Source organism: Neolamprologus brichardi, chromosome 9 (genome assembly GCF_056152115.1).
Source record: "Neolamprologus brichardi isolate AB-2024 chromosome 9, ASM5615211v1, whole genome shotgun sequence".
NCBI lineage: Eukaryota > Metazoa > Chordata > Actinopteri > Cichliformes > Cichlidae > Neolamprologus > Neolamprologus brichardi.
In genome coordinates, this window is record NC_142112.1 from 29,638,559 (window position 1) to 29,756,595 (window position 118,037).

Here is a 118,037-nt window from a genome sequence, read left to right on the forward strand (position 1 = left end):
CCCATCTAAAAAAATCCCAAAGATAACGCAGTTTGACAGGCATAAGTAGAATTTTTGAACCAAAAACCCGAAAACTCAGCACAGTGTGCAGTGCATCCTTAAAAAATGAGGAAACTGGACAAGTGGAGGACAAAAAAGAAGTGCTAGGCATAAAAAACGATCAACAGCAGATAAACAGTGTCTGGAAGTTTTGTTCTTAAAAAAAAAGAAAGAAGATAAAACCCCGAAAGAGACTGGACTCATCAAAAAGACATTCAAAAGAAGACAATCAAGCGTATTATAATTGTACAAACTGGTTCTGCCTTTCATGCTATATTTCCATGTATGTTTGTTCATGTTTCAATAACATGTTTGACATTTTCCAGGAAAAATATCTAGAAATGAAGGCTGGGTCAAAATTTTGCTTAGTACTGTCACAACAATGAATTTAAAATGTCTAAAAATGTTCTATTAATTTTTAAAATGTAGCATTTTCTCTGTTGTTATAAAAATGTTGCCATTTAGAATATTGTAGAATATACTGCAATAAGATAACGTTTTATTCTGCACCATTTCCTTCAAAAAATAAAATAGTAACTCACCTAAAATTACTTTCTTTATTCCAAAATTTTTGGAATTAATTAATTTTTTTTCCACAAATGTTTTCCTAATATATAATATCTCAAATACTCTCAAATACACTTGTTTCTCCTGTTCCTTGTGCTGAATTAAAATGAAATAAAATCGAGAGTAAAATGTTCGTACACAATATTGCGGATGTAGTGATCCTCCTCATTAATACACACGATCTTCGCTTTGACGTTACGCCAAAGCGAGGGCAGGCAGGAATCCCACAATAGCAGGCAAAGGAGTTTTTTTTTTTTTTTTTTTTTTGAGGCAGAGCTGGGCTGGTGGCTGTTTCAATCAAAGGAAAGGCAGAGAGGGAAGGGAGGCTCTGCGGAGAGATGTTAAGATGGCAGAGCTACAAATGTTGTTAGAGGAAGAGATTCCGGCCGGTAAAAGAGCGCTCGTGGAGAGTTACCAAAACCTGACGAGAGTAGCAGACTACTGCGAGAACAATTATGTCCAGGTAAGTGAGTGAGCCACAGGGTTGTTGTATCTGTGGTCCGCCTTTTGTCGCGGAAAGCTCCGGACTGAATGGTTGTTGGGACAGGAAACGTGGATAAAGAAGTGGACTGGCTCGTCAAATGATCCCTAAAAGCTCGGAGCGGTGATAACACTTTACCCACGGGGCTTTTACGGCCGTGGGACGTTTTAAAGAGCCCCCGCCTGCCCCGCACCATTGATCACATTCATTCCGTTTACACAGAGGGTGTGTCTACTTTTTCTTTTTTAACAAAAAAATTAGTAGTACACTGGCTCGCTTCTAAACTGCCTCCACTGTCACTGCTGATAAGGAAGGCCCGTGTGTGTTTTTTAAGGCAGGCCATTGATTATGTTACACCCTATCCTAAAAATAGTTTTATTTCGAGGACAAAGTTACACCAGTTTCGTCGCTTTAATAGTGAGTTGGGTTTACGTGCGTTAACGTGAAAGCCACAGTATAACTACAAGTCCACATGAACGTAGCAGCCCTTTACATTCCTTAAGGTCAATAAACTCACCATTTAATACCACAAAAACAGTTTAAGCCCCCCACTGGGATACTTCAGGGACGTTAAAGTGATGCTATACTGTCTACATTATGGACTTGCGAGCACTTAGTGCAAATGCTCTGATGTTTATTGTTGCTGCATTACTTCTAAACTGTTAAATGTACTGTAAAAATCATAGAATGTGCAGAAAGCAGCTTGTTCAGGATAATATAGCTGGCTTGAATCACTTGGCTGTGAAGCAGACAGGACTATAAAGTCCTTGTTAGTTGGTCAATAAAGGTTGGCAGTATTGATTTTTTTTGAAACCCCTCATTCAGATTATTCATGCTTTAATTTCTGCTAGGTTTCTTTTTCATAACAAGGTAGCTAATTTACTGTAACCTAATACAGGGAGTCTGCCTGCTGTTTTTCTAGAATAAATGTGGGCCAGGATGTGATGTGACGTGATTACCATGCTGCAACTTCATTACAAAGTCTAATAACCACCAATGGCTTTGCTTTTTTTTTAGGGCACTAACAAATGTGGTAAGCCGCTGCTAAAAAAGACAGAGCAACAATGTGACAGGCAAACATTTGCAGTGAAAAGAGAGCCCACATTTTTTTTTCTCTCAGCAGGAAGACAACCCACCCATATCAGCTAAAGAGGGTGTGTCCTCTCCAGCTGTACTCCCCAAGGACTCCCTGTAATTTTGTTTTCTTCCTTGTCCTCGCAAGATTAGGCAACTTTGCCCTGCGGCAGGGTGCCTGCGCAAATGCTGCAGGGCAAAGCTTTGACCACTTTGTCTCATTTTTGCCGCTGTCAAGCAGCTTTTTTTGCCATAAAGTTGAGAGTTTTCGTTTTCTTTCTGTTGCCTGTGAAAAGCAGTGCTGTGGAACTAAACGTGGGAATTTCCTTGTTATGGGATTTTCTGTGCCACAGCCAGTTGTAGAACGAGAGGTCTCAATGTGATTTCCCACAGTGAAGCAATACTGACAAACTTTAAAATTAAAATAGTCATTTAAATCATAGTTTGTCTGCTGTGAGTTCATTTTTATCAGCGTGCCTCGTTTTAAACGCTCGCACTCAGATCTTGTGGTCGAGATGGGTTTGCTTTTTTGTGTTGAGCTCTGAAGTTATTTAAGATGGTGCGACACAGATAAATTTATATCTGCATGTAGAAAAAGAAACTCGACGATCAGCTGATTCTCATATAAGCAAGCGTTTGGCAACTGTGGGAAGGAAGAACTCCCTTTTAACAGGAAGCCTCAGGCTCATGAAGACAGCACAACTGGTAGAGGAGTTAGGAGAAACTATTTAACTATTTAAACTATTTAAAACGTTTTAATCGTAACAATATTGATTACTAATTTCCCGTTTTTGCCCCTTCCTTCCTTTATTTATTCTTTTCTGTCATTTTTGCTGCCTTAAATAAATTGCTCAGTTTGTTTGTGCTTTGTCCAAAGTGACTTGCAGTTAGTGCATTTCAGACTAGAACCAGGCAGATTTCATTAGATTTCATCACATTAAAACTAGTAAAATAGGCTTTTCTTCTTCTACTTTCTCAAAAATTACTTGTAGATTGAGCTTGATAACGCATGCTTTTTTTTTTTTGCCGTGTAGATCTTTAGAAGATGCTCCCGAAATGGTGTCATAGGACTCAAACCCCTCCAAACTAATGAGCTGAAAACTTACAAGAACATCTCAGCTGCTGCCTTCTGATGTCTTTATGTGTGCGTGGCTGTACATAAAAGGTGCAGCAGGAGTGGATGATGCTGACGAGCCTCAGCTCAGTATTTGATGTAAATTTAGTTCAGACTTGAACTAAACTGTACAAAAAGTTCTGCGGCGTGCGTCTGATCCTGCCTCTGTATTTTAGTCGAGCACCTTGTTTGAAGCGCTGACGTCAAAAAAAAAAAAGAGGGATTTTTAAGCTTTTCAGCACACGTCGCCAGCTCTCTGTGAAGTGAGTGCACTTTTCATAAGCCCTTTCTGTCTGCTGCAGACACTCTCTCCTGCTCTCTGTGTCTGATAGAAACGCACACACTCGAAAACACGCACATATCAACATGCCTCAGCTTGAATCGGCCCGTCCTTTCTGCACTCCTCCTTCACATTTCCATCCCTGCTTCTTTCTCTCTGTGCTTGTGTCATCGGGACTTTGGGGTTATGCGGACTATAGTGCAGCTCAGCGGGCTGAAGCAGATGGCGAGAGCTCTGTTTAACCAAGGACAGATCTCTGCCCCACTTTTCCAACTTGATAGTGACTTTTGTTGGTCTGAGAGTGCGTTTCGAGCTGTGCGTGCGTGGCATATGACACACTGACGGGTCAGAGTTATGCTTCCTGTTTGCCCTGCTGACTCTGAAGACCGACTCCCTGGAAATGCCTTTTCTGTGTGTCAGGAAGTGCCTCTGAAAACAAGACAAGATTCACATTAACATACCTCGGTTCAGTTTATTCTGATTGATCTTTTGATTAGAAAGATTGGAATATTTAGCTGTTTTCAAAACCCCTTTTTCATTCATGCAAATCAGAGCCATGTTTGTGTAACCTCTGCGACAAGGACGCGTCTACCGTATGCAAAGTGGGCCACCTGGCCATGTTGGCTAGAGGACGCACTGAGAGGGTTGTCAGCACAGTAATGACACAATTCAGGCTTTAATAGTCATGCTTAGGCTTTGTTTGTTATGTATAGAGCTCAGGAAACAACATCATAAAAATGAATTGGTCAGCTGAGTTATATTTCAAGCAGAAAAAGCCAAACATGCTCTGATTTAATCTTTTCAGATAAATGTATTTAGGAAGCTAAGATTCCTCTACAGCATGAGGAGATATATTTGTATTGTAATGTCTATTTTCCACTGACAAACACCACCCACATCATGGTGATTTAAAACACCCGAAACCAACCAAAACTAAACGGAGATGACCAAAACCCACTTTGGAAACGAATCAAATGGAAACTAAACTGAAATTAGAGCTAATAATTATAATTGATCGGTTTCTTATGTATATATCATGGTTAAAAGGATCTTGGGGAGCACTACTGCATATACATTTAATGCTATTTGTGGCCCTAAAGGCAGCTGCCTACTGTCTGGATAATTCTGCTGAAAGCTAAAAATGTAAAACTAAAGCTTATCTAAACTTAATAAATATTTAATCTTTAAACTAATAGTGACAAAGTGGTTAAAACCAATAAAGGTTTTCAAGCAAACACGAGTACTGTGGTAAAAACGTTAACAGCAGCTTATCCTTGTTCCTTTTTTCTTGGTCTTTGGGCAGGTATCCATCAAATGTCTTAAGAGTTCGTCCAACTCCAGAGTTCAGTTTTTTGTTGTTGTTTTTTCAGCATAAAAAATTGTGCCCGTCAGTTTTTTTTACTTAAGGATAAAATCCACTTTTGTTTGTCAAATGTTCAAAAACTGCAGTAAAACCGACAGATTTCTGTTAAGTAAGGTAACACAGACTCCGTGTTAACTGTATGTGAACAAGTCATGCTTATGTGCATAGTCACTGTTTAAAGGCCTTCTTTAAGCCAGATCTCAGCTGTCATAGGGCAAAAGGAGTGGTACACCAGGACAGATAGTCAGTCCTGCCGATCATATTTAACTCTCTCATCATTTAATCTCTACATTTATAGTCAATAAATCGTTAAAGTTTTCAGCGGTCATTGTCCACTCATTTCTAAACAAGGAAAGGCGTTTGTGGCACTTAATGTATTTTGAATGGATGCTTTTCGGACACTCCTAAAGCCACCATACAGGGCCATTGTGTATTGTATGTATGGTCGGCAAGGTCAGTCTCTCAATTGCCCCTCGGGGATAAATAAAGTCTTCTGAATCTGAATGTTTCCACTATCTGAATACCAGCAATGCACACGCCTTTACTACATTGATAATTGGGAATTCCTTAGAAAGGTCTTGCCTGCAAGTTGGTCCAAATTCCTGATGAAATCACAGCGATGTGTGGCAGCGCTGTATAGTGAGATGTTTACAACGGGGAAAAAAGGGGAAATGGAAGTGTTATGTAGAAAACCAGGAGGTCATAAGTCAGAGTAAATTCTGTCTTGCAAGCAAGTGTTTTTTTTGTTTGTGCTGAGGCAGCACGATGCCCACTTTTTCTTTAAAAAAGGAAAAAAAGAAGTGCGGGCTGCTCCTGAATGAGTTGTTTTAAAATGTGAGCTTGTAATCGATGCAGGCAGCATCACATGTAAGAGGCGAGGCCTGGCCATCGATCAGTAGTTTGACAATCCCGGTCATATAACCTTGGTGTACCTGTCCTGTGCTGCTTTTCCCAGGAGAATTCGTGAAAGTTTTTCTCTTGGAAGAAGGCCAGTCTTGCCTAAAGGTGATAAATATAGGTTTGTGTTTTTTTTTAACATAGCTTTGCCTCTCTGGGTTACTTTGAGTCCTCATTTCCTGTCCTTTCTCTCTGCCTCTCCCTCTCTCCTGCTCTCTGTGGAGTGGCCTGGTTTTTCTTGCAGCACGGAGAGGCCTAGCGGCTCTGAGCCTACCAGCCAGACCCATTCATCCTTTTGACCACCTGTCACTCCTCCCCCTCAGCTGACCGGGGTTGGTTTGATCCAGACTGTTGAACCGATCTGTTACAGTGTGGGAGTTTTGGACAGTCGGATTCATTCTGGTGGTACTGTTTAGGCTTACAGTTGGATTCATAAGGAGTAAAGCCTTTCCCAACTTTTGGTGTTTTTTTGCTTGTTTATCAGTTAAGCACTTTGTGCTTTCTGCCAGATGAAGCAATTACCAAGTCTCTCAATAAAGGTTAATGAGTTTCCTTCATGTGCAAACTTCCCTTTTGTGTCTCTTCCCTGACACACTGAAGGAATTTCTAATAGCGTGCTGGCAGATTTTCAAGGTCAGGTAGACCTTATGGCCTTTCAGTCAGCCTCCATCTGCCCCTTTGAGGGAGGAGAAGGAATTATGAATTCACTTATCGTGCTGCAGTGTTATTTTATTTTATTTTTTTAAATTTTTAATTTTAGAGAGCTGAGACCTTGTAAAAGGAGGGACTCAAGTTGTTTCATGTGCAGGTTTTCTTTATTCCTCACACGTTCCAGAGTCACTTTCACCATCCTGTCTCGGCAGGTAGGTCGTTCTTAGTTTAATCATCTCAAGGAGTGGATATAATAATGTATACTGAAAATTGTTAATTCAACACTTAGCACCTTCTAAAACATTTAGGCTTTATAAAACAAAGTAAAGCTTCAACAGTTCTGTGATAAACTGACTTATTAATTGGCACAGATTTAACCAGAGAGCATTTAGAAAACAGATGTTTTCCCATAAACATGTTTTTATATGAGTATGGAGAATCTGTAGGCAAGGGACAAGATTTGTGGTTCTGGTATTTTTCTGGTTTCTGTTTGTAGTCCGTTTGTAGTTCTGTTGACCGATTGTGTTTGGTTGCATACAGGTGTACAGTCATTTTATCAATTTATCTTTTTATTATCTCTTTAAAAAAATGTCTTCATTTGTAAACCAGTGGGAATAACAGATGGAACAGGACATCTTGCCTTGGGCAACTTTTGAAAACCCCAAGAAATTAGCTGTTCCTCTGAGAGGCTAAAATAGGAGATCAGTTGATGGGCTCTGAGACTGATACTTGATCATTTCTGAAGTCAATTTTTAAAGGACAAATACCCCAAAGTTAGTGGTAGCAGCCTCTCCAAAATAAATATCTGATGGGTTTTCTTAGAGGTGTATGGTAGCAAATTGAACGCCCTATGAAGTTTGGATTTTCTCATTCGTGACAGGTGTGTGGAGATATATTGATTAACTGTTAGCGGTGTCCACACAGAAAGCAATTTGCAGCAATGTGGCAACCAGATACCATCGAAGATTTTTAACCAAGCAACTGAAGCAACTACCAACCACAGGGAAGAATACTGTCGATTGACATATGAGGGGGTGGTAAATACATTGGCAGTAACCAGCACCCAGAGCAGTAAATGTCAACTAGGGAACAAAGTGACCAGCAAATTGTTTCCAATGTAACCTTAGAACAAGGAAGTCTAACAGAAAACTTAGTCAGTTCAAGAAAATCTCACATTTGTCAGCCGGGGTTTTAGTTCCGAGTGAAGTCCTTTCATGGTTGTGTCAGATACCTGCTGCACCGAAAGTAGCTTTATTTCCATCAAACGTTAAGCAACGACTGTAATTGCCTTGAAATGCACGTTACTAGACTGGTAAGAAGCAGAAAGCAAGGTATTGTCTTAAGCTGGCCGCAAAGTAAAGCTCAACCACAGTTCAGCCATATCAGCTGATCTACTTAGCAAATATGATGGAAGCGTGGGGAAGTCCCAGTACAGACTGACACCACCAAAGATAAATCACAGCAGCAGCAAACTGGAAACGACAGTCTTCCTTTAACTTTAGTGGTACTGACATAGTTACATTCGGTCTCAGATTGCTATCACAGTTTTGCCTTGCGTTTGAGCTGTAATATATCACTGCACGATGGCAGAGGGAACTAATTGATCAGGTAATAGCTTTGGTAACACGTGGTCAGATCTTAAACGTGTCTCTCGTTCATGGGCTCCACCTTTCGCACATCAATACAGCGGCTCACTAGCTCTAGGCTGCCTCACTTATCTTGCCCCGTCCAGTCTGCAGTAATCAGCGGTCGATACATCACTGGGCAGCAAAGTGCCATGTGAGCTCTACAACCTTCCAGCTGGATTTAGGCTTATTCTTTCAGTTCAGCACAGAACTGCTTTGGGAAGAGGATTGATCCCTGCTAAGGTTTTCTTCCTTTAGACAAAGTTGCAGGAGTTGTCAGGCCTAATATCTAGGATTAGTTTTTCCTCATGTTCAGTCTGAAGATTGTACTTCTGTCCCATTGTGTTTGTTTTTGGCTTCTGTGAGCTCATCCCCCACACTTGTGGTTCATGGTGAAACCCCTCAGCAGCTCTTGAGGATGTATGACATGTTGCGGAATTCCAAACATTCCTAAAAGTGTGTGGGATTTATTTTTGTGTGTGTGTGTGTGTGTGCTGAGCACACTTGTGAACAAGTGAGTGCACATTAACCCAGATGGGTTTGTCAGCTGTGTAAATCAAAAGAAGCAGAAATGTTTATGCAAGTTCTAGCATTTGCTGCAACACCAACAAATGTATCCCACACTGAACCCTTTGTTTTTTTTGTCATGTTCCTAATTTCTGGATGATTCAGTGAAACAGACATTTGGTCTCAGTTCCTTGAGTCCTCTTTTGGTCGTGTCGGATCATCAGGAGGAATACTCATTTTGTCCATTTCCTACTTCTGCTACTGCTTTTGGGCGGAAGGGAAGCAGGAACCCGTCTGACCCCGAGGAGTTTTTCCTTTTTACGGCACTTAATGCAGCCAGCAGAGCCTGACATGGAGGCGTCTTGTTTAAGAAAAAAAAACAGAAACTCAATTGCGCTTCAGCGGCCGTTATCTTGCCAGACTGGATGGGTGAGATGAAGAGTGTCTAACCTTCCAAGAGTTTCAAAAAACCCTGCAGAAAACAGGAAAGCCTTTCTTGTGACTGCCACTCCTTTATCTTTTCGTGAGTTTTTTCAGCTTGCATACGTGCAGCATGGAAAACAGTTCAATTATTTTGGGTTTTTGAAGAATTGTCACTCTGATTGTGTGTTTGTGTTTTATGCTGTCAAGGTGGTGGTTGATTATCTCGCTTGCCCCTGCTCCCAGCTACATATTTATTGTGCGTAGTCAGCCCGTGCATTCCTCTCTACTCCCCTTATAAACCCAGCTCAGGTGCTGACAGCCTGTCTGCTGCTGCCTGGATATTCCATAGTCTCTTTCACTCAGTCATTACTCAGCTCAGAAATATGAGATAAAGTGCCCCAGGAGCGCTAAAGCTCTCTCAGAGCCCACCTCATTCTCTGCATCTCCCTGCCGTGGAAGAGTGTACTCAGCTTGCCGGTGCTGTTGTTTTGAGCTGATTGTGCACACCGTTTGTTGCTTGTCTGCTAAAGCACTGTTTGTTCTCATTTTTTAGGATCTACTACATCTCTCCCATTGTCTTTTTTTTTTTTTTTTTTTTTTTTTTTTTTTTGAAGAAATGTGCAGATTGCTGGGTAATTGGACAACAAATCTGGTTGTTCTTGAGGATTTGATGCGTGAACCAGCAAAGGGACTAGGGATGCCAGGGATGTAACTAGAGCAGGAGGATCTAAGATTGCCGCCAGTGGCGATGCAATCAAGTGTTGCATCTGTCCTCCCGGCTCCCACCGCTGACCTCATATCACGGCTCTGGCAGCTAATGCAGAGTGAATCATTCTGTTCAGAAAAGGAAGAATAGAGGGCAAAGAGGGATCTGTTATTTAACTATTTGGGAAATATATAGTGAAATGGCTGAAAAGCGGGCTGTGCAGCTCACTGAGAGTGTCAGTGCAGGTAAAACATTTACCTTCGTGTAAACCAGGAAAGATCAGCCTGGCCTTTTTGCTTCGTCACGTCAGCTTTCTTGACGGACGAGTCGTTGTAGCGGCTGCGTCTCAAAGGAGAGGAAACGGCAGCGAAGGGCAGCCTGTGGTGCACTAATTTTAAGTCCTGGCCTTGCACCTTCAATTTCAAAGTGATACACATTGGTTAATTTGTGCTGTCATCAGCTTACATGTTCTGTACTTAACACCGCGGGAAACTTTGAGTCAGCAGGACGGGCGATCGTGCATGTTTTGGAGCGTTTTGCACTGCAGCCGTTCGAGAACGCAGCCCAAACAGCATCACGTTGTTTTCTTTTCTTTGGATTTAAGCTTTGGCAACCTTGAATGAATTTGTATGTCTGACAGAAATGGAGACAGTAGAGTTTACACATCACACTTGAGCTGTTTGTGATCCGAAACATCAATGGGCCTGTTTGTCTGTGCTGTTCACAGCTGCAGTGCATTAACAAAAACAACATAATCATGCAGTTTTTTTTTTTTGTTATAACAGTATTGCAAACAACATATTTGCATTTGCAGTCTTTGTATCTATAATGAATGGATCTTGCACAACGTCTCTTCGGGGCCGTGTTTATTCATTTTAAACTAACTTGTGGCGTGATATGTAGGCCAGCAGTTCTGCACAGCTAAGCACGAGCTGTTCACTAATCTGTTTATACAGCAAAAATCTGCATCCTCTTGCAATTTGGAAATTGCTATCATGGATGTAAAGGCTGGTTTATTTGTTTGTTTGTTTTGTTTGTTTGCGGTTGTTGTTTCATCTGTTTCCCTCCAGCTGTTAATCCACGCACCACATTGCATATTGCGGCGTCAGTGGTAGGTGTCTGCGTGCACGCATGAACGAGTGTGTGATTTCAACAGATGGCCTTTTGCACTGAACCCTCTGGAGGAATCTTTCCTGCTTCCTGAGGCTGTTATCACCCAACACATCTGCCGCTTTGATTCCCGCTAAAAGAAACACCGGCCGTGGAAAAGCCGGCGCTGCAGCTCTCCTGGTCAGGAGCTTTTAGCCAGCCATATGGACAGTTTGTGTATTAGTTGCGTCGATTGTTTTCTTTTGCACTGTCACCTCTCTTGTCTTCATATGGTCAAATATTTTCTTTCTTATTTCTTTTTTTCCCCTCTGTTTTGCCCCCTTAATGCTACCATTAGCTATCATCACCTCACCCACTGCTGCCACCACCTGTCTTCTATTACAGCACCCTGTTATCAAAGCCCAGTGTTTACCCTCCAGGCAGTGCTCTTTGGACTTGGTGACTGAGAGCAGTGTAGGGAAGAGCCCACAGAGATCAAACACAACAGCTCATCAGCCTGGAGCTATGCCCGTCTGAAGGGAGGTGGCTGAACAACATGTCGTTAAATTGTTACTGAATACATTGCTGCATACATGTAAATGTTTAGCTTCATATACGTCGAGTGGGCCTGTTATAGGCCACGCAGACATGCTTGATTATACCAAAAATATGATACTAGGTGTTTTTTGACATGATGATATATAAAAATGTACTTTAATTGTGTAGCGCCTTTTCAAAAAAGTGATTGGATAGATAAAAAGAAGAGTATTCATGTTGTAAATTCACATGGAGAGCCAAACAGAATAATTGGAAAGCTTTTTAAAAGGGTGCAAACAAAAAAATATAAAAAGGAAAAACTAGATTAATAGAAACAAGAGGATAGAAATAAAAAACAAAGAAGACAGAAGAAAAGGGGACAATAAATCTGCACGTAACGTTGCAAAGTTTCCTACTTAAACTAGATGTGAAATAGCAGAGGTGTGGCTGTTATCTGATCTTGAATTACAAGTGAACTGTTGCTATCAGCGCTGTGCTTTATTATTGATAATACGAATGAATTGTTGTGTTGAATCTGTCAGGTTCAGTTCTGTGAAGCAGTCTCTGAGTTTAGAAAAGCGGATATTTTGCTCTTGAATGGTGCCTTCAGGATCCGTTACATGGTGGTATCTCAGAACTGAGAGTTGGGGAGGAAATGGTCTTTGCAGTGTTTTTGGCCTGAAGCCAGCACAAAGCTGACTTGTAGATGGGGTTAAAAGGTGGATGTTATGTAAATTTTAATAGTAACTGACATTTTTATTTCTGTGCACAGGCCCAGGACAAGAGGAAAGCTCTGGAGGAAACCAAAGCCTACACCACCCAGTCCCTGGCTAGCGTGGCCTACCAGATTAATGCCTTAGCCAACAATGTGCTGCAGCTGCTGGACATCCAGGCCTCACAGCTGCGGCGCATGGAGTCCTCCATCAACCACATCTCTCAGGTCAGAAATACACACAGAAACTCCTGGCCACAGACCAAGCAGCTGTGAAGATCGCTGCCCCACGCTTTCCACTTCTCCTCTCACTTTCACACAGACTCGGTTATTTTAAGTCACAGCATGACACACTAGCATCTATGGTTCCCTTTATTGGTTTATCAGTCTTACTCAAGTCCTGACTGGTGGTCTGTTTGTTTTTATTTTATGTCAGCGTGGTTGAGAAGCATAAAAATGATGAAACAGTTCCCCCCAACAGCCATCGACATCCTCAAAACACAGGGTTAGATTTGTCATAGCTGGTTGTAATCCATTCATCCACAGCATATTACTTTTGTTTTTTAAATAAATAAGCTAAAATAACAGCATTTGAAAGCTTTATTCTGTCGCCTATTTAAAGAAAAACTTAGAAATAATAGATTTGACATTTTTTGTCAGTCACAAACTGTCAGAAGTCTGTTTAATGCTGTTTACTTTATTTGTTTTTTAGATTTTAGCTTATGTAGAAACAGGCATGTTGCAAGAAACAAAGCCACACATCACGCTGTTTATTGCCCAAGCAAAATTAATCCTGTCCTAGATGTGCTTTTTAAAGTACGCAAAACTTTGCATCAAATACTTTACAGCTGAAATATAAAAGTTTGAAAACAAATGTTCTCCGTTCTCTTCGGTTTCTTTACTACTTAGCAAGTCGTTTGCAAGTGTTTGCAGACAAGCCGGTGTCTTCCACACAAAGAGCCGGTGACTGCACTTTACTCGCCAAAGAAATGCCAGCAACGTACCCACAACCACTCGCCAACATGTTGAGCAATACATGTTTTACCCTAGTGGTTACCAGTGGGTCATTGGCAGATCTGTAGGTCAGAGCAAGTTTGGCTTGAACAAGCAATTTCACAGCAACTGCCAGCAACCGACAACTGTTGGCAAATACTCAGTTTTAGCAACCGGTGGTTGCCAGGCGATTGCAGCCTCTAGGCCTGTGCGACCGGAGCCTTCGATACGAAGCCCCTGGTCACTTTTGTTCAGTGCCAGTTCCAATAAAGCTTTTGCAAACACGAGGTTTGTATCCTCAGGACTGACATGAGGGGAAAAAAGAGATGATGGAACGTTTTCTCTGGGAAAATTTCAACCTGAAATTGCATTATGTAGTTCATTATGAATGTGGTTCAATTGAGCAGAGACTTTTAAAATTATATTGAGAGTAAATAGCTCACTCTTTTACTTATTGACAGTGTTCAGTATTTTAGCAGCCCAACTGTTAAACGCTTTTGTTAAATGACTTTAACCACATTGCTAACACATACAGTAGCTCACTCCTGTAGCCGTTCCTCTCTGCAGGGTGAGGGTTTTGCCATGTGCAGGTAAATCCAGCCGCTCATCCAATGAAGGCATTAAGAGCTCAGACAAATCAAACAAAGAACTCCAGCCATGTGGCATCTCATAGATTAGAACTGGGAGAAATTCACCACACCCTGAGCACGCCAAAATTTGTGTTAAAATGACTATACATGGAGTGGTTGGATGAGGACTGGAGGCTCTAGTTCCTTTGATTTAGTTTTCCTTGCTTTTTCTTGATAACAAGACGTACTGAAGGTCACATTTTTAGTCTGGTGGTGGAAAAGATCATTTGCGACGCCGGAGGGTTTGTGAGGGAAAGGAACAGACGATGACTGATGATGAGCAAAGAAAGCGGAGAGAGACTCCCAAAAAGACAAATTTACTTTAAGTTTTGAGTCAGTATCCTGACAAACAGCCTTCAGCTGATACCAAGGTCACTGTGACACCACTGCCTGCCTCAGTCTCCATGACAACCCCCTGAGCTACATCTAAAAAGTATTTGAAAGACAGCTAGACACGTTGTTTCAGATCAGCAAAGAAGGCCGTGCACTAAACTCCGCTTAGTTTACACTATTCGACTTTGTTTCCATGGTCTCGTATCTTGTCGTGGGAAATTCCAGACTTCCTTTGCTATATTTAAACTCAATGTTGTGCACAGTGTGTAGCCATGGAGAAGCCTCTAAGATGACTAAATAGTGTCACTTTAGGTCAGCTGACAACCAGGTTTCCCCTCATTATGCCCTTCTCATTTATTAAAAAAAAATTATAATAATAAAGCAAGAGCACTAAAAGAGCATCGATGCACCACTTTCCTGATTCTGATTTTGCTTTCTAACAAATATAAATTTGCATTGTTTATAAAAAAATTGAACAATAAAAATATTTTCCACAGCTACACCTGATTATACTTTTTTTCATTTAATCACACACTTGGATAGATCTTGGAATAAAGTGCTCCATGTTACTGGGCAGAATTGACATTGTAAATGTGACTTACCCAACATGTTGTACCTTCTTGTAAAGCTTCCAATTTTAAAGGAACTTATCTCCTAATCACTTGAATTTGAGAATAAATGTCAGACTAACGCTTACATCCAGTGTTGAAGAAAATGGCCAACTCTGACCACAGTGGTAGAAAGAAAGAAAGGTGTGTACTCAAAAGCACTGTAAAACCATTTAATATCACATTGTTATGTAAATGAAATTGATTTTAAATGGCAGATAGATGCATTGCACTTATTCCAAAAGCTAAATTAATTTGATGAGTGTGGCTTATGTTAGCCAGTTGGCATGTTTTTACAGTACTCTGGTCAGGTGGTTATGCTTGTTTCTGCAGCCTTCATGGAGCCACCTATTTTTGGTAGTGCTAGTAGTGCTACTGGTAGTGCTATTTTTGCTATTTTTGTCAAACTCTTGAACGACACACTGCACATCATACCAAGATTTATGTTTTAGCTAATAGCTCTTTGAGAATCTCCCTGTTGAAAAACCTTAAGAAAGCCCGGGGATCTGTTGCTCAAGATCATTGAGCAATAAAGTTTCACAAAAGTGTGACTCTTTGGAAGCAAAATAAAAGATGATCAGCAGGCCAACGTTTACTCTATTATTATGATAGGAAGGTCAAAGCTAATTAGCTGAAAAGCCAGTGACCAGGTGATGCATATCTACTTCAAACTACTATTTTCCCCAGCTGACAGCCTTTGTAGCTACAGGAATAACACTCTGCTGCCTCTTTTTTTTTTATATATATAATTGGTCTCTGGAAATGTAAAGGATTTAGCAGCTTTGTCTGTTGCCAAACATACGCCACAGTGCCTAATATCCTTTTCATTCATTACGCCTTCTTCTCTGCCTGGTTGCTTTTATGAATAAGTGAGAGCAGAGGTCTTAACGAGTTAGGCATTATGAAGCATATCTCTGTTTTTAATAACAAAAAGGGAGGGCTGTGTGAGCTCTGCAGGCTGTGGGTTTGTTATAGGTCTCTGCTGTCGTGTTCAGAGGTGGATCATTATCGTGTTGCCCTCACAGCTCATGGATATGAGATTAGCGGAAGCCCTAAAGGCCACTGTTGCATTCTGCTGAATGGTTAATGGAGAGGAAAGCCTGTAACTTGCGGGTGAAATTTCCTTATTTGCCTCTGAAATATGATGAACACGCTGTTGCGTGCGCTGGATGAGTCCTATAATTTTCCCTATAATCAATTTTTTCAGTATCATAAGCCTGTACCAGTTCCTGCTCAAAGCTAGAGATGCCTCATAGTACAGTCAGTGCCTGTGGTGAGACGTGTGCTGGCGTCATGGCAGCTTTCTTTGGTTTGCCCACAGTTAGGAGGGATTCACTCTGGTCAGGGTGTGTCTGCTTTGTGATGGCATCTCTCCGTCTGGAATATAGCACATTCATGTTGTTTACCTTTGTGCTGGGGTGCATACGAGTGACTAATGGGTTCTGTTTTGCCAAATTAGAAAACTGTAGGGTGCTCCGTATGGCACATGAAAGTTATTTTATTTGTTGTAAAAATTTCCACCATGTGTTTGTGATGTCGTACAAAGAAATCAGGCAATCCCTGATTCATTTTTCCCGTTTCTTTCTTTTTCTAAACTCGAGACAGCTGTCTTTGCTCTTATCTGTTGGCCTTCTTGTTTCCAGTACTTGGTCCCTTCTTCATCATGAGTCTTGAGAAATGCCAAGCTATGACTGGCCAGCGACCAACTTGTAGTTTGTGCTGTCTCTGCCAAGGCACAGCAAGAAATTATGACTTGTTTTTGACTCAATTGACAGTGTGACCATCTTGTCAGACAAAATATTGAGCTGTCTCCAGGCTCGATATGAAGCAGATGGACACAGAAGATGAAGCTCGGCTCATTTGTAGCAGATCAGAAAACATAAATGTGATGTCTTTATATTTACAGCATTTTGTAATAATTTAGTCTCTGCTACATTTGATCGTACCCAAATTACTTGTTGTTATTCAGTGGATATCAGTGTCCTGCTGCAGTACAACTTACATAAATGTTTCAATGTGTTCCTCTGGGTGTTTGTTGGCGTGTCACCTTCCCTGCTGTCATTGCCATTTACAATCTCTTTGCAGTATTCAGGCGGAAGGTCTAAAGGGAGAATAGAGTAGCTAGCGGGGCTTCCACCTTGTGCTGCGTGTGAAGTGGCTGCTAAGAGGCTGTGAACAGGGAGTGCTTTGTTTGTCCGGCGGAAGAAAGCGGTGCCTCGCATTGAGAACCTCTCTGTGATACCCCGAATAGAGAGGGAGGACGGGAAGAAAGGGTGTATGTGTTTTTGGATGCGTTCTCCTTAAATTCAGTCTCCATTGCATAATTTGATTTCACGCAATTCACCCAGAGGCACTGAAAATACAGCAAGAGAGAGTAAAGCCTCTCTCATTTACCTGCGATAGATGTCTGATTCAATCATAGTTACATCAAGTTTTTCATGAGTAAGTGTTGGATATGGAAAGATGGGACATGATGGAAAAACAAAGTAATTTATCAAGAAAGACACCTGAAGAAACTCAAAGATGGCTCTTGGCTACCAGTTTGGTCAACACTTTCTATTAGAGGTGATGACGTACCTCTCCTCTGCTTGCATGGTGAAACAGAGAGAAGAGGAGAGAAACTTGACCAAATAAAGATATTAACTATTAAGCATTTATAGTTAATATCAATTTCATTTAAAGGCAAAATTGATGAGCCATAGATAGGGCTGCCACGATTAGTCGACTAGTCACGATTACGTCGACTATCAAAATCGTCGACGACTGATTTAATAGTCGACACGTCATTTGAAGCTTTGTAAGATCACAATAGACGCAGGAATAAGTAGTAGGATTTAAGAGTGTAATAACGGACTGAAACAGAAGATGGCAGCACTGCATGTACAAGGATGCCAGCTGCCGTTAAACGCAGAAGAAGAAGAAGCTGTGTCCCAGAATTCATAGCGCGGCCCAGCTCAGTTTCCAACAATGGCGGCAGCTAGTTAGTTTTAATATTACTGTTATTATTCTTTCTGGGTCACAAAATAAACGTTTAGCATATTTTCAGGCGAGAATGTAACTGTGTAAACCTCAAATCTGCTCAGTTTATCAAGACACCACATATTTTCAAAAGCGCTCCAACGTTTTCGGAGACGTCTGTTACCCACTAGCTCGATAGCTAGCCGGGGGCAAGGCTAACTAGAGCCCGTGAGAACACCGGACTCCCGGCAAATCGTTTTCAAACCCACCGCCATCTTTCACTACTCAGGTTAAACATATATAAGTCACTTAAAAATGTTATTGTTTGGGTTTTTTTTAGTATTTTATTTGTTCCTGAGTAAATCGGTTTGGCTGAGATTAAAGTTATAGTTTTTACACAGCTGTATGAACGTCAAGCAGACAACTGATTATCAGAAGTGTGAGATGCTGGAGAATATACTCTGGTGTCCCGTTATATTTTAAATAGCAAGGAGTTTATTAAACTTCACCAAAACAATCTGCAAATTTCATTAAAATTTAATAAACTATCATCTTGTCTTTATTTTTAGTTAGCACATACCTTACACACTTAAAGCTGTAAGCTAATGATAGTTATATAAGAGCAGATGCTGCTGGTGCAATAAGCTGTACGTTTTACGTCCAATGGATCCATGATCTGATGAGTTGACTAATCGCAAAAATAATTGGTGACTAGTTGACTATCAAAATAATCGTTTGTGGCAGCCCTAGCCATAGAATTACTGGAAGAGTTACAGGCCAGAGAAAGGGGAGAAACAACCTAGTGAATATAATAATGTATCTTAAAGCTTCCAGGGTAAATAGGTGTTACATAAACACTTTTATGCCAATACTTTTGGGTGGTGGTGAGTCTGCAGTGTTGTTATCAACTCAGTGACATGACTTCCTGTTCTTTGCTGCTCTGCTCACAGTGAAACAAAGAGCAGAGGAGAGAAACCAGCGCAAATAATCAGCACATGATGCAGCAGAGACAAACTGAGCTTAAATGAAAGAAAATATATTGGATTATTACAATGAATATGTGATTTTTGTGATTCTTTATTTTTGTTTCAGCTCTGCTCTCATTATTTTCACAATGGTGGATTTTTTTTGTTTGTTTGAACAAAACTACACAGTATTCACATTTTCTTTAATGGGAGTGAATTAACCCAACATTTATAGCTGTTCTTATTGGCTACATTTTGGTGAAAAAGACTATTAAATAACAAAAGACATTTGTTAACAGATGTACAACATAAGGAGTTAAAGATTTTGAACGTCTGCAGTATGAGCAAAATTTTGACGGTAATCTTCTTATCTTTTTAAATAAAATGACTCAATTTTTTGTAATGCTTACATTTGCTAATCGAAGACGAGAACGAAGCAAAGGTAATGTCGGTAAATTGAGCATGAAAATATGCCACACTAAAAAAGAGGGTCACATACTTAAACTCACATTCTGACCTATAAATAAAGACCCGGTGATTTGTGTATATATGTGGTTATGACCATTTTTAGTGGCACAGTCTTAAGTTCTCTTGACTCTTGACTGATCGCATCGGGGAAGAAACTCAATCTTAGGCCACGAATGGAGGAAACTGTGATCGTTAAGACCTTTTAAGACGGTGCGAATTCAGCATCAATACAGCACAACAGAGTAAAATGATATCAAAATAAAAGGAAAAGTGCAAGTAATTAAACCCTGTAAAATATTTAGATGAATTGATTTAACTTTCTAGCATTTATCCTGTGAAACTGTAGATTGCACTTGCATTATAGCACAAATCGATTTATCAGTGTTGACTAATCTAATGAAAATGATCCTTTGACAGTGTTGTAATAAAACAAGTGACGCATTATTGAAAATACTTGACTGTTTGTTTTGCCAGCTCATATTTATTTGTAGCGATTTCAACCGCTCTCTCTTACATTTGGACCTGGCTTGTGTGCAGACTGAACTCAGTGAACGCAGTGAATGCAGAAAGCAGCTGATACGCACACACACACACGCACAATGAAAACTCAGTTTGTTCCCACAGCTGTGAGGTTCACTCAGATGGCGTTTCTACAGTTACACAATATTCTTATCTGATCACATGTTTGTGTTCAGAGTCGGATTCGGTTTGTGTTTATGAGGCCAGGTTGGCACACTTACTGTTTCAGTTATTTGTCATTTCAATCGTCATTCCTCGGATGAGCAGTTGCATGCCTTTACAGTCCACTGCTTGTGTGTGTGTAAAAGGCTGTGATAAGAGAGCATGCATGCTAGGAATTAAGGTTGTGTCTGTGCTGCAGTGCTGACTTGCTGACCTCCTGTTGAGGAAGAAATGGCATCGCTCCAAACAGGAACTGGAACCACCTTGTTCTGTCTGCGTTTCTGTGTGCTTCTTGTGTTTCCTGCTGATCCCTCTGCTCGCTCTCTCTTTTCTCTCGCCTGGTGGTCTGCTTTCCACTCTTAGATATTTACACGTTTTTCTACATGACTGTTCAGTGGATTATAGTGATGTGGCAGGATCGGCGGTCAGATCCTTGTGTGGTCTCTTGCCTCTTAACAGCAGTTATTTAAAATATGGGGTTTGTATTGGAAGGTTTGGATTCACAAAAAAAAAAATGGGGGGTTAGAAAATTATTCTGTGGAAAGAAATTCACAAATCTGTGACGTATAAATGAAGTTAGACCTTTTTTTGTAATTCTATTTATTAAATCACATTGACATCTTTTATATGTCTCTACAGATTTACAAGCATATCTGAGTATAACCAGTAATTGAGTGTCTTTGTCCAGTAATTCAGCAATATTTCTGAAGCCTTTGTTACTCATTATGTTTAGCAAAATGCAATGTGATTGCAGTGGAGATTTCAATGTGTCTTTGATAGATTTATTGACTGTACATGCTCACTTTTAAGGATCTCTGAGTTGACTTTGGAAACTATTGTGCTATTTTTCTTGGTATTCCTTCACACTGCAGTTTGTGGGATGTTTTTTGATGGCTGAATAAGTTAATTGTGTAGCTTTGTGACACAGACGCAACTCCACATCACTTGCACTAAAGTTTCCAAACAGTGGATAATGACGATCAGCTTGTAGGAATCACCTTCTGTTTTGCCAGACATTTGGTTTGTGCTTCTCTAACCTTTTATCTGTTGTGTATATATTCGTCTTTTGACTTGAATACATCCTGTATATGTAAAGCTGCACGGTGCAGGGAACGGCTGTAACTGCCACTCACAGGCATGACATCCAGCAGTGATTTAGGGAGCGCTTAATTTGCTCATGCTTGTGTGTCATTGGCAGAGCTTTTTAAATATCGATCAGTCGTGTTCATTTAATTCTGGTTGGACAAAACTAATTATGCTATTAATTATGATTCTTACAACCCAGTTGGAATCTTCTCACATTCTCATGGATCATATCTTGAATTAATGTGATTTGACTCATAAAAATAACATTTGTAAAAACGTATAAACATTTCTAAAGTCTGACCTGAAAACAGACTTTTACTTTTGGTTATGTAACAGCAAGCATTAAAAAGAAAAAAAAAATGGATGATCTACAAAAGATTTTGTAAAACACAAAATGTAGCAAACTTTAAAATAAATTTTGTTGATCAGCTCATCAAACCTGTAAGAAAGGAGACCAACAGATCCTGTTTTTTGTTTTGCTTTAAAAGAAATCTAACTGCCTCTTTGGGAATTGATTGATTGATTGATTGAATCTTTATTTTGAACATGTTAAAAAAGTACAACAACATAGAATTAAAAGAGACAAATAAACAAAGCAAAACAAAAAGAAAACGAGCAACCACAAATATAATAAATATAAATAAAGTGAAACTTTTCATTCTGTTTGGCAGTTATTAAATTTTCCCCTTTTTAATTGAAACATGTTTGTTCTATAAAATATTTAAAAACAAATCTTTACATTTGAGAACCTCAAGAAATAATTGTTTGTCATTCTCGCTAAATAAATAATTTCAGCGTTTAATGATTTTTCTCCTCCTTGTTGCATTTGTAGCTTGAATGCGACGTGTGACTCCGTCCTGCATGGATGGATGTTAAAGGGTGGATGTGTGATGATGTGAAATAACTGGTGACTGAGGTTGTTTAGTGAATCATCAGCTCCTCTGCTCTGTGGTTACTCCTCCTTCCCGACTAGCAGAGTGCCTTCTCATTATTACCAGTGCATTCTTTCGCAGCCAACAACTCTCCAGTTGCATCTAATCATTGCACCTTTGTTCTGCACCACAAGAGCAGTGTGGGGAATTGTTTGACACCTTTGCATCAATACGGCCGATTGGGAAATGCTTTTCCTTCACTTCTCCTTTCATTTTTGCAGCTGAGTCTCAGTTTTAGGTGTTTGTTCTTCTCAATGTTGTCTACTTCTTAGTCTGGGAATGGTAAATGCTTGCTCTCAGCTTTCAGTTTGTATGTAAACTTCAGCTCTCAGTCAGAATGCTGCCTTGGCTGCCGCCCAAGTGAGACTGCAAAGGCCAGCTGAGGTGTTTCCATATGTGCTGTGTTAGCAAACACCGCGTTGACCTTGGCATGCTTTCCCGGCTCATTTTAATAGTGTTTTTCTCTCTCTCTGTGTCTCTGAGAGCCTTTCTTCGAGGTTTAACACTTGTCCAATCCTGGCTCCATCGTGTCACACGTGGGTTGTTAGATTTACCAGAGGGATCGGATTTTTGAGGCATGTTTAACTGAAGCTGCCAAACAGAGAACTCCCCACAGTGCAGTTGACCTCCCATTTTGGCTCAGAGTGCACATGGAAGCTCTAACATGCTGTGTCGCTTTAACCGCTCAGAGAAGCGGCCTCGCTGCAGGGCCGTTTTGGACAAATGTTAGACTCTACAGATGACGGGATTCAGATGTGCTGGCTGTAATCACGCTGAGAAACGCATTGGACAAAGAGGCATTTGCTCTTGTTCAGCAGCCGTTTTGCCTCACTGTGGATTTGGGAGTGTTGGATGGAGCTTCTCTTACAGATGAGGCTGGACACAGTTAGTGGGAAGCTACAGCTACAACGCACAAACAGAGTTAAGAGGTTCAAATCTAGGGCAAAGTCCTCAGGGCCACTGGTTTGCGATACTGATAACAAAGCAGAAAAATATAATACATATTTCTCAAGGAAATCAGAATATTTCCTCTGTTTTCCCCCCAGTGTTTGCTTTATCTTGTGAAATGCTGACAACTTTTACATTTTCAAGCTCCTACGCTCTATTAAAATGCAAACTTTATTAACAAATAAAGCTGTTTCTGCACCAAAACAGCACTTTCTTTAACATCCTACTTTGAGGAAAGCGAATGCCCGTACAAACCATTTGTACTATGTCGCAAAAGATAAAAAACCCAAACAAACAAACTTGTCTTACATTTAAAGGAAAAGTTTGCATTATGGGACATTTATTTGTTTAGTTTCACAGGGGTTTTATATGACTGTAATGTGGCCTAAATTAACCCATATATGCATGAAGGTAGCCTGCACTCATCTGATTCCAAATTAGACAGAATTAGGATTTAGATTAGGAACTTTTTAGACAGTTAATAAGTGTAATGATCATGAATCTGACAAACTTTTGTCATTATTTCACAAAACTAACTGCTGCACAAAATGCCGGACCTTATTAAAGCCACCAATGATGTTCATTTTGAACTACAATGTTAAAACAATCAAAATAATCCCTATTTGTGTTGTACAGTTGCATGGCACTGCAGGAAACAAGCCCTTTAAACTTCTCTGCCTTTAAGGACACTGTATTCTGATTGGCTCCCTTGTAAACATCTGCTCTCATTGACATCATAGGGAGCCAAAAGTAGAAAAAACTGTCTGAAACCTGAGTGTTTGGCCCACGGGCATTGCTTGCACGTACACTGACCTTGTTATTTGAAGGCTTGGCCATGTTTAGTATGGGCATCCAGCCCTGAAACAGTTTGCATATGTGACAGAAAACAAGGAAAAGCATAACAGTTCCACTTGAATGTGAAGCAGTGTTTTGTACACTCAATTTTTAAGCTTTTAAGAGATCCCTCACTTAACACCGACACTTTGTTTTGCTTTCATTTGTTCCATCTTTATGTAAATGTCTCATAGTGTCACTGGCAACAGGTTAGACTGACTCGGGTAGAATTACACATCGCACAATTGAAAACCCAAGCCCAAGGTTTTTTGTTTGTTTTTTGTTTCTTTCAGCTTTACGTGCCAGTGTTGTGAGATTGATGAAATAATCCTTTTAAATGATGTATCAAGTTTTTTCATTGGCTTGCATCCTGCTACTTCTCATATGCACGACTGCAGAGGTCGCTGATGAAACGCATTGCGTTATGCAATAAATATGGACTCCTGGCAGGCAGTTTTATATTGATCAATAGGAATGAATATATTCATATTCACAGTCATTTTCTCAAATATAAATCATGTCAAACCAGTTTCTGCATTTCATTACTTGTGGATCATTCACTTGTGTAGCAAAGTCAAACTTTAATGCCAGGCCTGCGTCATTAAAGAAGGAAAGGATTATGCAAAGATGAGAAAACACATCGACTTATACATGAGTAAATAACAGTTCTTCATCTGACACGATGGCTTCTCTTTTTAAAGCCACGCCTTATGCCTGATGCTGAAGTACACAGAATGGTTTATGGTTATCCATCTGGTGGCATCTGTAAGAAGTTATAGTTGATCACAGAAAAAGCTTGTAGAGCCTCCTCTGTTAGAACCACACTACAAACTAAAAGCAGTCATTTGCCTTGAGATTAACAAGTAATGCTGCCTTATATGGATTCTTTGGGAGTTGTTTTGTTCTTATTTTAGGACACCGAGGGTTGGATTTTTAAGAGATCCTTGTGGTTTTGTGTCTTTTAATAAAAAAAAAAAAGTTGTTTTTATTTATTTTTTCTTCCATTGAACAGTCACAGTCTCTCCAGCCAAGATGAGCCTAATTATATAATTGCGAAACACAACCACAAGATGTCTTAATAGTACGTCTGAACTCTAGCTCCTTTGTGAGCTAGTGTTTCCACGTTTCACAATAGCAACATTTTCAGGACTCTTCTGTCATGAAGTTATTTTGGGAAGTGTAGGAAATGGTCTAGGTCTGCTTCCACAGACCTAGAAGCAGGAAAGGACTTCATCATGAGATAGCTGCTTGAACACACCGAGCATTGCAAATTGTTCAAATCTGCTCTTTGTGGGCCGGGAAAAGTGCTTTGCTGAGAGAGTGTATTTGCACAAGGACAAGATTTACTGGAGATGTAAGGCTGAAAAGAAGAGATGGCCTCATTGGGCTGTCTTCACCTCACTCCATAATCTGCAGCAAGGCTGAAATTGAGGTTCGGATGTTTGAGTGAACGGCGTAATCGCACAGTACAACAAGGACCTCCAATGTCTGGACATCATCATGTAGTCCTGATTTATGGTGGTAAAAATAGCTCTCATGGACTTAAGAACATAGATATTCTCTTCTCTCGTCAGTTTGCTGAACCATTTTATTCAGATCTTATAATTATCTGTAGCTGAAGTCTGTTATTAACTATTGACACATTTGTCTGGTCTGGCAAGCCACACACAGAAACATCGGTATGTAGGGTGTGTTTGTCTAGTTGTAGGTTTTTCCCCATGCTGAGTGTAAGTGCCCAGCTCATCCTTACTATGCCTACAGTACATGCTGGGAAGCTTTTTGTTTGTCCGTGCGTTTGTGCATAGTTGGCGTTTTACCGAGGATATCATCCTGCGGCCAGTCTGCCAAAGTGCTGAAAAGGCTGTTTTCTTCTCTTTCCAGTACGTGTCGAAGGGAAAGCAACTGTCTCAATTCCAGATAAAGTGTTCACGTTTATAGTTCTTTTACGTTGCTGCTCAACTCGCTCGCCAAAACGCTGTGTGCTTGTCTGGTGGGAAGTTGTCAAGTTACGTTTGTTCAAGATTTTGAAATTCCAACCCTAGACCTCTGCTTGGCCGTTCCCATTTCACTCAGAGATTTATGCCCCTTCTGCTGATCTCGTGTGGATACATTCTGTCAATGTATGACCTCCTTTCCCAAGTAGTCCAGCCTTCCCCCTTATCTGAGCAGTGGGCTGCACTGGCCTGACAGAGGCAATAAGAATTCATTGAAAGCAGGGGTCGACTTAGATTTGAAGACCAGAAAGCGATGTGTTCTCAAAGTTGGGTATTGTTGTTAAATTAGAGGAGGAGTCCTATGGTGGGTGTTTAAATTATGGGGCCTCGGGTTTTATTAGTAGACTTATAATTTTTGTGTCAGTTGTTGACCAGTTGCTAAGTGAAATTGGACATAAAGATTGTACTACATCAAAAACCTCTGTGCAATTGCTTTGGTTAGTAGCAGATTGCCATGGGCGTCCATAGTTTGCATGGAAGGACTGACTTGTCTGCAAACACTTACCAACTGCTCACCAAACGGTCATGAAGCTGTAAATGTGCGATGTAAACTGGAAATGGAAACCCTTGGCCTTTCTAAGTAAAAATTGTGCCTTAACACTGCAATCGATACATCTCAAAGGTCACAGCTATCCATATACCTCTTTGCGACCAATTTCACCTATCAACTGGCATCAATCACTGGTGAGCAGGCTGGGAGGGACATTGATCCAAAGCGATCTGTTGTGATTGGGTGGGCTACACTGACAGTTACAATAAGTTGTTTGCAAAGTTTTTTTGGCTTTCGTTGACGTTGTGTTGTGTGGTTTGTGTTTTTTTGTTGTTTTTTTTTTTTTTTGTTTGGTTTGGTTTGGTTTTTTTTGGATGCAACCTACAGTGAAAGTTGAGTACACTGCATAATGCGAACATTAGCAAAGTAATGTTGACGAACCCAAATATTTTCCTTTGATGAAGCACTTGGCAACATTATGTCCATATTTCTGTATAACATATTGCAAATCAATTTCCCATTAGGGACAATAAAGTTACCATTGACCATTGACCAACAGTGGGGATGCTGCTTAGCAATGAAAACCTGGCACAGCCTCTACCAAAACGGTAACAATCTGGCTTCAAAATAAATAAATCCTAAATATTTAGCCACTGGTTGCTACTAACAACACAACAAGAATTTCTCATTGTGGCAAACACTGCACTGACTCCCTCATATTCCAAAATGGGGAAAAAGTCTCCAAGTCTAAAGCATTCTTGACTGAATGTGAATGACGCTGATGATGTTGGCAGTAGCTCCAATTTATGACCTAAATCCCTGCACTAGTCATAAATGGGTGACTCCTCTTGGTGTGGGAAGAACTACAGGGTTAAAAAAGAGAGGGGGGGAAAAATAAAAGGATGCTGAAAAAAGAGGACTTCAAGGTGACAAATGAAAAGAGCAGTTCAATAAAAGCAGACAACGAAGTGGGGGGCACTTTAAAGTCCTAAAAGCCCTTAGATGATGGATAAGCCAAACACCAGAGCCAGAACTGCTCAGTGTTTTGGGAAAACAGCCATAGGCCTGAGACATATGGGTGGCAGTGGTTGAGAGCACATGTGAATCATGCACCTTTCAGTTTGGCAAGACGTTTTCCACCCAGCAGATGGACCATTGGGATCGAGTAAACACCTTTTTAGTGCCAGTTGAAAAGTCAGGAAAAGCGTTTCCCCGCTCAGTCGAGGGAAGAGATGGGCTGTTAAGTCGCAGTTGCTCAGATTTGGGTTCCCTGCTGGGTGAGTCCAATGGGGTAAAGCCAGAATGCACTGTCATACTTAGACCTTTTTGTCAGATCCATTTAATGTTCTTTGGACAGTGGATTAGCAATGCGATATCCACAGGGTGCTGCTGCTTGCTGTGTGGAAGTTTGCTAAACAAGTTGGTTTCAGATTTACCTTCTGTCAACACTTGTGTAACATCAGGGCTCTGCACTGCTGCAGCAGGGCTTGTACAGGATGGAGATGAACTCGCTACACTGCTTCCTGTCCCTGCCAGCTGCGATGACGTTTGTCCGAACGCTGTTCTCTGATACGGGGAGTATGTACAGCCAAGAACAGATGCTTTCCCAGTTTAGCTGCTGCATTTCAACAACTGTTCTCTTTCCAGTTTCAAGTGAACTTTTCATGTTTTGTCTACTTCCTCATAGAATCTTATGAGAGCGTGCAACGGCTAGGACTTCAGTTTTCTTTAGAATCCGTGGTGAAATGTGAGCAAAGCTTTGTTTTCGAAGTAAAACCAGGTCTAGATTGACTGAGCCCATCCCCTCGTCCTCCTTTTTCCCCTCTTTCTGCCTTGTTCCATCTCAGCCGATCACTGAGCTCCATCACATCCCCTGCAAATGGAAGCCAAATGGGCTGATTTGATTTTGGCCCAGTTGCTTTCAGATGATCATGATATATGACAATTTGGGAGTTATCTCTGAGCTGCATGTGGAGTCAAAGCTATTGGCTCAAATCCCATCATAATGGGGCTCTTATCCACTAAATTGTGCATTGGTTTGTTCGCAGCACAGGGAAGATATTGTCACTACAGTTCGTTTTATGTCAAGAGCCTCTTGTATCCTGGCAGCTTGTCTCAGGTTAAAAAAGATGACTGTAATCAGCACTCTGTCATATCTCTTAATTCAAATATACCCTACAGGGCACTGGAACAGAACGGACGCTCCTTCTTTGCATGGAAAGTCTCTTAGGGAGCAATTATGCAAGAATATCTTTGGCTCTTATAAAATATTGATTGCTCTTTTTTTTTTTCTGCAATTGTGAACAATCCGCTTTTTTAATACCCCCGCATGTCCTGCAGGAACCTGCTATGCGTCAGTCTTAATAGATATTAGAGTTTGTTGCCAGTTCTCAGGCGAATATCTCATTAGTGTCATAGTTTAAAATTAGATTTGATGTTACCCAGAGAGAGGGAAAAAGAGAGATGTTGTTGGCGTGATTGTGCTGTGCTGGGCTACATATAAGCCATCCTGAGTGTTACTAATTCCCTCAACTCTGGGATGAATGATACTTGAGGGCTAAGTCTGTACATACAGTGGAGCAGTGCAGAATAAAGAGACAAAGCTCAGTCCAGCCTCAGATCACTGTGGCATGAAAGGAATCCTCTGTTGGCGCTGGTTTCTGACTCCTTCCCCTCCACGAGAGACCACCGTTTTCCTGGTCTGGCCTCTGCAGACATTGCGGCCTTTCATCTCCCATTGCAACAGCAGCAGCTGCTCCTGGGCTCCTTTTGGCTTGATGGGAGGCGTTCCCTGTTTGGTTGTGTAGTGAGTACTTGTGAGGTTATAGCCGTGTAGATAAACATTAAAGGCCACAAAGCAAACACCAAAAAATACACAAATGTGTCATAGACAAGCACAGATTATATTAAGGTTTGTGAAGCCCTGTTTGAAGCACCATTGTTAGACACAGCTACCTTCTACATAGTGCTAAGTAACAATCAAGTGAAATACTAGAACTGGACTCGCAAAAACTGGAACAAATGCTTTTATGGATGAGCTGTTAGGCAAACCTTGTTATTTGTTAGATCACTGCATTATCAGTGATCACAAACACAGTAAAAGGCGACTTACCCCTGTTTCAGCCTCTAATTTTAAACCTAAATAAAGTTCTGAGTGTCTGAGGAATAATAAAATGAATAAAGCGCTGGTGTATAGCTATAATGATGTGGTCTCATCTTTCCAAGCTGTTGCATCATCTCCCTCTGTATAATCTGTGAATCTGCACTGATACATCATCAGTACAGAAACTCAGTCTTCAACAAATCTGCATAAATCTTGGGTTCGTTGGCATCTAATATATCCTTGATATACCTTATTTATGATGCTTGGAAAGGATAGAATATGACCAGAAATAAGTGAGCGGGCCCATAAACTCATTAAGAAAGTGTTTACAAAGGTCATCACTCAGGGCTGTTTTCCAGTAGACGTCTAAAGCAGCGGTCCCCAACCCCCGGGCCTCGGACCGGTACCAGTCCGTGAGTCGTTTGGTACCGGGCCGCGAGAGTTGAGGCTCAGGTCTGAAATGTATGTTTTTCAGGGTTTTTATCAGTTTTCAGCGTTATTTTGTTATTGTTTTTATCGTTTTTATCGTTAACTCAGTTTTCCTTGGTCTTTTCACGTGTGTTATGAATAAATCTTTTTTTCGGTACCAGTACTAGTTTTATTTTGTTGTATTTATCCGCGACACCTTAAAGGCCGGTCCGAGAAAATATTGTCGGGCATAAACCGGTCCGTGGCGCAAAAAAGGTTGGAGACCGCTGGTGTAAAGGACCAGAAGCCTTTTTTTGCAACCACAGGTGCCACCCACCAGCTGCTACTGGCACCTCCGTGTTGTTGTCATTTTCCATAGAAGAGAGAAAAGGCAGATCTGAACTCCTGACAATGTCATTTCTGACTCTCTGAAAGTCTAGTTCTGAAAGTCTCTGGAAGTTGGTGCTTGCCTCGTGTGCACAAGCGATAGTCCTCTGCCCAAATTTAGTAATACATGATCAAGTGTATTAAGAAATCCAAATTTGTCATGTCATTTGGAAACAGCTGTATAGGAGTGTTACCGATAAATGAAACAATGAGTCAGTTTCAGGAGAAAAGCAGCCACCAGAGGCATAAATGAAGCATTTGACCCTTGCAAAGCATATTGGAAGGACACGCTTCTCTGAAAAAGTCAAAATTGTGAAAACAGGATTTAAATATATAGTAAATTTCAGTTCATTCTTCTTGTGAGAGATTTGTGCGATCGCTCCAACAGCTCTTGCAACAGTAAGTCATCTTTGCTTAGTGTCTGTGTGCTTTTACCTCACTAATATGCTGAATTGCCATGTTAGATTTAGATTAAGGCCCCACTGATGAAAAGCACAGCCTCATGATTTAATTAAACCTTGTTGAGTTTTTTGTGTGACACACAACTTCACTTCTCTCATTTACAGACGGTGGACATCCATAAAGAGAAGGTGGCCAGGCGAGAGATCGGGATCCTGACCACTAACAAGAACACAGCAAGGACTCATAAGATCATAGCGCCGGCCAATATGGAGCGGCCAGTCAGGTACATCAGGAAGCCAATTGACTACACTCTACTGGATGATGTCGGCCACGGCGTTAAGGTGAGCAGATTTTTCTTGTTTTGTGTGTATGTGGCACTAATTTTCTGCTCGCATATAATATTTCCCTCTGCTCAGTCCATTAGTTTTTCCATCTTTTTCCTCTCCCTTCCCCCTCTTTGCTTTCTCGCCAGAGGTACTCCTATCTCCCTCTGTCTCCTCTCCCACTTTGTCTGTTTTTCTCGCTCAAACGGCGTCTCTTGTGCTTTCTCTTTCATCTTCAGAAAACACCCCTCTCTGACCCTGCAGGAATATGTTGCAGTGTGTGTTAGTGGGAACTGGTTCGGGAGGGTGGAGATGGAGATAAACTTAAAAAAAAGCAATTACATCATCATGTAGCTTTCAGAAAACAGCTCTGTTCTTGGATTGTTGTGAAAATGGTGATCAGAGACACATTTGTGGGACTTTTTTTTTCTTTGTTTAAAGGCACGTTAGCCGCTCTTATAATCTTATTATGGCGATGATGTTATGGTTCAATTTGTAGTTTATCTAACTTCAGTGTGAAAGGTAGCAAAGAAGCTTTTTGATGTGATAAACTCTTCAAAACAGAGACTCACCCGCAGCTCCCAGCCATTAGGGCTCGCTCTAGGAGTCGCTCGGTGACATCATTTCCTGACAGCTGCAGGCAGTTTTTCTATTTATTTATTTATTTTTTTGGAGATCTCCATTCTCCCTCATGAGCGTCCTCTGCGCCATCAGTCAGCCAATCAATCTCAGTTGTCAGACAGATTGGATTAAAGACCCCGCCATTAGCGTCCCATAGTGTTACAGGCATTGATAAGACCAGATAAAAGCCATTGTGCCACTCTCAATTTTCTGTGTGGGGAGTTGCATTGAAGCCCTCTGTCACGGTTAATGGGATGTGAAACATTTTGTGTGTTTGTCACCACTGGGGCTAGACTTTCACCAGTAATTATGACTATTGAACCATAAATGTGTGGCTATTTACACTTTCAGGAATAATAAAAGCAGGAGTCTTTCTTCCAGTGAGTAAGATTCAGAGAAGATGAAATAATTGGCAGATACAGTTTACAAAAAGAGATAGTGATAGTGGCGATACAGATTTTTAGTTTTGGGTCCAGACCGAAACTACCACAGAAAATATCATACAATCACAAACTCCAGAGGTGTGGCTGAGCAATAGATCCAGAAATAACAGATTTCAACAGACTGACAGTCAAGTCTTTCTTTTTTTTCACAGCAGTGGATTGATGTGTCATATTTACAGTGGTTGGCCACAATGAAGAAAAACTTTGCAGTCTTATCGCTTCACTGCTATGCTACTCTGCTACATGTGGTACAGACAGCCCTGAAAGTATTGTAAGCTGGACAAACTGTATCTTTTTTTTTTTGCAATAAGTCTTTGTTTTATTTTTTGTGCTTATCAAACATCTTCCCCTACATTGCTTAAAGAGGGAAAAAAAGTAATACTTGCGAATTTTGAGGTGAGGTTGTTTTGCCCACTGTTTCCATCTAATCTAATTAAAACCAGGATCACCAGGCATAACCGTGCAATAAGGTCAATTTTAATCATCCCCAGTTCTGTACCTACTCTTTAGATTAAATAAAAGAGATGCTCAAAATTAGGCCTCGTCGATGCACAATAAATTTATATCACTGTAAATGTCGTGCTCGGCTGCTTTAAAGCCGTTTGAGTCTATTTTAAGATCATCACGTAGTACTCTGAGCCTAATCTCTGTGGATTTTCTGCCTTAAACGTCTTTGTCTACGCCGCGTTTAGCCTGTGAATGTGGGGAGCGCACACCCGCACATCTGGCAGCCCTACATCACTCACCTCCTCTCATCTATGCATGTCGAGAGCCAGAGAGCGATCGATACGCAACATCAATACTCCACATTAATTCATAGAGCATGCTGCAATGGCAGCTGTCAAAAGTCTGAACGTCTGTAGCCGCGTTTTATTTACTGACCAGAATCAATACCTTCATATGAGTTCGGATCGTGAATATCGGCTCCAGTTTGCTTTCAGACTTGTTGTGTCTGCCTGAGGGTTAGCTTTGGCCTAAATGTTGAGTTGGCTTTACGACCTTACAAAAAGTTGGTGTTAGACACCTGCGGAGAGGAAAATAAAATTTGGTTTGCTAACATACATTATTGAAGAAAAGGTTTTCTATAAAAGGGAGGTGGGGGGGAAAAAAGAAGGAAGATGAAATTCATGTGGTATAAACAAACCGAACACAGCAGTAATCACTGCAGTCTCACAACTGACAGATCAGGATGCTCCTGCAGGCTTTCTGACAGCAACATGATGCTTTTTAGCTTTAATACGAAAGATGAGATTTATTCTTCCAGTCAGATGATGCTTAATCTAGTCAGCGAGGCTTTCAGGAATGCACCAGGCACGTCGGCTGTTTGAAGTCAGATTTCAGTCCTTTGATATTCTGTCCTGTGTCAGTTAAGAGTTTACAAGATTACTAAAGGGGATGGTTCAAGTTCTTCATGACAAAGACGGCGGCTGCTGTTGTTCCTCTGTATCGGGGATGTTTCTGGTAACTCGTTTCCTAGTTGAGTGAAAATCTGACTAATCCACTGCTGTGAGTGTATGAAAACAGCCACAAGTGAGCACAATTCTAATCTTACACATTGTCTGTAAACATATTTGCGCTATATGAAAGAATCAGTCTAGCATACGTATGTTGAAAGCCCCTGATATTTGTGGTGTAGCCAGGCACGGCTGTACGATCGTATTTGTTTGTACCGCCAGTTTAATGATTCATCACTGATATATCATTAAACTGATGGTTCATAATGGCCCCGTTAGAACCAACAGTTAAGTGGTGTTTTGTTCCAACCAGAGACTGTATAAAACATGGACATTACACGGTAGTTTTGGCCTCCACCAACACTTCGAGCCTTAACATTAGTAAGATAAACTGAATGAAATGCAACAACGGCGCAAACATGGTAGAGAGCTCTAGTTCAAAGACGTGAGTTAGTTGAGGTGAGGCCTGTCAGACCCATTCAGCTGCCTCTGCAACTCAAACCTATCAAAGGAGCCCATGTGTTTTTTGGAGCAAGCCTGAAGTAGGCGAACTGCAACTTTTGGCGGATCATCTTAAGATTAATTATTTATTTATTTCTTAAGCACCGCAGATTGCTCCCTTGATGACTGCTAGTTAGGGCAGCAATGGTTAATTGTTCAGTTCTGGCAGATGTGATAACACCCAACAGGCTACTGATACAAGACCTTTACCCTTAGCAGCTGCAGGCATGTTCAGATTTCACACAAAGGCAGTCGTTTGCAGGCGAGAGCGCTGCAACTTTAACTGGTTACAGTTGCTAAGTTTTGCCTTAAAAACCTTAAATGAGCATTTTTCAGCTGCTTTTTTTTTTAAAGCTCAGTCACATTAAACTCCAGTGGCAGCGGCTGCTTCACAAGAAGGGCTGCACCACATAAGTTCAACGCTTTTAAAGGGAAACGGCCGTTAACACAGGTTTAATAAGATGTAAGATATATTAACCGGACCTCCGGCAGTGTCTGTTGCCTTCATGCACCTTTGACACACTGCAGAGCTGTAGTTTCTTTTTTTTTCACCCTGAACCTGTCAGTCCATAATTCACCTTTGATGTCAGTAAAGCATTTCCACACTGCCCCTCTGTTTTATTCATTTATTTATCTATTTTGTACAGCAGAACAGAGATGCAGCATTTGCCAGGAAGATAAGGCGAGGCAGTAGCGGGCCTTGGCATTTCCAGCATGACCTAGATTGTAAATTGAATCTCTTCTAGCTGTGATAACCCGAGGAGAGTGAAATCTGAACATGAAGTTAGCCTTTCGCAGCTGCACTGAAGCAGTTTCCTGTTTTTAAGCGTGCAAAGGTCTGCTCCTGTTGACCTGTGCTATGAATTTACTCTTGATTTCATCCGTTCTTTCTGCTGTGGTCCTGTGACGCTACAGTGCTTTCTGCAAAGGCCACTGGGGAAGCTGCATTATAGATGAGCCACTTGACTCTGTAGTTGTCAAACTGCAGATCAACCCCGCTGCTATGCTGGCTCTGTTTTCAGACAGAAAGCTACACAAGTATGAGTTTTGAATTCATTTTCTAGGGGTGCCAGTGAAGCGATGATCTGAAATTATGCAGTTCACATCATAGAAAATGTATAAAAGGTTACCAAAGGTCGGAGTGGTTCTCTGCAACCTTTTCTTATGTCATTTTGTCGATGCACTAAAATAAATTCTTCAGTTTCTTTTGCCATTAGATCCCTCAAAAATCTTTGCTGTCTGGCTCTTGCTCTGGGTGTGGTGCTGGAGTAAAGGGCACAAGTCAGGAAACAGTGTTTTTTTGTATAAATGGCATGATTTTTACTACTGACCTTGTGAGGTCTTGCTACGAGTTAAGTGTAAATACAAGGAATCATTTTCTGCTGCTCACTTAACTTGGACTGATCCATTTACATATGGCTGTTTTGACATGCCCTCTTTCTGTCTCTTTCTCCTGTGTTTTTTTCTTCTTTTTTCCTTCGCCCACACTAAGTGGCTAAAAGCCAAGGTAAGTCTGCTTTGTCACATGACCCATTTTGCTCCGATGTATTATTGATAGATTTGTTCAACTCCCTTCCACGGCAGACTCGTCCTCGTGTGATTACTGTCATCGTCTCCCATGTTACTTCACATTAACTGACCTGTAGTCCTCCCACAGATGAGCGTAGTCTTTGTCACACTCCCTTGTCTGTTTACCAACCATGTATGTGTTGTTATTTACTTTCATGTTGTGTACTCGTCCCTTAATGTCACGTAGTTTGTTTAACGCTTACGGGTTTCCCAGATAACTGCTGTTGCTCCAAAATTCCATCAGAGTGTAAACTGCACACCCTGGGGGAGGGATTACATCTCCCCTCAAATATTACGCTGTGTCATCTGGGCAGCCTGTAAGAGTAGATTGTTATCACATTAGTAATATTCACCCACTGTGACTGGAGGAATGTGTGCATAAAACAAGCTTCTTCTGGGGTTTCTTTCCAACCACAGCAACATGGAAACAATCAGTCGATCAGAGGAGGAACACTATCGAGGACCAATCCGCCGACGCAAAAGCCGCCCAGTCCGCCGATGTCCGGGCGTGGCACGCTTGGGTAAGATTTCCATCAGAGTCACCAGAAAAGGAAACCCAGTCCTTTAATTATGAATAATTTAAGCACGTCACTTGTCTTTATTTATTGCTTTATAAGTCCAAGAGATAAAAACACAGGGCACATTTGCTGAGGAGTGAACTTGATGGATCAGTGGTCACTTCTGCTGGAAAAGACGCTGATCAGATATTAATTCCAGGGATAAACAGCGATGTTTAGCGCGCCTCATCCAGCTGGGTAAACTGATAGGATTTACAACGCTTTAGTGGACACACCCATAACGTTCAGCTTTACGCTCAGTGATGATCATTCTTTTCTTTGATTTTACCATAATTTGTTTATCGCTTTTCATTTTTGGGCCACTCCAGACGCAACACGCCCTACAAGACCCTGGAGCCAGTGAAGCCGCCCACAGTTCCCAATGACTACATGACCAGCCCCGCCCGACTAGGCAGCCAGCACGGACAGCAGCAGAGCCCCGGGCGCACGGCGTCGCTCAGCCAGAGGCAACGCACGCACAGGTAGATGAGGAAAGAGGGAAAAATCAGTGCACGCAGCTATGCAGATACAGGAGCTTCTGTTGCTTTTCTGTATATATTACTGTAACCAGACCATCCTCTGGAAGTATTTCACATTATTGGACTGATTTAAATTCATGCTGCACATTAAATGACACGCCAGCTCGTCTCCTTTGACACTGGAAGCAATGTGAGGATCGTTTTGACCCTGTCCTGTAACAACAACAACAACAACAACAGCACTGGCAAAAAAGTCAGAAGATAAGATTTGGCAAAGTAAGGATTTGGAATTAAGTTTTAGGATCTAGGATACCATCCACAACCCGTTCAACCCCGCAGTAACTGTGATTGATAGATAACAATACATTTTAGTTAACTCCTCCCGATGTTATAGCTGTCTTCATCTCAGTATGTTTTTGAACTATTAGTGTTGATAGGTAGCCAGACATGCTGGGAATGTTGAGGTAAAAGTTGAGATTTTATATAAAAGATGTACATGTGTACTGTGATGTCACCCAGCAATTTTCTGAATTTGTTTTGAAGTCATGAGCAAACAAATTTCAATCCATCCAGCCATGTTGGAAGTTTTTCCCAGCTGTCACAGGGAGACGGGCAGTGCACACCCTGGACAGTCTGCTGGTCTATCGCAGACTCAGAATATTTTAATGATAAATTAAAGGCTAAACATAACAAGTTAGGACAGCAAGCCGTTTCCATAAACTGTGCAGTGATGCAGATACCTACTAATTCCAACTAAGTAACACACAAATAAACAACTACACTTCGACACTGAAGAAAAACTCAGGACAAACTATTTAAGGACTTGTAGTACAATTAACCACATATAAAATTCCAATACGGACGTAAAAAGGCTGAAGCAGTTAAAAGAAGTGTGGTAGTAGCACGTGAGAGGAATACGATCCGAATATATGACCAAAAACCGACCAAATATTGACGGTAGAAGAGGATAAGAGAGTCACAGAAAAATACTTTCATGCAGAGTGCAGTTTAAAATCTGCAATGCTAATCAGCAGCTTTTTATGAACAGTGCAACAGGCATGTAACACTTTTTTTTCGAAAATTTTGAGAGGTTGAAGTGGAATTGGGTGTTCCAGCTACACCACTAAAACTGCTCACTGAATATAAACCTAGGGTTTGAGTAATGTGTGTAAAGCATCTATCCAAAAACACCGGTCCCCTCTATGTCGGCTAGTTCTAATCTCTTCATTCAGTTCAGCGGCTTAGAGCACTTTCACACCTCTTCCTCTCCACTACACTAAATCCAGCATTTGTCTGACAAGGATTGGAGGGCTTCTGAATCACTCTGATATTAATATCTGTAAAAGCCTTTGAAATAAAGTGCTGTTAAAAAAAGAAAAAGAAAAAAAGTCCGCCACAGCGTGGAACCCCTTGAACATTACTCTCAAGGATTGTTCCCCAGAAATCTCCAGGAGCTTTCATCAAATTTGAGTTACGAGGGAGTGAAGTCTCCTCATTAGCTAAAAAGCCTGTAATGCTGGCTGTGATGCTCGTAAATATTACGTATTTATGAGCAAATGTTATTTTATTTATTTTTAAACCCTCTTTCTCCAACTTCCCTTTTAGTTTCATGCTTGTTGCTTCTTTCCTACAGCTGTTCTGCCTCATCTGTTAAAACGTATTTGAATGTGCACAGTTTTAGGTTCTTTGGCCTCACCGTTGCCGATCTGCTCTGATGTCCCCTTAACAAACTGAATGCTGTCCTCAGAGTCCCAAACTCCCTGCTGCAGCTAATATCGCTGTGGCATCACTATTTGATTACACTGCCAGGAAGTAAGCTGTGCTTGTTCAGCTCAACAGTCTCTGTCATCTTCAGCTGAGGTCTGAATTCAATATAGGCTCCCGTGTTCTGCTACACGTTCCCTGCTATTATCTAATATCTTTGTGTAGGAGCAATTACACTCTTGCGTGCAGGGAACGTTTTATTTTAGGAGCCGTGCTAATTTTAGTCACCGCAGAATGCTTGGAGTAAAAATTTGCTCTAATCTAGCATTACAGGTTTGGATATCTGGGCAGAGTCTGTATGTTAAAGATGGTGTTTGGCTTTGTGGACACAGCATGTACCAAAACACAAATGTTAAACATAGTTCCTAGAAGTTGATAGTTCTGCAGAACTATCAACTTCTTCTTTAACTGCTATACCCATATTCTTTATGTCATTATAAAGCAATTCAAAAGTGCCCTAAAAGAACACCCCAAAAAATGTTTGCTGTGCAAATCATACAAAACATTTTGTGCCATGTGAAGGACTTGATTTGAAATCAGCTGTTCTTATGGTTAGATTATGGTTCCATACACAGATGCATAAAACGAGTCACAAATGCACAACTGTGGAAGTACAGATTAAAGGCTTTATAAATTTATTGCTGTTTAAACTCACTATCAGGTCAAGTTTGGTGTTGCTTCTGCAACTTTACAAGTGGGAAGTCCGACCGTTCCGGTGTTGTGCCAAAAAATAATTGCTGGTATTTAAACTGTTAGGCTGTCAAACATATCTGTCAAAAATGATGTCAAGTCTTTTTGAACCAGGAAAAAAAACCCTTTCCATCAGAGAGACACTGCAATCAGCTTTTGGAAAAGTAACTTTACATATCTGTATTTATTCTTTATATCCCATATTTATAGGATATATCCTATATCTTATCCAGATCTGGCTGAGCTGGGGAAGCAGAAATGGCAGCAAATATGACATCACAGGTGTGAAATTGGGCAGGGATAGCTCAGTAGGTACAGTGGTGGCCCCATGATCGGAAGGTCGGGGGTTCGAATCCACTGAACAGCGACCCTGAGGTACCCCTGAGCAAGGTACCGTCCCTACACACTGCTCCCCGAGTGCTAGATTGGTGGCTGCCCACTGCTTCACTGAGTGAATGGGTTAAATGCGGAGAGGAGGATCAATTATACATTATACAAAGGAGGAACAAGTATACATTAGAAAGATATTTTTAATTGACCAAAAGGACAGGATTGGATGTAATGCAACAACAACAACAAACTTTATTTATATAGCACATTTAAAACCAGTGGAATACCAAAGTGCTTAACATACGAGAGGGTCAAACGTAAGTAGTAGAGAAAGATGATGGCCATGGCAAAGTACCAAACATGCTAGCAGGTTGATGGCACTAAAAACACAGAGACAAAAGAAATGCATATAAAAGCGTAATAGAACAATATGTGTAAAAGATAAGAGTCAAGAAAATTTTAAAATAATTAAAAGTAGTTAAAAATAGAACAAAAGTAGCAACAAACATTAAACTAACTAACAAACAAGCATTAACTGGTATAAAAGGCGACGTTAAATAAATAGGTTTTTAACCACGATTTGAAAGATTGAAACTGGGAAGATGATCTTAGATTTTACACCCCTGCTAGAGCGCTAAGTAGTTCAGTGAGGTAACTTGGCACTATATTGTTAATAATTCCTAAAGGTAAGCAGCATGATTTTGAATTGAATACGATACTTAACGGAGAGCCAGTGCAGGTCAGCGAGGACAGGGGTAATAGAAACACGCCGCCCAGTACCAGTAAGAAAACCAGCCGCCGCATTCTGAACAATTTGCAGTGTATGGAGAAGAGTAGAGTTAAGACCAAAGTAAAGGGAGTTGCAATAAGTACAGACGTCCTTGTGCGGGACATAATGTCTGGCCTTGCAAATAAGACGCAATTGATAAAAGCAAGATTTTAGAGTCATAAGGTCCTGGCAGAACAGGTAATTTCCTTATTTCATACATAACCCCCTTGCAAATGCTGTTAACTGCAGTCTTCATCAATATAACCAAAGAGATTAGATATAAACAAAAAAAATACTTTTTGGCTCAACACTGGCTTGAAATTCCAGTTAGGATCTTGGGATTCCTGACTTCCCACTTCAAGTGAAACGTCAAAGCTGCCTATTTACAGTGAGTATGGATAAATACCAGACGACTACCTTTAAATATCAGTGTCACAGATGGCTTTAAAAGAGAGAAGCTGTTTTTCCATATTGGCTCTAGAGATTTTTGTCAGTTGTGAGCAAGTGAGCTGGAACTTTCTTACGCCTCACAGTTAATTTATCAAGAGTTCCCTGTATTAAGTACAGACTGAAAGAAGGAGGCGGAGCAGCGGAGAAAGAGCTCATTGGTTTTATTTGACACCATTTTGAAACAAAGACGACTAAAGAAAGCAAAAGCAGGGGAAGAGATAAATGGGTTGGCAAAGGAATGGTAAGTTATAGAGAGATTAGAAGGGATAAATCTAAATCGCAGAGATGAGGAGGAAGGGTGTTGACTTTAAAAGAGGGCACAATATTGTTTAGCCTCTATAGTCACAGACAGTTAGCTCCTACTGCCACCGTCGTCCTTTAGAGGAGTAACTCCCGCTGTTTGTGCCCGGAGAGCCCCAGGGCTTGACTGACACAGATCAGAGAGGAGGAGAGGGCAGAGGGGAGGGGAGGAGGGGTGAAGGGAAAGGGGGATAAAGGGATGTGGGGGAGGTGGGAGTGAGCAGGGGTTCAGAGGGGTGGAAGGAATCAGAGGAGTTGAGGGAGAGAGGGGTTCTGGTAGATGAATGGGGAATCACTTTACAGGCGATGAAGAGATCAGAGAAAGAGGTCAAGGGATGGTTAAGGGTGAGGGGGGGATCAGTTGAAAAACAAGGATGAAAGCGGCAGGGGAAAAAAGAAGAGGTGGGATGAGGGGTTGTAGCAGAAATGAGGATCAAGGCCAGCCTGACAGATAGCGAAAGAGCGGGAGGAGGGATTTATTTGTCCTGGCCATTGATCTACGAGCTGTAGGGTCATGTACAGGCTGAAAATGCAGAGCTGACATACATACTACATACACATGACCTATATCCAAGTGCTGGGCAAAGCTGCTGAAATCCAGTAAAAACATTATGTCTGAGCAAAGCTCCCTTCAGTTGCAACTTTATTCACACAGGGTGACAGGAGAGCGGAGCAGGTAGCGCCACATATTTGACTTAGCTAATTGTTATGCCGAATACCTTTTGTGACACAACCCACAAAGGCTTTGTCTCTATGTGGGATGGAATGGACAGAGACTTTAAAAAAAAAAAGTCTATAAAAACAATGTCTTTTATGCTTTTTTTAAAGATATGCTTATTGGCAGGTCTTATGTCATTAATTTTTCCACAGAATTGCCTCTTAAATGTTTGATGATCCATGCATTTGTCTTCTACCGCTTATCTGGGTCGCAGCAACAGCAGCGACTTCTCTCACACCGGCCACCTCTTCCAGCCAGTCCTGGGTCTTCCCTGGGGCCTTCTCCCAGTAGGACATGCCCCTAATACCTCGCCTACTGGGAGGTGTCCAGGAGGCATCAAGTCAGATGCCTGAACTAGCTCCTTTTAATGTGGAGGAGCAGCGGCTCTACTCAGAGTCCCTCTGAGCTCCTCACCGTATCTCAAGGGGGAGCCTAGGCACCTTTTGAAGGAAACTAATTTCCAATACTTGTATCTGCGACCTCATTCTTTCAGTCACTGCTCAGAGCGCATGACCGTAGGTGAGGGCAGGAACGTAGATGGACCAGTAAATCGACAGCTTCGCTTTTCTGCTTAGCTCTCGCTTTACCACAACAGATCAGTACAGAATCCACATCACTGTGCTGGTTTCATGAATTTATTATGAGTGGAATATTTTTTGAGAACAGTAGATAATTTGTCATAAAAAAATATGAAAATTGCCTGTGATTTGGGTCCTGGGAACACATGTCTTAAAATTTAAGTCCAACACCTCAAAATATTTGAAACGCATATATAGATTATACAATTTATAATTTCGGGATGTTGAAAAAGTTGTTCATCTGTAGCTTTCGTTATTTAAAAAAAACAAACAGCTAATGAATATTCACCTCATTCTTTAACATGACTCCATATGTCCTTTTTCTTAACTGCAGTGTTGAGTGAGAATCAGGATCCACAGTTCACAGACAACTGTCACGTCCACATCTACAGTCAATTTAGTCACCAGTTAGCCTAACAAATAACTCGCACAAAGACCCATCCAGTGATAGACACTGCAGATTTGTTCAGGCTATAAATGCAGTGGTGTGAGGCGTTAATTCATGCGTCACACTTATTCCTGTACCAGTAAATCTACAGTAGCACAAATTCTACATAATACTGGGTGTGTAGTAGGGAAACATTCACAAATATGTGCGCGTTGGTATGATAAATTCCAATTTCAATAATCTTTAAATCCTGCTGACTAACCTGCTTCTCATAAATGTGTGCTAGCTGCAGTAAGCGTGCGCGCATGTGTGTGGCCTGCTTAAACTGATGTGCAGACTGATGTTCCGGTTATACAGTCACGTCTTTGTTCCTTTTATTTCGTTCTCTAAAAATAAATCACGCGGAACATTTAGACGTGTTTGGCAAGGCCTCGTATCATGTACAACAAAGTGACTGTTCCCCCCCATTACTCTTAAAGCAAGGCTTAATGTTGGTGATTATCATCCACACTATATGATGATCACTGTAAATTTGTGTTTGGGGGCAATTGCAGTATCAAAAGCAAGATATTTTAAGGTGGTTTGCATGCTGAATGCTTAAATATTCTCTTAAATCCTGGAATATTTACTTTTTATTCAGTTTCTTTGACAGACTGTGACCAAAAATACTTCAATAGGGTGACTCATGTCTTTTTCACTTGGGTGTGTCACCCTGCAGCTCAGTCGTAACAAGCCAATAGACTGAATAAGTGTGGAAGAGCAAAGTCACCCTGGAGTATTACTTAAAAATGTGGAGTTTTTGGCCTTTTACTTCTAAATGGGACATGAGCAGCGAAGCATCAGAGTCCCCTATATCTGCAGTGTTACCTGCTGTGCAGTCTAAGCAGGTTGCCCTGAATAAAACAATGTCCTCTTTTTCCTTCTGTCTCTCCTCCCTCAGTGGAAGCAGCGGGGGCAGCGGCAGCAGGGAGAACAGCGGCAGCAGCGGAATTGGCATTCCCATCGCCGTGCCTACACCCTCCATCCCCAACTCTGGACCAGGTGAGCTTGACAGTGATGGTGACTTAAACAGTAAACGGTAACAATCGGCCAGTCGGTGTCCAAATTATGCTGATTTTCAGTGAGGCTTGTTTTTTATTTTTAAGTGGGTTTTTTTTTTTGTTTTTTTTACCTGGATTAGAAATGCAGGGAGAAATATTTGCTTTAATGAGTAAGAAATCTGTGTACACCCTCAGGAACATTGTCACTTGAGTTCTGGTGTATTTTCCACCCAGTTAAAACAAGATGATGACACTACAGGACTGCTCCGTTTGGCAAGATGCACAGCATAGACTTCAACTAAATCAAATCTAGATGTAACTTCCAGGTCTAAAATGGTCACCGAAGGGCGACTGCTCTTGTTTAAAGACGAGTCCACTTTCACAGAAGTCAATGAGAAGATGATCCTACAGCTCAGTTGATATTTGACCTCCGTAAACATCTAATGAGAATGTGTCCTTATACATTAGCTTTAGCTAATAGCTAATTCAACAGTGTTCATTTGTTTAAAGTCATTATCATTATTTAGAGTAAAATAGACAATAAAAACCAGTATGCAAGGTGACAACCTTGGACTTCTTAAACATCTGGGACAGATCAATGTTGCTACTGATTGTCCATCTTTTGGGTACAGTCTATGGTGTGTTCTTTGTGAATCAAACTTTAAACACATACATTTCTCAATCAATATATGGCTAAAAAAATAGAATTTAAATAAGTGTTTTTAAGCGTAAAATCTGAATATATGATGAAGTTTGTAAATGTATGACGCTATTGGCAGATAGAGAGAGTGTGCATCACAAAGCCTATGTTTACCAGACAGGGATTATGGAGCCCCATTGTGTTCTAAGCACAGCTGATTCTCTATCCTACTGTGTAAATAGGCCAAGCTGCGTGAGGCCTGACACTTTACAGTTAAACAGTAAAGCCCACGTAACACGACGAGCTGCTACACGTGGTGTCGCGCTGTACCGTGATCACGGCGGAGATGGTGCTGCGTTTAACTTTGGAGCGTTGTAGGTTGACGTAGCAGCTGTTTTACCTCAGCGCCGGGATCAAGCCGGCAACACAGGACTTTCCACAGCACTCCCTCTCTCTCTTTCTTTGTGATGTGCAAGCTGGTCGCCATGGAAACACTCGATTCATACCGCAAAGGAGTGTGTCCAAGTGCGCGAGAAGTCGGAGCGCTCCTCTGGGCCCGGAGGTTTCTTAAGTAAATTGATATGATGTTATGTAATAGAGGTGTAGGAGGCGGCGAGGACACGCTCTGCTCCTGCCTCACCGCTAAATGGTCACTAACGTGAGTCCTCCTTTCAGTCCCAACCATGCCTGCTCCCCCGGGAGCCCCTCCGCCTCCCCCACCCCCTCCTCCTCTACCTCCACCTGCTCCTCCCATGGCCGGGATGGCCCCTCCAGCGCCACCACCGCCACCTCCCATAGGTGAGATTCCTCGAAGCTCCAGAGCCTCTTGTTTGACCTCTGCCGACTGGATGGCGGATCATCACCTCGGAGATGGAGATGCACAAAATAAGGGTGCCGATGTCCGTCTGTGCACACTGCAAGCAAAGGGTCCTCTTATCAAATCTTATCATAGCTTTCCTCTTTAAAAAAAATCAAGAATAAAGCAGCAGAAACAGCCGCATCATATGAGAGATTTCTCTGTCATCCACTTAGGCTGAAGCGGTATTCACAAAATGAGGAAACATTATTAAGGAAATGGGGGAGAAAGATAAAAATCGAATTGCACTCTCGACGAGCGTTGGCCATGACGATCTTTCCCCAGCCAAGAAACTCGCTGAACTAAACACATCAGCCAAAGATTTCTGGGTTGTTCAGCTCTGTCGTTGCTTGCAGTGTGGACAGAGTTTCGTGCTTCTGTTAAGCACAGCGTGACATTTAACTTAATCCTTCATGGTGGTGGTTTTGGTGGTGGTGGTGCTCTTCTTCACTGAAGTGTAATCGGTTAATACAGAAGTCTCATGTCACCTAGGGCCTGGCTAAAGTTAATTAGTGCCTGTAATTTCTCTTAAATTGGTCCTTTACATTTTAATCTCAAGCTGTTGTGGATAATAAAATATGCAAGTTTGTTTTTTTCAAATCTGTACAGATGTACAGAAACGTGACTTTGAGACTTCTACTGCAGGTACAATATGTGGCTCATTTGATTTTTTTTTTAATTTCCAAAAACATGATTGTGGTTAAAGCTGCATCAGGCAACACTTTCCTGAACTCAAGATCATTCACATTTAAAGCTGTAAGCTGGTTGGGGACATTCCAGACTCTGGTTTCATAATTAACCCTTTTAATTGTAAATCGGCGTGGCTACGATTTGAGATGAGTTTGCATCTTTAAATCTCCCCATTTGATTGTCAGCCTGCCGTCTGTGTGCCGCATCGCTGCTACTTTCTATTTGCGTGTGCGTTAGCTGTGATCATAGCCTGTGATGAAACAGAAAAACTATTTTTGCAAAGTTGCAAAAAAAGATTGACACATCCCCAAACTCGGTCGTTACTGTAAATGTTCACCCATCAGCGGGCAAAGCTAAAGATAACTTGCTGATGCAGGGTGCGATCTGTTTACACAGATGTAGTGTAAAAAGTAAAACGTTCCTATTGGGCCTAACTTTTAAAATTACAATTGCTGCACCAGCATTGGTAGACCGAGGGGTCAAACAACACGTCACATCTAATACATTTAAAGCTAATTTGTCCCTCTAAACCTGATTTATTGGAAACCTTGTTATGTTTTTATGTAATTAGTTGCCTTTTATTGAACACTGTGCTCAATGCGTCTTTGCAACAGGTTTAGAGAGTGGGTAAGCTGAATTCAGAGATGCTAATGATTTTCACTGGTAGAAAGTAAAGCAGTGCCTCAGTATGGAGACTGTTTGAGCCACAGCAAATGCCACATAATGATTTCAGGGTAATGGACTCCCCAAACCATTCAGCCAGCCTTTTGGGTGCTTCAGATACTCAGCAGTGCCTGATGTAGCTTTAATTTACACGGCCTCTGAATCACAGATTCGTGATGCTGGGATTGATTTAGAGTCCGAGCTCTGTAAAGCTTAAAAGCATCCAGCTGTTTCATCGGTGTCCACCGGTAAGTGTCTAAGCCTGAGCAGCAGCTGCTCTTCGCTCATCGACTCCGGTAATCTTTGTGACCGAGATGATCACTTGAATTGTGCACATTTTATCCTCTGAACATCACAAGTCTCTTTATTTTCCACTTATTCTGCTGGTGACACTGTAGCGAAGTTTATTTGTGGTTGTTTACCTCTGAATCTTTACTTCCTCTGGTCCCACCCATTCCTATCTCTCCCGAGAGGATGTATATTATCTAGAAATGTGAACAGGAAATGCTTGAGCAGAAAAAAACTTAAACCCCTCCTCGCCCTCTCTATTTTTGTCGGCCACAGCCGCACACATTGCTTCAATCTTCAAATAGTTCTTTGTTGTTGTTGTTTTCTAAAGCTGTTGTTCACAGAGATGCTTCAGTTATTCTTTGATGGCGGTGTAGTGAGGCACGTAATCCTAAATGCTACCTGCAATCTTTTAAACCTTGTGTCAAACATACGGCCCGCGGGCCTGAATCGGCTGTGTAAAGACTATATTCTGCATCCTTGACAACTTAAGAAAATGTGAAGGAAGGACAAAGATTTTGAACAGTTTTTCCTGTTGATAAAGATCCCCCACACACCCACTGCATCTATACTACACCAAAGTGAATCAATGAAAGCTTCGTATTCTAAATCTATACTTACAGGACACCCTGACCAATGAACTGTGGGAACCTTTTGTTTGCTTCATACATTTATCATGCAGTTTCACTGGTCCAGCTCACTTCACATCAAAGCGTGGCATATAAAATGAGTTTGAAATCCCTGTTTTAAATTGTTGCTTCAGCAAAAACCTGCAGGATCCATCTGTTCTGTTGCTGTGTTCTTATTCCTCAATCGATCCTTCCTTTCCTTCTTGTCTAAGAAAGCTACATTTAAGATAACTTGTTGATGAAACTCTTCATGAAGTGTCTGTTACTTTTATAATCAAATTACAATCTCTGTTGCTTCCCCAAGATCACCTGCTTCCTCTGACTTTTGTTGACTAACTTTAACATTTTTTTAATAGGCAGGGGGCTCTGATCAGAATTTAAAAGCTCAAGTTATCTCACACGGTGTTAATGATTCATGTTTTGGTTGGTTTCCCCCTTCCCTCTCATTTCCAACCTTCTTCCCTCCTTTGCTACCCTGCTTGGCTTTCCTCTCTTTCCTCCCCGTCCTTGGGGTTTCTAGCTGTGGCCCCTGGACCTGGTCTGGGACCTGCTCCAATGTCCCAGTTTGGAACCATCTCACGGCAGATTTCGCGGCACAACTCTTCCAACTCCTCTGTCTCTATGGTTTCGGCCACGGGCACCTACCGGCGGGCGCCGTCGGTCACTTCGCAGTTCTCCTTGCAGCAGCAGCAGCAGCAGCAGCAACAACAGCAGCAGCAGCAGCAGCAGCAACAACAGCAGCCTCATATTAATGGAGGCACTCCTGGCTATGGTCAGAACTCAAGTAAGGCCCTCTTGTCTCCAGCTCCCAACTGCTTTCTAGATCCAAAGCTGTCACTGAAGGACACACAACCTCACATTCTTCCCAAATCATGCACCCAAAGCGACCTAACCTTTGTAGCCACACACAAAATCTTTATATTTTATATTTGCAAGTAAATCAGTGCTTTCTGAAGGTCAGGCCGAGTTCTTCACAGAACTATTGACGTTTGTTTTTAATCTGAAAGTGCAGTTTAAAGTTTTTTATCCAACTGTGGGGTGTCTTTAGTATTGATGCAGAATGCCTCATCCTTGGATTTGTACACAGATGCAATGCAGGCTATCAATGTTGGCTAGCAGTGCAGAGTCAGTCTTTGGCATCTTGTAAAAACTTAGGCAAAGTTTACTGGCTGTGTATTGTACTGCAGTTTAGTTAGGTCAGCCGTTAACCTCACTTCAATTATGCCTATATTGCTAAGAGATCTCTTCGCACAGCTTTATTAGGTGGGGTCAAGAAAATAAAGGCAAAGCACAGGCATCATTGATTTTTAAGTCTCTTTTTAAAGGGTAGACTTGCAGCTTGAGATAGCAGGAATAGTTAGGTGGCCTTTTCACGCTGTATGGATCCCATTTATACAGATCACAGTGCAAGCCAGATGACCTCCAGATGTGCAGATGTGCCCGTTCCGTTCCAAACACTTCATTCAGAGAGAATTTACACCTCACATGTGGTCTTTCTTGCACATCTGCAGATTCCTGGTAGCTTTGTCATTGCCTGAAGCCTAAAAGTGATATTTTCTGAAACACTGGTCCTTGATTATTACTTATTCACAGCATTTGACCTAAAATTGATCATGTGATCTGAGGAAAACTAACATGAGAATCTAAAGTAGTCTTAACATTACTGAAGGGAGTTGCTTCACATGAGTTCAGGATGAGACATCTAAAGTAAATACTGCCCCCTTGTGGCTATTAGAAGTCCCCCGGGTTTTTTTTTTCCGATTTAGTGGAAACGGTCTGATCGACAGAAATCAAACCTAATCTGCTTTTTATCCTCTTGCTCTAATGATTCCCTGATACCATGTGAATCTCACCACAGTCGCAGATGTTGCTGAACTTTCAGCTCATGTTTGCGTCTGATCTGTGATCTCTGTCAAATAAAAGAAAAAAAAAAAAAAATTATTTAAACAATCAGTCTTCCAGTATAGTGCTTAACTGTGCTTTTGTTAGATGTGTACATGCTCCCAGTTCTTGCAGTGTGTCTGTGTTGACTGTTGTTTGCTTGGGGGTTGGGTTGGACCCTGAACTGTCTTTCTTGGTGACTGATGGGCTTTGTCTTTTTCTCCTTCTCTGATGCTCACTCTGTCGGCCTTCCTGCCTTTTTCTCCGCTGGCTTTCAGTGTCTATCGCTCCTCCTCCTCCCCCCATGCCCCAGCTGACTCCACAGATACCTCTGACTGGCTTTGTGGCCAGGATGCAGGAGAGCAGTAAGTGAAGAGGCTAAGACACACACACAGCACTTTCCTCGTTATCTGCGCCAACTGTTCCAACTCCCAAACACAGAGCATGCACTGTGTGTTCATCCTGTTTAATACCGTCCTTTTCCAAAACTGAACTGATTCTTACTAGATTCCACTCATTATTTAAGCTTCTATTAGTCAACTTATAATTTAGTTTATTTATTTCTGCAGCTACAAATCTACACTACTATAGAGGTATAATACAGAGTACTTGTAGCACTATAGAGTTACGCTAAAGTCATTGATAATGTTTAGGGTAAAACGTGCCAAAGGTCACCACTCTCTGCTGTCCCCTTTGATCCAAAACCTGCCATATGCTCATTTATTGAAAGGGAACTAATATATTAATTGTAAACTTCACTAGAATAGCTCTGGATAGTTTGCTGATACCACAAACTATTTATTTTATAGTGGCCTGTATTGAAACTCCTTAATTCACACTTTGTTAGCAAAGAATTTTAGCTGCCAGTTATGGTAAATGGCCTGTATTTGTATAGCGCTTTACTAGTCCCTAAGGACCCCAAAGCGCTTTACACATCCAGTCATCCACCCATTCACACACATTCACACGGTGGTGATGGCAAGCTACACTGTAGCCACAGCCACCCTGGGGCGCACTGACAGAGGCAAGGCTGCCGAACACTGGCACCACCGGGCCCTCTGACCACCACCAGTAGGCCACGGGTGAAGTGTCTTGCCCAAGGACACAACGACTGAGACTTTCCAAGCCGGGGCTCGAACCGGCAACCTTCCGATTACAAGGCAAACTCCCAACTCTTTAGCCACGATTGCCCCAGTTAACTCAAAAGCCATTTCTTTGATTGGCTGCCCCTCTTCTGGCTTCCTCAAACAGAACCTGGCACTTGTGGGTCCCTCCAGGGACCAGAAAACGACCTTCTGCACCATTTCTTGTTGTCAAGGCAAAATTCAGACCTTAATGTACACACTATGCACCATTAAATAAGCTGCTGTTACTCTCAACTGCAGAAGAACATTTTGTAAGTGTTAACAAGATTCTTAAACAAACCCTGGTAGCTATGTTGTATTTGCAAAACGTCTGCACAGAAACTGTAGTAACCGTTTGGTCTGATTTGGTCTCACCAATATTAGACAGACGTGCCAGTGAGCTCAATTTGAAGTAACACACACACACACACCTACCTTGGCTTTTGGGTGCTGTTGGTTTCAAAAATGAAATTGTATCTACTGTAAACCTCAGTCAGATGGATGAGGTGTGCCTGATATACCCATGTAAGGAAATTCCATCTTTTTGACACCAAGCAGAGAATTTAGCAAACAGTGACCCTGTTGGCCGTGTTTAATGTCAGCATCCAACACTTTAACTGTATATTCTAGACAATACGGCGTCATATTTTCAGTTTGCTATAGTGTCAGATGCAGTCTGTATACGTTTTCATACCTTTTCTTGTCCCGGAGTGGATGCCGTCAGCTCTAACTTACTAAATGGCATGACTTGGAGTGTATTTTTCATTATTTAAGTGCTCATAAATAATTTATATAGGTGTCCTTTTTTCTGCATATGCATGTGAAGCGACGTTCAAAGCTACAACAGGAGCACAAACTACATGAGCCACTTGAGAGGTTCGCACACATACGGCATGTCAATTGTGAGAAGTCTTGCAGCCTGCTTGATTGTCAGACAAACTTTGCATGCCTTGATTTATTTCTTATGCATGATTCTCGCCACCTCTATCACCAAGGACATCTTGTGACTCCAACCAAAACGAGTCTCACTTTTGATGTCCGTTCAATAGTTGCAGATACTCCTACTCCACCTCCCCCTCCTCCTCCGGATGACATGCCCATGTTTGACGACTCGCCACCGCCTCCGCCGCCGCCTCCGGTGGATTACGAGGAGGAAGACGCCGCAGTTGTGCACTACAACGACCCCTACGCCGACGGAGACCCCCAGTGGGCTCCCAAGAGCTACATCGAGAAAGGTTTGCTTAACATTTCTAATTATTTGCAGGCAAAGTCCTGCCGTTGGGTACCGAGTCCAAGAGCAAACCTTTTCCCTTCCTGTTCGCAGTGGTGGCCATCTACGACTACGCCAAGGACAAGGACGACGAGCTGACTTTCATGGAGGGCGCCATCATTTACGTCATCAAAAAGAACGACGACGGCTGGTTCGAAGGCGTGTGCAACGGCACCACCGGCCTCTTCCCCGGCAACTACGTGGAGTCCATCATGCACTACGCCGACTGAAGGGACCTTTCAGTTAAAGTACAGCATATTTATTCAGTCATATCACAATCCACTGAGAGACTGACGGCAGAAATCTGACTCCCGAGATGCATAACCACGTGATCCCCCCCGCCGCCCTTTTTCTTTTGATATGACGGAATGTTTTTTCCCTTACTGATTGCAAATAAAATGACAAAGGTATATCTATTTAGTTAATTTTGGTGTTATGGACAGGTGGGGAACATTTAAGGAATATGTAAAATAAACTTTTTTTTTAATGAATTGGACTGCACATGCTCACACAGTTGAAGGATGTACGGTGAGATCTTGCCTGAACAAAAAACTTTGTGAACAAGAGTTTTTAGGTTTCGATGGAACAAATAAAAATGTAACGTAAGCACCTTCAGTGGAAGTGTTTGTACTGTTGGTTGTACATAATCTGAGCTGCAGCCACTCCGGGCAGGAAGGGGGGGGGGGGGGGGGTTCTGTAATGTAAATTCAGTGAATGTTGATCATATGATGCTTTTCATTAGTGGTGCCCTCCTCCTCCTCAACTCTGTAAATGACAGATGGACGGTTGGTGATTCGCAAATAAATACTGTAAATCGTATTTCAAAGGAAAATTTACTGCGGGAAAATCAGTCTCAGCGTCGAAGCATGCAAAATTTTTCAAGATCTAATGTAATTTTAAGTTTATTGCCATTATCCTTCCATTATGTTGTAAATGTATACACCTTTGCTTTCTTATTACACTGTTGAAATCACTTTTTTTTTTTAAAAAAACTGAAGTAAATGACAGGCTCGTCCCTTTTATCGCCTTTTAAATTGAAGTTTTTTTATGAATTTGGGTCCATCTAAAGCAAGAAAGACATTCCATCCATTTTTGGCTTTTTATGGAGCATTTTAGGATTCACTGTTTAATTTTATATGCAGAAAATGTGGAAGATCTTTCGGTGACCGGCAGGAATATCATTCCTGTGCATATGGGTGACAAATTAAATGAAAAACATGAACCCGTGACCCCCGACCTTAACGTGAAGGGACTGTTTAGGTCCTCAAACCTTGTCTTATGTGCCCTGCTTCTGAACCTGTGCACTACAATTTTAGCAAAGTAAAGATGAGGACAACCACAGCACAGGGTTTTTTTCTTACTAAGTGTTGAAACATTTCTAATCCTTTCTAGGTTACTAATAGTCACGGGCACAGAGGGAGTCACTGGATCATTTGTGTATGAAAACTGTGATTATGCCCTGTGGAGTCACCAGATCTCATCACCATCATGAAAATCGCAAATTGTTTTAACCTCTGTTGGCCTGGCAAACACTTCCTGGAATTTGTCACCTGAGAGTGGAATCGTCCTGCCCCAAAACTGCCACGTGACAATTCAGATGTGATAACGTAGACCATTTAAGCAACTAGTACCTCCTCGGTCTTCTCAAAGCACCACTGGCCCCGTCTGGGTTCAAAGACCGCGCTGACTGCTAGGAACGTGTAATCCTCTGGGCTGCACGGGTGTATATAATACATTATCTCCAGTATAAATCAGCCAGTCCATACGTAGGTGTCTCTCAGGTATAAGAATCATCATCTTGTACTTTTTCATGCTGGTTCTGTCATCTAACATGACCTCCAAATGCAGTGTTAAACCGCTACCTGCTGTGGTCACCTTCCACCCAGTTTCTTTTATTTCCAGCTCAGTTTCATCATAGATCTCTCTCTTCCTTCATTTGTACATAATAAAATGTTGATTGAGAAATTTATGTACAGTGTTTTATAATAAACAAATCTATGTACAACATGCGCGTGTCATTACTTTTGACAAGGAACCAAAGCTTTGGCTTGAATGAAATAAAAAAAAAAAAAAAAGAAGCAGTTGGTTTATTGAGCGCACAGTCATTGCAGATGTTAAGGCCGTGGTCGTTACAGGACACTTTGCATCACAGAAGTAACCATATAACACTTCAGAGTGGAAAAGAAAGACACGTGACTGATTGGCCTTTGAGGTGAGGACGGATCCAAGCGAGTACACAACGATGCACTTCCCTCTCCTTTGGAATTACACAGATGTTGCAACGCCTCCGTCGCAGCTCAGGACCAGCGTGTAACAAACTGTTAGTCTGAGCCACGGGAGGCTTTTGCAGTTACAGTACTGTAAGCAGTGAAGGGTTCAGCTGCAGTTTTCAGTTGTAATTATTCATTTACATATCATACGTTTCCTGTAAGAAACTCAAACATCACAGTTTGCCTAAATACCAAGTTTACTTGCGCTTCATAAGGATGCACAAATTTAACGGCCTGGTTTGGGGCTTTCAACAAATCTGGTAACATTTGTGTTGCACCAACTTTGGCCTGTTAAATGTTCAAAGACCGTTTGACGAGGAGCTGAAAAACTTTAAAATTCTTCTTTTTGTGATGATTCTTGTTAACAACAAAATAAATATTTGCATTGGCATCAGGTTTCAGTCAAACTAAAATTTTAAACATCAGAATGAGCCCAAAAAATAGAAAAATAAATCAGTGCATCCTTAATACCAAACCTCAAGTCAAGAGGAAAGCGCCACGATTCAGATCAGAGACCCCTGCTTGCCGTTTTGTTCTGTTAAGCCAGAGTTGGCGCTCGGATCAGCACCAGAGGTCCATCCGAACCAAACTCCTGTTGCCTCCCTCGCTATTTTTGTCCAACCCTGCTGGTTTAAGGACTTAAGGGTGGCAGGTAATTTGCTTTTCTCCCCTGGAGTAGCTGCCTGAAGAGAAGCCCAGCAGAGGAGGATCATTTGTCTCTGGTTAGAACCATCTCTGTGAGCCTGATGAGGGCGTCTCTCTCTGGGGATGGCCTGAGCCTACTGATCTGCCTGATTGCTTCTTTGCAGTAGTGCTGGGCCAGGTAGTTGGTCTGCTGCACACCATTGCTCTAAAACAGAAGGAGGAGCACTCACATTATTAAAGTTTTTAATCAGATTTTTAAGACTGACCAATACAGATATGTGGTAATTAAAAAAAAATACTGATACTTTTTTCTAAATATTTTTAGCAGAGTCTCCCTAACATTTATCATTTATTTATCTAAATGTGTCTGCTTGGATCAGCTCGTTCCAAACATGTGTCAACAGAGACGCTGCAGAGCTCCCTCTGGTGGAGAAACTACATAACTTCAATGCACAGATTTTTTTATTTTTATGTATTTTTTTGCTTTTTAGGCGGGCCTTTTTTCTTTAGTGATCGGTTAGCAGTGAAGAGGGAACATGAAGAAGAAGTCAGGCAGCAAATGGCTGCAGGTTGGATGTGAACCCGGGCAGCTGCATTTCAGCCAGAGGGCATATGGGCACCTGCTCAACCAGTGAGCTGGCAACTGGCATCTGCCACTCATAACATGGTCGAAGGGCGGTTGTCCTATCCTTAAAAAAAAATTTATCAACTGCTATAAATGCTAATACTATCAGCAAATAGCTAATACTGGACGATAATATCAGCTTGCTGATAAGTCTGCTCTGGCTCTGCTATCAACAATAAAACACTAAAATCATTGACAACTGCTTTTTTGTCACGCAGAGCTCAGCTTTGTTTACTAAACGCCTACTTCTGGTTACAGTTTTGCAGCTTTTGTGAATGATTAAATATTACAGCAGGCACTGCTCATAACCTGGTTATACCAACCCTATGGTTAAATACGATATGGCAGCATCATGCAATAAGGGAGAAATTCATAAAAGAATAAAGGAAGCGAGTTCACCTTAAAGCACAAGTAAGACCGGATTAAATTATTTCTTCAGAAAATGTCCTTGACCAAGGCACTCCACACCGTTTTTAATAATCAGGACCGATCCCTCTCTAAGGGACGCACTGGGACAAGTCACTGTCTTTGAGTGATTTGGCCAAATCCCAGATCTAAAGCCCAAAGAACATCTGAGGAGACACCCTGAAGATGACAGTTTAAGCACTTTCCCATCTAATCTGACGAAGCTTTGGAGGATCTGCACAAATCCAGGTGCGATTTGTGCTCGCACAGTTTACACCAGAGTGACAGTACGGCTAAAAGTACCGAGTGAATTTGACTACTTCTGTAAATGAGACTTTGGGTACCATCGTTAGTTTCAGAGTGCAGATTGTTAGACTTTGACCTACAGCGTCACTTCAGACTAGGTAAAGTTCTTAGCATCGCTTTTAGATCTATCTCTGCTCTTTATTTGTACACAATAAAACGTTTATGGTAAAATTTACGTACAGTGTTTTATTATAAACAAATCTATGTCAACATGCATGTGTCATGACTTTTAAGAAACTAATTTCACATCATTTTATTTTTAAATATAAATGTTATTAAGAGAGCCCTTATTTTGGTTGGACCTTTAAGGCTTTCACTTATGGCGTATTACGGCTCATACCTGAAGGACGTACTGCCAGGCTCGATCTACGTCTCCTTTGGAGGCGAAACGTCTCATGATCATTGCATGAAGCTCGGGAAACTGAAATGACAAACAGATAAAAACTAAAGACAGTTTGCAGTCCATCTCATTCAGCTAGTGGTGCACAGTTTGTCTGCATGTCCTGAGTAACAGCGATGGTGGCGGTGTCTCACCTGCTGACAAGCAAACAGGACCGGACCAGTAGCCAAACCCAATTTTAAATCGGCCGCTGTGGGCTTCCCCAGCTGACTGGCTCCAGATGTGAAGTCCAAAACATCATCCACCAACTACAGGACAAAACAAACCGCTTTATTACATATAACTACTGTGCAAAAAATCATTACTGATATTTGCTGATCACTGAGGGCGTCGCTTTGCTTAACAGGAACCGGTACCTGAAATGCAATGCCAACATTCTTCCCATACTGGTACGCTATTTCATGCACTTCAGGATCAGAGTTTACCAGAATGGAAACCTTAAATGAAAGAGTGCAGACAGTCAACAAAAAAAACATTAAAAAGTGCAGAAAACGAGGCTTTTCTCCATCTCTCTGCTATTTACAGTGGGGCAAAAAAGTATTTAGTCAGCCACCGATTGTGCAAGTTCCCCCACTTAAAATGATGACAGAGGTCAGTAATTTGCACCAGAGGTACACTTCAACTGTGAGAGACAGAATGTGAAAAAAAAATCCATGAATTCACATGGTAGGATTTGTAAAGAATTTATTCGTAAATCAGGGTGGAAAATAAGTATTTGGTCACCTCAAACAAGGAAAATCCCTGGCTCTCACAGACCTGTAACGTCTTCTGTAAGAAGCTTTTCTGTCCCCCACTCGTTACCTGTATGAATGGCACCTGTTTGACCTCATCATCTGTATAAAAGACACCTGTCCACAGCCTCAACCAGTCAGACTCCAAACTCCGCCATGGCCAAGACCAAAGAGCTTTCGAAGGACACCAGGAAAAGAATTGTAGACCTGCACCAGACTGGGAAGAGTGAATCTACAATAGGCAAGCAGCTTGGTGTGAAAAAATCAACTGTGGGAGCAATCATCAGAAAATGGAAGATCTTGCGTGGAGCCCCTCGATCTGGGGCTCCACGCAAGATCTCATCCCGTGGGGTCAAAATGATCATGAGAACGGTGAGCAAAGATCCCAGAACCACACGGGGGGACCTGGTGAATGACCTGCAGAGAGCTGGGACCAAAGTAACAAAGGTCACCATCAGTAACACACTACAACGGCAGGGAATCAAATCCCGCAGTGCCAGACGTGTTCCGCTGCTGAAGCCAGTGCATGTTCAGGCCCGTCTGAAGTTTGCCAGAGAGCACATGGATGATACAGCAGAGGATTGGGAGAATGTCATGTGGTCAGATGAAACCAAAGTAGAACTTTTTGGTATAAACTCAACTCGTCGTGTTTGGAGGAAGAAGAGTACTGAGTTGCATCCCAAGAACACCATACCTACTGTGAAGCATGGGGGTGGAAACATCATGCTATGGGGCTGTTTTTCTGCCAAGGGGACAGGACGACTGATCCGTGTTAAGGACAGAATGAATGGGGCCAAGTATCGTGAGATTTTGAGCCAAAACCTCCTTCCATCAGTGAGAACTTTGAAGATGAAACGAGGCTGGGTCTTCCAACATGACAATGATCCAAAACACACCGCCCGGGCAACAAAGGAGTGGCTCCGTAAGAAGCATTTGAAAGTCCTGGAGTGGCCTAGCCAGTCTCCAGACCTCAACCCCATAGAAAATCTGTGGCGGGAGTTGAAAGTCCGTGTTGTTCGGCGACAGCCCCAAAACATCACTGCTCTTGAGAAGATCTGCATGGAGGAATGGGCCAAAATACCAGCTACTGTGTGTGCAAACCTGGTAAAGACCTATAGTAAACGTTTGACCTCTGTTATTGCCAACAAAGGTTATGTTACAAAGTATTGAGTTGTATTTTTGTTATTGACCAAATACTTATTTTCCACCCTGATTTACGAATAAATTCTTTACAAATCCTACCATGTGAATTCATGGATTTTTTTTTTCACATTCTGTCTCTCACAGTTGAAGTGTACCTCTGGTGCAAATTACTGACCTCTGTCATCATTTTAAGTGGGGGAACTTGCACAATCGGTGGCTGACTAAATACTTTTTTGCCCCACTGTATGTGAAGACAGAACGTACATACTGCTTTACAACTGTTTGCAATAAGACTCGCTGTCTTCTTGAAGGTCTTCTCGAGGTAGTGTTTGAATCGCTCGTTCTCGTTCTCCTTGGAACCCAACTGCATGAATTCACCTGCAATCACAAGGCTATATGTAAATGCATTCTTCCGGCCAGTTCTTCTGCATGCTGGTTCTCGGCTCGTCGTGACTTACCTCGCACCAGGTCCTCTATGACCTGAGATAAAACTTTCACCACTGTGATGTCACCGATACGAGCCAAGGCCATTGAGGCAGCCGAGAGGATGAAATCTCCGGCTAAGATAGCCTGGAAGAGAGGAGGCCGAATGATATACGAACGGGTGGTTCGGAAAAACATATCAGACCGAACGATTTTATCTCCTTTACCTTTTTTTCACCCCACACTTCATTAATTGTTCTCTTCCCTCTTCGCTTATCCGATCCATCTATGACATCATCATGCACCAGGCTGGCAGTGTGAATCATTTCAGAGATCATGGCGATGGCCCTCTGCCCTGGGAGCAAATCTCTACAATGGACAAACACAGACAGCAAACAGGAGGAAGTCAGATGCAATTATCTGAAACAAAGAGCTTGTCATGATGGTGTAATCGGGACTCTGACCCGTGTGTCGCAGAGTAAAATACAACTGAGTTTAGGGTTGTTTACCCGGCTCTGTTGCTGTGGATGTTAAGGGCGCGAGCCATCAGTACCACTATCATTGGTCGGATGGCCTTCCCCTTGCCATCGAAATAGTATTCACAGAGAGATTTCAGCTCTACTTTGGACACAAGCAGCTCCTGTAAAGGACAGTAAAAAGCAAGCGTTTTATTTCCGCCATAAATAACCGCTGTGCGGAAAGATGCCAATCACCACAGGGCAGGAAACCGCCCACTCTGAGCCAAAAAGCCTTCATTAATTTGTCACAGCCATTGCAAAAATATCTCAGACAGACTTCCTTTTAGTTTTTCTCTACGTACTTTAGCAGCTTAAAACCCCTATTGTGAAAGAAGGGTGCGGCTTTGCTCTGTTGGCGGGTGAGAGGGGAGGCAGACTGGTTCAAGGAGAAATTCAGAGTACAGTTGAATGGGAAAGCTAACAGGCTTGGTGGTTAATAAGTAGTAAAAAGGTAAAAACCTGCCAGTATTAGTGAATAAATCCTGACTGCATTAAAGATAAAGTGTGTGCTTTGCTGGATTTAACTACTGATTTGTTCAACCTTAAAATTGGGTTGAAAAACTAATGTATGTGAGCTGAAATAAAGCTGTTACTTTTTGAGAAGTGACCAGAGAAAGGGATGCAACACAAAACAGAATACAGCACAACAACCGCTTCAGCACAACTATTCTATTTGAAAGCTAAATTGGATTGATCTCTTTGAAGACTTACTTTTTTGATGTCGTCATATAAACTCGTCAAGTCTTTCTGGGCTAACGTGAAGGGGTCCTTGGGCTTTGTGTCACTGTGTGTCGCTCTGCAACAGCAAGACTGTAGTGTTGGAAGCAGCAACCGTGACTGGTGTCTGGAAAGAAAGATATGCAAATACTTATGCTGAAACTGAACGTGTGATTTGAAATGCACAATCTCCTAAAATATAATAATAAATAAAAATGTAAAAGTCACTACTTAGCTGGACTACCTAACAACTCACCTGATTAGAAGGTTTCCTGCTTTCATGTTTATCTGTGCAGCTGTTGGTGGCTGAAATTGAAAATGAGATCATAACAAAGATGAGCTCAGGCATGTGCAGCACATCAGGTTTGCAGAGGTTCCAGCACCCTGGAGTTAGTTGTTATTAAACAATTTTAAACCTACACAGGATCAGTTATTTATGGACCCCGATTTTAAGCCCTGGGTGCATTCACTTAACATAGGAACAATAAAATAAAGAATACGCTCACACTAACTGGGATTGATACAAGATAGAAACATTATTTTCTGTTTAAAACGCAGGTGTTACATTTCATATAACTGAAGTGTTGCACATGTGGGTCAATGGCGAATGTATGAATCAAATGCAACTGAGGCAGGCAGCTGGCCAAGTCAAAGACAGCTTACGTGCAAGCAGGAAGTCTCAACCTTTATGAGCTCAACAAGTCACCAATCATTTCATTTAAACACACAGATATAAAATTCTCTTTACTGAGGAATGGAAATAAAGTTTCACTGGCATGTGATATGACAGATAGTGGAATAAAGCAGAAGTGGGCATTGCCTCTAAACCACCACTCTGCAGTGAATGACCTTCCTGGTTTTGTAAAGTCCTCCATGCCGGCTCTCCAGCATTTTATTAACCGCAAACTCACCCTGGTTTCCGGCGTGGAGATGCAGGAAGCCCGGCTCAACAGGGATGCAGAGGCGGAGGAAGACACAGGCCTGCCCTTCAAGTGCCACAAATCTTCTAATATATTCGTGGCCGTGCAGCCCGCAGTCAACCTCGGGCAATGCCTCCACCACGGCCCCGCCATGTTACCTTAGGTTAACAGCATGCATCGGAAGTTACATATCGCAACGTGAACCGGAAAAACAGTAAAGGAGTATCCGGTGACGTCTCATAACGAAGAGCAGCAGAAGGCAGGAAATGATGGAGAGAGTAAATGCGCAATAATTTAGGTATACATACCTCACGCTAGTGCTGGAAAATGTGTTTTCAAGCTCGTCTTCAGATAATATACGGGTGTCTGGGATGAGGCTAGTTGCTGGGTTGCTAACAACTAAGCTAGCTCTTGCCTTTTCATGACACTTTATTATTATTTGGGGTGTAATATGTAATAATAAACTAACGTAAAAACTAAAATTACCCTATCGTTATTTACAGGTATACGGTAGAGCTGACACACAAAGTTAAGGTTGTTTAGTTCATGTTTAACTCGTTATTTATGTAAGTTAATAGTTAAAAAAAACCTTAAAAGTTGATTGGAGGAATTGTGTATGAAACGTAACGTGCAACTGATAATTTATTTACTCTGATTAAGGTTTAAAAGTCCTGAAATGCAATTTTAAGATCCTTTTACATCACTCCAGTATTTCCATTTAATGCCAAACAAAAATTATATTTTACTTAACACTTTAGTAGCCTATTAATAGTGACTAAGTCTTTTTTTTTACTATCGTAAGTAAAAGATCAGCTGTTTGGCTTAGAATAAGTGTGGTTTACCCTTTTTTATTGCTTCCCTCAGATCTGCTATCTTTAATGCAGTACTTCTCAAACCCTGGGCTGTGGATGTGGATAACCAGGTGAAAAATATAAAACAAAATTAAGGTGAACTAGAATATAATATGATTTTTTTTAAAGTTAATGATTGATAAAACTGTGGGGCGTTTGGTACGAACCTTCTTAAAGTGGGGCATGCCAGAGAAAAGTTGAAACCTGGTTCGATAAGTCAGCTGCTCCATCTGTGAAAATGTGGAGCACCTGTACAGCACTAGTCTTTGCTCTGGTGGCAGCATTGAGCTTCACACCTGCATATGTCCTGGAGTTGTGCCAAAATATAAGTCCTGAGTGTCACAGTGATCACAACACCGCATCAAACAGCCAATCGTCATCGCACACTGTGAAGTCCAAGTGGACCTTGAATGCTTCAAGCCTCATGCACGACCTCAACCAGTTCAGAGTCTCCTGCAAGAAGCTATTGGGTAAAACAGATTCTTGTCCTTACAGGTCAAAATATAGAGGAAGGCGCTAATGTTATCATACAATCCCCTCTGTCCTCTCTGCAGAGGCACTCCCAATCGACAAAGATGATGGCAACTTTGTTCGCACTGTGAAGAACTGCATATTTTCCAAGTCCATTCCAACCCCACTGAAAGGTCCATTGAGGTTGACAGCAGCGTCTAAGGTGAGGATGCCATGTCACTATCTGCACTGTAATTTAACAATATAGTGAATTCATTTATGTCTAAAATTGTCTTAACAGGATGTCATCGAGGGGATCTTAGATTTAGATGCGTCAGTGACTCGGTCAGGTGATTTTCTGCATTATGCGAGTGGTGGCAGACTACTGCCGGGGTCTGTGCCACTTGCTCACAGATATGGAGGTCATCAGGTATAAATGATTTTTATACCCGATAACTTTTTAAAAGCTATAAAGCTTTTGCTTATTTGCTGAGTTGATCTTTTTGACACGCTTTACTTTCCTCAATAGTTTGGCTACTGGGCAGGCCAGCTGGGTGATGGTCGAGCTCATTTCCTTGGTCAGTATTCAAACAAGTAAGTTAATTTTTTAAAATTATGTTTTTATATTTTAAGTAATTTTCTGCCACTTAAAGCCTTTACATATTTTCCTTCTCAATTTTCATAGAAAGGGAGAGGTATGGGAACTCCAGCTTAAAGGATCTGGAAAAACACCATATTCAAGGTTTGTATTTATTTGTACATATATTTGTGCAATAGCATATTACATTTATTATTTGTAGTAATATATTTATTACTGATGAAGTGCTATTTATTACAAACATTTATTATTTGTAGTTAGGAGATAGCTAAAGAGAAGGAAAGGCAGGAGCGTGGAGGTGAGAGTAGGGGCTTTAATTGTAGGGTCTATGATGTTTTGAAGGACGGCAGAGGAGGATGCTAGGCAGAGGGTGACATGGAGGCAGATGATCTGCTGTAATGACCCCTAAAGATGAATTAGTAGTATGCATGGTTATTAATAATAGTATGCGTGGCTGTAGAATTGTGCAGTCATGCAATGCAACCAAAAAAGTATGACTTCACATCTGGCTGTAGGTCAGGAGATGGTCGTGCTGTAATCCGGTCTTCTGTCAGGGAGTTCCTGTGCAGTGAAGCGATGCATTTCCTGGGTGTTCCCACCAGCAGGGCTGCCAGGTGAGAATAAATGATTTTGAGAGCTATAAGTTTGGTATAAGATTACAAACTTAGCACAAAAAGTAAAGAAATGTGTTTGGTTGATGATAATTATTTGTTTTTACCAGGATTCTATGTAGTAATAATAATTTGCTTAATCAGACATTTACAAGCAATCAAACATTCTTGGTACCTCTGATTCAGATTCAGTAGCAAAGACGGATGTTTGGTTTCCAAGTGCTTCTTTACCTGATTTGGCACTATATTATCATGAATTAACTCCCAGCAAGTGATTGATTCGGGCTAAAGACTGTTGACATCCCTGTTTAGCCGAAACCATAAAACTTGTAGCTTTTGCAGTAATTTTTCTGGCATTGGATTTTGTGTGTTTTTATCCACACAAGGCAATGATCAGTTTTACCTACTACAAATTTTACCCTAATAACTGTCAATCAGGACTTTTGATGTGCAGAAATGTGTTATCAATTTATATTTCATTCATTCACATAAAATTACTTCAAGTCATACGAGCTTGACTCATATGACTTGAACATTTTTTTGGCATTTGCAAAAAAAGAGGCGTTTTTAAAGAAATTATAACCCAGAAATTGTGTGAATCGTGTGATTTTTGTCACCATTTAATTGTTATGTGTTTTATATTTATCCGCTAATTCTTTGCTCTTTTTTTTAGTCTGATTGTCAGTGAGGAGCCAGTGTTGAGGGATCAGTTCTACAATGGAAATGTGAAAGCAGAGAGAGGTACAGGATTTACCCATGACTGGAGCCTTTTATTTCAAACTGCATTACTTTTTAACAATCCAGCATAATTTTTGTTACTGTTATGCAGATGTTTTGTCTGCTGCCTTAATCTTTGTTCTGGTTCAGCTTTTCTTTATTCCCCACAGGAGCTGTTGTTCTGCGATTGGCTAAGTCATGGTTTCGGATTGGATCCTTAGAAATTTTGTCTCAAAGTGGAGAAATAAATCTTCTGAGGTAAGACTGCCTGGTCACATGACAAACGTTTACTTTATAGTTGTTTACTTCTGACTTTGTTCTGTGTCCTGTTGTGTTTGTAATGTTATTTTATCGTTATTTTCATTTTAGAAAGCTGTTGAACTTTGTGATAGACGAACATTTTCCTTTTATAAATCCAGACAACCCAGAAAAATATTTGGTGAGTAATAAAAAAGCACTCCTGAATGTACCTCTTTTGTTTTAAGTAATAAGCTATTGAGGTTTTCTTTGTAGGTGTTTTTTTCCACAGTTGTAAATGAAACGGCACATCTGATTGCCCAGTGGATGTCAGTCGGTTTTGCACATGGTGAGAAACTGAACATTCTTATCACACAGTTTAAACCAACGCTACTGATAGCTGTTGCTATTCTCACCACAGGTGTGTGCAACACAGACAACTTCAGTCTTCTTTCTATCACCATCGACTACGGACCCTTTGGCTTTATGGAGTCATATAACCCCAGTGTGTAGACTGTTTCATGTCGCTTTTACTCCAAAATAACTGAAATCCTCTTGCTGTCAGTTCTCAAACAAATATATATATCTTTTTTTTTTCTTTTTGTTGCAGATTTTATCCCCAACACATCTGATGATGAAGGCAGGTACAGCATTGGTGCTCAGGCAAATGTTGGCCTCTTCAATCTAGAGAAACTCTCGGTGGCTCTGATTCCTGTGCTTACACAGACACAACAGAAACAGTAAGAATACCACAACATCACTTTGTCTCAAGGGGGATTTACTAAATATAAGACTTGAACTCTTTTTGTCATTTTGACAAACTGGAACAGCTTTGCTGTTAGCTCATTCTTACAGAAGCCTGCTTGTTTGTTTGAAAAACAAAAGCACAGAAACATGAGCAAAATAACTTCAGAGTCACACAAAGCCATGTGAAAAGAATAATACATCCCACAATTTATTTTCAGCATATTTTAATTCAAATATATCTTTAAAGATTTTCTTTGACAAAGTGTAGAAATAAAGTAGTCACACAATGCAACAAAATGAAAGCAGCCACATGTAAAGTAAGTACACCCCTCACTTTAAATCTAAACTGACCCCAGCAAAGCAAACAACCATTTAGTGTTTCTTGTCATCATACAAATATCTACAAATCTTTTTAAGGTGTCAAAAAAAGTTCTGGATTATTCTTGTAAATGTATTTTTCACTGTGAGACGAATCATCTATAGTTGTTTTTATATCCCTCGAAAATGAACTGGGATGAAAGCAAAAACAACAGGAAGATCTGTGTGAAAAAGCAAACCATGCAGTTTTTAAAAGAAACTTTATTAAAAGGTTCAACTTAAAGAGACAGTTCAATCAAACAACAGAAATGAAGGTGTCAGCAAAACAGAGGTGCTGCAAAAAAAGGGAATTTAACAAACAGACCAAAGAAAAACAATTCTGCTCAAAGAAGGCAACAACTATGCATTCGTAGCCCCTAAAAGAAAACACACCACAGAACAATCCTCTGCAGGACGGAGAACACAACCACTTACTGCTAGTGCAGAAACACACATCACAAAACTACTGGAGCTGACCCAGACTCTGAAGCTCAGGGGCTTCTCTCAAGCTTTTATACTGCAGTTGGAAACAGGACACATCCACCAACACACACACACACACACACACACACACTAGGCCTGCTAGGGCTGTAACAGTCATGAAGAGATTGCACAAATTCCATGGATGATAAGTCACGAGATGTATCAATTGCAGAACTACATCCAAGAACATATGGAATGATGTTCTCTGGACGGACAATTCAAATGTTTTTAGGAGCTGTTCAGGAGTATAACTTGTGTTTGTTATGGAACGGCTGTGTGCAGACAGGAATAGGACCCAGGGTGCAGACACACGGAGGCAAAACTTGAACTCAAAACAGCTTTAATGTTAAACTCAAATATAACATAACTGGAAATATCAAAATAAACTTATACCGGAAGACTGACAGAACACACAGCTAGATAAACGGTAGATTGCGACACGGACACAGAGAAACACAGGGCTTAAATACACAGAGGGAGCAATCAGGGAATGGGTAACAGGAGGGAAACACAGCTGGGGCAAATCAGGCCTAACGAGACAAGGGGAAGCGAAACCAGATACATAAACATCAGACAAGGACCTTCAAAATAAAACAGGTAACATGACACAGACTGAACTAAAGACACAGACTAACACGCGTGCACTGCAACAGAGGGAACAGAGACGTGGGACCAGGGCAGACACAGACACTGACTGGACACGGGGATATAGCAAACAGGGGAGACAGCAACTAAGGATTACACAGAGACAAACCATAAGACATAACTCTAACGAAGAAACCAAAGAATAGAAAAGATAAATAATACAATAAACTCAAAACCCTGGGTCAACGACCCAGGCATCCTAACAGTGTTGACTGGAAATGTTCCAAAGAGTGGAGGAAGACAAAGTGATCTGAAAGTTTAAGCTGCAGTGGATCGTGAAAACCCTAAAAAACGAACACAAATGTGGTTCAAAAAGTATAAATAATGACCTGCGTAATCAAAGACTGGATTTAAATCCTATTACAATATTGCAGGTGAATTCAAACTAGGCAGTAGAGACAGTCAAGAGATTTTTAGAGGAGTGGTCAAGAATAGAGCCTGAGTGAAGCTATTCAATGATGCAACCTAAAATGCTAAAATTCTTATGCTAATGCTGTACTTACTTTTTTGCATAAATATTGTAATCTATTGAAAAAGCAAATAGGTAAAAAAAAAAAAAAAAAAGAGGTAAAAGTTCAGTGGGATATACATAGCTGTTTATTACACCTTTAATGTGACTTCTTTTCTAATTTGAAGAAATTCATGAAGTCAAATTGTAAACTTGTCATCTTAACCTTTGCAGGGCGAAAATTATTCTTAAAGGATATGCTAACATTTACCAAATGAGGTGAGCTTCATGTGAAATGTTATCTTACTTGTGTTCATGCTGCAGCAAAGCCAAGACTGCATTTATTCATGTCTCCACTTCAGGGTTCACCAGATATTTAAGGCAAAACTGGGACTTCTTGGTGAAGATGAGGACGATAACGACCTCGTTGCTTTCCTGCTTAAGGTGAGCCAATTGCGGTTGTTATTATACAGTTTGTTTCAGTCTTCTAAATCAGTTTAGTCTCACTCTCTGCACTGTAATTTTACTTCCCCTTTACAGATGATGGAGGACACAGAGTCTGACTTCACCATGACCTTCAGGGAGCTCAGCGAAGTTTCAGCCAAGCAGCTTCTTAACAAGAACTTCACGCAGGTGGAGCTAAAAGTGACAAAATGTTGTTGTTCCTTTCAATCTCTAGATTTTGTTGTGAAGCTGGCCGATCTGTTGAATCAGTTGTACCAATACTGAGCTTTCCTTGCACAGCATGCATTTCTTATAATTAGGCATGCAGGAAATGTAAAGGATTGTATTATTTCTAAATCAGATGTGGGCTCTTGATGACCTATCACACCACAAGCACTTTTCTGATTGGCTTAACAAGTACCTGTTCCGGCTCAGTAGGTGAGGAAGGTCACGAGAGGTCATTTTGAATTTACTTATTTACATTTGTGTGACATCAGGATGTTTGTTGCTGTGAATTAATCTCTTTCCTCTGTTTCTGTTCAGACAGCAGGATGATAACGATTTGGATCGTCAACACAGGATGAAAAGTAAATCCAACTGTAACTAAATCTTCATGTTGATTAAACGATGAGGGATATAAATATTTATATTCTTAGATGTTTGTTATGCAGTGGTGACAGAAACATCTGATTGGATTAAATGTTTTACAGATGTAAATCCCAGATATGTGCTGAGGAACTGGATGGCAGAGTCTGCAATAAGGAAGGCTGAGAGGAATGACTTTTCCGAGGTATGTGTCTGATAAAAGGAGCTGTCACACAAAACAAATAAAACGACACCCGAAGTTGTTTATGATTTGTTTCTACTACAGTTTACTTTACCACTTTGCCACTAGGTGGAGCTGCTGCACCACATCCTGTCCTCACCCTTTGTTACACAAGAGACTGCAGAGGAGGCGGGCTATGCAGCAAGACCTCCACAGTGGGCTAGCAGGTTAAAGGTCAGCTGTTCGTCATGAGTGACCTCCTAATAAAAAACTTGTAGCATATTTTGGTGGGATGTGTCATTTGTTGTGCAATATATTTGCTCCAAAAGGCAAAGAGATTCACAAACAAGCACCGACTGCAGGTGGTTACTGTAAAAGCCTGTCTGAGGGGAGGAAGCACAGCATTTAGCCATGTCCACGAGGTCTAGACTGTGCTGGCCCTGCGGCAGACTGACAACTTGTCCAGCCAAGCAACAACATATTTTAATAACACAGATCTTGATGGTGCAGCACAGCCAGGAGATTCAAGGGTTTATTTAGGTGGGTTGAAGAGTCAAATGAAAACAAACTATCTAACTTGTATATTTACTGGTAACACAATGACTGTGTTTTTACAGTATTTACAGCTATGTATGCAAATATATATATACAATATGGAAGTACGATAACAGCATGACAAAGCAAGCTGTAATAGTCTTTTTGAGCCCAACGTTTTCAAATGCTTTTTTAAAACTGAACTTTTTTTCAAAGGTTAACTCGTTTTTGTCTTGGAAGCTGTTCAGAAAAAGGATGAATGCCTAAAAGGAGAAATCTACAGAGAACTCCACTAGCTTCATTTTTGAGAAAAGGCTGATTAAGTTGTTGGCTGTGCAGGCATAGTTCATTCTGTATTTATACTCCACAAGTTCTCTGTTCAGGCTACTGGTCTGCACGCTTCTTCTGCATGGCTAGCATCAGTTCTGACATGAAGTCTCCACCTCCTCCTCCTCCGCCTCCTTGCGTTGGTGCAGTCCTCTTTGGTGGAGCCGGAGGAACCTTCTTCAATGACCCAGAAGTCCTCACAGCTGGTCTTAGGGTGGCGACAGGAGCAGCAGGTGGTGGTGGAGGAGGTGGTGGAGGTGGTGGTGGAGCCCCAGAAGCTACAAACACTGGGTCAGGTGGAGGTGGTGGCAAAGACACTGGATCTGGTGGTGGCGGGGGCAGAGAGTGGTGCACGCCACCAAAACTAGGAGGTGGTGGTGGCAGTGAACTAAAGCCAGTAGCTGGAGGAGGTGGTGGAAGAAAGTCTGGCGGAGCCTCTAAGTGGTCGTCAGTGGGTGGAGGTGGTGGTGGAGGAGGGAGATTGTCCATATCAAGTGGAGGTGGAGGAAAGTTGTTTGGCTGATTCCGCTTTGGGGGGGTGGGTTTTGAAGCAGTCTTGGCAGCCATGGGAGGAGGAGGAGGAGGGAGCACTGGGTCTGGAGGTGGTGGGGGGAGGATCTCGGCTAATGGTGGTGGTGGTGGTGGAGCTGGATTCTGATAAGTTAGAATAAAATTTAAAGATATAAGATTGACAGGAAGGGAAAAGATTCTTAAACAAAAGAAGAGGAGAGGGGTTGTACTTGATAAATGGTGTTGATGGCATTATGGGAAATGTAGGAGCTAGCTTCAGTTTGTCCTATGCATGGTTTGTTTTTATAGACTAAACTATAAAAACAGTCACAATAACGGCTAACCAGTGCTTCCCTTCTGATGAAGTGCTATTTACCTGAGAAATAGATCCTGGTTGCGGCTTGGTAGCATGACCATTGGCCTGGTTTGATGATTTAGCTGGAAGAGGAAGAGAAACACTCAAGTGAACTTTCAGTACAAGTGAAAAAGTGTGTGCTAATATCACTGCATCAGATCAATGAAACAATCAGTGAAGGAGAAATTGCATGTCATGCTACCTTTGACTGTGGGTGAGGGCGTTGATTGATTGGAGCTCGATGGAGTGCTGCGGTTCGTCCACACAGAGTTAGAAGCCTTTATCTCTGCTGTTTTAAAGTTTTCATACAGCGATGCCCCGTACTGGAAGCAAAAGAAAAAGACAACCCGATTTTGTATCTTTGCTTAAGGAAAAACTGTATTTTGTACAGTTTTTATATTTACCTTTGCAATCCGTATTCCGGTCACCCAAAGGTTCATGGTCCAAATATCATCACAGCAGAGGTACTTTATGTACTGAGACTCTTTCTGGATCTGAGGATGCTGCAGAGGCAAAGCCACATACGTTTATACGTTTTTGATCAGCCAATCAAAAACACCACATGGAAAAAACATTGGGCCACACCTTTTAATCTTTGATCCCTTGTGTTTTCAGTCCCATCACCACAGGTGTATAAAATCAAGCACCTAACCATGCAGTCTGCTTTACAAACATTTGTGAAGGATGTTTTTTTCCTCTACTAAAGAGCTCACTGAATTTGAATGCTAAATTTGGATGTTCCAACAAGATGCCACCATTGCAACAAGTTCGTTTCTGAAATATCTTCCATTCTCAATATTACACGATCAGCTGTAAGTTATGTTATTACAAACTGTAGTGTTTAGAAACTGTAGCAATACCACATAATATTACAGAGCTCCTTTAGCATTAGCACAAAAACTTTGGACCAGAGGCTTTAATGGCTCCTGTAGTGATCAGCCGGATTGCATCAATCCCACCTTCTAAATTAAACTCGCGATGTCCAAAGAAATGTTTTTTAACAACTTTAACAACTGAAATTAACAACCCATAGCCAATTAGGACTTATTTTGGCATTGAATATAAGGTCTTTCATGTCATTCATTAAATTTCTTCTCTCCTATATATTCCACCATTGGCTGTTAATGGGATTATTGCAAACTGCAAACAAGGAATATCAGCAGTTCAGCCACAAAGTGTCAAACCACATAAAGTTCACTGATTGCTGAGGCACATATTTTGTACAAGTGGCCAAGGCTCTGGTGACTCAGTAAGTGCAGAGCTCCAGATCTCCTCTGACATTAACATCAGCACAAAAGCTGCGCACCAGGAGCTTAACGGTATGGATTTCCATGGCTGAACAGCTGGTGTAACTCTGTAAGTGGTCCAGTTCCTTTGTGTCTATTCTGGCAGATTGATCAGGATTTAAAATGACTGTAAGTTGAAACCCTGAACAGTTTTATGGACATGCAGGGTCTCATCTTCTCATAAAAGCATTAATAATTTATGAGTCCTCATGACTGTTTTCATGCTCAGATATACAGATTTTAAAGAGTTCAAGAAATTAGCTTGAAGTTTCCATGATAATTTATGTCCTGAAATATATTTTAAAAACCCAACTGCACAAATCTGCTTCATTACAGGAACCCTATCTTAATTACATATATTAACAGTCACTTATATTAAATGCACACTAAGCTGGTTTTGAGGCAACGGCAGGCTAAACCTGCTACACTGTGACCTACTTGTTGCTATTGTTTACCTTCCCCTTGATATTACAGAGAGCCATAAGGGGGCAGCGTGGGTCTAGAAGCAGATAGTTTGGTGCAAATCAAATAAATAATAAATATGTATATTCACTTCCTGTTTTGTGGGATATTTCTGTTTGCATCTGTGAACAGAAACCAGTCCTCAGATGGATCATGTAATTCAATATTATTGCAACTAGTGAGAAGGCTGATGTTCGTTTTGCTTTTGTTGTTGCTTCCATGCAAGAAGATATCCACATAGGCCAACTTTCTGACCATAAGCACTTACTGTAACATTAATTCCCCCAGTCTATTGTTTCCCTCCCTGAAGCCAAAGTTAAATTACCTTGTAATGACACAATATGAGTTATAGAAGCTTGGTTATTCATAATGGGGGTGGTATTAGAGATCACCTCCGGCTGCTCCTCTGAATATTTAACAGCAAATTGATGAGGCTAAATTGTTCTGTTGTCGTCCTTGAATTGCAGCAGTTTTTTGTCAGCTCATAAACGCCACCTCATCAATCTGTCCAAATGCTAATTTAACATTCTGGCAGCTAAGAACAGCTTTAGCTATTACTGTATTTACTTTGTAAGTTTAACTTTAAGGTAAGGAGGCCAGTTGAAACCTGGCTGGAGTTCTGAAAGGTAATTTTCTGTTTGCCCTTGCAGCAGCGCCTTATTCCCTTCAACCCAAGCCTCGAGTATTTTGTCTTTCACTTGAAGCTAATTCAGTTTCTTTGCTTCTCTAAGCTCTTTTTGCTCTGCTCCTCAACATCTAGTCTAATGGGATCTGCTGATTCTAGTGTTTCCCAGACAAGATAGGGGAAAAGAAAAAAGCAGACTTTCACATCCCTTTAACACTGACCAGCAAACCATCTAATTCTTGCTTTTGCATCCGTCAGCATTTTTTACCCTTAAATGATTACTGTAAGTACCTCAAACTACTGCCACTATTACACTTTAAAATCACTCTTAAATAGACAAAAAGTACTTTTGTGTAAATGATTACAAGAAATAGGAAGTTTCTTAAAATTCTTGCCACTTTTAAGACTAAATAGGACGAAACGGTGCTGTTTCACTTCTTTAAATCGAAGTATTAATTGCTTTTGAAAATTTCCAGCCATGCAGGCAGCTGCAGGGCTTGCCACGCTCACCACTTTGGTTAGCATCTTTTAAATAGTGCAGCACTCAGTGTAGCACACAGTGTGAAGGAAGTTGCAGCTTCTGCGTTTATCTGGTCCACAATGAAAGGGCGTGTGGCGTGTGGCTTCGAAGCGAGCTGAATCGATATGCAGCCTTACCTTCAGCACAAAGCAGAAGTCAGTTGGAGCTTTGTATTTGCTCTTAAAGTCTTTGCTGTAGTAGACGTTTACGTTGTCAAACTGGACGAAGCAGACAAGGTCACGGGACGACTGAAAGGGAACAAAAGACGATTGTTCGGTTTGGGTTTTTTCTTTTTTGCCATTTACCTGTTTCTGTGCCAACTAAATTCAATATCTACCCTACAGATGCAGTAGCAGGGTATAATGTGATGCATAAATGGTTATTTGGGAGCAGGAGCTGCCAAAAGATCTGAGATATGTGGCAAGTACGCTGTAGGTATCAGAGGGGGAGTAATAACCCCAGTTATATCCAGCGGTGCATAACACAAAAGTGAGGTTAATAAAGCTGAAAGACTCTTAACAGTCCCTTGGAAAGATGAAAAAACTTGATATTACACTTCATTAGGGTTTCAGTTGACATAGCAAAAATATCTCTGTATCTGTGGGATTTTCATCTTTCACCACTCCTGTTCAGCACGTCTGAGGCCGGCTGAATCAGAGCATTAGCAGTTGGACGTGTGTTTTCTCTCTTGCATTCTCCTTTTGACTCCTGACCTTGGTCTTCCCTTTGGGCACATAATAAATTCCCGAGGCCCTCAGCTGGAAGAGCCGCTGCTTCCAGGACTTCTTTCCGTCTTCTTTAAGATGCAGCACCCCCTCGAGATCAGGCACGATGATGGAAGTCCCGCAGAAGTTCTCCTGCAGAGATGAGGAGGGGATGAAAGGGTAAGTTACTAATAGGAAAAAGTCACCTTATGGATGATGTTCCACCTATAGGTTGTGAGTGTGTTTTACCTGTATTAATAACTCTTTGTCCTTATCTTTCATATCTTTGAGAGTTTTCTTATCCTTCTTCCACAGATAAAAGTTCTGCAGGAACAAAACAAAGTGCTTGAATTATTGCTTTAGGGACGGGCACGTTGGTTTATTGGTAAGGCCACCTCTTTGTAAAACAACTTAAACTGGACCTATTAGACTTATTTACAGCTCAGTTCTTTTCTTCTTGGAATCATATGAAGAAGGTTTGCATGAATAACAATTCAGAAAAATGCTTATTTATCTCACTGGGCCTTAATGCAGCTTGTCGGTTCATCCTCTGTCTGAAACGAGCAGTTTTAGCTCCTCTACCTTCAAGGTTTTAAGGGTTAAGGAATTAAACTAAAGGATATCATTCTCTAAAAGAGCAGAAGAAGTCATATAACCTTTAAAAAACAAAAAACATCGGGGTCTCAATCCCTTTTGTCTCTGTATGAGTGAAATGCTTTGGCGTCATATCATAGTCCGAGCCAGTATGTTTTCATTGTGAGGAAAAGCCCAGAGGGAAAATCTATTTGGTAGTTCGTGTCAAAAGCTCAAATAGTAAATGAATAAGGACATACTGCATAAAAGGGATCTGTCTTTTGTTGGAGGACATGGAAGACATGATGGAATACTTTAAAAACGAGAAAATCTTCGCTGGTTTTCCAACCCAGCTGTTTGCCTCTGCCAACAGACCGAATCCATTAAATACTGTAAGATATTAAAGGGTCTCATTGTATCACAAACATGCCAAGATCTCCTTTTTTTTGCCTGAAGCTGTTTCGCTTGATATACTGCAGTGTGGACATAAACGTAAGAGGTCGTGTCGCACGGACGAAAAGACATTGCATAATTGAGAAGGTAAAAAACAACCAGATGGCGCAGAGCTGAAACAACGTGCAGATAGATTTGTACAAATTCAGTCCAAGAATAAGGAGCCACACCACATCTCACCCAATGGATGACTGAAATCCCACACGAACGCTGCTTATTATCAGTGTTCATTTATAGAGGTTCATATAGTTTTATAAAATAGAAACTATTGAAGTAGACCAACCTGTGGGTTTTTGAAAACTTCATATTTCTCTGGTCTCTCTTGGAAGAGTACTTTGTTCTCGCTGTCCCTTGTCCACGCTGAGAGTGGGTCCACAAGGTTCTCGTGGTCTTCAAACGCCCGTTCTGCCAAAAGAAAAGAATAGATGTATAACTTATTAGTCTGGCACATTCATAGTGAAATATTGCTGGATAAGAGTCATTTTGATGTACTGTTTTTTTAATGAGATGACAGATTCTTCACATAGTTTAGCTTTTGAAATTTCACCATGCAAAGTCACGCCAGGGGAATGAAGAGGCTTGAACTGGAGAATATTAAGGTACCAAAAGGCCAGAGCGACTTTAAGCCAGACCTGAGTGAGTCTCTCAAGCGTATGACACACATATTGCTATTTATAGTCTCTATTCTGATATGTTATTTGCCTACTTCCTAAAAAACTGTAGTTCAATATCTTGTTATACATATGTCCACAGTATCAAGCTAAAGTAAAGAAAAAGAAACCTTCTAATTAAGTATTTAAAAGCTGTGATTTTAATGCTGGAGCTTATCCATGTGGTGCTTTATCTTACTTAATTTTAGCTTTATTTAATATATCACTAAAATTTATACCTGCTGTCACTGGACAATAGTGGAAATAAAGAATATTATTACCCTGTGAAATGTCAAGAAAGGCTCACATCTAAAAGGATGTAATTAGATGACTGATGAGGACAAAAGTCCATTTTTTTTTTTTTTAAAAAATTGTATTGTGAGATTAGTATTTTTTTGCTTTGAACCTTCATCGGGGTCAGTTTTAAATTCAACGGAAGGAAACAAGTAGTTCTCTTTTTGTTTCTAACACAGTCATCATTTGCAAAGCCAAAGCAGCCTGAGGTTCAAAGAGCAATACGTTTCTTTTCCTGCTCTGAAAAAATAACTAAAAAAATGTCAAAAAAAAAAAAAAAAAAATAACAGCTTCTGTATTTTATCGTTTGCTAATATATTTAGCTATACATGCATAGCAGCCTCTGCAAGTTCCTCCTCGGTCTTCCCCATGCTTTTAGGAACTGTAGAGTAACCTCCCACTTTTGCATTTTAAAACTAAAACGACAGAAAGCAGTCCAAAGTCTTCAGAGCCGGAGGTGAAAAGCACGCTGAAGGAATGTATTTTTTGTTCCCTTGTTCTCAGATGCTGGTCCTTTCATGCAACATGTGGTGGTTCTGAATGTGAGATATTATTAGCACATTTAAGTAAAGCACTATTTCTTTCTATCTCTGCAGTAAATCCAGCTGATCTCTCTTCAATCAGCCATGAGATATAGTTTGGCTCAGCCACTTTGGAAGATTAAACTGTCTCCAGTTTACTTTCTCGGTGCACTATTGTTCAAACCAGAAAGCACGCCAGACTTTATCTTTGTGCCATGAAGCAAGTCAAAACAAATGCTTCGCCGCAGTAGATCACTCCATCGCGAAATCTTTAAATCAGCTGCACTTGCTTCAAAGTCAGTCGCACAGCTTTACAATTGTCTACTTCAAATGAGCTGAATTAAGGGAGGACCCAATAAAATCCAACCTTCAGCATTTGCTGGCGGGACTTTAAATGGTACTAAACCTCCAAAACACATTAAGAGCTTTTTCCTTCCCCTCCTCCTTCTCCTCCTTTTTCCTCCTTTGCCCACCCACATGCCTGGTGCTGTAGATCTCCATCATATACTGGCCCTTTGAATGTAGTTTAGCCCTGGTCTCAAATTATGGGTTACCATCTGAGGCAGAGGTAGGCATTAAATAAATTGCTGCCAGGGTTCCAGACTAGTTTGACTATTACAATCATTAAATGGATGGTGTGACTTTGCTTGCTGGAGTGAGTTATTAGGAGTAAAAGTCCCTTTGAACTGCATTAACCACATGGTGCTTTTCAGTAGTGTGCATGGCGAGCACATGGGTGAATGTATAACAGCGGAGATTTTCTGGAGAGCTGGTGTTGCTCGTTGAGCTCTGTGGGTGTTTATTGGGCATGATTTGCCTTGACGTTCTGCTGAAGAAGATTAAAGGTCAGCTGCAGTGTTACTAATGTTCAAGGGTTTAAAAATGAATTAACTGTTTCCATTTTGGAGCTGTTTTGCTGTGCAGTTAGCCAAACGTGACACAAAATCCCAAACACTCTTGTGCCTGTGAGTCAAATGGCGCACACAGAGGAATTCTTGCATGGCTGGCACACTATAGATAGCAGTCTGTGTGTCAGACGACTAATTTAAGCCAAGAACTATGATTTGGTTAGTGCTGACCAAAGGGAAAAACGCACGTCGGCTCTTATTTTTTGCACCAGCAGCACAGATATGTCATCTTTACCATGAGGTGCAAATAGAAGTGGGAATATAAATCAAAATGGAGGAAGAAGAATTTAACTTGAAATTGAGATTAAAAACATTACTAAACCCTGCAGTTCCTCTAATGGCCACTTGAGGCTTGCTTTAAAAGAAGAAGACACACATATATCCCCCTCCCTGTACACATAAAAAACTTTCTAGTTGATTCAGGGTGTCTGGAATATCTTTCCGAAGCCATGTCTCTCTCATTATCATGATGTAGTGTGGTGACAGCCAAAAAGCTAATGCTGAAGCTTCAGAATGGAGAAGCTAAATCCAGTGGCTGATGTAATATGCCCAAATTTACAGTTGAAATGCATGCCTTGTATAAAAATGAAACAAACAACAACAAAAACTCTGTATTGTACTGTATTAACTGTACAAAGGCTTGACGTTTGCATTGTTTGCTTCAAATAAGAGGTTGGTGATAACATTAGCATAGCTGCTATCTACATGCTAGGTATCATTTCATCTAATTTGTTACTTTAAGAGCATTTGTGTATAATTATTTGAGAAATAATATGGCTTGTTGTGAATTTAATTTCCTCCATTCAAGTGATATTTTAGTACTTCATTACTTTCTCTGTATGACACTTATAACTAAATTGCAGGTTCAGTCAAGCTAGTTAGCTTTAGCTGATACCTTTAGCACTGCACCTTCACTTGTAAATGTCATGACTGGTAGTTTAGCTCACTGGGTTTCCACATTTGTCTAATCGTCCCTGTTTTATCTAACAAAGGCAAAAATGTCCAAAAGATTATTGTGAAAAGACAATCTAGTCTAAACCAATAGGTGATGTCACAGTGGCTTTGTCCATCTTTTATGTACAGTATGATATATGAGAGTGCTTTGTTGATTTATTCCAACCGTACCAAGAGTAAAGTCTTAGTTGAAGATTTTATTTTTACTTGACATGTATTATACCCTTTAACAAACACATTCTTTGAAAGGAAAACGTTTTTAAAACAAGTGTTATGAAAAAAAACAAACTAATGATATATATCCCAATCTGATAAAGTTTATTATTCTGTACCACTGTCCTCTCATGTTGTCAGAAATGTGTATTTATCCTCTGTTGAAAACAGTCATTAACAAATTTATGATTTTTCTGTTTCTGAGTAATATTTTCTACACACCGCAGTCCCCAGCAAAATAAGATATTATTAAAGTTATATAATTATGATGAATGTCTAAAGATGTAAACTGCAGTGGATTAACATGATCTTATTCTTCATCTTCAAATTTAAAATAAGAAATTGAATAATTCAAAGCTTAGCCATTAATTTTGTGCGTCACAACAGCATATAAAATTTCTTTAAAGCAAAATAATACCAACTCATATTTTATTGCTCACAAAAGTTCGATTAAAACTGCTTCAGGATGAAATAAAACAAATCTCTGTGCATGATATAGAAATATGGCTATTTAAAAACACCAATTATCTCTGTTAAAATCTGATAAAGTGGTAAGAAAACACAAAAAGCAGATGGTACCGCCGATGGAGGTGCAGCCCAGCAGCCGAAGTAAATATAGCACAGACAGCTCAGACGGAGGACTGAGATCATAAGGCTTCTATTTCCGCATGACAGGGAGGATGACTGACAGTGTCCGATACAGCAAATTAAACCCACCTGTCTACACTCCTCGTGTGAGTGTAAGCAAGAGAGCGACAGAGAATATAAATATAAAGGAGAGGAGGAGGGCAAGAAAGAGATGGATGGGAGTAAGATCAGTGTTTCATTGTGAGCTCGGTGCAGTTTGGCTGCCACCGTGCCAATAAAAACACAGTCCATCATCTCGACCAGGATGAAATATCCCACCTTGTACAGTGAGTGTATATTTTTGTGTGTGAGTGTGTTTGAGACAGTTTGACAGTTCATATAAAAACACACTGAGGTCTGGCGTTGTTAACACAGTAATATACCACCACTGTGTTTTTCTGGTTTTGTTGATATATTTGCTGCTCAGCTAGTGCTTATTGCCGCGGCGTTTCTGCACTAAATTACCCAGATGTCACTTGTCGGTGAAGCGGTGTCAGCACAACTTTGACATCTTTCTCTGTATTTTCTGCCAATGTCATTTAGGTAGTTACTCATTCGTGCGATCGAGTTCTTTGATTTATTCCAAACTGCTCCTCGAATCACAAACGTCTTTTTCTTTGCACTGAAAGATTTCTTATTTGCCCCTGAAAACACTTAACCTGTCTGCGGGTTTTTAAAACGGCAAATATCTTATGAAATAACTACATATTGAATCATAGTGCAATGGCGCTTTAAAATCATTGGCCATAAAGGTTCCATCAACACTGCGGCTGCATTTCCCATCAGACTCACTGCAGCATTTTTAAAGGTACATATACTATATATTTCTACTAACAGACACTGTGTCACTTACCACAGCTATGCTGATGACACACAGCTTCATACAGTACCGTCTCCTAGAAATATGTGACCGAGCTATTCTGCATATAGTGCCTGTAACTTTTGTTCAGTTCAACTTAGACTTACCATTAATTAACAGTGACTGAGATTTGAACTTCAGATTCCTTACAAGGTTCCTTCCTTTCTGGCGCTTGTAATAACCAAAATTTACAAAACTGACATAACTTTTCAGTCATTATGAATAAAAATCAGTGACTTGGCCCATAAACATTTTAAAGGTCAAGACAAAGGCTAATCTATAGAGTTTTTTGGTGTGACATTATGCTCACATTGATCAAGAACTGTCTCCTGTATTGACCATGATACAACCACCAGTCTGTTACCCCTGACCAGTTAGCGAGTGGCTGTTGGAGGTTGCTGGCTGATAGAATTGGTCACTAAAAACCTCCTCATGATTGCTGTAGTTGCCATGGCTGTCCATAGTTAGCATGTAAGACACTGACTTGTCGAGCAGTAGTAAAATAAAAATTAAAAAAAAAAGTGTAACAGAAACCAGAAATGGAGAATCACCTTTGAGATAAAAGCTAAACTGTCAACACATTTCAAATTGCATGACAGTTTCTGTTTCTGGTTCACTAATGCTCAGCGGTTACTTAGCAAGTGTTTCCAGACAAGATGGTGTCTTGATGCAACCACAGCAATTTGTTACTGACCAAACCAGTCACGAGCATTTTTTGTCAAACGGTCAGTGAATATGTATCTTTTTCTAGCAACCGATGGTTGTCAGATAATTTCAGACCGGTCATCAGACTAAGTCATTTGACCCTAAAAGAAGTTAACACCATCAACATAGCACTGTATAGCATCTACTCTATGGTAGCTTACATGCTATATTATGGTAACTCACCAAGCTGCAGTTCTGGGTTGGTCTCACATATGCTCCAGTTCACATTGCAGTCACAATGAGACTTCTCAAACATGTTGTCCAGAACTTCCCTGACATTCTGTCGCTCATCGACCATCAGCGTCTTGGAGCTGCCATCATTCATTAGTACCTTCACCACCAACTGTCAAACAGAAAAACACAGCTTTTTAAAATTTTTTTTTTTTTTTTACCACACAAGCACCAAAAATATCATTCTAGTATATAAAAGTGATGTTTTCTGGTGTTCTTGCACAACTTTAGATTTTAAAAATTCTATTTTTATGGCAAACTGGATTAGCTTACCTTAGCCTGCCAAAGCAAAAGAGCTAAAGCTCATTTTTACTGTATACTTCTTGTAATCTTTGAACAAACAAGCACATTCTTCGTCTTGTGTACAGAACTGCATTCACAGTATTCATAGAAAGCCATTTACAGTATAGATTAGCATTAACTAGATTTAGCCTGCATCTTTTAATCTAACTCCCAGCAAGAAACAGAGCAAAAGGTTTAAGTTTAAGGTTTTCAACATGTTGGACAGCAGCAGGTGTAAGACATTAAATCCAGCCTTTATGCACATGCAGCTTGTTTGTTTGCCAGTTTAATTACAGGATATGCACAGTAAATGGATGTTTCTGTCTCCTAACGTTAGCTTTACTGGAAGACTTCGAGCATCAGCACTTCTGTCTTCTGATTCGAGCTTTGCTGTAATTTCTTCTTTATTGTCTTTTTGCAGTCTTAGCACCTCACTCAGAGTGTTGGATGAGATTAATTTTGCCCCAGAGCAAAGCATTTTTTCCCCTGCAGGCTCATATGGTTTCACAATTCCTCTCATCTGGTAAGAAATCCTGCTTTGGAAAAGCTGAGGAGTTACACAGCACTAAGGTCAGCCAGTTGCTTGCTTTTTGTCATAAAAATGGGGGTTTCAGAGATGTTATCACAAGAGGATTTAGAGCTTCAGGTCACAAGTCACTCAGTTTCACCCTTCCTTGAAAAACAGTCAGGTTTTGACATGTGGTTGAATGAACTATCGCTGGAAATTTAATTTTCCTCCTAGCACTTCCTCTCCCCAAGATGCTATCTTATAAAAAATATCCTCAAACATGCTAAGAAACCAGTGGGCTTATCTTATCTTGTGGTCCTCTGACCACTTTCTGCTGAAATTCCTGGAAGTGCACCTGGCACTTCTGTATCTCTTCTATGAACCCAGAGACACACATCCATATGAAAGTGGCCTGTGTTTCCTCAGCTTCCACACGCACACATGGCTTTTTGGAAAAAGTTCCTTTTTAGTTTTCACTTCTAAGAATTTGTAACTACCATCTTAACAGGGAACTAGGTCACTGCGAAGAGCCAAACCACGAGTAAAAGAGTAAAACTTGGCAGTCGTATCAGTCACAGTCATCTATGATAAAAGAATGGCATGCCATCTGCGTGAAACTTGGTTTTTTTGTGTAAAAATCGCTGCTCTGGAAGTGTAGCTTTGCATGCAAGAACACATGTCTGAGCTTTTGAATGCTGCTTTGAAGATGAGAAAGTGTCCACATATCACCCCCAAACAGGAAACCACGCTGTCCTGCGGGATGTTGGCTGGATGAAAGTAACCATCCATTACTGTGATTGATGGCTCTTCCAAAAGAGAAAAAAGGAAAGGAAACCCGTGCTATGTTTGACCATTAACTCTTTTACAGTAATGTTCAGGTAGCTGTAATTCTACACGTCTCTACTCTTGCCAGTGGACGTCAGCTCAGAGGGCAAAACAAGAAGTTGGTGTTTGCTTGTCTTACCTTTTTAACTTTAGCTTCCTTTAGTTTCTCAAGAGCGAGTTTGATTTTGTCTGCCTTCATCTGCGCCTCGATCTCCTCCTGAATAAGATGTGCACAGGGATGAGATGGTACATGGTCGTCAACCTTTCTTTTTTTTTTCTTCTTCTTTTTTTTTTTTTTAGAAAAGTACAATGTAAGCACCAAAAAGAAAATGAACAAACTTCAATCATAAAGAAAATGTGTTAATTCACTTTTTAACAGAGTGACGACCTTTTTAGGTTCTACCCCGCTATAATCTAGTATTTGTTCGACAATATACAATTATTATCTTTCAAGGAAAACTGTTTTTAATTTAAAATAAAGGTTGCCAAAAATTCCTTTCTTATCATATAAAGTCATGACTCACAAAAAAGCAAAAAGGGAAAGCAAAAAGGAAAGCATGAGACATCTCTGTGAGTCATTTTTAAATTTTTAACGGGGCTAATGATGAGGAGGGGGATATTGTACATCAAAAGTGTAAAACACAAAGTTCCCAGCAGAAATCTCCTGGCTTACAACTCTTACTTAATTGCATTATGTAGTATTACTCCATATAATGACACTCTATGGGGTGTTCTGAGGTTAACAACATGTAGGTTAATGAGATTACTGCAGTTCACTTGAACTAGGAGCAACCTCAGTGACGCACTCTCAAGGTATGAGTCAATGTGAAAATGACCCACTAGATCATTTATGAATACTGTTATGACTTATAGCTCATTTTAATGTAAGGCAGAATGTAACATCTGTGCGAATAAGAGCATGTAAAGTATATCTTCACCTTTTAATGAGGCAAAGCTCAACACTAGTACACCAGTACCACCACTGGAAGCTCAGAAAATGGAGCTTTCTATTATTATCTACTGCTGTAAAACTGTTTACTTTAACAAAACCACAATCTCTTACAAACACTAGTCAAGTGTTTGGGGGCTGAGCCTATCATCCCACCTAGGCCCTACTTTCAAGTGGAACCACTCCTATGTGTAGCCTCAGGTGTGTTTACATGTGTGGATTCAGGCCTTAGAAACAATACACAACATGATTGTTTGGTTAGAGACTATTGTGACTCATTAGTGACAGACTCAAAGTCTTTTTCCATAGAACCAGTTCCAGTCAGCTCTATAGCTCTCATCATTATACATCATTTATGAGGTTTATGTTGCATAAAGCTGTATACAGATCCAATGATTATGGTTAACTTTTTCTGGCTGCTGTTTGTAGCTTCATATTTCACTGTGCAAAGACAGTCGTATCTGTGTCATAAAACTCTCCAAGAAAGTAATGACACGTACTTCTAGTTTGCAGAAAGGGTCCCAAGGGCGAGTCAGAAGATCAAACTCTAGCAAGTCTATCTCTGTGATGTAGCACTTCAACATTTTTCAAGAGGTGTAATGTCTTGTTTTCACTTCATCCTCTCCTGTGTGGGTGTTGAAATCTCCATGCAAGACTCCCATCTCGGACATTAAATCCTACCTGCTAGATCTCAATTAACTTGGGTTACTGTTTTCTCCAGATGCAATCACCCGTGAAAATCCTGACTGCAACTTTAATGAACTCGTCCACGTCTACCTTACAGTGACGCACTCGCTGCCTCAGCACAGCTGGTGTTTTTACCTCAGACAGATGAGGTAACAACCTCTGCTAAAGCAATAAGCTCCCGTCTACCCCCCCTCCTCCCCACCTCCAAAACTGTCACATCTTACCTCCCTTACTCCAAGCCCAACCTTTGCTATCGATCCCGTTACACTTTTCTCATTGCCGTATGTGTTTGATCTGTTCCAGACAGACCCTCGGCTGTTTCGCCTCACACGTCTCTGTAACTGTAACAGATGCCTCCATCCAGGAGCGACTTTGCTATGATCTCACCGTTAAGAGCAATACCACTCTTCCAGGTTTCACAAAAACATACAAAACTCATCTTAAATTTATGTGCTGGGAACTGGTGATGTTTTTGTTGTAAAACTGTCTTGTCACGCATGGCTTATAAAGCATTTACTCATGGTAAACCAAGACATGCGCAAATAAAAGAAAGATTGTGACGTTGTTCATTTGTTCTACCAGGAGCTCAACAAACGGTTCTTCCTTCTGACCTGTGGCACTGCCCTCGAAACTAGCTCTCTCGAGCCTTGATTAATGCTTGCAGAATTGCTGCATGTGGGCTCACTCACCGTCGTGGGCTTTGCACCAGAAGGAGGTGGAGGTGCTAAAGAGGAGGCAGCAGAAGGGACAGGAGCGCTAACATTGCTGCTTCTGCTTCCTGCAGATGACGGTGAAATGTGCGATGGGGCAGGTTCGATGCTCAGGCCCTTGGGCGGTGGTGGGAAGTCTGGTTTAGACGCTGACGGTGCCTTCAAACATTCTATCTCTGTTGCCAGTTTCTCTTCCGTTGCATTGAGGTCAGCCATCAAATCGGCCATGAGTGCGTCCAAGTCATTGCCCTCCAGTTCATGAAGGGACTCTGGTGAAGCAGAAACATTTTGTCAGGAAGTTCCTCAATAGAGAATATTGTTGGATAGAATTTCCTTTTGTTCCTTTTTCAAAGTAATTTGCCTTTTCCCCCTAATTATGAAGAACTTTCCTTTTTTGAACAAGTTCCCCTTTCAGTTATGTTTTATTAAACAAAGTCAGTGAAAGGAGTTCTTTCATTTTATTCCTCATTCATGTTCCCAATATTGCTTCACTGAGGAATTAAGTTTCAGAATTCAGTAGAGGAAGCAACAGTTTCGTCTGCATGCAAATTGTAGTTTTGCTTTTTGTAACTGTCCTGTATTTAGATTCATCAAAGCATCATTAAGTTAATACATTTATAAAGAAAAGTAACTGTATGTTATAGACCAGTCAAAATAATTTGCCTTTGCTGATTTGGAGCGAGAGCAACTTGGATTACTTTGTTTTGGCTTAAAGTTACTGCTATGAAAAGAGTCCAGCTATGAGGTCAATCTCACTTAACTAATGTGTGTGACTGTGGCTTTTCAAGGTAAGGGTTGCAGCTCTGGAGAACTACTCATCACAGGAAACCAAAGACAATAAATAAATCTTACTATATTAATTGTATTGTTAGTAATTGAGTGTTGAGCTCTGTATGACCATTTATTATTTATGTATCTCCCCCTAATAACTAGGCCAGTCTGCATGAACATCATCCCACACAGAGCAATTATAGCATCTAGTTGCACGTCTGATGTTGCGTTTACAATTACAATTGCATCAACGGTCGCTAAAGTTTGCATTCGAGACAGAATTTTGTTAAACTCACTGCTAACTACAGATACATAGAATTTGAGAAATATTTTTTGAAAAATAATGGCATGTATTTAACTATCTTTGTGGGATCATGTGAGGATCAAACTGATAACATCTCAAAATTTCTTTGACCAGCCCCCCTTTTTTCCAAGTATCTTATCTTATCTTATCTTATCTTATCTTATCTTATCTTATCTTATCTTATCTTATCTTATCTTATCTTATCTTAATATAGAAATATGTTAAGGTTAGATTAAAAATTTTGCACATTGTTTTGATGGTTAAATTTGTAGCCAAATACATATGTGTGTTGATGGTGAGATCGAACCCTACACACGGAGTGGAGCAGGCAACTTTTAGCAACCCTTTAGCGCAAATGTGAAAGCACCTTATTAAATCTACCTCTCACTCTGTGTTGCACATACTCTGGCTGGTCCCCAGTAATACGTTTGCTAAGTTTAAAGTGGATGGCATTAACAGTTTGCACTCGTGCATTCGGGCACAGCCTTACTGAGCTGCAAGAGCACATGTAGATTATAGTCTTTTATAAAACATAGCCATTTGTTGTGATTGATAGTTTATTTATATCAAGGACATTTTCCATTTGCAAAGTCCTTCAAGGCAGGCATTTGTTATAAAGTGCTGCACAGCCTATCAACTCAATCTAACAAGATTTAATGGCATTTACAATGAACGGAGAAAAAGGGAAAGTTAAATGCTAACACCAGCTGATATTGTGACCTTGTTCTAACATTATTGCAGCTTATTTTTTTAGCTTATTAAAGCCAGAGGCAAACAGTGAGTAATTAGACTTTAATCTGTGCCTTCAGTTGCCAGGAAGTGCACCTTTTCTATTTTTTATTTTGTGTATTTCCATGCTAGTTCTTGTTAATTTGAGCAAGCACACGACACATCCCACCCTTGCACAACTCGGGTGTTGACACTGCACAAAAGCTCAACGCCCAGCTCTTTGTAGTGTTTCCACACATAATGTCAAAATGTGAAGTCACCATTCAGGTCAGTGAAGCCGATGGAGTAGTTGACTTCCTTCTTTGTGCCGGAGAGAGCTTCAGGGGGCACCGTTTCCTCTCCAAGACTCTGAGGCAAAGAATGAAGAAAGCAGTGTGGTTGTAAGAATGCAAATACAATTTCTGCACAGCCAAAATACTTCCCCACCCCCCACCGCAGAGGAGCACACTTTCATGTTTGAGCGCTCTGAAACAAAACTGTTCTAAAACATTATGTCAGAGGACAGAGTTGTATTTTTTTTCTTTTGGGGGATAAGAGTGAGAGTGTACCCACTGCATGAACAATATGACACCCCATCTTGGAAGAACTGAGATGGAAAACATTAAAGTGATCAATGGGGTTTTTTACTAAGAAAAAAAGGCGTAATCTTTACTCGGTTGGGTTTTGCCATTTAACCCACCCTTCCAGAAAAGGGTGGTATTTATGGTTCTTACATGACCGCAAAGTGTGTTTCGTCCCAGTCACGAGCGTCTCAGTTAAGGATGGTGGGTTTTTGTTACTTTGTCATCTTCTCCGAAGAAGAAAAGTATCTCTAAGTCCTTAGGCGAGATAATTAATCACGGGCAGCTTGAACAAAAACATGTATTTTTGTCTATGTGCTGCATGAACATTGAGATTTATGCCTTTCATTAACAGAAAATGTGGTAGTGGCACAAGCTCCTCTGCTACTTTATATTGGTATCATATTAAATCCTGTCATGTTTAATACATTCTATACAAGATAATTTAAATATATTTAAATTTAAATGGAGAAAAAGAGATGAAAAAGTGACACCTGCTTATTTCAGATTCAGAAACTGGAGGAAAAAAGAAGCAGAAAAATGTATCTTCAGGGTGCGCCTGGGTACGCGTTATCCACTCATTCTTTCCTCTTTCAGTTCTTGGTTTTGTCTTCGTTTTATTTTGTTGTCACAGCTACAACTTGTCTATTTTGTAAATTGCTATACACACCAGAACGGAAAGGAGCAATCACATTATTCATCCACCGGAAATTAACTACATATTCAATGTTTGTGTTTTGAAAAGATGGCTCTAAGGGTATTTTGTGCTATAAAGCAACAAGAATAGAATAAGTATATATAAAAAGATATAAGCAAACAATGGCTGGTAAGTCACCTGGGTGAGGAGGTCCATCTCCCCCAGCATGGCGCTGAACATGGCGTCAATGTCGTCCATCTGGTGAAAGAATCAATAGAATAATCAGATATAGAAATTATCATTATTTCCAATGTGACAAAATATAATATTTATAATATGTATAAATGAGCTGCACTGAATAATGAAGATGAAACAGACGGTATGTCCATTTGCATGGGTAAAAGCAAGTGCAGGCAGTGAGTGCTGATACGGTGCTACTACTTTGCTGTGAAGTATTTGCAGATGTAAAACGTTTCCCCAGGTTATGCTATATTGCGAAACATGTCCAACCCAGACTTGAAGGAACAAAGTGTGTATGCATAACTGCAGGCAGTCATTATTTGCCATAACTTGTTGTCTCTTGTTGGAGCAAGTGAGTGAAGCAGCGAGTAAATATTATGTTGCCTTTTCTGTCATATTCAGAGTTGACTTTTTTAAGCTGTCCTTTAGTAATCTGGATTTTGAAATCATGCTTCGTGTTGTATGATGAGTGTTTGTTTGAATCATTATACGAAGAAGAAGAAGAAAAACTGCATGCAACATTAAGATGCCTAAGGAAACTGGAAGAGCATAAAGTATGCAAGCTTCCATAATGTGCTTAGCTCGAAATTGCTCCTAACTGCTGATCACGTTTCAAAATGGACTCATACATCAGGCTAGTACAGATTTATATACATCCCCCATTGTGGATGGATGAAGCGAAATGTCAGGATAATGAAGGTTATGTTTTTCATTTTAAGCAGAGTAACAGCCCGAGGAGCCACCGTGATCACTGCGCCTTTTTTGAAAACCACTCCGAAAGCCTCGCTTGAGATTTACATTCGTAATTATGCACAGTAGGCCGTCTCCCCTGCACGTATTATTTGAAGCCTCTTTTCTCAAAGCAAATGTTATGATGGTCTGGAATGTGCAGTCAAAACAGAGTCCCTGTTTTCTTATGCTGGTACGTGAGTGGTACCACAGAAACACTGAAGGTGTCAGTGGGAGTTCATCCAGTTAAAGTGGTGCTAATGGTAGCTTACTTTATATTGCTTACATGTGGGCTCTCCTAATTCTTCTGCTTCTAGTATAGCATGTTTCTGATAATGACCACTGTACTGGAAATGAAGTGCACCTGATAAATCAATGAATTATAGAACCATCTTTTCTAATCTAATAACTTTATGACTTTATCAGTCTTTCATTGATAAAGATGCAACTTTGGCCCACTCTTCTTTACATCAATGCTTCAGTTCTTTGAGTTTGAAGACACTCATTTATGCACCGCTCTCTTAAGGTTTCCATCGACTTGAGGTCTGGACTTTGACTGGGTCTTTGCAACACCTTGATTCTTTTCTTTTGCAGCCATTCTGTTGTAGATTTGGTGCTGTGCTCCGGATCTTTGTCCTATTTCAAGGAATATTTTCAAATTCGAGCCAAGCTTCATGTGTCAGACAGATGGCCTCACACACTCGATCATATTTCTGTGTACAGAGTGTGTTTGTTCAAATGCAAATTTTCTAAACTAAACAGTGCTGCCATGCTGTTTTTAAATAGAACAGGCTTTCTCCTGGAAACCCATGCAAACAAGTCTTCTGCTAACTTATGCTAACTGACATGCTAACTGAGGTAGAGTTTGAGGTGTAGCTCTTTTTGGAGTTTCTCTGAGTGTTGCATGATCTGACCTCAGGGTGATGGTTTCCTGGGAAGATTATTCAAACGATCCCCTTGTGAATAATCTTTCTCACTGTAGATTGACGGACTTCAGACTGTGTGGAAACGGCCTTCTAACCTTTCACAGACTAAAGGACAATTAAACAACTGCTTCTTTAAGATGACCGTTGATGTCTTTTTCCCCTTGGCATTGCATTAACACAAACCTGAATAGTCCAGATCTGCTTTTATAGACGTGCTCACACTTGCTCATGATCAGTTAATCAAATGCATTTGGTTAGCAGCACCTGGCTGCTACTTATTAAGAGGATAGTGGTAGTGGCCTACTTTTCGCATGACTGCAAATATATTATTACTAAAGGCTTGTTAACATAAGGTATGAGTGGGTAACTGCTGAAGCTGTCACTAAATTAATTTATTAGAGGAGTTTCATGACCAGTAAACCATCTGGATTCACTGGTTCCTCCTTCTCACCTTCTACTGACCTGAATGCTACAAAATATCAAGTAAACATTTGCTTGTGCCTGGTTGTATTACCAGAAAGACTGCATTAAAATGTATATTAGTCATGATCCCCAGAGGATTAATCACCAATTTCCATGACTTTTACTACTTATCTATGCAGTTATTAATGAATTAGAATGAGTCTGAATCTTTAGTACATTTAGCACCATCATCAGGTCAAAAGATCTCCCTGGTCAGAACTTGTACATTTGTGAAACAATATAAAAGAAGAATATGACACTGAGCTGCAGTTAATGCTTTCAGCCAGATCATATCCTTCAATCATTCTGAGATAGAGTGACGATAACAAACACATCCAGCTTATCTAAACATCTCAATGTGAGTCAATGTGAAAAAAACAGCTCCACTTTGCATAATGTTTTATGCAGATTATTCAATATTGTAATCTGACATCACAACAATGTCAGCATGGCGCAGCACAGTTGAGTAACATCTGATTCACTGTTAATATGTTCAAAGTAAAAGCAATAAAATAAGTGCGACCTTTTTTTAAAAACAACACTTTTTTAATCAAGACATCTTACCAGCTAACCCGGGTGTTGCTGGCTTACTAATTTTGACGGACTGTGATTAAACTGCATGAATATAAGCTTCGGTTTGCCTCAGGTCAGTTATAAATTGCTGGGGTTAGTCTCAAGTTTGGTGTGGTTAAACTGATTAAGAAACCGATGCGCTGTACTTGTTTGGTGTCTAAGCCACACCTCATTTTGCAAGAATGCTTAGCATCAAAGAGCTACCCTATTATTGTGTTTTTCCAGCCTCTGTATGAGTCTTTAGAGGGTGACTAAGCATGACAACGTGTATGAGTCTGTTATGTAATGCATTTTCTTCTTGTTTCTGACTGGTTTTGTGAATTAAGCACTAATTAAAAGCGTTTCACAGGGTGTGCAAGAGGAAGGGTGGGGGTGGCTGCAACCTCTTTTGTTAAATCAGCCCTAATCTAATTGGTTTAACTCATGCAGTGAGATTCTCTGCACAGATGTTTGCATTGCTATCCTCTAGTCATTATTTTTTCTCTGCTGCGTGGTAGCGTCCATGAGAGAGGAAAATATTGGGCGATACTGCAGAATTTAACTCCCTGCTTTCACTCGTCACAGAGTCTGGAATGTGTTTAATGACATTTAGATCCAACACGAAAAAAATAAATTGCTGGAATTTAATTAAAAGACACAGGGGTGCATCTCTCATTGACACTGTGTAGGAGACAAGAGTGACTGATTGTGTTCCAGGAAAGAGTTTATACAGGATCAATACTGTTTCAAACATCTAACAGATGCTGCGTGTTGGAAGCTCACGAGAAACTGTTAATCTTCTGGTGTCATATATCAAATCGCACGGCTCATAAGCTGAAACGCCTCTGCGCACTGATAGAATTTGTTTGCGCACCATAATTTCCATGTGACGTACATATGTGGGGCTCACTGCTATAGCACGTGAGTGCAATCCTCTACCTTTTACACAAACGGTTTACCCCCAGGAGGAAGTGGTAACTGGTAAACTTCCTGGAACTTGCAATGTTGAAATGGTATCGGAAATGGTGACACAAGCAGCTGCCTGCAAATTTCATGGTACTGCTTCCTCAGTTCTCATTATGTCACTTTTTTTCACCTATACGTGGTCGGCATGAGACGTTTCGAGTAAAAGAACGCACCATCTCTGAATGTCTGGTGCTACTTTTTGTTAGTAGTTTTAAAGTCACTGGGAGAGAAGTTTAGTCAGTCAATCAGATTTTGCTGAGATGCTGTGTTTTGACGCCAAATGCATGAAATGAACCGCTCCCAGATTAGCGAGGAGAAGTGAGAAGCGGCAGGAACAGAGCGTGAAAACAAGACGGCTTCCGCTGGTGAAAACAAATCGACCCAATTTTAACACACTCCCTCCTCAGTGTCTTAGACGTGTGCATTAGTGGAGTGATATCTCAGACACAATGTGAGGAATGGACTTTTTCTGTGCTATTTGTAGGTGTGATCCTGCAACTGATATACAGATAAAGGTGTTAACCTCAGAGTCATTGCAGCACCACTAGCGTGATTATGGGTGGACTAATTAGTTTTACTCAAATGTGACCTTAAGGACGGGGGATTCTGAAGCTTGAAGGTATCCTAGATTTGTTCAAAGATGACCAAATCCACCTTTGAAATTTTACTTTTTTTTTGAGAGAAACTAATGAATATAATGTACTCATGACTTTTCAAGCTTTAGGGGATGAGTTTGGTGTACTTTGGGAGAGCTTACCTAGTTACAGTAACTGTTTGTGAATTTGAAAACAAGCAATTTGTCAAACACAATGTTGACAGGTTGTGAAATATACCCAACTTCAGCATCTACTTTACTATAAATGGAAACATAATGAATAAAGTTAGTGTTGCATTATATTAAATGAGGGTTTAAAGCGTAACATTTCGCAACCAGAGGAGTCGCCCCCTGGTGGCTACTAGAACAAATGCGTTTTAGATCTGGAAGCTACGCTGATTATTTCTACAATCTGTGGAGTTGTATAAATTGGGGGTTCACAGAAAACACAATAAATCCTACATTTGACCAAATAGTCAATAATACCTCAGAAGGAAACGGCCATGATTAAAGCACCGTTTAAAATCAGACTTTTAAAGGATTTTTAAAGAAATCTGGCCAAAGATTTTATCATCAGTAACCGGAAAAAATTGCAAACTTGAAAGCTGAAGACCAGAACAGCGAAACTATTCAAAGTCACCCCAGTGTCCCGTTTATGAATGAGTAATAGCTCTACAAAGAAACCAAACTAATAACAACAGGAATTTTTCCTCTGCAAGCTCTGTAGCTTTATGTGCCTTTCAATATATCAATTTACCGCAACAGAGTTCATGTTTGTGAACTTCTAGTCACATTTTCACACTTTCGATTCACAAAACTGTGCCACTGTCTCTTCACACTTTTCACTATTTTATTGCCAGACAAAAGGCATTCGTGACCTATCGGCGTTCTTAAATGTTATTGTTGGGCGTCAAATGAGCGCATTGTGAAAACTACAACTGCAACTGTACTGTTGTACTTTTTATAATAAAAAACAGCAAATCTAAAAGCACCTTATAGCTTATAGCTTCTGCATTCCTCTAGAACACCCCCCTCCCCCTTCCCTCCCCCAATAATCTCAAATACATGTCTCAGCCTTTTACATGCCACACATATGTAGCTCCAGGGTAGAAAATCAAAAGCAGACATCAACTCCAGTGTTTACCATAACATACAGAAACTCTCCCTCGTATGATCGGATCATATTTCTGTGCTCGGCTCTTAAGCAGATGTGTTTACAAGACTTGATGTGCTCTTTTTGCAAAGTAGGCAAATTAGAGGTTGAGCAGCAGGCACAAACCCTAATGTTTGCTGAAGCAGGTTTCAAATCAGACTCAAACCTACTACAATCAGTCCCCTTAATAAAATGTCTTGCTTAACATCTCTTAGAAAAAGCAAACACCCCCTTGACCTTTTAATCCATCGCTCTGAAAGCAATGCGTTCAGTTATACTCACAACAAATTCACTTCATATTTTTGTGACATGATTTAAAACCCAAAATGCCACAAGCCTAATATATACAAAATGTTCCTGTCATCAACAACAAACTGACAGCACTATTAACTTTAATATAAGAGGCCAGCCCTATTAGTTTCATGTGGTTATTGAGTCACGCAGCACTCTGAGACAATAGCGGGGTCCACCCAGTTGGAAAGATATGAACTTACATTCTTTTCACCGAATTAAAACATTTATTTATTTATTTCATGGTAAAAAAAAAAAACTTCTAAAAAGAGTTTTCTTTCATTTCTCGTACTATTACATTTAAAACCTTTTGAGAGTTTATATCAGAGCGTGATGTAACTCACAAAGTTTGACAGGATGTCTAAGATTATCATCTGCAACATATCAGTACATAACGTCCTCGAGCTAAATTATTCTGCTGTAGCTGAATATACATATATTACAAACAAATCTCTCATTTGTTTTTAATTTTGTTTTTTTTCCAGCACAACAGCCACCACAATCCTCACTTGTAATGTGGTCAAACATCAACGAACAATGTTCTAGGTCTGCGTTCAGAGGAAAGCAGCTTCGGTTGTTACCGTTATATCCAAAGGCACAACATCCAAGTTAACAGAGATGAAACTCACCTTTTTAAAATGCGTTAATCCTTTGCTTCGCCACTAAGTTTCAAGATAACAGCTTCATGGACATCAGCTCCACTTCGAAAAACTATTCTCTAATTAAGCTCGACACCAAAAATTAAAGTCATATGCGGGCAGATTTTGGGTGTGCGAGCAGATTGAAGATTGCATTTGTCTGACTGTTGGCTTCTTCCTGCTTGACGCGGAAGTTCAGGTCTAGACCTGTCATTGCATTCCTGCTACAGAGTTCAGCACTTTCACAACACTCTTGTCTGGGCAGCGTTGATCCATCCTCTCCTTAACAGTGCTCCTTATCTGCACTGTACTGTAACTGTGCCAACGGGGACAGCGAGGGAGAAATCATAAATGTGTTGTGGCTTCTCACTAAGACTTCGAGGGTGACTGACAGCCACTCGAGCAGATTGGGAAGTTTTTTTTTTTATTGAAAGAAAAAAGAAATGCCTCAGTTGGATCGAGAGAAAGGCTGAATCAGCGAGATGAATGTGACGGGTCTTGGTTAATAATTCACGTCGCTGAAACTGATTTACAGCAAGTCTGTAGACAGGAGTGGCACGCTGTAGTGGTGAAAGACACTTCAGCTGGGCTTTACTTGTCTAAATTCTCGTTAGAAAATACAGTCGCCTAAATGAAGTGCATTATTTGCTGTACAACCTCTAACATACCTCCTAAATGTAAGCAGAGTGCACTAGAATACATTAATTTACATGAAATCTTAGCTTTTATTGTTAAAATCAGGAAGAATTGTCTTAGGGTAATGGTGTGGTGCAACAAAGTCGGTTATCTTTAGGAGGAACCAAGGAGTTAAACTGTAAAACTATGAATAGCCTCTGGCTCTGTTATCTGACCGTGCAGACACAGATAGCTGTATTTATTTGCATTTCTCCTTGAGTCATCTTGGGAGGCCAAAAACAAGATTTCTGATCTCTTTTTTTATCCTCTTTCCACCTTAAAAGGAATTCACATACAATATAAAAAAATGAATTCGAAATTATGCGTAACAGAACAGATTATCTTGATTTTTACGAATATCAACACTTCTATGTCCCATTTCCCCTCAAGACCAGCATGAGCCATGACAGCAAAGACAAACCACTGTGGTAAAATCCCGTCATCATATGGTAAATCTGAGCACCACGAGGGGGAAACCAAATAACCTTGAATGCTTCCAAGAGTCTTTCATGACTCGTGATGTATTAAACAAACACCCTGGGTACAAGCATGTGTCCCAACCACCCTCATTTCCTCATTCTCTCAGGGTTTGACAAACAGATGGACACCAAAGGCAGCCTCCCATTAGCTCTAAACATCTCCCAAACACAAGCACGCCAGTGCCTCGGAGAACATTTCTCAAATAAATACACTGATTAACAGTTGTGGAGCTCGGCAGCAGAGAGCGAGGGGATTTTTTTTGTCTGCTCCGCTGTGCATTTGCGCTCTCCTCGGAGACTGAGGGTGGTCCAGGAGAGCTGATTCTGATAATGGTTTTTGCCAGCATATGTTGCAGCTCATACATCACAGCACCGAGCCAAGAAGCTGAACGAGATTGTTATTTTTTAGTTATTTAATCAAACTGTGCGCTTAAAGGGGGGATCTGCAGTGTCGAGCCTTGAGTTCTACTGCACAAAGAAAAGTCTGTCGGCTTGAAAGTTGCAGAACTGCATATGGTAAGGTGTGAGGTGTGGAGCATTCTTTTTAGCCATTAGTCTGCATTCTGAGCGCTCCAACACACCTCAAGATGCATTTCTTGTGCCTGGGCACTAAAAGGAAATGGGGTGATAATGACAAAACCAGTGGGCACCTTGCAAAACGATATGTAGTGCTGCAGAGGAGAAACTGTCACTGAGATGATGTGAAAAATGATGCGTGCAGGAGTCTTTTAGTGCCCTCTGTTTGTTCTTTGCTGTACTGTACATGCCAAACATGACTGAAATCAGTGGGAGGTGTGAACCTACCAACCTGCAGTTATTTTCCCCACCCCCTCTTTGTGGTGCAATGATCAACACCGCAAGTTTGCACCGGGATAACAAGCAACTGCTAGCTGGATGTTTTTGAACGCTAGAACATACAAATGGATTCCTGATACAGCCCTCCTTATTCTGCTTGGCTGGATTTATTTGCCATCTGAGCCCAATAAATGAGTACAATGAGGTTTGCTTTTGTTAACATGGGCTAGGATGACTGCTGTGACTGGCTGAGTCGAAAACTTGAGCAAAAACGCCCAAAATGTGACACGGAAAGACAAAATTAAAAGAGAAAAAGGCTATAATAAAATCATAAGATACATTTTTACCAGCATTAAACTGTTTAATTGTACAGTGTGACTTCTTTAATCAAATTTACACTGCTGTGTGTTATAGAATACAAGCTTTACAGTAAATTACTGCCATTTGATTGGCCGTCATAAGCAATTAATTATGTTTATTTATGTTTAAAATCCTGCTTAAACGTTTGAAAAAAAAAAGTAACTTACTTAACTGTAAAAATTTAAAAGAAGGAATATATTTTCAGTGTGTGAATGTGTGTGTGAATGGGTGAATGACTGAATGTAGTGTGAAGCGCTTTGGGGTCCTTAGGGACTAGAAAAGCACTATACAAATACAGGCCATTTACCAACCTTTCGTCTTTACTTTGAAGATGAAAAGTTGCACTCTGGACGCAGCTACTTGTCTATCTTGAGTTCTGCCTCGCCTCAGCTCCTCTCTTCTTTGCACCAGATGGGTACAGGAACTCTTTTTGATTGAACATTTTTAACAGCCACCCAGAATAGAAACGGTGGCTGGATGTGATTAATCGCTACAGGAGCCTCGTTCACAGTGGCCCCTTTCCTTTGCTAAACCCTAACTCTGCTGTCAGTCACACAAACACTCTAAACCACATCCACACAAACATGTCCACAACAATCAAAGTCCAAAGACCAAATAACACCTCAGAAACCCTGAAACAATAATCACAAGACGTATAAATGAGTGATGTAAACTAAAACATGTACATTTCTAAGAGTCTGTGTACCCATGATGCTGTAAAATGTCCAGCATTTTGCTTTAAATATTCTAAAATTTGGCTAAATCTTGAGTTATTCAGTTAAATATGATCATACAACTTTTGCATCTATTCATTTGGCTCCTGGACCTTTGAATAAGACAGTAATATCAGAACTGCTTAACTAATAACATCCATGCAGACGTCATCCTCAGATAACCTTATGTGCTTGTGCAGAAGCACTAAAAACAAAAAAAGGAGAGAAATTAGGAGCGAGTCCAAAAACCAGATGTGTTTTTCACATTCCTGACTTCTGCCATAGGTCTCGTCACAAAAGTTTGACCTCTGCTCGCTTTGTCTATAAAAAGGGTTGACAAGGCCAGCGCTAAAGCATGAAGGACGCTGGGTTGAGGACCAGCAGCTGTCTCAACATTCAGGGTGTGCTAAACAAAAAGTACTGTATGTTTTTGCAACTCAGAGGGCCACAGGGTCAAAGAAAAGTCAACAGTGAGCAAAGTGAAAAGTGAAAAGATGAGATGTAATTAAAATGCATGTCATTTTTTTCCCCTTTCGTTTATTTGTTTCAGGTTGAAATTAAGGATGTTTCAGTTTCAGGCATCAAAAATGTTATTTTATTCTTGTTCTTTCAAAACCTTTTAGTTCAGAGGGGAACTCAAGGGAGAGGAGAGGGTGAAGGGTTAATTTGTAGCTGGGGAAACCTGATGCTAATTAAGTCTCAGGAATGCCACATACACTGACATTATAGTGCAGAAGCCCTCAGAGTGGGTCAGGCATGGAGAGAGCCGGCAGTAATGCGTGAGTCCAGTGTTTTTACTCCTTTGTGACGGTCGGAAAAAGCCAGCCTCACCAAACCCTGGAGCTGAAGGTAATGTGCACAGATGAGCTGCCAAGTCTGTAAAGTTTGTTTCAGTTGTGTGAGAGGTGGGTTTAATCCAGAAGGAGATCGGTGATGGCTTGAGTTATCACCTTTGAGGTTTTTTCCTCCAGGTTTTCCATTTGGGACTCTTACCTCGCGTTTCCTTCTTTTGCAGGCAGAGTAAGCCCACATATTAGATGCGAAAATGCTTTTACTGACATCGCTGCTGTTGCTGCAACTCTCCTGGGCATCGCTGCACAACGCCGCGCAAGCTGTAGCGGAGATTTGCCGGGGGACGCACTGCTATGGCGGAGACACCGGCGATCCAAGACCGTGCACCGGGGCGCACTGTCCGGGGAGCCGATCTTCCAGACCCCCGCGGCAGTTTAACCCGTCAACGCAGGGGAAAACGGCTCATGTAGCCGCCAGCCAACACCGCGTGTACCCGAGCTCTCCAAGAGCGGCATCGGAGACTTTTTCAGGCGCCCAGCTGCTACTGCGCGGGCGGCACAGCGACGGCAGCACTCGGAGGAGTGCGCCTGAAGTTTTACCTGCAGGATGCACCGATGCGGAGTGCGCTGTTCATGTGAGACAATTTCAACCCAGCAATGACACCAGAGACTGTAAAGGGATCGAGTGCAGACTGCCGCTGAGGATACGGCCAAAAGCTCGAGCAGTGGCTTGTGTGGGAGAAGGATGTCTGGCCGGTTCAGAGGAGAGCGTGCCTCCTGTACATCTGTCGGACAGAGCCGCGCAGTTTCTGGGGGATTTTCCGGAGTTTGGATATCCATCGTCGGAACTTGGCGCAGCGCCTTTAGGTGTCCAGCTTACATGTGATATCAAGCCAGGTCTGCTATGTTCATCAACATTATTATATATTATTTATTTATTTATCTATTTATTTATCTATTTAACATTATATTATAAGTTCCTGCATGCCAGGAACAAAAAAAAAAAATGCAGACTGTGCACATTGTGACTCTTGACAATTTCCTTAAAAGTGATATGCCGTTACTAAAAGGTGGGTGTATATAAATAACTCAAATGCATGCTGCCCTTTACTGACTTACAATCTCTCACTAATGATCAGCACAAGAGTGTTCTGGAGACAAATGACAACTTTGTTGACCTTCAGCCTCCCCCCACAAAAAAGAAAGAAAGAAAAAAAGATACCTGCAGGGCAAAGAGTAGCTGGACTGGAAAAATGTCTCAGAGTCAATTGCCCAGAAAATTTTGAATGCTTTGATGTGGCTCCATACAGGAAACTTTTAGTAGGCTACACTTGGCCGTGGCTGGCTCTGCAGCTGGAGTCACAGGCTGTTCACACTTACTGTCAGCACTGTTTGGAGAAGTCACACCTCAGTACAAGGCTTAACGACATCTAATCGATTTCTTGTCCCTGTTTTTTTTTCCCCTTCACTGTGCATTTATTTCATGACAGGGGAGAATGAAGTTCCTTCAGAAGATGCCCTCATCTTGCACCTCCAGCTGTCCAAGGGGCAGGAGAAGCTTGTGGAGGCCCTGAGAGCCCAGCAGATTATCATCCGCGATCTGCAGCAGAAGCTCGCTGACCAACAGGAGGCCCTGCTGTCACAGCAGCGTGAAATCCTGGAGCAGCAGCAGCGAATGTATGAGCAAATGGATGTGGTGAAGGCCCAGTACGGTCTCCTCTCAGACACCTTCAAACAGGTTTCCTTCCAGGGCCTGAAGGGCGAGCTGCAGAGCTACTTCGAGAGCCAGCTGGCTGGACTGCAAAGCCAAGCCCGCAGCCACCTGCAGAAATCCTACGCCGTCCACAAAGTGGACATCAACTCTAAGGTGATGGATGTGGTCGGGGAGGCTCACTTTCCTCAGCCTCTCCTGGGCTGTCCTTCACCCTGTGGATCAGAGGAGTACTGTGACTTTCAAAAGGACCCAGCTCGGTGTGAAAAGTGCACCATGTGTCCACCAGGTTTCTTCCTCATCTCACAGTGCTCTCCAACTGCAGACAGAATGTGCCAGGTATGCCGTCATCTGATGTGTCAAAACAAACTGAGAGCAAAACAGGGAAAAAAAGGAAACAAACTAAAAAAAAGTGTGAAGCGGTTTTAGCTGATAGTTGAGGTTTCACGTGGTGGTTTCGAGTTAGTGGTTCCCATGCATATGCCAGCATATGCCAAAATCTAAACATAGCTGATGTGGAGGTGAGAATGTTTATACCTTTGAGCTTAGATAGCTCATCTTATCTATTTCCTGATCAAGCATAAATGCTTTAAAGAATGCATCAGTTAAACCCAGTTATTGATGTACAGGATACACTCATGGTGATACTTTTAATTTGCATGACTTGCAGGACAGAGACGAATGCCTTGAATTACCAAATATTTGTGGAGAGCGAGTGAAGTGCCTCAATACTCCAGGTGAGTTTGCAGTGCTTATTTTGCTGATAATTAATGAATCCTTATTTTCACTCTGATATAGAAAATTTTTCCCACCAGTTTATCTAAAACTTTATTTGCGCTGAGAAAACAGCCATGCTTTACTGAGCTACGTGTCTATGCAGCTGTCAGAGCCTGTTTGGGCCTTTTTATTTTGCAGGGGGATTCAGGTGTCTGGGCATTTCTGAGAGAGACGCAATAATGGGCTTGTGCGGTCATGAATATTTCTACAACCAGGAGCTGCAGGAGTGCCAGGCCTGCTCTGACTGTGACGGAGAGCCTGTCACTGTTCCCTGTACAGCAGTCAGTGACACCATCTGTGGCCAGCTTTCGGAGACCCGGCTCTCTGAGTCTTGGATGGCGAATGTGGCAGTTCCCCCCGCCAGATCAGCTGGCACCCACATCTTTCCTGGGCTTCAGCTAAACATACGAAGCAAAGAAAAAAGCGATTTGCTGTCCAACCAGGTGGGCCAGTTGACCTTCCAGCAGCACGGGCTGGTGTGGTTGGATCATAACTTTGCAATAAAGCACAGTTGCAGAAACTTCCTCCAGTTGGGGATGAGGCTAAATGGGAGCCAGGAAGAGGAGGGTAAGGACCTCAGCGGTGTTCGCATCGAACAACCAGATGGGAAGTATTTCCAGGGGGTCAGCGTCAGTACCGGGGTGGAGGTGGAGCCTAACCACAGCTTCACACTGCTGTTGAGGAGTCCAAATCAACATTGCAATCAGAGCAAAGATCTTCACGTGTATGATGCTGCAGGGCCCTCTTTCAGTCTGCTCTGGTTGTCTCATGATACTGGTGCTGTAGCTATGACAGCTCAGATGTCCCTGCTGATGCACTACCAGACCAGCTACCGCCCAACTTTCCGCATAACCTCAGTTTCAGACCCCTACATGATCAGCCTGACTCATGACAACCGTGGGGTGCGCTTCACCGAGTGCGGAGTGGTCAAGTTTGTCCTTCAGCAAGCACTTTACTCCATGGGGCACACCTGCGTTCGAGAGGGTTTCTCCTTGATTGCCTATATAAACCGCAACGGAACCGGCCAAGAGGTGATGCAGGCTTTTAAGACTGGCGTTAATTACAGGGACACTTCCATTACACTCTCAGGTGCTGTGAGCGTGGACAGTGGAGACATGCTCAACTTTGAGATCACGTCCCCGTCTCAGTGCAACGTCCGCTATTTTGGGGACAGCACTGGAATCAGTATTTTGAGTCTTATCTGGATTCCTTCAGCAGTGTCGTCAGCCTTTACGGCTACTGTGTCCAGGACCGGTCTTCCCTTTGGAGCAGTGAGGAATAAACCTCTATTGTTCCAGCAGATCAGCCCAGATACACCACAGGTCCACTTGGCCCGCTCTGGGGAACCAAACAGCCGGAAGAACTTTATATTCCGTGAGAAAGGAACAGTGAACATAGCTCTCAACCTCAAGCTGATCCACTCTTGTAATATAGTAAAACTCACTCTGCAGCGGGTAGGGGGTCAGGGCAAGCAGGCTGGTCCTGTGGCTCAGCAGGTGTCAGGATCTATGCCTGAAGGAAGCGAGTGGGCCAGTGTAGGGCTGAGAGCCTCATTTCAAGTCCAGAATGGCACGGCTCTGTACGTCACGCTGGACTGCATCCGTGGACGAATTAACCAGATAGCACACGAGGGCGGCACTAACATTTCAATTCTCTGGGTGGCAGTGTGATCCAAGAAGGGGCTGAGCTTTTCTCATCATCATTTTGTGGAAAAAGACAGTTTTGCACATGTTGAATTTTAGAGCTTTTAGAGTTTCAAAATTCACCAAAGGACAAATACGGGCTAATAAAATGTAGTCTTCTTTTCCACATATCCTGTCACATTATCTTTAATGTATATTTCTGCACCTGTATAGACGTTTATGATTCTTTTTTTTGTAGGGTGTAACACTTAGATGCTAAAAGTACTGCTTTTTGCTTGAAGTACTTCGGCTGGTTGAGCAGTGACCAATTCTACATCAAATGTCTGAATGTGTGAGTGTGTGTTTGTCTGTATGTGTAAATGGTGTGGATACTTGGAAATGGTGCTTATGTATGTCTGTGCGTATGTACACACACATTGGCATGTCTACTTTTGCATATGAATCATTTAATATGTATATATTAATACTCAACATCCATATTGTATTAAACCTTTTTGTATTGAATTATGAGGTTGTTAAAGCAGTATTTTAACATTTGGGGAAATGCAGTGAACCATTTTCTGGAGGGCAGTTTCATGAGTGGACCAGTGCAAACCTAGTGGTTAGTTAGCTTAGCACAAAATCCTCAAACAGGGGAAACAGCTGACCTGGTATTAGACAACAGTATGGAAATGTATTAGCATCTCTAATACACAGCAGCATTTAACCAAAGGAACATTCCCTGCTTCATCTATATGTGTCTACAGAAACCTGCAGGACCACCTCCAAGGGGACACCACTGCAGCAGTTAAATATCTGTTACTCTCCATCAGTTTTTAGAACCGACAAAGCCACTTCAATGAAAGTTAAAATGACTTCTTTCATCAGAAAGAAGTCCTGTTGCCTTCAAGCGCTTTAGGCATTGTAACCGTGTGAACCTTTGCATCCTCAGAGACACAGAAACTGTAACACCTTTAACCTATCAAATGTGTTAAGTCACAGCATTGCGTTGTGGGGCACCCACACTTTGGCAGTTCTGTGGGCTAGCACAGAAAACCTGGAAGCATATAAATACGCTTCAGTTCCAAATAAAATGCAGGTTGTGGAGGTGTTCTTTGCTTTGATTGGTAACTTCTTGGCTTGCGGAACTACCTAGTCAAAATCACTTGGCAAATGTTCAGAGTTAGGAAATAACCCCTCGTAAAGCAGCTAAATTACACATTAGCTTTTGCTGAGTTGCTCCGTTGAGATGGATGTAGTCGTCTTGATGTCATCAACTGAACTTTTTAACCCTTGTTTCATAGGCTTTTTTTTGTAGGGTCTTGGCACCATTGTGTTGGGGAAGTCTGGTTCAGTCACTTCTAGCTAGCAGAGATAAACAGCTAATAGCTCCAGCTGCCTGTGTTGGCATTCACCTGTAACAATTCAGTCAGCATTACACAGACATCATGAAGAGGCACCAAGTTAGGATGTTATTAGTCTGTTTAAAGGACATCAAAGAAAACCAGTTTTTGCATGAGGCTGTGAACATCTCTACTGTGAATAAGTGTTTTAAGTGGGGAGTTGAAGCTAGCCTCGAGGCTAACTTGGAGTTTCTGGCACTTCTACAGTAGCTTCATTTTCTCAGCCCTTGAAGGCTCTGCTTTTTTGTTGTACAGATTAAACAAACACAATTTAACTTGCAAATTGTTGAGCTTTGACAATACTGGCAGGCTGTTTTTTTAAACTACTGCACAAAACCAAGCCAGCTGTTTCCCTCTGTTTCAGTCTCTGTGTGTAGCTAAACTAAGCTAATTTCATAGATAACACACCGATATGAGAATGCTATCATTATTCTCATCTAACTTCCTTTCAAAATATGGTAATTTGCTGAAATATATAAAAAATAGTCTCGCCAAATCTATTGTAGTACCATTTAAAAGAGCAGGGATTTAAAAAAAAATGTTGTTTTTGGTATTTATTTTACGAAACAGGACCTTTGTATTTTTCTGTGGAATGCATATGAATTGTTAGGTATGATAAAACAGTAAAAATATGTATAGTATGGAGTAAAGCACTGAGTAGACATGTAGTGGTAGTGTCTACTTGTACACATATAGTTTTGTGTAGTATTATGGAATATGCAAACATCTTCCTTTGTTATTCTTTTGCCTAAACGCTGTGCCTCTGTAAAGAGCTGCCCATGCATATCCCTCCTAATTGCCTCTGTGTGTGTTCTGTCCTCTGAACAATTAGGCATAATTAAGTGTTTCAGAGAGCTGGCAGCAAAGGCGCCGCTGAAATTCTTCACCTTTTTTCTCACTTCTTTGCACGCGGTGATATTTTTGAGGTGCTTTTAGACTCCCTGCAAGTTTCTTGTGGAACGTCAGTGTATTTACAGTATTCTGGTTCAACACCAAATAAAATATACATATATTTTGCCATAAAAGGAATTTCTTTTTTCTTTTGGAAAAAAAATGTTACTTTGCGGTTTTATTCCAAAAATATTGACTTGTGGATGAAAAACAGTTTCACTGCTAATCCTCACCAGACGAGAAAGGTATTTTACAGAGTTATTGGATCATTGTAGTATATGTGAATGCGTAATGTGCCTCTAATGGATTCCTGTGTAGCCACATCATTGGCCCTTTATTCTATCAACCCGAGAGTGATTTTATATTTTGGAACCACGTATCATGACAATCAACATTTCACAGTGAACAGCTATCAATTTCCATTAAATTGGCGGGTAAAAGTTTGACCTTCCGACAGTGTTCACTCAGCTCAACCTCAAACATACTGAAACTATTTTTAAAGCAGCCTTATTCGGCAGCAAAGGTGCCAAAACACCTGAAAAATCATACACTGTATTTTCCTCACAATTGGTCTTAATCAGCTTCATATTGTTCTTCCATCTATTACTACCTATGGAAGGCCAGTTCTTTGACTTAAATTTAACAAATAGCCTATGAGTCAAAGAAGGGAGAGAGCAAGAGACGGGGGTGGGGGTGAGGGTGAGGGGGAGTCTGCATGCGAGAAACAATCAAATGTTTCTGTCGGCTGCCTGAATTGGAAACAGGTGTTCGGGCGCAGCACTGCTCCAGATGTTTGACGCTGTAGATCAAATGAGACTCTTAGCACATGAAGAGTTTCAGAGACATCAGAGAGAGAAACAGGGACAGATGAAACATAACAGGAAAGGGAAAACACAAAGGAGAGAGAGCTATGTGTGGATATTAAAAAACCCAAACAGTTCTTCCACTTCTATATTAGCAATGAATTTGAAAAAGAAGTACGAAGTGATGAAACTCTTGTTCTTTATATTGCTTCTTTTTGTTCCTCATAGAATTGTGTTTTTGTGGTTTTGTTTTCACTGAAGCGCTAACAAATTCCCCTTCAATCAACTTCCAGGGGTCGACTGATAAAAAGCTCTGAAAAACCCACTTTATGGTACCTGTCTGGACCAAATGGAAGGCAGAGTAATGTAGCGATTAGCTGGGGAAGCTGTTAAATCAAATAAAGAGGCAGATTTTTCCCCCCTTGAATGGATAGGAGCTAAAAAACTAAGACTATAGGCTTACATTCATCAAGAGTCCAGATTGTGGGAGATGGCACAGTGATTGTTGTGAGACTTAATGCCCAAAGGTGATCCATCACAGTAGCACTTAAATATGAAGTTTAGCCAACAGTTTAGGAACTACCTGCACCACAGTCTATGCGTAGCAGGCATTTTTTCCTTTATTAGAGGAATTATGTGACTTGGATGTCAATTCTGTGAACATTAATACAATATTATCATATTGCTTGCTAACCCTCAGTAAGGCTGAATCTAAAAAACAAGATAATATGTCAGCTGTAATTAAAACAGATCAAGACACACAAAAAAGATGAGGTCAATATCAAATCGTGTTTTTTTTTTTCTTTTTTGTGTAATTGGTGGCAGTAGAACGAGGTTAATAATGAATAAAGTAATCACATTGTAAGTACTAGGGGCTAAACTGTCTGCCTGCGTAGGTCTGTGACAATGCAGAGTGAATGATTTTGGGTATGGCTCATCTCCAGCCAACCAAGCCTTCTGCTCAACCATCTCTGATTTGCACAAAGATTTTACGGTAGACAATTTGAACATTTAGAATGAGTGCTGTGAAATTTACCGATTATTACCGATAAAAGCCTAGAATTTTCACTGGTATTTTTTACCATCAAAATGAACCAGGATCTATAATTTGGGAGAAATGCATCAAACATTGTCAAGTATTGGCTTGTTAAAAGATGGAAAAAACACCCAGCGCTCCTGCTAAGTTCCATATTTGAACACACATTGCAAAAACTTCATGTTGCAAAAAGACAGCTGATCACAGTTTTTTAATAGCATCTAGTTACATTTTACAATAAAACCCAAAATAATCTTAACATAAAATTGTGGCAAAATAAAGATAATTAAATTCACGTTCAATTTGAAGTATTTTTTCTAGTGTGTGCTTAAATATGGGGCTTTGCTGGAGTGATGGACTAGACAAAATGAAGGCATTTTTAAATGTTTTTGCATTTGACGGGCTGTTCCACACATTTTTTTTTGTCACTGCCCCTGGTTACAGCAAACTGCTGTAACATGTAGATGAAGATCTGCAAAGCTGTGTGCAGGCTCTGCATATGACCAACAAACAATATGATATTTATACATAACAACCAAATGCTAGTCTTAATGAGCAAGTATTAGCAATTGAGGGTCTTAATTAGCATTTACAGGGATCGGGACTGAGTAAACACCAAAGATCAGTTTAGATAAAAATACCAGAGAGAAACAAGCAAGATTCTTTGAAGAAGAGCAGGATTGGAATATGATGTTGCATCTGGAAAAATCGAAGGGAGAAGAAGCAAAGGCAGAAGAAAACAAACCATTATTGACAGAATGAAAGACTAAATGAAAAAAAAAAACACCAAACTGTTTAGAGAATCTTGGAGTAACACAATCACCATTTGGCACAGCACTTAAGAAGAAGAAGCGGGTAGAAAAACAGTAAAACCACTGACAGGTAAATAACTCTGATACAGTGTTACAAAGTACTGTTCTGCTCGGAAACCTTCGGTCCTGGCATTCATGTGGATGTTTGCTCATGATTTGAGTTGCCGCCCACCCAAACATTGGTGCAGAACAAGCACACCAACCAAGGAAATGGCATTTTGACAGCAGTGGTCTCCCCAAGCAGGACAAGTATGCCCCTCCACACCACAAAAACTGTTTAGGAATGACAGGAGACACACTTCAAAGAGCCCCAACTTCCCAAGTCCCAATTTAAAACCCCCAGAGTTCTCCCATTCATGCCCCAACTGTTTTGTCAGAACTGTTTTAGCAGCACAAGAAGGACCACTTTACTATTAGGCAGGCAGTTTAGCTGGTTTTGATCTTGCAGCTGACTTGTGTTCGGGGGTGTGACGTAATTCTAGGCAAAGCAATTGTTCATCTGTTAAATGCTCCACTACGTTCAGAACTTTTCACTCCTGGAAACTCTGATGCAGATGCAATAAATATGAACAAAAATTGTAACATTACAGCCTGAACAATCAGTTGAGAAGCAGGATGGTATAAAGCTGCAGGAAACTGAAAAGAAAGTTTGGTTAATCAACCAAAAGAATAGAAAATGGTAAAATTCATAAATGTTGTCATTTCAACAACCTAAAAGGTGCTATGCCTTAATGGGCTGCAGACTTGCATGCCAGTATTTTTGTGGCTAAACAGAGAGACATCGTTTATCACCACAATGCATCTGTTGTGAGTTTATTTGCTTTCCTAGGGTTTTTGTGTTTGTGGTTCACTCAGTCGATGACATGCAAGCTACTTTGACAAAAATCACTGATTATTCCAAAGGCAGCAGTGTTGCAGCAACCAAACCATCCGGCAAAGTCTAATATTACCCCTTCTCGTGTTTAGAAAGTGTTTAGCTTCATATTCTAAATGTGAATCAGCATCATTTGTTTATGTTTGGAGCAAAAATACAACATGGTGTCAGTTCAATAGACACATCAGTCACAGTGATTTGTAGTCGAGGTGAACACCCTCCTAACCGAAACCTGGCCCCGGTCTGCTCCGATGTTGACTTAAAAAGGACAAAGCCGGAGACAGGCTTGCTTTAATCACAAGCGGATGTCACTGTATGAGCCAAGGTCTCTCGTCTACGGGGAAATGTTTAGACCATGTGGTCACGTTAGACACTGTAAACCTCCACAAAGTGCGTTACACTAGTGCACTATGGTGAATTTATGGGGTGCGAAGAAAATTTGTATTGGTGTTGTTGATGTTTTACATCCAGATTTTTCATTTCTTTTGAGAATTAATCAAAGCAAATAGTCAAAATGGGGAAATTAAAGCCGCCGCAAAGCCTGAAATGTCTTCATTGTAAAGTTTTTACCAGACACTTGAGTTATAGCCATTAAAATCACTTTCTTATTATACAGCACACCGGCCAGATGACTGTAGCTCACTTTGCATTTTCTTATAGATCTTTTTATGATGTAAATCTGTAAGTTTTTCTGTTTTTTAAAATGTGCACTGACTAGTTGGATGGCTCTCAGTGGATACAATCCTTTAGACAGCAAACTGAGAGCCATCGTATAGGGCTACATCTTTCAGCTACGGTGACATTCCAGATAATATCCCCTCTGAGAGGGTTTTAAATTGCTATTTGGGGTTGTGAAGCATATTTTTTAATGTATACATTGGCTCCTTTTACTTCAAAATTGTATGGGACAACTTATTTTAATAAATGGAAAACGTCATAGTGACTCGTTGGTGAGAGACGCTTAGCCAGTGAGCATAACAAGAAAAAAGAATCAAGAAGAAAGAATTTTATGGTCGTGGATGATAAAACTGAAAGACAAGACGTATGCATTATGGCACCACTGCTTTGAGAGACAGGTAGATGCTGACTAGTTTGGTAGATGTCTGCCAGGTATCAAACCAGCTAAGTTGGATTGTCTAAAATCAATGAAGTTTCAATCAAATTATGACTTTAACTCTGCTTATGCTGTTCTGTGACATAGTTTAGTCTAAGATAAAGCACACTGTGTAACTGCCATGCACTCAAGGACAGATCTGCTGCATCTATATCTTTGACTGGTTGTCTCTCAGTCTTCATTTCATCACGAATTCTCCATCCTCCTCCTCTTTTATGCATCCAGTCATCTGTTGCAGTTTCCTCCCCTCCTTCGTCCATCTGTGCTGGTGTTTCTCACCTCATTAGAGAGGTTACTGATGCATGAGGGAATGAGCTGGCAGGTCAGTAGCCACAGTGAGATTCATATATTCATAACAGCTTGTGAAAAGTTTGCAGTCTCACAAAAAAGGAAAAAGTTCACCACCGAGCTCCTTTAAATTGAATATTTTCTTTAAATGTCACTGGATAGATTTTGTTCTATCAAGAAAAAAAAAACACTTAAAAAGAAAAAAGCTATTCTGCAGAAAAATTACGAAACTTGTTTCTATTGGATGTTGTCACTAGGCGAAAACTATACTGGCACTGAAAATAATCAGGCCGGACATTCTCTATCTCCCCTTTCCAGACTTGGCAAAGGCTGTGCATAGTTCCCTCCAGTGTCTGGTAAATTCCCAGATCGCTAGGAATGCAGCATTTAATTTTCTTGTTCTTTAGCTGACCTTAATCATTTCTGCGTCAAGGGCAACTGAAACTCCAGAGCCATGGGGATCAGTCAGCCTGGCTGTGGAAGTGAATGTGTGTGTGTGGGGAGTATACACATGTATATGTAAAAGGGAGTGAGGCCTGTCTTCCTGTCTTCATGAAGAGGCCATTTAATGCGCTGATGATGAATAATAGGTTGGCTGAATGTGAGCGCGCGAGCCCCTCTGGTGTATATTTAAACGGCGGAGAGATGCTCCCTCACTCGTATCAACTCCCCGGTGGTCGGTGAGGTTAATTGCTTTTTCCGGCAGGAGCTTACAGATTCACTATCTCACAGAATGCATCCATACAAATGACTCTGCGCATACCACAATAAGTTAAGCAGAGTGAGTGCTGTGTGTGTGTAAGGTTGGTATGCTCTGCAGCAGAACATCATGTATGCTTAGGTAGCAGACACGGTGCACAGTGAGGTCATACAAGCTAATGAGGACAACTGACTCTGACTAATGAAGTTGGCTTAACAGACTCGCAGAAAGCAAGACAGAGGTGATGCTGTATTCAGAGTATACTATACTCACATGCATATGAACTTGAGTGACATCCCATACCTAATGCATAAAGTTGGCCTACCCTTTGGAGCTATAACACCTTCAACTCTTCTGGGAAGTCTTTCCACAATTTTGTTGGAATTTTTGACCATTCTTCCAGAGAGCCTTTGTGAGGTCAGACACTGATGTTGGACGAGAAAGCTTGGCTCACAGTCTAATTCATCCCAAAGGTGTTATAACGCATTGAGGTCAGGGCTCTGTGCAGGCCAGTCAAGTTCTTCCATACCAAACTCACTCATCCATGTCTTTATGGACCTTGCTTTGTGCACTGGTGTGCAGATATGTTGGAACAGAAAGGGGTGAATCCCAAACTGTTCTCACAAACGTGGGGCAATAAAACTGTCCAAAATGTCATGGTTACTTTCACTGGAACTAAAAGATCAAGCCCATCTCCTGAAAAACAACCCTGCACCATATTCACCTTGCCACCAAAATTTACACTTGGCACAATGTAGTAAGACAGGTATTGCCAAACCTAGATTCGTCCATTGGCTGATTGCCTGACTGAGAAATTTGATTCATCACTCCAGAGAACAACCCACCACTAATCTAGAGTCCACTGGCAGTGTGCTTTGCACCACTGCATCCAATGCTTTGCATCGCGCTTGATGATGTAAGGCTTGGATGCAGCTGCTCAGCCATAGAAATCCATTCTATGAAGCTCTCTACACACTGTTCTTGAGGTAATGTGAAGGCCACGTGAAGTTTGGCGGTCTGTAGTGACTGACTCTGCAGAGTTGTGGCTGAGCTGCTGTCATTCTTGACTGTGGAATATTTAGTAGCAAGGAAATTTCCCAAATTGACTTGTTGCACAGACGGCATCCTATCACGGTACCATGACGGAATGTGCTGAGCTCCTGAAAGCGAAATTTTTTTTACACACCTGTGGCCATGGATGTGATTGAAACACCTTTGGATGGGTGAGTGAATACATTTGGCAATACAGTGTAAGAAAAAAGCGCCTATAATTAAATATGGCAAGTTGGAGAGGTTTGTAACTGCTAAACAGTCAGTTGTTTTCACACGAAATGCAGCTTATATGAATCCTTGATGTCTTGTTCCATCTTTTCTTTGGTGTCTCTCTGCACGGTCATCTGGCCTCGTAGCTGATGTGTGTATAATATGAGGGATTACATGGTTAGTCATGCTGTAAACAAGTGTTTGCCAAGATTCTCTGAACCACATCATGTCAAGGTGAAACATGAAACTGAGCACTGCTGAAATGTCGAATTCCAGTCCTGAGGAGGGAATTGATAAATGAAAACAGGTAGAGTAGGGTTCATGGGTTAAAGCAAAATGTTAAAGTCAGCCATGAAACTATAATAAAGAACACAATTCTTTTTGGTTTCATCAGACTGTGTTTTTTCTATTAAGTTGTGTTAACTGATTTCTGTTGTGAATTTAGTAGAAAAATACCCCAGGCTGAATTGTACAGAGGCTGAAACTAATGCAATGAGGAATAAAAACAACACGTGTGTCATCACGTTAAAAAGTCCGCACGGCAAACATTTACACTTTCACACATTTATATTTTCACATACACCAGTAACATTTTAGGTCTATAAAAAGAGCAGACTGAAGGAGGAACTGATAGGGAAACCCTGAGGGAACTAAACACACTCTGAATAAACTCTAAACAGGAAGTAAAGCTCCATAAAGACCAAGAATTCAAAACTAACCCTACTTAATTGATGCGTGAGTTCAAATAAACAAGAAAACGAAATGTTGTTTAGTCATGGCTTTTTCATGACTAGCATGAAAAAGCCATCAGAACTCAACAAACATAAAAATTCAACAATCTGACTTCCAGCACAAGAATAACAGCACAACATAAACATAAATAACACAAATACTACAGCAAATAAAACAAAACCAGAGGACCGTAAAAAACCTTTAAATACCAGCCAAGCAGTGTCACAGAAAAATAACAGGAAGCAAACAAACGTCCATATCTCTAAGGCTGAGATAAACACATGCAAACTCCACCCCGCCTAAAACAAAAACATAAAGCTCAGTAACTTCTTGCAATTAGTAGACACAATAAACATTACGCTAAACAGGTTGCAACCACAAGTCTGGCAATTTCAAAACAACAGCAACAAACACAGTGCAGAAGTGCTTTTACGCTCACATAAAGTGCATTACCAGTACCTGGATGGTGTGTTGCTCAGTGGATCCAACAACCATCCAGTTTTCAATCAATAGACAGAGGATACTTTCACAGTGCCAGTAGTGACGCTAATGCTAGCTGCCTAAATAATAGCATCAGACCTTTTCGTGTTATTATTATTTTTTGACATTAAAGCTACATTTGTTTGAGCATAAATGTACAACGAAGTTGTAATGATGTTATAAATATGAAGGATTGTCATTTCCTTTATGAAAACAAGTAATATTTTATGTTGCTAAAGCTAATCTTGGCAACCAGTTGATTGGCACAGCATTAGCAGCTGATGTTAGCATACCCAGAAAAATTGCACAACTTGCAGGATCTGACCAATTCTAACCTTGTAAAATTGACTTAATAAGCAATTAAATAGATTTTTAATAGGGGGAATTGTGAACTCTATTAAAAAGAAAAGGTCAAAAACTACCTAACTTTAATTCAGCCTCCCCTCCAAACGTATCTCCTGCTCACCTGTACTGTCTTTAGCTCATGTTTGTCTTCAATGAACTGGCTGTTGTCTTGTTGATAAGGGACCTAAGATACTATTTTAATCTACTCCTGGCTTTCAGAGTTGGCTGGTCATCTGACAAGTAAAGCTACACGTTGAGAAACAAATGCATGCTTTGTTTTTTTTTGTTGCTGTCAACAAAACCCTCTTTCATAAGCTGACAAGGCTTTCATCCGAGCAAATCCAAACACTAGGTATTACCTTACAGATTCTAGGTTAACATAGAGGCAGAGGGAGAATTTAAGCAACGTAGACTGCATAATGAGTGCCACCAACTTCAGCAGACATCAACATCTGGCTTGGCTTAGTCATTGTACACACACGCTTGTACACGCACACACTTGATTTGTTTTCAGGAAAGACTTCAGTCGTTTAAAAGAGAGTCTGAGAACCCTTTTGCCCTTTTTTTTTTTGCCTTTTCTGTCAGCTACCCTGATTTTACCATCTGCTGGTTCGCTCATAAATCACCGGCAAGTTTCAGAAAGGAGTAATGTCGCCATCTTAAACTTTATGACATGTTTGCTACATTTCTCCTACCTGCAGCCTGTGTGTTTGGAACGAGCAGCTTGTCTCCTCTTTGTGTAACAGCATGTAGGATTATACAGTGTCGGGACTTTACAAGGCCTGTGACACGGTCAAGGCTGCTGCAAACACTGAGCAGATCATCCAGGTGATAAACTGCTCATGTGGGAACATCTCTGATCACTCAGCGGAAGGAAGCTCGCAGAGTAAATCCTTGAGAATTGCCAGACCTGGTCAGGTAATCGTTGCGCTTTGAGGTAACTTTTAATCTGTAAAAGCAGCGATGAAAATGTTTCGACTCTGGGGAAGACTGAACTGCCCGTCTGGAAGATAGCAGTGGCAGAGAATCTACAGAGGCAGCACATCAGAGTTGATTGAAATTAATTTGGAAGTCTCATGACACAAGAATTTAAAATTTGATGGCGAGAATACACATAGGTAATTCCTTGATGATAATTAATGGAGAATGAGCTGACAAGCCACTTTGTCTCTGTGGAAGATGTAAAACTCCCACTGTGGAAGGGAGGCTAGCTCTCATAATGACTTTTCAGATAGTGAGGAGATAGAGATTAGATTTCATTTGAACTTTTAATGTTTTACTTGAAAGTAGTTATTATAACATTATATTTTATTAGTTTAGTTTTAATTTGATTTTTAAGAATCTGTAGAGTTTATAACTTTATAACTTCAGGGTTGAAAAAGTGCTCTACTCTTCATTAGCTCATAAAGGCTCAGCTGTGATACCTCCCTCCTACTGACAAATCTCATTTAGGGCACAGTGCTTCAGAAATGAGTCAGAAAATGAATTTACATTTTATAGTCTGGATTTCCTTGACACAATGTCATTGGGCTTTTGGAAAGGTAGATACCAGAAGTTGTTCATATGACCTAGTACATTGCTTCTCTTCTTCTACATGAAATCCCAGAAAGTTGATTTTGTTCATCTGGACAAACTTTTAACTTCCTTACCTGGATGATTGAGCGTGCATCAGTATCTTCATGAAATGTTTAGTAAATACTATCCTTGTTGCATGCCCTGGTGAAAGTTGCGAAGAAACCACTAAATAAGTCTCAACCATTGTTGATGACATTCAGTGTCTTAATACCAAAGGCGGGAGTTTAGTGGTGGTGATATTGGCATTGTGGTGTTGCTGGTTTGTAGCATAAAATTTGTATTTTATTCAAATTGATTGCATTCAAAATCACAAAAACTGGATAAATCTGTGGTGATTCTTATTGAACAAAAGTAAGAGCGTCATTAAGATTTATTTTTCACATTGGAATTGAGGTTTCTCATAGATGTCATGCTCACATTGTCCACCATTTTGGATGCGATGAAACCAACTGTTGAGAGGGAGAAATCTGTGTTCTGGTTGGCAGTGGTTGTTGGAGGTTGTTGGGCCTTGAGAGATGAAATTGGTTGCACAGCCTCCTAATGATTGCTTTGGTTGCTAGCAGATTTCCTTGGTAACCTGTAATTATTCATCTTTGTCTGAAAATACTTGCTAACAACTAGCCTTGTGGTAGTAAAACTTGTAAACAGTTCACAGTGCCCCAGCGCTGTAGCTAACATGTTTCACAGGGCACAACTTTTAATTTGGCGGCAAACAGTTTTCATTTGTGGTTTGTGTTGCACTTTTTGCTGTTTCACTTGAGCTCGGAGAGTAACTGGACAACTTTGTGCGCATGTTTGTCACTTCTATTTAAACTATGACTGCAACAATATGCGACCAAACGAGTCACAAGGAGCTTTTTGCCAACTGGTTAGGGAATATACATTTTTCTTAGCAGACCAGCTGTTGCTAGGGAAGACTGTGCATTGGGAATAACTGATAGAGGAATTACTGAACTGGGTGGTCTGAAGGGTCTGTGTCTGGGACTGGTCAGCAATCACTTGGAACCTAAGTGGATGGGCAGGGATGCCCCCCAAAATAGAGGTTTGCCATTAAATACAAATCACTGAAGATGGACAGAAGAATACATTTTGGTTATAAAGTGATTCTAACTGAAATGCTGAGGACTCTTAATCTGATAATTAAGAGGTAACAGATAATATAGAATGAGAGAGATGTGTACATGTAATGCATATCTTCAGCTATAACTGAACCAGGACCACTTCAGTCTTGTGGCATGGGCTATAACCATCTGGCTACTAGAGCTCTCCAACAAATTTTCCAGATCTGATAAGACATAAAGGCAGGATTTCTCCTGTTGGAACAAGAATATCAAAAGCTAATGTCTGGATTTCCAAAAGCTTTTCTGAGGAAAATGTGTGTCTAATAACACCTTTGGCCTCGGGCTCTTTTCTGAATCTAATGTTTTCAAGAAGTAAGTTAAGTAAGGTAGCTCTGTTCTCTCACAAACCCTCTGGTTGTATGTGCTATCCTTGATGCTATGTTTGTCAGTTCTGTTCGGCCATGGTGTCAAAATCCATCCATTCAGAGTCACAGCAGGGGTCGGAGCCTTTCCCAGCTCCCAGTAGGCCAGAGGAGAGGACCATCCCGGACAGCCAATCAGTCCCTTTTTTCAAGCTCTTCAAATTCACTGTAACGTTTGCTTCACCAACCAATGCCAACCAGACTGACGACTCCAGTTGCTATCTATTACCTTCAGCTTCACCCCGCTATATGAAACTGCTACTCAGTGAAGTCTGTCCAAAAAAATTTGTAAAAAAATGTACATTTTGAAACCCCGTGTGTTTGCAATCACTAGACAAGCTGTTATTTTCCAAATGATCACTTTTTATAGAACTTTAATGAACTTTTGATTGCCTACACGAAACATCAAATTCACTGCACACATGTAAATGAGATCATAAAAACGATTAAAACAATATTTATTTGACTTCTGGCCACAGTAACAAATGAAGTTACTGTGTACGTGCTCAGAAGAGGAACCCGTTTCACTTCGAGAACTTCTGCTACTCTTAAATTAGAACTTCAAAAAAACACATAGAAGTCGAACATTTCCATTAGTGCAATCATGAAAACAAACAGCATGTTGTTTTTGTTATATTATATGCTCTTAATGATAATTATTGCACCCCCTGAGGCTATTTTTTTAACAGAATTAATCTGGATACATCTCCTGCATTTGGCTACTATAAGCAAACAAGAGAGAACCACTAAACATTAAGAAATACAACCCAGATGTGCTAATAATGATTTTGCTGTGGTATAGGAAACACAATAACACGGTCGCCAGCTTAAACTATGAACAGCGTAGCTATACAGGAAGAAGATTCGACACAACTGATTATCTGTTAAAATCAGGTCCACAGAAGGTTCAAGAGTAAGATATTGATCAAGTCTGAAGCTACAAAGATGCAAAATATAATCTATCTTACTCATCTACATCTTGGGGAATAATCAGGTGTTGGAGACAGATCAGTGGCTGCACTGAACTGTCTTGACCTGCTGTGTGGAAACAGTTAACTAACTGAATGATTCCAGTTTTTATTTGTAATGTTAAAACCATCCATTTCCTCTGAGTGCTGTCAGCGGAGCCAGCTGATAGTGAGCTCCCCAGATGTTTTGTTTAAATCATGCATCTCTGTCTTATCGGGCCTTTAATTCGCTCGAATAAACAAAGTGTGATTCTGTGTCTGGTTGTGAGGTGAAAATTGGTCAGAGAGAGACATCAGTCAATACAATTTATCATTTTTTAAAAAAAAAACTGTGACGCAAAGCATCTGGCAATCCTTCGCATTACTCGGGATGTCTTTTTAAATCTTTTCTTCTTTTCTTTGGACTCAAAAGGAAGCTGTAATCAGAAATGAATGAGCACAAATGTAAAAATAACAACTCGTGGGGACAACACAGGAAAAATAATTTTTATTTGCCAAAAAAAAAAGAAAAGAATTTCCATGCACATTTGCTGGACACGCCTGCTTTGGTGGCAGAAACAAACTCCCTGTGGCGTCCTTGTGATGGAAATCGTGAGGCGGCAGTGACACCTAGAGGGACGAAAGCAACCTGCCAGTGAAGATGCTCAGAAATACTTTTTTTTTTTTTTGCTTATTCAAAACTTACCAAGCCAATTTTCATGGACCACAGTAGCGATGTGGAGCACATGTAGTGCAAAATAGAGCAATGGCCTTGGAGAGAGATCTGCTGTTGTAGATTGAAACTGTGACAGTGCTGCTTTGCATTATTATTAGAGGGTGTTCATATTTGCACTATAGTTTTTGGTGTTTAAATGTATTGGATAAGATCATTTTTATTATGCACATTTGATTATTAAAAGGGATTTTAATCTGCTCTGACTGCTTGTTAATGTATTTATACACGTGGAGATACATCTAACACTCTAGTTCTAAATTCCTCTTTTCCCTCTTGTGTATGTTTTAGAGTTAATTATCGGAATGTATTATAAATTCAATGTGAATGCTGCCTTGTGGATTCATCTGATGTCTGAAAACTGAGTCCATGCACTGTATTTTGACTTTATAACTCAAGAGGCAATAAAAACCATGACTGTAAAGGTCTGAAAGAGATTACATAAATGCCAACAGTCCTCCACTCACACTGCAGATCCATTTTTACTTTGTAGTGCTGTAAAAGTGCCGCTTATTATGTCCCACTTAACCATTCAAGGACTTTCCCCCCAGTTTATGTAACACGTTAAATGTTTTCTGTTCACGTAACACTGTGCTTTGGCCAATATGAGTCCGAAATAAACTTTTATCAAGCATAAGGTGGTGAGTGAAAAGGTAGCTCTGAAAACTCTAGGTTTGGATCAGAAATTTCTAATTTTGCAAACGTCATGCCATGTTGGTATTGTTCCTGCAGTATCATGATAATGGTACACAGAGTTGCAACTGATGTGATGTCATAGCTTTGCACTGCATGGAAAAAACAAAAGATATGCCTTTGTTCATGGTAATCATTTTGATTATTTTCTTTATCAATGTTTCTAATAAAATAAATAGATTATCAAGTTAGGTTTGCTGTCAGCCAGATTTACTTTACTCATGTCAGTTTGCTAAGGATAGGTTTTAATAGCGTTAAATTCTTTTTGATTTAAATTCTTTGCTAATGCTAACTGACTGCTAAGTCTAAGGAGCTTGGAAAGAAAAGCGTCTGGACTTCTCTGAGTTGCTTGGAGATGTTT

At 40.8% G+C, this 118,037-nt stretch overlaps 5 protein-coding genes across 14 annotated transcripts; 3 read left to right on the forward strand and 2 right to left on the reverse strand.

Moving 5' to 3' along the window:
• Nucleotides 1–881: 881 nt before the first annotated feature.
• abi1a (abl interactor 1a) lies at nucleotides 882–53,325 on the forward strand. 9 transcript variants are annotated; one of them, XM_087846284.1, is made up of 12 exons: nucleotides 882–1,069; nucleotides 12,126–12,293; nucleotides 30,449–30,625; nucleotides 35,119–35,133; nucleotides 35,613–35,716; nucleotides 36,082–36,234; nucleotides 43,159–43,259; nucleotides 44,574–44,696; nucleotides 47,545–47,808; nucleotides 49,184–49,270; nucleotides 51,079–51,264; nucleotides 51,354–53,325. In XM_087846284.1, the coding sequence occupies exons 1-12, from the start codon at nucleotides 953–955 to the stop codon at nucleotides 51,527–51,529; spliced, it is 1,671 nt and encodes a 556-aa protein (XP_087702410.1). In that variant the 5' UTR covers nucleotides 882–952; the 3' UTR covers nucleotides 51,530–53,325. The 9 variants fall into 9 exon arrangements, with proteins under 9 accessions (XP_087702410.1, XP_087702407.1, XP_087702409.1 ...); XM_087846281.1 differs by lacking the exon at nucleotides 44,574–44,696 and having other exon boundaries at nucleotides 47,545–47,720; nucleotides 47,757–47,808; XM_087846283.1 differs by lacking the exons at nucleotides 44,574–44,696; nucleotides 49,184–49,270 and having other exon boundaries at nucleotides 47,545–47,720; nucleotides 47,757–47,808.
• On the reverse strand, nucleotides 53,162–60,596 carry pdss1 (prenyl (decaprenyl) diphosphate synthase, subunit 1). Its single transcript, XM_035911324.2, has 11 exons — nucleotides 60,394–60,596; nucleotides 59,739–59,788; nucleotides 59,477–59,609; nucleotides 58,757–58,887; nucleotides 58,475–58,616; nucleotides 58,283–58,394; nucleotides 58,093–58,202; nucleotides 56,307–56,387; nucleotides 56,085–56,198; nucleotides 55,891–55,971; nucleotides 53,162–54,419 (listed from the first exon to the last, which is right to left on the reverse strand). The coding sequence occupies exons 1-11, from the start codon at nucleotides 60,553–60,555 to the stop codon at nucleotides 54,279–54,281; spliced, it is 1,257 nt and encodes a 418-aa protein (XP_035767217.2). The 5' UTR covers nucleotides 60,556–60,596; the 3' UTR covers nucleotides 53,162–54,278.
• Nucleotides 60,564–68,038, forward strand: LOC102778439 (uncharacterized). Of its 2 annotated transcripts, XM_087846278.1 has the most exons (20): nucleotides 60,564–60,700; nucleotides 61,267–61,723; nucleotides 61,808–61,926; nucleotides 62,005–62,133; nucleotides 62,233–62,297; nucleotides 62,389–62,445; nucleotides 62,817–62,915; nucleotides 63,586–63,653; nucleotides 63,800–63,887; nucleotides 63,999–64,068; nucleotides 64,143–64,215; nucleotides 64,288–64,371; nucleotides 64,477–64,606; nucleotides 66,781–66,825; nucleotides 66,909–66,990; nucleotides 67,087–67,179; nucleotides 67,352–67,428; nucleotides 67,534–67,577; nucleotides 67,701–67,780; nucleotides 67,886–68,038. In XM_087846278.1, exons 2-20 carry the CDS (start codon nucleotides 61,492–61,494, stop codon nucleotides 68,006–68,008), a joined length of 1,758 nt encoding a protein of 585 aa, XP_087702404.1. In that variant the 5' UTR covers nucleotides 60,564–60,700; nucleotides 61,267–61,491; the 3' UTR covers nucleotides 68,009–68,038. The 2 variants fall into 2 exon arrangements, with proteins under 2 accessions (XP_087702404.1, XP_087702403.1); XM_087846277.1 differs by having other exon boundaries at nucleotides 60,564–61,723.
• Nucleotides 68,039–68,275: 237 nt separating this feature from the next.
• On the reverse strand, nucleotides 68,276–93,807 carry apbb1ip (amyloid beta precursor protein binding family B member 1 interacting protein). The gene is made up of 14 exons (XM_006799246.3): nucleotides 93,573–93,807; nucleotides 87,228–87,287; nucleotides 86,093–86,180; nucleotides 84,008–84,297; nucleotides 81,822–81,899; nucleotides 80,020–80,179; nucleotides 74,389–74,510; nucleotides 73,329–73,403; nucleotides 73,089–73,232; nucleotides 72,513–72,623; nucleotides 69,887–69,985; nucleotides 69,685–69,805; nucleotides 69,504–69,565; nucleotides 68,276–69,271 (listed from the first exon to the last, which is right to left on the reverse strand). Exons 2-14 carry the CDS (start codon nucleotides 87,285–87,287, stop codon nucleotides 68,675–68,677), a joined length of 2,007 nt encoding a protein of 668 aa, XP_006799309.2. The 5' UTR covers nucleotides 93,573–93,807; the 3' UTR covers nucleotides 68,276–68,674.
• A 3,841-nt stretch (nucleotides 93,808–97,648) lies between these two features.
• Nucleotides 97,649–103,932, forward strand: nell3 (NELL (neural EGFL like) family member 3). The gene is made up of 4 exons (XM_035911319.2): nucleotides 97,649–98,291; nucleotides 98,885–99,444; nucleotides 99,776–99,842; nucleotides 100,021–103,932. Exons 1-4 carry the CDS (start codon nucleotides 97,649–97,651, stop codon nucleotides 101,550–101,552), a joined length of 2,802 nt encoding a protein of 933 aa, XP_035767212.2. The 3' UTR covers nucleotides 101,553–103,932.
• Nucleotides 103,933–118,037: the final 14,105 nt, after the last annotated feature.

Bases quoted from the DNA above. Each gene is read 5' to 3' on its own strand.
- abi1a (XM_087846284.1), top strand. From the start codon at position 953: ATGGCAGAGCTACAAATGTTGTTAGAGGAAGAGATTCCGGCCGGTAAA. The intron at 36,235-43,158 runs GTAGATGAGGAA...CTCCTCCCTCAG, and splicing joins CAGAGGCAACGCACGCACAG to TGGAAGCAGCGGGGGCAGCG. The intron at 51,265-51,353 runs GTTTGCTTAACA...TCCTGTTCGCAG, and splicing joins CAAGAGCTACATCGAGAAAG to TGGTGGCCATCTACGACTAC.
- nell3 (XM_035911319.2), top strand. From the start codon at position 97,649: ATGCTTTTACTGACATCGCTGCTGTTGCTGCAACTCTCCTGGGCATCG. The intron at 98,292-98,884 runs GTCTGCTATGTT...ATTTCATGACAG, and splicing joins TACATGTGATATCAAGCCAG to GGGAGAATGAAGTTCCTTCA. The intron at 99,445-99,775 runs GTATGCCGTCAT...CATGACTTGCAG, and splicing joins CTGCAGACAGAATGTGCCAG to GACAGAGACGAATGCCTTGA.
- LOC102778439 (XM_087846277.1), top strand. From the start codon at position 61,492: ATGTGGAGCACCTGTACAGCACTAGTCTTTGCTCTGGTGGCAGCATTG. The intron at 62,916-63,585 runs GTGAGAATAAAT...TCTTTTTTTTAG, and splicing joins CCCACCAGCAGGGCTGCCAG to TCTGATTGTCAGTGAGGAGC. The intron at 67,781-67,885 runs GTATGTGTCTGA...CTTTGCCACTAG, and splicing joins AGAGGAATGACTTTTCCGAG to GTGGAGCTGCTGCACCACAT.
- apbb1ip (XM_006799246.3), bottom strand. From the start codon at position 87,287: ATGGACGACATTGACGCCATGTTCAGCGCCATGCTGGGGGAGATGGAC. The intron at 81,900-84,007 runs GTGAGTGAGCCC...CATCTTATTCAG, and splicing joins CTGGTGCAAAGCCCACGACG to GAGGAGATCGAGGCGCAGAT. The intron at 73,233-73,328 runs GTAAAACACACT...TCATCTCTGCAG, and splicing joins ACAAAGAGTTATTAATACAG to GAGAACTTCTGCGGGACTTC.
- pdss1 (XM_035911324.2), bottom strand. From the start codon at position 60,555: ATGGCGGGGCCGTGGTGGAGGCATTGCCCGAGGTTGACTGCGGGCTGC. The intron at 58,617-58,756 runs GTAAACAACCCT...TGTCCATTGTAG, and splicing joins ATCCACAGCAACAGAGCCGG to AGATTTGCTCCCAGGGCAGA. The intron at 55,972-56,084 runs GTGAGACACCGC...TTGTCATTTCAG, and splicing joins TCCTGTTTGCTTGTCAGCAG to TTTCCCGAGCTTCATGCAAT.